Here is a 144179-nt window from a genome sequence, read left to right on the forward strand (position 1 = left end):
AGGCAGCAGCACTACCGGCGGGATGCTCAGTAATCCCTTCTGCTTCGTTCTTCAGGTTGGTGATAACCGGCCATCGCATTGTTTTCGTAGTGACAACCCTTATTTGTTGCTGCTGCCTTGCCCACACTTTGTACTAAATGTTGTTACTTATATTTTCACCCTAGCAAAAAGTTTATTACTCTGTGGCGACATTGAAACAAACCCCGGTCCCTCCCAAAGTGATACGTTGCGTGAGTTACTGGCCGGACAACAAAAAATAATGGAAACCATGGCATCTATGCAATCTTCTCATGAGAAGATAGAAAAGAAATTGTCTTCAGTAAGCGACAGAATGGAGGCAATGGAGAAACAGCTGTCTAGTCTTGCCACATTGGGCGATAAGATTAAAAACTTAGAAGACCAAATGTCCCACCTTGATAGAAACTTCGTGGCGCTTAGGGACAAAGTAGATGATTTAGAAAATATGAGTCGCCGAAATAATCTAATCATCTATGGTCTTTATGAACCCAAGAATGAGACACATGAAGAATTGGAAAAGAAATTTAATAAGGACATTGTAGAAGATAAACTGGGACTTAAAGCGGTCAGCATTGAGCGAATTCATAGGTTAGGCCGCAGTATGGAAAATAAAAATCGTCCAATTGTAATAAAGTGTCTGGATTATAAAGAAAAGCTGTCAATTTTAAAAGTTTCGCATAAACTTAAAGGCACTTCATTGTCTATTGCGGAAGATTTTTCGCATCGTGTCCGTGAGCAGCGAAGGATGCTTTGGAAAACTGCTCAAGACGAAAAGAAAAAAGGGGCTAAGGTAAAGCTTATCTATGATAAGCTAAGTGTAAACGGCGTTATGTACGGTTGGGACAGTGACAAGAAATGCCGCTTTCGGCTGAAAAGTGATAGGCGGGTTTGACAAAGGCAAAATGATGATCGATTCTTGAAACTTCTTAACATCAATTGTAGGAGCGTAGTCAATAAAAGCACAGAGCTTGAGGGGCTAATTATCGCTAACGATCCTGATATTGTTATACTGACTGAGACATGGCTCAGTGATGAAATATACGATAGTGAATTCGTTCCATCAGGATACCGAGTTTACAGGAAAGACCGTGGTAGTAGGGGTGGTGGAGTTTGTATAATCTACAAAAGTGCGCTTAATGTATTCTTGATGCCTGAAGTTGCCTACATTGAGTGTTTATTCTGCAAAGTCTATAGTGGCGGCCTTAGGTATATTGTTGGTGCCATGTACAGACCCCCTAACTCTGATGCTTCTACCATGGATGTGTTGAAGGAGTATTTATGTGACCATGTCAAACCTGATGATCGGATAATCCTATCTGGTGATTTCAATTTGCCTGGTGTTGACTGGCTAACAATGTCCCCCAAAAGTCGTAATGACAAGGTAGGAGAGGCAATGCTTGATATTGCTTTTGCCTTTGACCTTACTCAAGTTGTTGAAGGCTTCACAAGAATTCAGGATAGCAGTAAGACTCTACTAGATCTTTTCTTCGTAAGCGGTAGCATTTTCGAGAACGCCACATCTCAAATCATGCCAGGAATTTCCGATCATCAGGCCGTCTTCCTTAGCCTCAGCAATGTTAAAGTCGACAAAGCTAACGAAGTTTCATATTTTCGAAACTTTTCCAGAGCCGATGACGAAGCTATAATAGACGTGCTTTCGTTTCATCTAGATAATTTCTCTCGCACTGATGCAAATGTTCACAATCTTTGGGCTTCTTTTACAAAACTTATACATGAATGTATTGAACAATTTGTGCCATTGATACGCAAGAAAAACAAACGTGTGAATGCCTGGATAAGTCGTTCTACTATACATTTGCAGAGAAAATTAAAGAGGTTAAAGAAAAAACGTCGATCTGTAGGCGACTGCGTAAACCTGGAATCCAAAATTTCAGATTTGTCTCACAAAGTTAAAACACAAGTTGCAGCTGACAAAGACAAATATTTTTCAGTTTCTTTACCTAGTTTCATTACTAGTTCGCCGCAGAAGTTTTGGCAAGCAATTTCCCCATCTTACACTGATGTGGATGCTTTTACCATTAATGGTGTCCAAATTACTGATGCCACAAAAATTGCAAATGCATTCAATAGGCAGTTTCAGTCCTGCTTTACTAATGATGATGGCAAACTGCCTAATTTTGTGTCACCATTACCGCCGATGCCTGACATTACCGTAAGTGAAAAGGGAATTTTCAACATGCTTTTGAAACTTGATGTAAAAAAATCTAGTGGTGCTGACGAAATACCCAATGCCTTTCTCAAAAGGTACGCTGAATGGGTCGCCAAATATCTTTGCATTCTTTTTACAAAATCGTTGAAAGAAGGACAGCTGCCAATCGATTGGAGGACAGCCAAAGTGAAACCACTTCATAAAAAGGGTAAGAAAGATGAAATTAGTAATTATAGGCCAATATCACTATTGTCAACAGTTTGTAAGTTGCTCGAGCATATAGTTCATAATCATATTTCGGAATTTCTAACTGCTCATAATGCCCTATCCGAGTCTCAACATGGATTCAGAAGAGGCTACTCTACTTGTACCCAATTAGTTCAGACCGTTCACGATTTTGCATTGACAATTAATAATGGTGAGCAGACTGACGCAATTTTTATGGATTTTTCAAAGGCGTTTGATAAGGTTTCTCACAAAAAATTAATTTTCAAACTAGACAACATACTCAAAAACAAGCAGTTAACTAAATGGATTTTATCTTACCTTCATAGCCGGCAGCAATATGTTGTATTTAAAGATAAATGCTCTGAGAGGGTTTCTGTGGAATCTGGCGTCCCCCAGGGTTCGGTACTTGGTCCGCTTCTTTTTCTTTTATATATCAATGACATTGTGAATGACATACCCGTTAACATAAAACTCTATGCAGACGACTGCGTTATTTACTCCGAGGTAAAAAATTCTAATGACCAAATAAAGTTAAATGCCGCATTTCAAAAAGTTAAATCTTGGTGCGACAGTTGGCAGATGCCCATAAACTTTGAAAAAACCGTATTTATGCGCATATCACACAAAAAAGAGCCCCTCTTGTTCCAATATTGCTGTAACAATATATACCTTGCTGAGGTGCAGTATTACAAGTATCTAGGGGTTTACATCACAAACAACTTGAAGTGGAATAAGCATATCGATTATGTTGCAGCTTGTGCTAACACAAGACTTTCATTTCTTAGGAGAGTTCTCAAGCACTCCACTCCCACTGTGCGCTTGCTGGCGTACAAATCAACAGTTCTACCCATTCTAGATTATGCAGTCGTTATATGGGATCCTTTTACGTTGACTAATAAAAAGAAGATTGAAAAAATACAAAGAAAGGCAGCCCGTTTTATATACAACAGTTATGGTCGCACATCTGTTAGTGCACTGCTAGCGAGAGCTAATCTTCCACCAATAACTGAAAGAAACCGAATTTCTCGTCTCAAATTTTTATATCAACTAATTAAGAAGCACTATAAGATAGACACTAGCAAATTATTATCTTTCTCCTCTGGGTATCCGACAAGGCATCGCCATAACCTCTCCATTACGCCCTTTCAAACACGCAATAACTGCTTCACGTATTCATTTTTTCCGAGAACAGTCGGGGAATGGAACAACCTAACTAATGACGTTGTTTTACAGCCATCACTTGAAAAGTTTGCCTTGTGTTTAACTGCATAATATATATGTGTGCATATGTGTGTATGTATATGTATGTATATATGTGTATATATTTGAAATTGTGTAGAATTATCACCCGTGTTTTTTTTTTTCCCCAGTCCTTGCGTATGTGACTCTGTTTCTGGAATATTTATTATCCTGTACATTTTGAATTGTATTTTGTCGCCATGGTTGATCATGTATTCGTGAATTTTGTATATCAGTTTTTCCTTTTTTTTTGTAATTCCGAGAATGGTACTTTGCTTCCGTATTTTGTTCTTGTTCAACTAGGAACATTTTATGATTGTACTTCCCACCCTGCTATAATCCCTCATGTGGGATTGCAGTATCTACAAATAAATAAATAAATAAATATTGTGTGCAACAATACCTTGCAAGGCTGGACTGGTATACACTCCGAGAGAGTTCACAATGGGCTCTACAAAAAAAATTGCGCCATCTCCCGTTCAAGGGAACCATGTGTAGATGCGAAGCCGCGGGCGCTAACGCTTACACTGGCGGCAGCGTTGACACTGGCGCTCATCGCGGCGTTGCGCGGGAGAGAAACCTGGGGAAGCGAAAAGCATGCAGTGATGGACCGATGTTTCCTGCTGAAATATGCCAACTGGAAGATGGATGTTTCCTGCTAGAAGATGCTGATTGGACACAGAGGGCCGCCGCCCGCTTTTCGTTAAAGGGGTCGTGAAAAGGTCACTTTACAACGAAAATGCAGCACCATCAGCAGCCACATGCGCTAACTGTAGCACCAGCACGAGTGGACCTGCATTGACGCTTTGCCTATCGAGGAACGCGGAACTCTATGGCATATCGAGCTTACGCAAGAGGCGCTCATCCACGTCTGCCATACGCGATCCGCGTCCCACAAGGACGCTGCTTAATACGACGTCGCAGTTCAAGTTAGGGCCGATTGGGTATGACAAAGACGCTAATGAGTGTCCCAGTTGAACACACTCGCAAGTACCGAACAGTTCTGCGTTCCTCGATAGGCAAAGAATTACTTATCAGGACGTCACCTAGTTAGTGCGTGTGGATGCCGGTGGCTTCGCATTGTCACTTTAGAGCGAGTGTTTCACGACCCCTTTAATGCGCACGTAGCGAATTTTCGTTTTTCAACAACGCACAGGAGAAGTGTCTCACCGGCACTATCTTGGAGGTAAAAATACAGTGCCTATATATACGGTGTGGTCAGTGAACCTTTGTGCAGCGCGAGGAGTCGGGTTTTTCAATCAAGAAACTCGCTAGCAGACGCTAAGTGCGTCGGTGTTGCGAGGCGAGAGATGCGGGGAGTGTAGGAGAGGAGGGGAAGGGGCGCGCCTGAGCGATGGGGGTGTAAGCGCTGCGGGGAAGGATGCCTAGCGGAGAGAGAGGGGGCGTGAGCGTTGGCTATTAGTCGCTGTGTGAGTGGGCGTTGCAAGGCGAGGGAGGAGGGGACTGTATGAAAAGAGAAAGAGGGGGACAGAACGCGCATTCGCAGAAAGGGTTGTCATGCTGCAGACCAGATTGAGCTCGGCCCTAAGAAGTTTCTCATCTAAAATGCTGCTCTTCCAGTTTTTTGTTGAGACTGGGCTTGTATCCATAAAATTCGACCACCTAGGGTACTTTAGAGGGCCACTAAATTTAAATAACAATTTACGTGAGAGTGAGAGCTTAATATATGGCAACGTCTAAAACGACAATATTATCAACAGTAGTGCCCTACTTACCGAGAAATTAAGGTGAACTTACAAGAACACATGCGCTTCAGTAGGACATTCACAAAATGATCCCGACGACGTCAGAGTTACAGCCTACAATTAATCACTAGTAATCAAACTAGCTGCCCTAAATAAAGAACCTTTCATGCATCAAGAGACGTAATAAAATGCTGCTTGCTCGTTGAGGAACAAGCAGCATTCAGAAAAAAAGAACCGCTAGGTGTGTTGCTATGGTGAATGGCGCGAGTGGTTCAAAAGTTCAATTTTCGCCTGATTAAACTGGGCAGCTCATGCCATCTAGCAGGACTCAGTTCAAGGAAGCACGTCTGCCATCTCGGAGCCAAAGGCAGAAAATTGTTGAAAAGCCGTTGTTGCTGCTGTGGCTCCCGCTGTTTTCGTTCGGCTGCTATAAGTGTCGGCGGCCACGCAGTAAAACCGGGCAATGTTGTGCACGCCAGCAGTGACGTTGGACATTCTGCTTGAGGCGGGAAACTTCAAGTGCGCTAACTCAATGTGGACCACTAAACAGTGATTTGATTTCAAAATATGCACTTCCTTGGCACAAATGTAACACTACGAAGTTTCTCTACCGCTATTTCAACAATCAAAGTCGACTTAATGGTTGCATTTAGTGTCCGTTTAACGTGCACCTAAATCTAGGTACACCGGTCTGTAGCATGTCGTCTCAAGCGAAATACAGCTGCCGTTGGTGGTATTCAATCCAGTGTTCCTCGCCTTCAGCAGTCGAGGGCCATGACCATTAGACCACCGTGGCGGGTCAAGGTAAATAAATCTATGAAGCTATAAAACGCTGTGTGGTATAACTGTTACGAATATTTACTTAATTTTTCAGTCATTAAGCTGATGTGCGAAGCTGCCCTACAATTTCTCGGAGGAAGCCAGACCTCCTGACCAACAAGGAGATTTTTAAGCCTCTCCGAATAAACACCATAACTCTGGTGCAATTGGAGCATCACAACCTCGAGCAGACAGCTGCCGCTACATCCTCTTTAGCTCTAAGGAACTAACCTCAGTATTCAGAAACGCTCCTGCACTCGAATTACATCCTTCACTTGACTAAGTTGAGCACTGCGCCGCTGCTTGACTGAAATTTACGGCACGCTTCTCAAGAATCACTGCAGAATATTGCCAATATGCAGTGACTTGGGCTGCCAAGAGACGGCGCTCCCATCGACTTTTTCAAGTGAAGGATAGCCCTTGAGTGAAGGAGCATTTGTGAATGCGGGGGTCAGACCCCCTGAATTAAAGGTGGGCACATTAAAGCCCCTCCAACCATTGTACTTGGTGCAACCGAGCAGGGCAACCTCGAGCTAGTGCATAATTATGCAAAAAAACAATGAAAAATTAGGGAGGAAAACGGACCCACTGGTGATACAAGGTGGGATTTCGGAAGCCCTTTCAGACAACGTTCAATCAGTGCATAGGGAGGCGTGCGGATCAGGAATGAGAGATGGTGGCATAACAGCTCTAAAAGACCCCCAGGACCCGCCGGCGAGCGAATTGGAGGCTGTTCGAAAATCCTGATGGGTAGCGAGGTCGAACTGAAGAGGTGATTACTGAAACCTTTCCGGGACAGTAAGGTATTCAGGGCAAATTGCAAATGGGAGATTGGAAACGCGGACTCCTCTCATGATAAAATCACAGTTCAAAAAAAAAAAGAAAAAGAAAGAAAAGAGAAAAAGGGCGGAGAGACAATCAATCCATACTGAATTTATAATAATAAAATAGCGAAACCAAATGCTCCTTCTGACTCCTAGCACAATCTACAAGAAAAAAGAAATTATTATTATTATTATGAAATAGTTGTCTATGCTCAGGAACTGTCAAACTGAAACTGGTCAAATGAATGTAAACAAAATATGCAAAAAATGCATAAAAAGACAACAAAAAGAGAAAAAAAGACGGGGAAAGAAGTAGAAAAAACACAAAAAATAAAACAAAAACGTACAGAAGACGAAAAACAAGAATTGTGGTTTATGAAACGAAAAAAATGCACAAGAGCGAGAACATCCGTGTACGTCCACATCCGTGTCCGTGTACGTCCACATCCGGACGTACACGGACATTTGGTTTCGTTCTCAGTGTTGACAGTGGTTCTTCCCCTTGTTTACTTTCTTTTTTTTTCATTTTACTTTTTTTTCTATTTCTTTTTTCTTTTTTCTTTTCGTCTTTTTTCTCTTTCTTTTCTTTCTTTTTTAGTTCTCTCTTACTCTCGCAAACATGTTTCAAGGCGAGAGGGACGTGGCAGCAACGAAGTTTGGAAGTTCATGTTAGTATAACTGATTCCCTGATGAAGGGGAGGACCCCTCCAGAAACTGTTGGGAAATAAATATATTTATCCTGGTTGACAACGCTCCCGTTGTGCCATATCCCATACCTATATATATATATATATATATATATATATATATATATATATATATATATATATATATATATATATATATATATATATATATATATATATATATATATATATATATATATATATATATATATATATATATATAAATCCAAGAATAAGTTTTACTCCACGTACCTGCTCCGCATCTGCTGCTGGAAAGAATTAATGAAACCACTATGAAAAACAACTTGAAAATAACGGGGCGGAAGAGGGGGGAGGGGCAGTTATAAAAACTCTTTTAGTTTTTTTTAGTTTTAAAGAGCAATCATTTAGGAAGAACTATAAATCAAGAGGAAACTCTTACTCTATGAACCGACAGAAAAGCAAGATCTCCAAGACAGCCCCATTAAGGTGCGCATCACAAGATTAGTCACTGAAGATTAACTCGATTAAACATGTTTACAGCAAGATCAAGAATGTACACCACATAAGAGGTTGTTTTTTTTTTCTTGGGTTTGAGCTGGGGTTTGAGTCTGCTCCTCCTGCACATCCTTTCCCCTCACAATTTCACTCTGCTCAGCACTGCTCATTTTTCTTTTCTAATTGGCATTGCCTGCTATATGCTTATGGTGCGGGCCGGGGATTTGTTTTTCCTTACCTCACAATTAAAGAATGTCCTTACCTCACAATTAAAGAATGTCAGTTATACTCGTGCCACACGGGCATAGAAACTGACATTCGGTGGCGGAGACCTTCAGTTCCCGAATGACATTTTTTTCGGCGGCGCTGCTACACGTCCAAAGCGAGTGTCATTTGACTTGATGATGTCGATCGCATCACCTTCCAAGTAAGTATTGGGTGAATAGCAATAAAAAATAAACAAGCGTTTACAAGCTTCATACACATCAGATAATCATTAAATGTAGAAATAAGCATATTACACTGCCCTAACTTTTAGTTTGTTGCTTTGTTTTACGACGTTGCAGCCGACCGTAGCAACCTAAGCCAACACTAGTCAGATCCCCAGCGTAAATAGAAAATGGCGCATGTCGCATCGCACTTGTCGCATCTCTCAGAAGAAGATGTTCGCAGAGTTCATTTTTTCACGGCAGCGCTTGTGTGTTTCCGTGCAAAGCATCGTGCTCAAGAGCGAATAATTCTGGAGCAGAGACGAGTTATTATGCACCAGCTTCAGGACATTGAACTTCAATTAACTTCAAACCAATTCAACCTGATCTTCGTATAACGTTCAAAGCACTTTTTGAAGAGTTAAGTGCTACTAAAAGACGGGAAATTTTATTTTTAGCTGAATATGATTTGTTTTATTTACTTTAAGGTAAATCGCACTTCGCGAGCTGTGTCGTCGAGAGTAGGCATTTCTCAGTCAACTGAGTTCTGGCGAAGGCATTTGGTGGCGAATGGCATTCGTACGAATGCCATTTCGTTCGCCCGTGTGGCACTGCGCAAATGGCCATAAATCTGAACGCATTCGGGGGTAAATGCCATTTTCTCTGCCCGTGTGGCACGGGTATAAACCAGTCACCTATTCTAACCTGATCGCAAACTGAGGCTCATGAAACAACTTCCTGATTGTTCTCTTATACGTATGATCCATTTTGCGAAACGTTGCCGACATTTTCAGTATTGTTGCATGATGTTCATGGTTTGTAACAACTGTTCTATTTATTTATAAATTGACTCCTCAATCCCGTCTTCACAAAGCTTTACGTTGGTGAATGCTTTGCTTAGGCACGTTGCCAGGCTAGTTGGTTGTATAGTTCATCATTCATATGGCCAGAGCACACTACAACGACACAGAAAAGAGGCACACGCAGTGTTGTATGTATGTATGTATGTATGTATGTATGTATGTATGTATGTATGTATGTATGTATGTATGTATGTATGTATGTATGTATGTATGTATGTATGTATGGCACGCGCGCGCACGCGCGCGCGCGTGTGTGTGTGTGTGTGTGTGTGTGTGTCAGTCGTTCGTTCTTCTGAGTTTTTGTAGTGGTGCGCTATTATAAATGCTGCCAGCCTGCCATTGGCCAATCGAGTTCGCTAATCATATGTATATCCATCACCAGGATTAGCTGCAATCTCGAAGTGTCTTTTAAAGGGGCCCTGAAAAACTTTTTGAGCATGGTCACAAAACGCTGCCAATTGGTAGTAAAGGCTCCCGACAACATGCGAGCGACTTATTATAGCGCAGCATGCGGCCTTGAACTCACAATAAATTATCAAAGTCAGCTGAAAATTGCTTTCTCTTCTCTCGACAAATCATGGAATAAGCTCAAAAATAACTCGTAGTAAGCCCATCTACAAGCCATTGGCTGATCTTAACATGGTGCGCTCGCTCGTTATAGAGATCGCCACGGGAGGCCGCTACTTGTTCACGTGCGTGGGCGCGATCAGACTGAAAAAAGCCGCGCATTCGAATAAAAAAAAGAAAAAAAAGTGCTCAAGGTCATGAGGTGTGCGTAACGTTTTTCTGTGACCCAGCCATCCCTCCATGCTTAGCTTGCAGCGCTTTCGCGGGGACGACAGGAGAGAGGATGCAATTGCAGCATGCGACAACCCTTTGTAACTTCACTCGAACTGGATGAATTCTTAAAATTTTTGCGGTGTTGACTTCATGACGCAATAAACGCTTCCAGTGAATTCATTCCATGGTAACTTGAAAAAGTGTTTTAGGGCCTCCTTCAAGACGTTAGAGCTATTGCCAATACGACCCTTGTGCTGCGTGTGTAACATACAGGCACGGTACTATAAAAGCTTTGTCGAAGTCTAAGTAGTTCATGCTAGTCCGCTGCTTGTTTCTCATGAACACTTATATATATATTTGTATTATGTGATCCCAGAGTCATGTGCTTCTTTATTGATATGTAGTGAAAAGTATTTTTCTTCATTTTTTCATCCTAGAGTGTGTTAACGGCGCTGTGATTGGATCTTGGAGTGGCGTTCTGGCAGAACCCTTGCTGATACTATGTACAACAGGTAATGTGGGGCGGTTGTTCGTTATTCCCGTTGAGTCTCCAGATTCTCTGTAATACCATAGATGCACCGCCAGAGGACCCGGAAGCACTGCTCGTTGTTAAGGCAGGAGTTCCCACGTTTTCCACAAACAAAGACTAACCGCACGCCGCATTTTGTCAAAAGGCACTTGGAAAGCTTAGCTTATTTGCTGTTTTTAAAATCGGCCATTGTTAATTTTTGAACGCAACTACAACAGATTGCGAACTACATTTGGTGGATGTGTAATAATTCATTGGCTTTCACTGTCATATTTCCATACGAACCATGCTATGCATGCAAAGCCCAACACGCCGAGATAGTGTCACTATAAAAGATTTTATTTCAGAATGTGTTCACGTCACATCGCTGTGTCTTGAAGGCAGAGAACGGGTGGTCACGAACGGCAACAAAGAATAACTGCAAGAGGCATAGGCACAACTGCTGCTCACAAAATGTCAGAACACAGCATCGTAAGTAAAGGGAAGAAGTTCAACTTTGATAAATATCTGTCTTAAAAACAGGGAAATAAGAAAGACTAGGAAATTCAAATAATTTGTGCAGTGCGAAACGAGAGCTCTTTTTTTTTTCTTTGTTGTGCTCGGCCTTCAAAAAGAGCATAGTAAAATTTGAGGAATACATAAGACAACACAATTGCCATGATCCCGTTATTCCAGAGACGAACTCGTGCTCCCGCGAAAGGTGCTGCGATCGAAGGGAAGCTCCTTCGCGTCTCTTACGACACTCAGCGAAGTCTACACGTCACAGGGCTCGGGTCTGTACAGCCTGGAACAACGGGCTTATCAATCACGCAAAAGGGGCCGCTGCCAACGTAGAAGTGAGACGCATCATGTTACGACCACAGCGTGGTGGAACCACATCTTAGGAAACTTCCCGTCACCGCCCCCCCCAAAAAAAAAGGAGCACGAGGAAGACTAAAAATAGGAGGAAATGCTTGTGCGTGCGCACAAAATTAGGCTGTCCAAAACGTAGCTGTTGTCTGAGCTCGCGTAGCCAGTGATGCAGCTAGTGTAGGAAGCTAAGCGATATTGGCAACAAGGTAAAACGTATTCGTGAAAAGAGACAGTCTTAATAAGCGTAGCTAAACTGCGGTGCAGATGGTCGGCGGAGTTCATGCCATTTACAGTGCAAAAGGAATTCGGCGCAGAAAGGAAAAGCGCGGGACGGTAATAGACAGCTGCGTGGAGTGGGGCCAGGCAAAAAAAAAAAAAAAAAAAAGGACACGCGTTGCCGTTAGGTCGCGCCATTCACAGTACCCTAACAGAGCAAGTGGTGGGGATGCAATCGCCTGCAGAAAAATACATGCGCGTAATATATCTGTGGTGACATCGGGAAAACGAACGGCGTGAGGGCCCCATAGAAGGCGGTTGGTCAAGCCTGTCGCTATGCCGCAAAAAAGTGTCACGCCGCGAATTTATCTCTGGCTCATTTAAATTCTGGCATACACGCTCCGGTGTCGAAAGTCCGTCAACAACCTTATAAATACTTTCTACATAATAAAAAACAGAGAAAAAAATTAAAGAAGGCAGTTCTGCGTAAACAACCAAAGACATGGTCATAACATTTTAAAATGTCATCCTAACATAATATCTTAAGGAATAAAAAAACAGCTTGGGCAACAAGAATGACTGCTTTGTTTCACGGTGGGCACGCAAAAGTTTAACGCTCAGAGCCACTCACCTGGCACAGCTTCTAAGCTGAGAACCTGTACATCTCTACAAACGATTCGTGTTAACGTTTCCTGTGTAACATCATATCTGTACAAATCATTCGCGATAATAATTTTGCACTTTAAGGTGTTTTTAAATAGAACAGTGTCGTGTTCGAGGCAGATTCTCACAGCTTCGCATGCCACGTAAATTCTCTACGCATTAGTTTCTTTTTTGTAATTTGCGCTGTCCTTTTTTAGGTCAGCATTCAATACCAACAAGTATTGCATCTAAAGACGTAGGATTTGGAGTTAGAGCAAAAAAGTTTTCGTCGTGCATCCGCAAGTAGGTTTATCAGCAATGTTCAGTACACAATAAATCCCGTAAAATAATCGTAATTGATACTGCTACATCGGCGTTGCACGTAAACTATAACTGACAAATGGCTTTCCTAATAATCGTCAGATGTATTCGTGATAACAGGTTAACAGGTATTGTATGTACGCATGTGGGCCTAGCTATCTTACAACCAAATCCTGAAAGGCGATTGCAAATGTCCACGTATATTTCAACTTGAACTCCGATAAACACAGTGTTCCAAACACCTCGCAAAAGCTTTTTGCCACTGTTTTTGACGCCTCAAGAATCTAGTGTTACTTTATCGGTTTTCTCAGTCACTTTTCGTGTGCGCAAGCAGCGTAAATAATCTCCAACGACTATGGTGCGGCCGCAAGCGCCAAATGACTAGACGACAGGCACAAGTTCGTGTGCTCGTTTAACGGTGGGATCCCCGAAAAGTCGAAGCGCGACTAGACAACGTTCCCACTGTGCCTACTGGGAACCTACGCGGAAAGATGAAACCACGTTTTTCTTCACTACACAACAAATCTCTACGGCATACTTCCTACCTTTTCACAACACACAACTTCCGGCAGGTTGTAAAGTACACCACGAGTAAACGGCGGGAACGAAAAAAAAAACATAGTTTAACAAGAACAGTTCAATTTTGTCAACCCACATGAAAAAGATACAAAAAGTCGAAGTTTACAAACAAATCGTGACATGTGACCTATCAATTCACGGCAGTGGAAAACATTGATTCCCAAAGTAATTGGAAAGAGATGAACGTCATAAAGAGCCTCGATCATCGTTTCCAAACACCGAAAATGAAGTTTCTAAAATATCTATGAACAGTCGACTATAATCGCGCTTTTTTCACAAAGAAGACTGACAGGCGACTGAAATATGGGCGCAAAAATAGGTCAATCCGAAGTCGAACTAACGCTACAGTATCGCTACCACTAGAAATCGAGGCACTAATGGTGCTTCAGCACATGCTGTCGTGAAAGCTGCTTTGCACAGCGCCGCCACGTAGCACTGTAGCGTTGTCGAGGTTCCCGGATCGAAGACTGGCGGACATCGTGCTCTATCGGTGTGCGCATATGAAAGGCCGGCAACAGTGCAGGCCGGAGAAAAATAGGATTTTGAAAAAAAAAAAACGACAGCAACCAGAGGGCACCAAAAATACATCTTTTGAACAGATCTATTTTTGGCTGGGCGTGGCATGCGAACGATGGCTTGTGGCAGGCTCTGCAACCGTGTGAAGTGCCCCTCCCCTACTACGTCCCGTCTTCCTGATTGCTTTTCAACAAGTGACTCGAACGTGTCGGCCGTGCCAACGGATATGTGGCCACACGGCGCTGGCACATCCTTAACAGAAGAGTCCAGCGCCCTAGATTATCGCGTCCCATCACGGCGATAAAAACACACACATCAATATTGTATGCACTGCTCTTCAACCTTATATAACTGCCTTTCTTAACACCAATGTCCTGCTTACCGACATATGTAACAGATACTTCTAGTCCCTGGTGATCGTGAACATGCCGGAAAGGCTACTATAGAACTGCTGCTCCCCTTTCAAGCTCGCCAATCCCCGAGGCCCAATCTTAGCCGTGATCCAGCTGCCTTGAAACGTCAACGACGTGTTGTTAACGAACAACGCAATTGCTTGTCCAAAGTGAAACCTGGCAACACACAAGAATAAACGGCAGCTTTTTATTGTACAACGCCGCACCGCAAGAAAGTGACTCGTGAGCGTGCTTCTATAGAGAAAACGAGCACCTAATTGGAAGCGCGTAGACATGTAGGTGTGCTTCCGAACCAAAGTTGTTCGGTTGTGCGAAACACGGCCCACCATGCTGTGCATCCTAGCGATGCGCTACGGCTAACACTGAAGTAGGGCACTAGTGTGCCTGTCTGAAACCATCACAAACTTTGTGAATGCGCTTTATTGAGCTATAACATGCAAAAGTCTAACCTTAAAGAAACAGGGAAAAAACGGATGAAGAGGAGGCCCGTAGAAGGGGCACACAGCACAACTAAGAACGACCACAGATTGTTGTTTGATATATCTATATATATATGTATATTTATATTATATACATATATCAACGCTAGGTCTACGTTTTGCGTGCACTTGTGTTTGCACGTTTTAAAAATGCGTATCACCCGGGGCAAAACATCACCTCGTGTTCGTATGCTCGTGATTTTCAAGAGGTACGCTTCTCATTCACTCGCTTGACACGTGATCACCTGAAAGATGTACTCTAAGATAAATATAGTGCACAGCACGAACAGAATCCACTAGCCGGTTTCTTCGCGCAGACAAGGTGTGTGTATGTACGAAGAAAAAATGGATGATTCACGTCCAGTTGTGTAGTAGGACTCTGAGACATGACGATGAGACGTATGCCTCGCCGCTGGCGCGGTGCGGCCTAGTAGTATGAAACACCAAATGCATTATTCATCGACAATACGCTTAGTCGAAGGCTTGGCATTATTTGCAAGCGAATAACTGTTTTTTTAAGCATGACGTGGTATCTGCTTGCTATTAGATATTTCGTAAAAATATGAGACTGGTTCCTGCTGCAGGTTACAGATGATGGTGCGATTGTGCATGAAGTATTCGTACACCATGCAATAAAATGCTGAACAGCAAACTATGCACGTTATGGGGAGAAGAAAGGGTTCGGTGAGAGCTGGCAGAGAGTTTGCGCCGCTCTAGGCCTGAATTTCTATTTTGATTTCGCAGCTGCTGCACATTCCTTCGCCAATCACACCGTCTAAGTGAGAACTCGAAGAATGACAGTGCCAAGACAAAAAAAAAAAAAAAAAAAAAAACAGGACGCAGCAGACGCTTTTTACGTAGTGCGTAGTGGGAACTGTAAACTGCTCCGGCGTTATAGGGCATGTATCCAGGGCACGTTACCGTGTGCTGCAAATGGCGGCCAGCTGAGACAAAGCGAACGAGGGCGAGCACCATGCATGGAGCTACGAGGCGAATCTGGAAAGAACGTGGCAACAAGCTGCTTTATGCGCTTCTATACAACCTGACGGCTCGGCCGATGGATTAGGGAAACATTTCTCTCTCTCTCGCACCTCCTCGCCCTCAAGAAGCGCCTCGACGATCTGAATTCTGCGGCCTCGGGTTGAGCGGGCAGTTGGTGTGGCACAACCGGGGGCTGTGCCTCGCTCGAGGCTGCGCGTATACGAACCGGTGCTCTCGCTGCCGTGAACGCCGCTGGTGGAACGCGAGAGAATTGAGCAGAAAGCTGACAAGTGCATGACAGTGAGGTACGCTCCAGAGAGGGAAAGAGTATGTGTTGTCGTCAGTCGTCGTCAACCAGCCAGTAACACGAACAACCACCGCCGGCCACCGCAGGCCCGTGCCGTGGCTAACAAGGCGAAGTCCATGCACCCGGTGCAGATCACAGAGCAGGAGTCCGGGGCAGGGGGACTGACGGGCGCCGCCGACACACGGGCCACGCGACCGGCGCGCCGGAGACACACACGGGGTCCGAGTCCAGCTGCTCCCAAAGGGAACAGCTACGTCAGCAGCTTGAAAAACATGATGGCCAGGCTGATGTTTATAAACAGCACGAGCATCACCAGCTGCTGCCTCGAGAACCAATCCTGTAAAAGCAGTGGCAAACAGGGGAAACGCACAAGGTGGTTTTGGTGAGATGATGCAAGCAACACGTCACAGGCACTTCATCATAACCGAAGGCATGGTATATAGATTCCTCAAAGTAAGGAAGAGACCAGCCCCCCATACTCACTGAGCATTTATTAGCATTTCCTCACTGACAAGTGTTTAGGCTGCTCACGACTCTTCGTGGTTCAGCAATCTGCTTGATAACGATATGGTAGACCGCATGTGGAACTTGCACGTTCAGTGTATAGGGTCATTGCTTAGTACCATAAACACAATAGTTCGTTTTTCATCCCAGTATTGCGGACGTGTTAAGGAAAAAAAAGAAAAACGGGACAGCAGACGTTTACTTACAGTTTTCATTTCAAGTTATACACGAGAGGATGCAGTTCCATTAAATTTTTCAAAAATGTTGAAAGCGGTACTCAAGAGCCTATCATAGATAAGTTTTTTTCATAGCCCTAATAGACATTCTGGCCGCTTCATATTTCATTCTCGAAGAAACTTCCCCGTTCCTAAGATCCTCGGTATGTGAGGTTCAGGCCTCACAAACATGCAAGACCAATGTCTCTTTAACTATCTCTATAGCCTAAAGGCACCAAAGCATATAACTCAAGCTGAAAATGCGCATTTGTACTAGCACCAATAAACCATTAAACATGATTTTTCCGTCAATGCACTTACAGGCTTCTGCGACATAGCAAAGGGATGAACTACTGAATGGGAATGTAGCCAAGATGCAAAATAATGACAGTTAAACAGAGGGCAGTCAGACAATGAGGCGGTGTGTATGGTAACGTCACAAGGTTGACTGATCTAATTTGAGAGTTTTGTTCATACCATTTTTGTTGTCCACAATTCTCCGCAGGACTTGCAAACGAAGAAGCCACTCGTACAAAACTCGGAAGAGAATGAGTGTAACACCCTTCCCTTTTCAAGCAAAGTCACGATGCTCACCAATGTTATATTTCATAACCAGTTCATTTTTGTAACTTTACTTCGAGGCTGACTTCAACCTTTTTTTTAAGAATGTATATTGTGTTCTGCAGCGAACATTACACAGTGGGGCACCTACAACTTCTCCAGCAGCGATCGAGCGCACCCCTATTCGACTGCAGTATACGTGCACATAGGAAGCTGGAGCGCACCGTGACGACAGCGAGAGTAGGCGACGCGATAAATAACTCGTGCACGTCATACACCCCCGAGCATAACGAGCAGAAGGACATGGCCGCCTGTTTACAGGTGTCAGACGCTGTACGTGCACTCTCAGGTGGCGTACATTGCTGTTGCACAGACTGCCACGTCCACAGCGCATATAAACAACCCGAGATCGGGTCACGGATGCCGGATGCCGGTTCAATGGGATCAGTAGTGTGCAATCCTTTATTCTTTTTTTGTTATTAGAACAGCGAGGAAGGAGAAACCCTAGACGCGCTATGTATGGTTCGAAGCATCCTGATCGCGCAATTTAGATTGATTATAAGTGTCATCAGTACAGATTGGCATTGAGCGCATAAAAAACATGCGCAAGTCTTAAAATTGTCAAGTGAGAGCACAGCTGTTCGCGGCGCTGTTGGACCACGCACCTTAACGTCAGAATTGAAGAGGTAGAGCAGCGGGTTGGTGCGCAGCCTGTGCGCCTGCTCCTGCATCCTGCGCAGCTCATCCCTGCGCTGGGAGCTGAGGACGGACACCTCCTCGCGCGACATGAAGGGTGGTGCGGCAGCCGCGGCGTCGGCGATGTTGGGAAGACTCTTCTTGCGCGTTAGTGCCTCAGCGGGTGCCGGTGCGGCCAGCCGACGCCGAGGAGCCGCCACGTATAGGCTAGCAGCCCGGTGGTGACTGCCCTCGTCCGGTGGCATGTTGGGCAACGTCGAGCGCCGGCCACCTCCACCGCCTGGCACTCGCGTCGGTGACGAGTCGCCGTCCATGGACTCGGAGACGCCAGAGTCCGGCGTACAGTCGGCGCCGCCGTAGATGGCCGTCAGCGGTGGCAGCTGCTGGTCAGCTTTTTGGTGCGGCGGCGTGCGTGATGGTGGCCGCTCGCGCCGGTATTGTTCGAAGTGGTCGTTCATCGCCTGCTGGAAAGAGTAGCCGTCGCGTTGCGTCTGCCGGCCATGCAGCGAGCCGTGTGGCGTGCGCGGCGGTGGCTCCGGCGCGCCGGGCACCTGAGGCATGGTGTCTTCGACGCGCTGCGGCAACTGCTGCGGCAGCGACACGGGCTGCGCGTGCTGCACGGGCGCCTGTGGCGGCGGCTGCAGCGGCGGCGCCGGCTTGGCGTTGGCCACGGGCGGAGTGCCTTGGCGCGACCCGGCAGGTTTATTACTCTGCTGCTGGTGAGCTTTGGTAAGAGCGTTGAGGAGCTGTTGCTGAGCCGCGTCCAGCTGCGGCGCCGTCAGTTCTTGGGCGCGTGTCGGCTGGAACAACGAGCGCCTGCGCTGCGGCGTCGCGCCGCCAGCACCTACGCGAAGCTTGGCCAAATCTGGAACCTCTGCTAACTTCTTCAGCAGGTCCACTGCGCGAAAAATGGCAGTAGTCACTGAATTGTGCAGCAAGGATCGTAAAACAAATCATGCAAATATAAAAAAACAATAATGTTGAGCTTTGTGAACCTTAATGAAGATGCCTCTTTAGCATCGTTGTAGATTTTATATCCGCATGCACTGTCAGTCATGCATTAAGCAATTTTTAAAGGCTTCTCAGTTGTAATAATAACTGCGAATGTCGCCGACTGTAATCTTTTCTTTTGTGAAAGCTGCCTTGTCGATTGGCCGGCCATTTCTTGCTGGTAATGTCTTCTGACGTAACAGTATGACTGGCTCCTGTGCTCTTGCGAAGAGTTCTGTTGTAGTCCTATACGCTAGTAGGTAGTCGTGAAGTGGTCTAAATGAGCAACTATTCTTTAACGTATAGATAAAACTATTCATGATAACAAAAATGACACTGGTACAGACCAACACGCACACATAGTATTTAAAAAAAGAGTATGCGTTGAGAGGAAAAAGAACAACGATCGCATGTAAGCACACCTATAATTGTGCCGTTCGTTTCGAGCACAACTCTGTACTAAAAAGCAATAATTACAATTTTCTGGACTTTTACGAGCCAGTATCCCAAATAGAAGCATGCCGTAGTGTAGTGTTCCGGAAATCACCACAACCCGGAGTTTTCTAACGTATGCGCCTAAATGGGTCTATACGGCCTTTCGCCTCCATCGAAAGGCGAGCGCCGCATTCGGCCTCATCTTGCAGCCTCAGCAGCCAAGCACCGTAGCCACTGAACCACAGCTGCGGAATTGTACGAAGAGGTGTTTATATGTAACGACAGCAGTTCTTTCAAGTTCCATGAGGTCACAATCAATGAGCTGTCCAAAGTGACAACGAATTATTTACTTGCGTCATATTTTCGTAGAGCTCAGATGCGAGTGTACGAGGGCTAGTCTGGCAAATCACGCATTTCATGCGCCCATTCCCGACACACGCAAAGCGCAGATTCCACAATGAAACTTTTTTTTTTTCAGACAAAAGCTTAGTGCGTGCAACCCCCGTATAAATATGGCGAAACAGCGCATATTACTTCGCGTCATGGTAACTTTTTACATACAAGTACAGGAATGCGAGCTGTATAAAATAAAATTGAATTCGCAATCACTTCATCAAGTCATGCGGCAGGTGATCTTCTTCGCTAAGCTTTCGTATTATATTTTACTGTCGTGAAGAAAAGCAGGTTGATGCGTTCTACTCTATGATTATGTGTGCTTTTCGCCAAGTTAGAACAGCTGATTTGCGCTAAGAGCCCATGACTCTCGAAGATGCCTTCAAGTGGCAAACATATCTGCTTTTAAAATATATGTAAGAGAATGTATTAAACATTTACTTATGAGTATTTGGTGTCCCTGTCTCCAGTAATATGACCAGCAACCCAAACGAAAAAAAAAACATTTGCTATAGATATCTGCAAAGTATTTCTTCATATCGTAAATAGCTTTCTTAACTAAGCTTAAGAATAATTGTCACTCAATGGTCAAACAAATTTAATCTCGCAGACGTTTCCAACCAAAATGAACTATTATCGAAAAACCCGCTTCTCGTGTCGTGCAGTCATGAAGTTCGTGAGAGGAGTATCGAACTTATTTGAGCGAACCGTAAGCAAGAACGGCGAAAAAAATTGCCCGCAGCTTCCTTCGGGGGAACACTGAGGAGGATGCGGAGCATATAATTGGTTAACGGGGTGTTAAAGTGCGACTTACTTGGGTCGATGGCTAAATTGGTTAACGTGGTTGTGAAATGGGGTGTTAAATTGCGACTTACTTGGGTCGATGGCTAAATTGGTTAACGTGGTTGTAGGAGGGGGTGTTAAATGAGTGAACACGTACACACGTATGCGAAAGGGCGGCGCTGGTGTTTGTGGGGAAAGGGACGTCGATCATTGTGTTTGTGGATTCGTTGGAGTTCATTTCACCGCGACCTTGGACGTCGACGCGCCGTACAAACCAACCAACGAGCGGCAACTGAGCGAGCGAGCGCCGACCTTGAGTATATATACAGCTCGACGGCGCATGCACTGTCAGCTGTTGAATGTTCTCGAAGCGCGACGCCACATGCGCGTTCACTGGAGAATCAGGAGAATTGTAGATGTCGAACGCGGTGTGTAGAGGAGGAAGGGTGCACAGATGGTGGAGGAGTGAAGCACGCGCGGTGTGTAGAGGAGGAAGGGATGCACAGATGGTGGAAGAGTGGGCGACGGCGCGACGGCGCATGCGCGCGCGTCAGCTGTCGAATGTTCGAGAAGCGGTGCGGACGGCGCGGACGGCGCACTACAAGGCGCGAGTATAAGATGCTTCCGCATCTAAAAACGTCTGTTAGGTGCAGTAACGCAGAGAGTAAGTAGTACAAACGGTAAGTTGGCTTCCTTGCTTAGCTGGAATTCGTGTGCAGCCACGTAGCAAAACATTTTTAGTAAGAGCGTCCTTTGCGAAGCCAGACTGGTGCGTTTATTGGCAGGATGCCCACTTTTCTTTGATTACCAAGATTTAAGCAGTGACTAAAAGGCATCCGAATAAAAGTAGTTGCATTGTTGCAGATGTACTTACGACAGAATTCAGCTTGACATTTACGTTCCATTGAGTTCATTACTCATTGTGAACTCTTCCAGCCCCCCCCAAAAAAAAAACACGCCGTTTTATTCCCATACGCTAAGGTTTACTCCCCCCCCCCCCATACATTCTGTATCTAACCTCTTCTGCAAAAACTTGTTTTTTTTTTACTTAAATATATAAATAATGTTAACACTGTAGGTATTATAAGCAGTTACAGTTTAAAAATACTTTTTTATTTGTAGGTGGTACTGAGCACGAAACTACCAGCACAATTACATATATTTATGTAACATTAAGGAATGAGATCAACACGAAATCTCGGGTTGAACTTTTCAGCTATTAAGAATGTGGCATTCATTGTCATAAAACAATGAACAGCTGTAGCGAAGAAGCATCAGCTGTGCACTGCATACAACTGTCCGTCAAATTTTTGAAAAATGAAATACTGAAGTGCTGACAAATCTGCAAGTGACGTAATTCTAGTGTTTCATTCTACCTGTTTATTTCGGTATCTCTTACAGCTGCTATATGTATACCTTGATTTAGCGGCAGCACTTTTATCACACTAGACTGGAAAACGTATAGCATCTCAAGTAATTGTGAACGCGCTCTACAATTATATAGGACGACTCCAATACTCTCCCTAATTTTGATTGTTTTTTGACAGTTTGTAAGTGCTAGGAGAGCATGCAAAGGGGCAAAGCTGCTGGTGAGGATCAGGTAACATCAGATCTGCTGAAAGATGGAGGACAGATTGTGTTAGAAAAACTAGCCACCCTGTTTACGAGGTGTCTCCTGACGGGAAGAGTACCAGAGTCTTGGAAGAACGCTAACATCATCTTAATACATAAGAAAGGAGATGACAAGGACTTGAAGAATTACAGGCCGATCAGCTTGCTCTCTGTAGTATACAAGCTATTTACAAAGGTAATTGCTAACAGAGTAAAGAAAACATTAGAATTCAATCAACCAAAGGAACAAGCAGGATTTCGAACAGGCTACTCAACAATTGACCACATTCATACTATCAATCAGGTAATAGAGAAATTCTCAGAGTATAACCAACCCCTATACATAGCCTTCATAGATTACGAGAAGGCGTTTGATTCAGTAGAAATATCAGCCGTCATGCAAACACTGCGAAATCAGGGCGTAGATGAAGTATATATAAACATTCTGGAAGAAATCTACAGGGGATCAACTGCTACCATAGTGCTTCATAAAGAAAGCAACAGAATACCAATCAAGAAGGGTGTAAGGCAGGGGGACACAATTTCCCCAATGCTATTTACCGCGTGCTTACAGGAGGTTTTCAGAAGCCTAGAATGGGAACAGTTAGGGATAAGAGTCAATGGAGAATACCTTAGTAACCTGCGCTTCGCCGATGACATTGCATTGCTGAGTAACTCGGGGGACGAATTGCAACTCATGATTACGGAGTTAGACAAGGAGAGCAGAAAGGTGGGTCTTAAAATTAATCTGCAGAAAACGAAAGTAATGTACAACAACCTCGGCAAGGAGCAGCGCTTCGAGATAGGTAATAGTGCACTTGAAGTTGTAAAAGACTATGTCTACTTAGGGCAGGTAATAACCGCAGAGCCGAACCACGAGATTGAAGTAACTAGAAGAATAAGAATGGGGTGGAGCACATTTGGCAAGCACTCTCAAATTATGACAGGTAGTTTGCCACTATCTCTCAAGAGGAAGGTATATAACAGCTGTATCTTGCCGGTACTTAGCTACGGAGCAGAAACCTGGAGACTTACAAAGAGGGTTCAGCTTAAATTGAGGACGACGCAGCGAGCAATGGAAAGAAAAATGGTAGGTGTAACCTTAAGAGACAAGAAGAGAGCAGAGTGGATTAGGGAACAAACGGGGGTTAAGGATATCATAGCTGAAATCAAGAAGAAGAAATGGACATGGGCAGGGCATGTAGCGCGTAGACAGGATAACCGCTGGTCATTAAGGGTAACTGACTGGATTCCCAGAGAAGGGAAGCGGGTTAGAGGGAGACAGAAGGTTAGGTGGGCAGATGAGATTAAGAAGTTTGCGGGTATAAATTGGCAGCAGCAAGCACAGGACCGGGTTAACTGGCGGAACATGGGAGAGGCCTTTGTCCTGCAGTGGACGTAGTCAGGCTGATGATGATGATGATGATGATGATGAAGTGCTAGTAGCATACACGTTGTTTCAACTTATATCGTCACACTGCTAGAGGTATAAATACAGTCTGAGATGAACGATTTCTTTGTTCTATTATCATCACTCTATTGATTTGCAGCAGAAACTGCTACTATGACTTCAATTTCTCTCTCTATTCCAATTTTAACTTAGTTGTTATGGTAGACGCTTCAATATACACACTCGCTGAAATGCTCGTCAAAAGCTAAAAAAAACTTTCCATTTTTTATTTGCATATTGCCTTCCTCAACATTTTGTACCTTCCTTCCTTTTATCAATGTCTTCTGCTCAAACTGCTCTAGTTTAGAAATTTCCACGAAATGATAAGTAGTAGAAACTTTCACGTATATTGTACTAAATAAAGAATTTGCTGCGCAAGAGGGCTCCTTCCAGACAGCAGCTTGGCATAAATATACGCTGAAAATCCAACTTTGAAAGCTTTCAAAATAAATAGTGCGATCTGTGAGCGACTACCGATAAGTTAGTGACACACTTTACTTGCCGAAGATTTAATGATCACTTTCTGCAATAGATATAAGCGCCCATCGCACAAATACGAAAAAAATGATATTTATCTCGTGCTCCTTTATGCTTGAGGCATGTTACCTAAGAGTTTTGTGTTTCTTTGTTTTACTCTCTACGACGCAACAGTGTCATTCCATCTTAGTGCAGGTTTCTTTTTTTTCATATTGTCGAAAACGTTTGCAAAGTTTTGTGTAGATTACATGGCACCCCGATTTCTAAGAAGCACGCACTGAAAAGTCACGTGATCTCAAATCAAGATTTTTTCCCATTTGTTTATTTTTTTTCACTGTGAGATAAGAAAAAGAAGAAGGAAATATATAATGTTGGGATCTTTCCGAATGGGTATGGGCACTTGGCCAAAAAACCGTGTTCTTTGCCGCAAGCAGCTTCGCTGCCCTCCAGAGACTGCAGCAAATGACAATAATTACAGGACTGCTGGCGGGAAAACATTGTTTCTTCGTGACATCTGCCCGTTAACATTTCTCTGTCTATTGATAACGCTGGCTTTATGCAAGCAAACAAACAATATATAACACAAACGTTGATGACTATCAAGAGAACATAAAAAAATACAAAAGCCAAGAATTTAGAGGAAGCTGAGCGTTGAATACCGTCGCTATGAAGCTCTACTATCGTCGATATTGTTTTTCATGGTTCTATTGAGCAGCGGAGCTGAGCACCACAATGGTGTTGTGTGTTGCTTCGCTCGACAAAGTTGTGGTCCGAGATAAATATAGGAACAAGTCTGAATGGCCCAGCCGCGCTGGTATAGTGGCTAAGGTACTCGGCTGCTGACCCGCAGGTTGCGGGATCGAATCCTGGCTGCGCCGGCTGCATTTCCGATGAAGGCGGAAATGTTGTAGACCCGTGTGCTCATATTTGGGTGCACGTTAAAGAACCCCAGGTGGTCGAAATTTCCGGAGCCCTCCACTACGGCATCTCTCATAATCATATGGTGGTTTGGGGACATTAAACCCTATATATTAATCAACCGAACAAGTCTGAACGCACCACCGGGAAAGATTACGAGTAACCAATGCACTCTATGTGGAACAGAACACCTATTGCATCATGCTGTTTTAAGCACTGTATTTTCGCAATAAAGATAAGGTCCGCCACTCTAATACCAACTTGACGGCATGCGATGCAAGCGTAAAGGCTTGATATGAAGTTGTCACTACTCAGGCAGGCCACTTTCATATTAGCTTAATTCTTTGCTTCTTGAAATCGTTCCCTTGAACCCACATTTTAAGGCCAAAGCTGCCGGTATATAACCATAAATCCACTGTAAGCGTTTCATCTGTGTTATCGTGCGTAGATGTCTTGCATTTAAGCTTCGCAAACTATGACTTGCTTCTAACGACCTTGAACCACAGCATGAGCATGATGCGATAGTACTAATTTCACAATGTTCATGATGAAACCACTCCTGTTATGCAGGTTTCCGAAGCTGAAAATATTTCCCGCGCCGACGCCGACATCAGCTTTAAAAGAAGTGCTAAAACAACGCAGCTCCTCAACGAGAAACTACGCGCATGCGAACACAGTGACGGGCGGAACGTCTCTCTCAGAACTGGACAACCTCAAATCACTCCGCGGCTATCCGTGACGTCGTCGTGAAGACAGCTCGAAGCCGGTGCAGCCGGCGGCGAGCAGGCGCGAGACTGCGTGCTCACCGGAGGCAGCTGAGCGCTGTTGCGCGGCATTTGCAGAGCCTGTACACCGAGAAGCCGATCAGAGGTCGATAGTTGATCGTTTTGCCGCATAGCGGGGCCTATACGCTCGCGAGAGGCGCGATACCGCAAAATGCGGTCAAGTGCAGAGAAAACTCACCCAACGCCGGTGAAGAGTCACCTCAATTCCAAGTGTCGCGCACGCGGGGCCAACCGCTTTGGGCCACTCTCGATTTAGCTGTGGAGCAAGGTGGCGCGGGCGCGCGTCCCGAAGAAAGGGGAGCCATTCCGCCCCCCGACAGAACGCGTGCCAACATTCCCCGGCCGGCCACTTCAGGCGACGCGGCGGGTGCTTGTCGCGTGCAAAAACGCTCGCGTGCAGCAGCGGCGCAGGTCCCGCTGCGGCGCACTCGCTCCGCAGAAGTGTTCGTTCCACTAAGCATCAAGTGCGCACCATAGCGCGTGAGAGATGTGCTTTTTCCTGCAGCCAAGCCATTCGCGTCGTTAACAGGCGTCAGCTGCGCGATCCACTTTTTGAAACTGCCACGCTTCACTGCAGAGAGCTCGGGAAGTATTAGGGCTCAGCGGGGGTCAACTATATTCATGGCCGGATATATGCTCTTACATATAAGTCAGACTGCACTCTGGCGTGTGAGGTTTATATTGCCATAGTCTATTCGCAAAGAACTTAGTCTGATTTTACCCTCATTATTAGGAACTGTGTTACAGAGAGAACGAAGGGAAAGGGAACGAGCAAACGCTGTTCCCTTTGTCGGTTTCTAGACCGTCGCGCCGCTCGTAAAGCAACGAGTTCGTACGAACTCTCCCCGCTGTCAGTTCTTATCTTCGTATCTCTTTTAGCTTGACAGTGATAACAATCTAGAACGCGCACTTCTAATGGCACACTGAGAGCGCTACGCTTAAGTAATGTTCCCTGTAAGAAATTATTACCGCTTTGAGTAGTCAATGTGAGCCTAGGAAACACAAACAATTTCTGTACCAACAGTGCGTGGTTTTTTACAAGCAAGTATACATATTTCCAAGTTTCAGTCGGAAACCCTAATGGTAATGGAAACGAGGTGGCATGGTGAGCTTTTGAGATCTTTAAGGTATAGACAATAGCACTGCAACTAAGTCGATTGAGTTCACGAATGTCGCAACCGCAGCACAAGCTGACCAGTGCAGTGTGCGACACGAAGCAACGGACAGGCAAACTAACTAGATACACGCCGTAAAGCGTGCCGCAAGACGGACCCGTGCAATTCATGCCCAAACGGAGACGGACAAACATCGTTGCTTGTCTTTCCGAATGCCTCAATAGCCGAGACATTCGGCAGAGTGTATTTTCCGCGAGCAGAGGCCTCGGCAGCGTTGTAGACACCAAATGCACGACGTGGACTCTCGTTTGGATTTACGATCACGATAATAAAGATTCAAGCCGAAAGGAGCGTTTCGTGGAGCCACCCTGGCGCCGGCGCGACAAACATTCGATATTTCATCTCTACCTGACGGGACAAACTTGGCAGAAGAAGCGCGCGCCTCCACGCGTTCTCCCTCTGCCTACCGTGTGAGAAGGTAATCCCCTGAACATCGCTGTAGGGTCGGCCGCTGGCAACATCGACAGAACCAGGGGCGCCCGGCCGACGCGGAGCAAACACCTTGCGTCACAGAGAGAAGACGGAGCCCAAGTAGACTTTGGCATCGCGCGAAGAGACCACGGCCCAAGCAGTGGCTTCGCTTTTCGAGACAATATAGGGTAGGCAACGTCGCCGTGCTATAGAGCAGTGTACACTGGTAAAACAGGCGGAACGAGTGGTCGTGATTCTGAAATGATGTGGTATTGGCCGTTGTCACAAACCGGTTGAGTTTTTTTTTTGCTCGCTCTTCCCCTGTTTTTACCCAACACGTGTTCTTTCGCAACTATGGAACATTTGCATTTTATAACAACGGTAATACTCAATGTTCGGTTCATATAGTTGACCGGATTCACTAAGAGACCTTAAATTAAAGAGGTTGGCGAAAAAAACGAGTTGAAGTCATGCTTCAGCCATATGACCTTAATCAATTTCTAGTTGTAGAGTGTTCTCACTCTACCGGCCAATATCAATTTGATTTCTCGCGTGACCAAAATTAGAAACAGAGGGCATGAGCCAAAAACACGTCAACCAGCAGCGATCTTCCCATGGGCGTCCTTTTTTTTTCTTATATTCTCTCTCTTCTGACATCTTTCACTACCCCCCTCCACCTCCCCAGCTCAGGACCGGCAGCCGGTGCGAGAAAAAGTTAACTTCCCTCTCCTTTCGTTCCTCCCCTCCTCCTCCCACAGGCACGCTTTCTTCAGAACACCTTGCTTTTCGCGAAATACATGGATTATTGTTGACGCCGACAATAATAGTATCTGAATGACGGAGAGAAAGAGAAAGGCGAATTGCAGTTGTGAAACTTAAAAACAAAACAAAACATGAAAGCTGATAGACAGAAAAAAAAAGATCAGAATAAAATAATAAAAAGAGGCAGTCAGTGTGAACAGCTCCGAAAAATCTAAAGTGTCATTAATAGACATCTGTACAGTTCAGCAATCTTTGAGAGTAGTAGTGAGGTCTTTGTGGTCTTTCATATGAAAGAGGGTGGTCTGTCATTCAAGCGGTTGACATTTAGCTTACCGAGTAATCGGTGGTGATGGCGGCATTACAGCCAGTACCTGATCGCATCCTCTCCGTGTTACAGGCACATTGAAAGCGCCGGTGCTGCTTTCCCTGCTCATCGAGGTGGACCGCTGGTTTTCCCTGACCCTTCGGTGTCGCCTGTCGTCAAGCGGGACCGTCATCGCTGGAAGGTTCAACTGCCCGTTCATGCGCACATAGACTGTCGCTGTGCCACATCTACGTACCGCAGCAAACCACGCTGTTCACCTGACGCCACTACTGGGCACGTGTCTGCAGCTACGTTTATAAAACGACGCACTTCACTCAGGTGGCAATCGGTGGTGGTGGCGGCATTAAAGCCAGTACCTGATCGCATCCTCTCCGTGTTACAGGTTAGAACTTTACTGTCTTTACTTCTACGGTTGTTTTTGATGCTGTCCCGCTGCCACCACTGCCACCACTATTGTACCAGTGCATTATACTAGTGTACCGTGTACTGGAGCCGTGTACTGGAGTGTACCGCATTAGCGCTACTGCACTGTCACCATGACGAAAGAATACGTAAGACTTCTTCAGGTTTTCAAGGAAGACTTCAAAACAGAATTTCGATCGTTTAAAGAAGCTATGGAAAGAAACATGCGCACAGAGAAACGCAAAGTTCACGGGGAGCTGGAGGAAACGAAGAAAAGCATTGAATTTTTCAGTAAGAGCTTCGAGAAATCCAACAGTCTGGTTTCAACCACTGTAAATGAAAACAAAGCTTTAATAAAACAGAACGAGGAACTTCACCAGAGAGTAAACCTGCTTGAGAATCTTGGTGAACGCCAAGCAAACCTGGTAAAAGCCAAACAATATTCAAGACATAATCTCCGATTTGAGCGATCATCTGCCTATCATGCTAATACTTGAGCAGCAATCAACGCCTAAAAAACTAAATGAAATGAAAACATACCGAGACATATCAACACGTACTCTTGAGGATTTTAGGGAAAGACTTTTGCTCGTTAATTGGAGTGAGATAACGGCCCTTACAGATGTGAATAATGCGTACGATAAGTTTCTACACATATTTAAACAGTGTTATTACGCTTCTTTCCCAGTAAATGCATACCATGGGTGCAAGAGGGCTCGCAAACCGTGGGTCCCTCGAGACTTGCTAAAATTAATCAACGTGAAAAACAGGATGTTTGAGGCTTTCCTTAAGACACGCAACAGCGAAACGCTGCAAGAATTTAAATGTTTCAGAAACAAATTCAACAAAGCCATTTCGAAAGCGAAGGAAGAATATTTTAGAACAATTTTCGACAATGACTGTCTACGAAAGAGTGACGCAGCCTGGAAAAAAAAAATAAATATCTTGAATAGAAAGCCAGTATCAGGCGCCGTTGACTGTATGGTGGTTGATAATGTGTTACTAAGCGGGGAAACACTCGCGAACAGTTTCAATGACTTTTTTGTCCAGATAAGAAACATGTGTACTTCCCCGGTTACTTCTGTAGATGTTCCACGGTTATTACGGTCTTTCTTTTTTCAGCCTAATTCTGTTTCTGAGGTGATTACTCTTATTTCCGGCCTTCGGAACAGTCGTAGCCCAGATGCAGACGGAATAGTAATTAAACCCGTTAAGTACGTACTAGATTTGATCGCTCCTGTCATCGCACACATAATTAACAAAGCTATCTCATGTGGCGTTTTTCCAAGTAGCATGCGAGTTGCTAGAGTAACAGTAATTCATAAAGGAGGCGACAAAAATAGCTTCTCCCACTACCGTCCAGTCTCAATATTGCCAGTTTTTTCGAAAGGCCTTGAGAAAGTTCTTAATACCCGCATCGAGAGCTTTAGTAGAACATTTAATCTCCTAACTACCTATCAATTCGGATTTAGAAAAAAGCGTTCCTCAGAGGACGCACTCTTGCTTTAAAAAGAGCTCATATTAGAAAACATAGAAAACAAAACATTCACAGTAGGACTATACATCGATTTCAGCAAAGCCTTCGATCGTGTCAATCATGATATTCTCTTATAGAAAATGGAATGCTATGAATTTCGGGGAGTTGCATCACAACTTCTTCGCTCCTACCTAGACGAAAGACTTCAATTTACCGAGATAGGCACTCACAGATCACGTCTCAGGCGTATCTCTTGTGAAGTACCACAAGGCAGTACTTTAGAGCCAATGCTTTTGATTGATTTATGGGGTTTAACGTCCCAAAACCACCATATGATTATGAGAGACGCCGTAGTGGAGGGCTCCGGAAATTTAGACCACCTGGGATTCTTTAACGTGCACCCAAATCTGAGCACACGGGCCTACAACATTTCCGCCTCCATCGGAAATGCAGCCGCCGCCGCCGGGATTCGAACCCGCGACCTGCGGGTCAGCAGCCGAGTACCTTAGCCACTAGACCACCGCAGCGGGGCAGAGCCAATACTTTTCTTGTTTTACATTATTGATGTAATACAATTAAACACCACTTGTCAGTTCATCATTTACGCCGATGATTGCAGTGTCTTTTTTAAAGGCCAGGAATTATGTAGCATTCAAGCTGAAGCAAGTACGTTCTGTTCGAAGCTGAATGACTGGTGCAAGGCGAACAGCCTTGTTGAATGAAGCCAAAACTAAGTGTGTTATATATCGTGCTCGCGGCGCGCTAGCTGTAGTACCTGAGGAGCTTGCCCTAGGTCCGTTCGCTGTTCGCATTGAAAAATGCGTTAATATACTTGGCATCATCTTCATTGATTGATTTGTGGGGTTTAACGTCCCAAAACCACCATATGATTATGAGAGACGCCGTAGTGGAGGGCCCCGGAAATTTTGACCACCTGGGGTTCTTTAACGTGCACCCAAATCTGAGTACACAAGCCTACAACATTTCTGCCTCCATCGGAAATGCAGCCGCCACAGTCGGGATTTGATCCCGCGACCTGCGGGTCAGCAGCCGAGTACCTTAGCCACTAGACCACCGTGGCGGGGCTTGGCATCATCTTCAACGAGCACATGTCATGGAATGACCAGGTAAACGCGGTTATGCTGAAATTGGCTAAGTCCGTAGGACTAATTTGCCGTCATCAACACATACTACCAGCTTAAATAAAGAAATTACCTTACGATGCGCTTTTTAATTTTCACCTATGTTATTGCTTCCTGGTATGGGGTACAACTACAGCCCTTAATATGTCAAAGCTGAGCGTGTTACAAAAGAAAATGGTTCGACTTATTTCAAATGCTCCCTTTCTAGAACACATGCTCCGCCCCTCTTTTCAAACAGCATCAAATTGTGAAAATATCAGATCTATATACTTACAAATTGCTGTGCTGCTACAAAAAGGCAGCACTCGGGAAATCAGACACACTTCTTAAACTCGCGAACCTTACACAAAACGCCATTTCTTATCATGTCTGATATCAACCGCCTTGGCACGTTCCATTCTCACGCACACACTATGGAACACAACGCACCCGACACATCGTCCCCACAACATTAAGCTATTTCGAAACGCAAGGAACAGATGTTTTATTCCACACAAAAAAATAAATTAGAAGTATGTTCACATAACAAATATATATATATATATATAGATATATATATATATATATATATATATATATATATATATATATATATATATATATATATATATATATATATATATATATATATGAATCAAATGCGCATGCATATCAGTGCATAACTGCGCATTGTACATTTTATTGTACTTGAAGTGCCTAATATATTTCTTTCCGTTTTTTCGTTTTTTTCTTCTTCTCTGGCTTTGTTTTACGCAAAACAGTTATTAAACTATGCTTACTACTAGTTTAAAATAGATTAGATACCAGGCCACAGTGGACGAATTTTGATACGACACAACTGAAAAACAGATCGTGCACCCTGCTCAGGCTGGACATGTAAAAGAACTTTGATGGTAGTCAAGTTCATTCTGGAGCACTCCACTACTACAATATAATAATATCTGGGGTTTCACATCCCAAAACCACAATATGATTATAAGAGACGCCGTAGTAGAGGACTCTGTAAATTTCTACCCCTTTTTTTTACGTGCACCTGAATCTAAGTACACGGGCCTCAAGTAGTTTAGCCTCCATCAAAAACGCAGCCACCGCAGCCGAGATTTGAGCTCGTGACCTTCGGCTTAGCATTCGAAAGACATAACCCCTAAACCACAGTGGTGGGCTTCACTATTATGGAACATTTCCTAGCCCACTTAGCTCTTTTCAGCACACTAACCGTTAAAGACCATCATTTAATTATCATTTTACCCACAGCACTCTTCTTGTGTGATACACGAGGACAGAACACAGAAAACACATATAGTTGGCAATACTATTGAAACTTAGCTTTAGCTTCAAAGTTACTATCTAAATAAACGGGAACAGAGAAGTTATTCATTCCCAGGCAACCATTTATTGTACCGCTCTTGATAAGAATTGTTTTGTTATAAAATAGAAAGTTTAATGCAGTGGATACACAGAACATACTACCACTATAGAGGATTTCGTAATGATTCTAGAATGATTATCTTTTATGCTTTTGTTTTACACTTCTGTAATAGCCCTGGGTAGGGCCTGACAGTAACTGTAAATAAGTAAATTAATAAACATATGTTTTATTTTCTGCGCCTTGTGCAATCCCTGTGGATTAACCGCACCTATGTCCGCACGCACGCACGCACGCACGCACGCACGCACGCACGTACGTACGTACGTACGTACGTACGTACGTACGTACGTACGTACGTACGTACGTATGTATGTATGTATGTATGTATGTATGTATGTATGTATGTATGTATGTATGTATGTATGTATGTATGTATGTATGTATGTATGTATGTATGTATGTATGTATGTATGTATGTATGTATGTATGTATGTATGTATGTATGTATGTATGTATGTATGTATGTATGTATGTATGTATGTACGTACGTACGTACGTACGTACGTATGTATGTATGTATGTATGTATGTATGTATGTATGTATGTATGTATGTATAAATATCATCTTGAACAAAGCGCTTATCTATACTGATCCTAGTAAATTGTAAGGGCTTTAAAAACTGGTTGAAGTATATAAAAACAACAAGTATGACATGCAGTCAGCTGCGCGGCGAATCATTTTGGTACGCATGCAGATTGATTTGTGGGGTTTAACGTCCCAAAACCACCATATGATTATGAGAGACGCCGTAGGGGAGGGCTCCGGAAATTTCGAGCACCCGGAGTTTAACGTGCACCCAAATCTGCGTACACGAGCCTACAAAATTTCGGCCTCCATCGGAAACGCAGCCGCCACAGCCAGGATTTGATCGTACGCGTGCAGAGAACGTTGGTTCACATAAATGCCTTTGAAGCTGTGCTCTCTGTACAATTTTAATGGGTATCATAATCCGACCATTACAGATAGGCGTGCTACGACTATGGGTTCAACTCCGGGAAAAGCCGCAGTGTATGTGTCATCGCGTATTCCTGATACCTTGATTACTATGGCACCATGGTGCAGTGGCAATCAAGAAGCTGTCGCTGTTCTGAAACGACCATTGAGGACTCCTGTCATACTAGTATCCTTTTATGCCAGACCACAGCGTACACGTCTTAACTTGGGATAGATGGCACATCTTCGTTCTACGTATCCGGGAATTCCTATCCGCGTAAGTGGAGATTTCAATGCTCCACATAGAGATTGCGGATACAAGCACAACGAGGATGCCAGGTTAAAAACATCATGGCTGATGCCACATTTACTCTGTTGAACACCACGCCGTGTCTACCTGCTCTGTACGTACAACATCGGAAATGCACGCTCCAGATCTCACATGGTAGTTGGGTCCTGAGACGCCGCAACGGCGAGTGGAGCCGGATACCTGGGGTAGTGATCATTTGCCAATCATTATTGGTTTACAAAGAAGATGCATAAGGAAAATTCGACGACGCATAGCGATCACGCATTGAGATAAATTTTGGTAATCGTCATATAAATTTCGGGAATTTCGATCCCACAAAGCCCACAGGAATTCTTCCCGCTTTGCAAGAACTGCTCCACAGTAACACAGTCGTGACCACCGTTGACGAAGAACAACTTCAACTAGACCTCGCTCTTTTGAGACTCTGGGCGAAGTGACGTCAGGCGGAGCTGCATGCTTCGAGGAATCCAGATGCACCTGGTAGCCGTGCACATGCCAACCAAATAGCAGCAAAGGCGCGTCGGCACGGTAAGCAGCTTTCTCGACAGCGGTGCCATGAGTGGTGTGAAAAACTTGGATCTGGCATGGGAAACAGGGTCCTTTGGCGTACGTTCAGGTCCATAGAACACGGTTACAAGCAACCTGACCCTTCAGCGAGCGTTAGGTTATCGATGCAAAGTACGCCACAAGAATTCGCAGAGCAGGCTGCAAGAGCATTTTTCCCAAAGCATGATAGCGCATCTTCTATAACCTGCCCCGAAATCGATGAGCTTGAGCCAAGTGCCAAATCCGATATATCCAGTCCTTTCGGCATGGCCGAATAATAGCGGCTACTGAAACTTCTCACCAAGGAACAACACCAGGTCACGACGGTATTCCAAAATAAATTTCAAGAACATGGAAGGTGAAGCTCTCGTTGCACTACTTCAGGCTATTATTAAAGTGTGGGAAACTGGGGTTCTCCAATCTGATTGGAAACTCTCAGTTGTCGTCTCGATTCCAAAACCAGGAAAGTCTCCAAATAGTCAGCGATTCTTACGCCCAAATTCATTGACTGCTACTGTATGCAAGCTTGCTGAGAAGATGCTGGCCACACGCGTTTCCTGGTGGCTTGACCGACACAAGAAGTACAATCCGGCTCAAATAAGGTTCCATTCTCATTTGGGGACTGAAGACAGTGTTTCTATCTTGTTGGATGACATTTTACAAGTTTCTCCACACAGCCACGCAGTGCGCACTGTAATAGCAATGGACGTAAAGAAAGCTTATGACAACATAAACCATGACGTCATTTTATCCAACCTCATCAAGCTCGGATTTACACTGCGGTATAGTAAGATTTATTTACTCTTTTCTTTACAACCGCACATTTCTGATAAGAGTAGATGGAAAGCCTGGCAGTTGCTTCATCTCCAACAGAGGTGTACCGCAAGGATCCATTTTGGCTCCTCTCCTGTTCAACATTGCTCTAATACCTCTAGCACGGCAACTACACCGAATTCCAGACGTGAGATTTCTCATATACGATGATGATGTGACTTTATGGTCTGTGCATAAAGAGGTTTCAAGACAAGCACAGCAGCTTTAGAAAGCACTTGATGTTCTTCAGAGCTACACTCGGAACGCAGGATTAGACATGTCCACCCAAAAATCAAGCTATGTTCAGGTAGCTAACAAACGAGGACGCAAAAAAATCAAGCAGTGCCTCTTTACATTTACACTAGGTGCAGTGACCGTTCCTGAGGCTTCGGAGGTCCGCATACTAGGTCTTGATATTCACCAGTCCGGCAGTGGAGTGCACTGGCTTCGCAAAGTAAGAGTTCCACAAAAACACTTCATCTGATTCGCCGCATTGCATCGAAAGCAGCTGGAGCTCGTATACATGTAGCTCGACAGCTCGCCCACACAGTTTTGCAGTCAAGAATTTTATACCAGGCACTATTTCACGGTTAACTTTGACCCAGTTGACACAGTTGGAGACTTAACTGTGATGCTATGCGCACAATAACAGCGTTGCCACGCATCACTCCCATACCAACTTTACAGAAGCACGCTCAGCTTAACACAATTGCAGAGCTGATTTGGCAAAGAGAAAAAGCTCGTGAAATCAAAAGGCAACTTGTGCCACTTGTTGCTGCATTGCATGCTCACTTTCAACGTGGCTCTCGCATTGACAACCAGCCCGAGTCTATGCCTCCCTGGGAATTCACCACTATCACATCTTATAAAACAACAAAGTTACGGCGCTCCGATACATCATCTATAGTTGATGAACGCTCCATCATTGAGGTCCCATGTGCTAATACCTGCAAACTATATACAGATGCTGCTATCTTGCAAGACGGCAGAAGGACATCATTTCTGAGTACTACGCATAATTTCGTCAGTGGCCACCAGCGTTATTTATCTACAGAAGCCACTCCTCTTGTGATGGAACTTCAAGTCATCCACGATGCAATCCAGGATGCTACCTCTAAGCTGTCCACAATTAAGCAGATTGACGTAGACACTGATTCCTTATATAGGAGATATTAAGGAGCTCAAGAAAGTGCACAAGGCGATGGAGATCTGCGAGGCGATTCATAAGCCGAACCATAATACGGCTACTTGCGTAAAAGTACGTTGGATTCAAGGCCATGCTGCAAACCCACACAACCTTGCTCCTGACCACCAGGCACACTGCCCTCCAGACATAGACCTTCCAGCCATTCCCCTCCCACCTCAGCCCCTATACTTACTCCATACCCGTAAAAAATGTTCTCCGGCAGAATATACGTGCTCTCATTCTACCGTGTGTCTGCTCTGTCCCCCATGACCTTACTAGGGCGGAGGAAGTTGTGCTTAGGAGGCTTCGGGCAGTGGTGGCCCTTACACCGGCCGTTATATCATCATCAAACTGGTCACATTTACGAGTTGGTGATACTTGTCCATATTGTCCCACTCTAGCGTTGCAAACAGGTCCATACCATCTTTTATGGACATGTAAAAGGTTGTAGCCAGGTGGCTCCCGTCAACTCGCTCAAGCCGGCCTTCGCTACAGCGACACAGCCAGTTACAATTGCTGGATACATGAAAACAGATTCCACAAGACACTAGTTCACTTCATACACAACACCGGCCTAACAGCACACATTCAACAAAAATATTATGCCTTAAACGCAAACCTTAATCGCAAAAAAAAAAGACTTGAAAGGACGCTAAAGTTAAACCAATTTTTTCTCGTATAAGCAAATCAAAATTTCACAACGCCGGAAGCAACACTCTCACCGCGAAAATAGGCTTGGTTAGCGAGAAAACGTGCAAAAAATAGTTACTGGTGTTGACACTATCTTGAAGTTCCCACACCAATTCACAATGTCAGATTCTGACGGCGTCTGCTATAGGGCCTACGTAATCGCTTATCAGTGAAGATTGCTTACATTGTGTTCTAAAAGTCACAAAGCGTTAATGTAGGGGTCAAAGAAAATTTCATTAAATGTGGCTAGAATGTAGGGGAAATATGCAAGAAGATTTTAAACTTCATGAAGTCACACTGATGTTTAGCAGTTTCGGCACGAAATTAAAAATGAAACAATCACCTTCATTTTCTCTCGTCATGGTTACCCTATAATGGCGAAATACTGTCACTGGAGTTTTAAAAATAATCTTTATCTGCCGAAAGAGAGCCTTGTTACACTTCATTGTCCCTGAGGGATCTGTTGTAGGGTAAGCTAACTTCGTCTTGCACTATTCATACTTCTATTATTAGTTAGAAAGGCGTGGAGCTGCCCTAATTTTATTGTTATCCAAATAGTATAACCGCAACTGTGGAAGGCTCTGTGTACATTATTTTGTTCAAAGTTCTTTACTAGTAGCGTAAGTGCAGCTCCAGACTACCATGCTTAACCCAATAGAATCCATAGGGTTTTCTTTAAATACAAAAGTACAAGGTATTGAAAAGTTTCTGTAAACGCTGACCCAGACTGCAAGCTATAGTTAAACGTAAATAAATCCATGCTGAAAAGAAACACCAGCTGTGAATCATATCCACTCAAAAGCACAAAACATCATACACTGCTTTTGGCAGTAGTCTGTTCCCGACGACTCCATCAATATTTGGACGATATTGTTATTTCCTGCAGTTGTCTGAAACTGGTGTCGCTTGTAAGACACATCTCTGTGTTTATTTTGTAATTTGTGGGTAGACATGTGCTTTCTTCTACCATTCGGTGCTGTAGGTCTACTAAATGTATACGTTTTATTATTTTTTTTACTTCATGAGGCATATTGGAGCTTTTTACAGCGCTTTTCGCATCGCCGGACAACCGCAGTCTGAATATATGTGGCACAAGATTAAGATAACAAGGAAGTTACCATACCATCTTTTCGATTGGGTATACGCTTATGCAAGTAAAGAAGGCTGGTGGATACGGCTTCAGGGTACATATAACAATATTGTTTGTAAGCTGGAAAGCTACATTTCATTTCATTTCACTTCATTTTTTTTACCCTCAAGGTCATGTGGCATTATAGAGGGCAGTGGTTACAAGTTTACAAGTAACAAAATACAGCACGAAAATAATTTATTCAACAAACAAGAACTACTGATTATACAATATTAGCTGTGTAAGGACAACGACTTCAATACAACATGAACATAATACATAAAATACGTAACATATTGCTTTGTACAGTTTTGATTATACAAAATTAGGTAATTCTTGATGGAAAAGATGATTATTAGTAATAGCTACTATGTCTTCGCGTAGATGGTTCCAATCTAATGATGCACGAGGTATGAACGATTGATATAAACCCTGGGAGTTGGATAATGCAATGCCAACCTTATGACGATGGTCGACATGATGAGATATGTACCGAGTATTGAGGATTAGTTGGTCATGAAGGGCGACATAATAGAATATTTTGTGAAATGTGGCCAGGTGGGATATTTTACGATGTGATGCAAGTGAAGGGAGGCCTAGGTTAGATATCATCGATGTCATACTGGCAATGCGACTATACTAGGACAGTATGATACGGATGGAGTTATTCTGTACAAGTTCCCGTGAAGTGATCAAGTTATCGCGGTAAGGATCCCGCACAGAAGAGGCATATTCTAGTTTTTCTAGTTTGGGTATTACCAATGTTTTATATAAGAGCAATTTTAATGCTGATGCTGCTTTTGAAAAGTTACGACGTATGTAGCCTAACATGCGATTGGCATTATTAGTAATGTATTCGATGTGAGGTGCCCAAGATAGGTTTTTCCTGATGAAAACACCCAAGTAATTATACGAGTTGACCGGATCGAGCGGGACGTTAGTTATGTAGTATGTTAGCGGGTGTTGGGTGATCTTGTTACGCGCTTTACCTTGCATTTGCCAATATTTAAATCCATTCGCCATGTGCTGCACCAGGCTGCTACGGTGTGAAGATCAGATCGAAGGAATGAAATGTCATTATCACAGGTTACTTCGCGAAAAATGACGCAATCATATGCAAACAGATTAATGTTAAAATAAATAGAAGACGTGAGGTCATTACAATAAATAAGAAAGAGAAGCGGACCAAGGACCGACCCTTGGGGTACTCCTGAGTTGACCGCAGAAGATGACAAATTGTGATTGTTAGCAGTAACATACTGAATCCTGTTTGATAAAAAACACTCAATCCACTTCAGTAAATTATTTCCAAGGTTTAGTAGGCTCACTTCGAAAAGTAGTAGTTGGTGACAGACTTTGTCGAAAGCTTTACTGAAGTCTAAAGAAATACAGTGGGCGTACGATGATCGGTCCAAAATCTGATGCAGTTTGTGAGTGAATGATATAAGTTGTGTGTCGCATGAAACATGCTTGCGGAAGCCATGTTGTGCTGGTGTAAAAAAAAAGAGTGATTCAAGGAAGGTAATGAGGTTGGTGAAAATTATATGTTCTAATAGTTTACAGGAAGTGCTTGTTGGGGAAGTTGGGCGATAGTTATTCGGAGAGCGTTTATGAGCCGATTTAAAAATTCACACTACCTTCCCGATTTTCCATTGAGTAGCAATAGTTGATGTATCTAAGGATTGTTGAAAGATTTTTGTTAGTATCAATGAACTGTAAGTAATGGTGCTCTTTAGAAATTTAGAACACGCCTTCGCATGAACACGCCCATAGCCAGCCACTGTGGTAGCGAAGACTTTAATGAAGACGATCGATCAACCGTAAATAGTTTTTTGTGAAACAAAAGCAATAGCTTTCCGAGTCATGCCTTGTAGACTCTGGAATGACGATCGGCCTTGGTGTGCGCAAGTGCATGCTGGTCAGGGCGTGACCCTCGCGTATTCAGGTAAGGCTGCTTAAAACTCAGTAGCATTACAGCACATAATAGTGCATTGTGACATTTCGTCCTTAAGTCAAAGAGTATTTTGGTAATGCCCCTTGTATTTAAAGGTTGCTAAACTTGATATATGCGCCTATTAACAACCTCACGAATGCTAGACTCTGCCCTCCCCCCCCAAAAAAAAAACAGAAAAAAAAAGATGAGTACCATCGCAAGGAACTGCCGACGCCACTTACCTGGTGTGTAAAGCTCCGGAGCGAACTGCTTGGAAACGCTGCGTGCCATCTCTGCATCGTCCTTGGCATGCAGGGCTGCAACATCTGCCTGCTCAGCCTTGCCCCTTGCCGTTGCCGTCCTGCAGAAAAGTTGACAAGAGTGAATGCGTGCACGGGAGTGGGCAAATATGTTCAAAGAGTGTAGAGCAAGGAATCAGTTTATATACGTGTCAAGGCAATGTATCGCTGCGCTAATTACTGACATAGATCGTAATGGTACAAAAAACGAGGGGCTACTAGTGGCAATATCGTATCTCTCTTCATTGCGAGGGAACTTCTCCCATGTGTCACTCGCATATTCTCCATAAACCGTGCCAAAGGCAATCAGAGGATGTGTGGCGAAACTATTATTATTATTATTATTATTATTATTATTATTATTATTTACATTTTGTCATTGGTTGTACCTCCTCTTGAAAGCTCACAATAGCATTGCAAGTTCGTTGCTGCAGTGCGAAGTGGGAGTTTTGGCATTGCATAGAGGGCTCTTGAGAGAACCTGCCCGAGCATTTCTTGGTGTTACTGTTGCTGTCTACCAAGAAGGTGAGTACCTGGCTTAGCGTATCACAGGTGTGCTCCATAGAGAGAAACAGTAACGACGCCGTGCTTATTTCTTCCCTTTTCTTTCAAGGTCACTTCGTATACGCACGTAACAGTGTAAGCAGAAAGCATAAGGACACGAGCATTTTCATTAGGCCATGTACACAATAATCAGTGTGAAAAAGATATTTAACCTTAACACTTCTGTTTCCAGGCATAGATCTCTAAGTTTAAATCATTTTTTACATTCTTCCGTCTACAAGCATTGCCATCATTTACGGGACATAACTGTACATCTCAATTGTCAATGAATCAGCGCATACAGAGAAAGAAAGAGTGAGAAAGAGAGGGGGTTATTATGAGTTATGAGCTTAGACGTCAGTCTGAATCAATTTTATGACCTGCTAATAAGTTTTAGGTAAAGGAAAGAGGTGGTAATTTCAGAGAAGGTGTTTTATGACGAAGATCAAGGTGGCCATGAAGCGAAACGTTGAATGCCCAAAAGTTTACAGTCTTTTTTTTTTTAGTTCTGTCGCACCCTAAAACTTTTTCAGTGATTTGAAAATATTGCGCTGGGGACAACGTTTAGATCTCGAAAGAACTTCTTTCGATGCGTGGCATCCCATCACACTAAGGTTGACTGCTGCGGTGTCATTGGCCACATTAGATTACAGGTTGCATAGATGCTAATGAATAGTACGCATCCAGTTTTCTTATTGAACATTTGCGTAACTGTTTCACGAAAGCTTCGACTCACAGATGGTCAGAAACTCCCATTGTATTTCTGTTCCTGCTGTGCAAATTTGTGAGCAATAAGATAGTTGCACAAGAAAGTGCAAACAAATCTGGCATCATTTGTGAGATAGGTAGAGCATAACAAGGGTGAACAGCGCTATTCTACTTCCGTGTAGTTTAAGGCAATATGTGCAGCTGTTTCTCTGCTGCTAATTTCTCGCATATACTCTCTAGAAAAAAGATCGAGTAAAAAGGGTGTCTTTTTGTCCCACAACAATAATCATCATCCCGCTTGCCTGCACTTCCTTTCTCGAAAACTCGGGACTGGCTACTTTCTTATCAAGAAAGCTATGTCACGCTGATAACGCGCATGTCGTTCGTTACCTGCAAGTGCCAGGGGCGCGGCGATGGTGCAATGAAAGTAGCACGACATAGATGATTATTGTGGAGGGACAAAATACGCCCTTTTTACCAGATCTTTTCTTTGAATCTATAGGTAAACCTTGTAACGAGCCGGAACGCTGCTTCAGACCAAGCGCGAGTTTGCGCGAGTTTGAACGAGCGCTTGTTTTAGTTGCAAGACCCATAGGTAAGTGGGTAATAAACTGTCCTGAGGTCTTGAAGAAATCATCTTCCAGTGTTCGTTGGGGGGAAAAGACTCGTTAGATGAGATAAAGCCGGATTTTCGTTTATCACCTGTTCGCTTCTGTCACTCCGAAGTCCGTGTGTTCGAAACCTCTCACGCAGTCATGAGGCAGACATCTAAAGAGGTGATCTCAGATTGGCCGCTCCTTTTAGGTGTAATGATGCTGCCCCTTACTTTTCGTACAGAAAACTTGAGTAAATTGCGTAATGCATACAGCTCTCCGCTGCAGTCAAGAGGCGCTGCAGTTAACACCCTCATGTGGAATATTCAAGATCTGTAGGCCTGTCCTCCCCGTATACTTGTTTATCATGTGCTGTTTACCCAACATTTATTAGCTGATATTTGACGTACTCTCCTATTCACTGGAGTGTGCCAGTGTTTAAGCAGTGTGTATACCTCGACTGACTGCCATCTTTTCTGTTTGAGTGCACTCGCATGGCTACGGTTGTGTCATGTATTCTTCAAAGAGTGGCCCACGCTCAATTGAAATCAGACACAATGAGAAGTATATTCTCATTTGAGATATACATCAACTCTTCCTTTTTGTGTGTGTTTCAGGATCGCGGTCGAACGCAGCATTTAAAAGTCGATTCGACTTCAAAGGTGTCTTCACGAGGCCGCATATACGTTTTATGTATTTCGCGTGTGAACCTGACTGTGTCTGTCGGAAGATAACAGTACAGATTTGTTCTGTTATAACTGGCGTGCTACGCAGAGGCTGAGGCTTGGATCCCTTCAGCTATTTCACATTCTTATAAGCTTTGCAGTGTAAACAGGAAATTGTTACCCAGAAACTGTTTGTTTGTTTCCGCTTGCTATGGCTTGTTCAGTCTCGACATCTTCGGTTGATTATGTTGACAAGCTTAGTTTATTCTGTTTAGCATGACTGGAAGTGTTCCACTAAGGCAAGCACGCCGGAGCTGTTTGTGACAGGGACGAGGGAGAAAGTTGAAGATGACGCATACCTATTACTCCAGTTAGCAGCCGCTCACTGGTATATCTACTGTGGAATTCATCGCCTCAATGGCTGTTAACCTCTAATCCCGATCCCACACCCTCGACGCCACAAGCGCTTACTGTTAGCTTTGTGACGCACGCCGAGTTCGCATGCTCACCTCGAGATGGCGATATCGGCTTTCTGCAGCGCGATCTGCGAGGCCCGCAGGGCGGCTGCGACGGCGGCCTCGACTCGCTCGCGGAACTTGGCCGAGCGCAGCAGGAATAGGTGCTTCTTCTTGCCCGACGTGACTAGCAGGTTGTTCTTGTACTTTCCCTCTTCACGGGCGCCATCCTTGAAGGTGGTGACACCATAGCCATACTTCTTGTTGTTGTACCACTCGCCCTCGTACTTGAGGCCATCCGAGCGCTCGGCGATGCCGTAGCCCGAGCGCCGGTCGTTCTTCCACTCGCCCATGTACGTCTCCATGACGTTCTGGTCTGTCATGTCCTCCTGCGAAGCACACCCCGCCAAGAACCCTGACGACGCGCTGACAGCCACACGAGACTGCTGCAACGCTTCTCAATTTCACACTCTCCGCGCTGTCTTTTTCGACATGCAGGCTCAAAACGAATCAGTATCCTTGAGTTCGAGTAGCGGAAAAACAAAACTAGAGAACACAAATAACTGTAATAATTGGTCGAATTATACGTGCCAAAACCACCATATATACACGAGGCACGCGCAGGAATCTAGAAAATGTGGGAGACGACACCTGCTCAGCGCCCTGTGTCAGTGTGCCTGGTAATTTCTGGCGCTTTTTTTTGTGTGTGTGTACTATTGCGCTTGCCCAAAAACACTTTTTTTCACCTGTTCTCGAAATTAGCAAGGCTAGATTTATTTCGAAATGCATCTGCGACATTATCGTACAATTTGATGACGGTAAGCCTTTGCATAGGTGCCGTGTGGAGAAAAAAAAAGTTCACATGGTGCCACTTTTGATCAGGGAGGAAATATCTTGACATGAATGCGTGATTTAGATTAGTTGAAGAACGACACACCATATTTCACAACTATACTCATGGGCCTCTCTATCGTAAATAACACACAGTCCTTGTTTCTGGTCTATACAAAAAGTTCCTGTAAAACTATTTATCCACAAAAGATAATATCTATATTTCAACATTACTGAAAAATACATTTTAACTGTTTCACTAGAATGTATTTGACAGACATAGAATATAAGTATGCACAAAAAAAGTACACTAATAGATAATACCAACCTACAAAAAATTAATATGAGAACTGTAATTAAGGCACTTTTCTCGGCATTCTGTCCCATACGCTAAGCATGATTGTATTGTGTGATTTACATAAAGTATACCATATTGCAGAACAGTTGAACTTCAACTGCATTAGGGAAGAATTATTGCCTTATGCGTCGTGATGTGCTTAATAAGTTTCCCTTAAGATATACTTGTGTTTCATAGCTAAATAAATTGTGAAATGTATCATAAACAAATGCGAGAAACATGTACCGAATAATAAAAGATAAATAGAAAATAGGGGACGTATGCAATGCGTAGCTGAAAAGCGCTTGCTCAAAACTGCATGGCTGGAAGAAATGAAGCTAAGCAAGCAAACTACACCTCAGTAAAAACAATAATCTTGTTCGAATGTGTGATGGTTACACATTATGCGTAAATTACGCTGCTTTGTCTACCGAGCCTTGCTTTTGTTTTATATTATTGTCGTAATACTTTAATAAATACTTTATGTAGAATACTTCTTTCTTACAGAGACTGACATTCTATACGGCTCCACCAAAGATAAAATAAACTTGATTTTCGAGGCCACGTGCAGAAAACAGGCAGAAATTGTGAAAAATAGATGACAAAGTTCACGTTACCCTAAGTCATTTAGCGTTATCTTGTAATTACTCTCGTTGTTAACCCGAAGAGATGAATTTAGCACAAATTCTGAAGTTTGTAGTAGCTGCACTGCGAATCAACAAGAAGTCTAGCACAAAGATTTTTGCTACCTCGTCGCGTGATATTCGAATTCATTGTTATCGCGATCGACAGTGAAGAGATGTGCGTGCCTTAGGCAAAGGGCTATCATGCAACAAGCTCGAAATGACGAAACAATTAATTCATGGTGTAACGTGGACAGCCTTTAGCTCCTCACGATATTAATTTACGATCGACTATCTACGACTTTACCCATGACTTTTCATGGCTACGTGCATAGGCGTGCGTAAGAGGGGTGGGGGGGGGGCGTCTATCGTAGCCGCCTAAGAGGCGGGGGGGGGGGGGGCGAAACATCTGCCCCATACATTGCCTTAACAGGGGGGGGGGCTGTGATAAGCCTCCGCCCCCCCTTTCTGAAGGGCAGTCCTGCGCACGCACGCCTATGGCTAACGGAAATTAGATTCAAAGAAGGCATTAGCGGAAGTCATTTCCCGACAGTCCGCATTTTTCACGTGTCATCGAAAACTATAAAGAAGTAATATCACTGCCGAGTTATCAGTTATGGAGAAGTTTGCACTATTATTAAAAAAAGCGAGCAGGCCAGCTACAATACATTGATGTAACAAGGCGGGGAACATACTAGACACTAAAATGCCAATCAACAGTTATTGTTCGAACGTCATTACAAAGAGTAGTGAAATTATTCTTATTAACCAATGCTTACTCGAAGAAACACACGAGAAAAGAATGTTATTCAAACATGCCAGGGTGACATTAAGAAAAAAATAATGTAACTCTTGCCCTATGTGGACAGCAGTCAGACTTTACTGGTATTTCAAGAACATGCATTGACGTAATAAGTTATATTGACTGGCACGGCACCAACATAGCAATCAAGACCCGGTGTAACGAAACGGAAAACAGCATTTTGGTTATTCTGCCCAGAGGCAGTGCCAGTTATCGTTAAGTCCAATCATATATACACCACTAACGGCAAACGGAACGTATAGTGTAAGACATTAAACAATAAATGTCGGCCCGGCAAACAAAACAAACATGCTCAGAGCAAACAAACAGATAACCTACAGAGCATTCCACCAAAACAAACATACCAACAAATAAACAAACGTACATGCAGTGCTATGTGTTTTTGTAAAGGCTTGATATAAACAATGCTATTGAAAACTAATTGTATTATCATCATTCCAACTGATGCAAATGACGTGCATATTGATTTGCGCGACTCACGATGATTATGAAGAAACTCGGAAGCATCAAAGTTGCTTGCCAAATACAGGAACGACATTGAAATTATGCGTTCGCAGCATGTATATTCCCATAATTTCTAGGAACGATCAAGCCCAAGTAGCACAAGCGGTGTACCGGATGAAATTCTTGCTACAAAGAGAAACTTTCATGTACTAGTTTCGTTCATCATTCACTAGACCACCTTTCATTGCAAGAATTTTTCGAAGAGCCACGAAAACTGATGGCGTTTGTAAATTCTTACTGCTTACAACGTTCATTCGTTCATTTTTTTTTTTCGTTTTGCTATAGCAAATGCATCACACATTCCTCCGGCACACCCTGGCATGCAGCTCTCCGCAACGCCTTTCTGCCACGCAGCGAAACCAATTTGCAAGCAGCTTTTTCACGCTGTTTTGTCACGCGTTCGCTAGAGGGCGCCAGCATGCCGCAAGCGCTCGCTATTTTTCTGGCGCCTTCTGACGTTCGTTTTGGCCACGACCTCCTCTATGGTTTTGGCACACGAGGAGAACGCGGAACGAAAGAAGCCAGTCCTAATGTTGCCCGAGGGGAGAAATATATATTAAAAAAAGCAAATAAAAGGAAGCGCTTCAAGGAAGACAAGAAACTAAAACAGAAATTGAAAAGAAAATAATAAAAAAAAGAAGGGATGAAACATGCTCGTAGCTTTTGCAGGCTGTAGTACGCAAGCTTGTCTTGGTCAAGCAATAAGCAGCCACTCTGAAACCGAACCTTTCTATTATTTTTTGTCCAATTTTTTTCCCTTGCAGCCCAGCGGCAACATCGAGCCCCGCAAGCCGCGCTCGTTAGACCGGGTTTTGACTGTTGTGCTTGTAGCCGCGCACGCAAAAAAATAAATAAATAAAAGCATGCAGAGTAATGGGAAAACAATGAAAAGGCACAAACTTGTGACACGAAGGAGGCGTTTGAATCGGTGTGCGCTTCTGTGAGCCCAGACTGGGCCGACTCAGAGCTGGCCGAGCTCATATTCGAGCCCGACGAACGCAGCGACGAGCCCGAGCTCACACCCCGCTTATCGATGTCGCCTGTGCTGTGCTGCTTCTTGATTCGGAGGCCCTGGAAGCAAAGTGCTCAAACAGTGAGTTCCCCAGCGTCCCGAACAAGCGCCGGGTCCACGCCAAGCCGCGGCGTGTCCCAATAACGCGCCGCTGTGAAATGTCATGGGCCAAGCTGTGCAAATTTAATGCTCTGTCGGCGGACTCTCTCCTTCTCCACAGTTTCAGCTAGGCACAGTGTAAACATATGGAAATATTCATAGGCAGCTAACAGTAGTGAAATAAGGAAGTCGACAATTTATTAAAGCTCACAACTGAGAATAATCATACGTATATGGACATGCCAGGCGACTGCGTAATGTTGAGGACCTTCGTAAAGTAAATGCGATTCCTCTACACTTGACGTGCCCTGAGAAGCTTGAGGACAATAAACTAAAGAAGGGGGAAGATAACCATCGGTATAAGGCAAACGCTACAGTTTCGCCTACTACAATAAAACATCAGGTAAGCCTTCAATTAATGATGCTGAGGAAAAGAGAAAACATTCCGCCGAGAAGTCGCAATTTTTCTGCAGGGGTATATACGTATATCGAACTTGCTTAGGTGCAATTTCGTTCCTGTATTTGCGAAGAAACTTTATTGTACCGGCTGCATGACCCAAAGTAACGTTCTTCACGTTACAAGAATACAAACAGAATCACACGCACCCGAAGCTTTCTTGATCGCTGTTGCTAGTTGTACGAAGTCCTACCAAAATTTATTGGCGAGATTTACGACAAAGAGGGGCTACCAATAGCGCCGAGAAAGGAACAGACAAATACTGCCAGTGCGACATCACGTTTCGAATGGTCTGGCGTCTGGCTAGTACTGCGCAGATAGTATCGCGCTGTACGCAAGCTCCCCTGTGACGCTGAGAAATACGAACAGCTGAAACGGCTGTCGGGAACATTTTATGTGCGATACCAGCCACTTTATCGTGAAAAGTTGACACACATACCTCCATTTTCTCCTGAATCTCAGCGACTTCATATAGAAGTCTACATCGAGGGTTGCGACATAGTGTCGCAACCAGAAAGCAATAAACCCTTTTATGTACCACCTGTTTTCTTTTCTCCTATTCCTATTGGGTCATTTCATGACAAACATGCCAGCCATTTCGGCGACCATCTCAAATATATAAAAAATTGTGCTGATTTACTGCATTGAAAAACATTTACTGCGTTGATTTACTGAACTTTAGAGAGAAAATTTTTTGGGCTCACGTGGGTGCTTTATGAACTTCCCAAAATGTCGTTTGATTGTTGCTTAGGGAAAAACTAAAACGTACCTCTCTTTTTTTTATACAAGTCTGGCCTACAAATCAAGTAAAAGTGATTACGTTAGGTGCTTGAAGCTGAGTAATATTAGCACAAATTTTATATCACATACGCCTCCGAGAATTGAGGCGAAGCTCAACTATTCATACAAACTATCGTACTTATATAGAAAAAATTAAAACATAACACATTTCGGCTTTATTCTTTGAGACGTATGTGGCAGAAAAATGGTGCTAATGTTACTCAGCTTCAAGCACCTTAAACAAGCACATTTACTTAATATGTAGACCAAGTTTGGCATAGAAAAAAGAAGCTGCACTTTTAAAATATTTTTTTCACAGAGAACACCCACACGACATTCTGGGAAGTGCGGAAGGCATCCACGTGACCAAAATATTTGTCTCTATGAAATATCCTACCACTTCACTCTTTTCAATGCAGTAAGTCAGTGCATTTTTTTCGGATACATTTGAGCTGGTAGGCAAATTGGCTGGGTCGTTTGGCATGGAATGACCATTTTTTTCTCATTTTGTTGGTGTTTTATGGCAGGGTTTCCTTTTTTTTATTTGTACAAATAAGTGAAACTGACTATTCGCAACATTTGGTTTTTACCGTACTTTCATACCTTCAATAATAATTTTGTGTTCAACTGCAACACGGAAAGGACGTTTTACACATTGTAATAAATCTTAGCTCCTCTGCCGTCATTCTTAATTTTCATTCATTTATCAAAAACTGAACATTTGTAAGAAAAAAAACAAAAGAATATTTCCACTCGGAGCACATATAGTTGGACATATTCTTGCACGACTCATAAAACAACAGTTATTTCTGGATGAAAGTGCACAAGGAATTGTGGAAATGAGCCCTGCCATATGCTGGCGTCAGCCAACTTGTAATTTCACCCGTGTGAAACGGGAGATGTTTCACCTGACAACTAGTGTTTTTGAGGTGCAGCCTGCTTCTAGTTGTCAATGTGAAATGCCTGGAATAATGAGTAAATGGCCTTTTGGTATACACAGTATGTGTACTCACTTCACTTCCCAACAAAAAGGCAATGCTGCCATTATTCCACCCTTACCCTACTTTTTCATTTGTAATATTCAAAATCAATATTTAGGCGAAGCTTGGAGTTGGCTAACCTTAGTTCACTTGCTTCGGGTCATCACGTCGCATGGAGACTAAATGAACAGTTTTATTTTATCAGGGAACTGCTTTATGCCAACCATTAGCAAGTATTTAACGGCACAATTTCAGTCAAGGAAAGGGAAATGGCGTCAGTAGTACAGTATGCCAGCGTCCTGGCGAGATGTCTTTTAATGCACTTCCAGTTTCCACTTCCAACCACTGAATTCACTTCCCGTTTTCCCTTCACCTCCAGTTACAGCCTACTCAAGTAACACCTCTTAGGCAGCTTCAATGAGAAATTATCGTCTACATTATGTAAATCCCGTACCATTATAGAAAGTAGGTAGAACAAACACAGGAAGACACGTAGCGACGGCGAAAGAATAAGGAGTTCATCTGTGTGTAAATTGAAAGGGGCGCTTTGAATTGCCGCCATGATTTAAAGTACACAGCGTCCAAATTTATAGACTTCCATTTAGTAACGATGAAAAAAGCCGCAACCACTTATGTGCAGACACATTTCACTTCCTTGCTGTGACTAATTCCTATGACAGAAGGCTCAACGTTTCGTAGCAGAATGTCAGTCTAGCGGAACGTAGCATAACGTTAATCTGCTCGTGTTCACGAAAGCAGAACTTGAGACGCTGTCTTCACTTCCATAACAAGACAATACGCCGGCACCTAACTTCTAGAGCAGCATTCACAGTGGTCTACTTTGTGCATGTAATGTATGCCCAAGGCCACTATCTCTGCTTACAAGACCTTCACTGTCGCAGTATTCTGACGCTCACTATTAAAAGCAACGACCTAGCAATGTCTTGCTACAGAGTTCTGGTGCTGATTTATTTCTATTATTTATACTGTCTGCCCTTGTAGAGATTCATAAAAAAGGAGATAATACAATTACCTACAAAAATGTACAAAGCACATAAAGTTACGTAATACTTGGTACACCACAATAAAATAAGATATTTCCCCTAAATACTTTTCTTTCTCTCAAAAACTGTCATCTCTCTCGCACGTATTCCTTTCTTGCGTCAATGTTGGAGACAATGTCTTCCTTGTCATCTTCCACTTACGTTCTCAAACAGGGCATGGTGTCCTAGTCAGAAAATGTGGGCTGATCCCGAAGATAGTGCCATCTAAGATAGCGTCGCAATCAATCACATCCTTTTAACTACGGTAGTTACTTGCATTTTTCCGACAGTCTCTAGCAATGGCTCACGTTGGCCAGTGTTGTCTGAATTATGGTCAATGTGTTGGCTAAAAATGACTAAATGGACCCTCACGTTGGCTATCCACTGTTGTAATACCAACACTATTATTTCTGTTGTATTCCAGTGACTGAGTCATATAACAACATTCATTTCTGCTCGCTGTTTTTCAAACCTGTCATTCGTCTCCCGTCATGCTGACGGCTCTACCGTAAGCTGCTTGGAAGATAATCATGAACCAAATAAGTACAAGAATGAGCTTGTTTTGACCGTTTTATTTTGTTTTGCTTTACGTTGCATTTCTAACGGTGCCAACAACTGTGAAGTGTTTTACTGGTTAGCATAGCTAACGTAGCAGAGCTGCAAAATAAGAAAAAAAGCAAGAACGAAAACCCGAAGCAAAGTGAAAAATAGCGAAGCGAAGCGGAGTGAAAGAAGGACAAAATGAAGCGAAGTGAAAAATAGGACAAAACATGCGCATAGCCTGGCTCAGCTAGTACCTTTCTTGCACCCTTCATTGTCAGCTTTTTTTTTTTTTGTATTTCGACGGTTCAATAGTTCAGTCCTTGACACTACCACGATTCAGTGTATCTAATGCATTTGTTGACTGAGTTGCAACTCAAACAGAAAGTGACAGTACATCTTCAATTCAAATGGCTGAGGTCCCACTTTCAGGGTGCTGTCCTGCATGTCTGAAAGAGCTTTGCGTTGTCCAATGTCAGTTATTTGCACAAAAGTGATATGAAGAAAGCAAAACAGGTGTCCTGTAAGGAAATAGCCTGTATTTTTTTTTTCGTGATCCTTTCCAACTTGAAAGTTTGGAACTTGGTCGCTACGTGACGAGTAAGGCTCTGGTTTTCGCCAAGCTTAAATGCAGTGCAAAATATTCCGAATGAGAAGATGAGGGGTTGCTGTTGTTGCGGTTGCAAGGCTTTAGAGCGTGGGCATTGATTTCAAGTGCCATTTTAATTTTTATCTTATTGCCTCCCTCCTCCTTCCTTAAAAATGCCTCAATGTCTTCACCTCATCACGTCTCTGGGATGCGTGCATTTAATAATCTCGGTATTCCAGCCAAAAAAGGGAAAGGTGTACGCGCAACTTTCTTACATCACGTTGGGGAACGTAGTTCACAAATAGTTTTATCTGTAAACATTGTTTGCCATTATACATCCACCTTGGCTAATAACATGACCATTATCACCATTACCCGTGCGTCATTTTACGGAAAATGCAAGCCTGCGAAATGTTTTGGGATCACAGGCCCAGATAGAGCTTATAAGCACACGCACAGCTATTCAAATGCATACCGAGGGGTGCCAAATTGACTACTCTTAATCTTGAAAACAGCAAGCAATAATTAACGCCAAACTATAATTATAAACTTCGTTTTTTGCATCTTCAAGACATAGAGAGTTCATTTTATTTTTCATACTGAGTTTAGCAAGATATCTGAAAGAACAATGTAGTCAAGAACACGAGATATTTCCACCCTTGCTAAAAGGCTACTGAAGAGAAGAAGCAAACTAGAACAGATGTTCTGGCTTACAGCATCAAACAGTTGTCTGTAACTTTGCAACTCTATGCCTCCTATTCGCGTGTCTTCCTAGCGCCTTGAGAAATGAAACAAAAGCTTGTAATGGCCTCAATCAGTGAGACTGTCTCAAAGAAAATTGGTCGGCTGGCCAGCGTCGCGTTTTTGCCAGTCGTATAGCATCAGACGTCGAGCTCACAAAACGTTTCATTCGTGAGTAATCTAATCTTTTGGCTGACCACACAGGGTGACGAATACATCCAGCATCACGAAAAATTTTCTCTCACGAACACGCCCAGCGTACGACACATTCATGAATACGGGTCTCGAGCTTTTGTCGCAATTATAAAATCTTTTGTCCTACCTGCTTTCGATCACCATCGTTCCCCAATTCAGCCCACTGATGAGACGGTCAGTGTATTCCACACTGTCATCTTTGCAGCGATTGCGCTAAGTATGAATGAACGGCAATGAATGAAGTTTGAGATTCATTAGGCGCCACATTATTTTCGCAGCGCGAGAGAAATGGGGTCGAGGGACGCACCTGGAGGATGGACTTTTTGAAGTTGGACGACTTCTCGACCAGAGAGCGACGACGCTGCGGAGGCTCGTCGCTTCGCGCCTTGAGCACGAAGCCGCCGCGGCAGTCGTCGATCTTGCGGTCCCTCTCGGAGGCCGGGTCCACGGGGTGGCTGCTGCTGTCCAGCGACGTCTGCGAGGTGCGAACCTCGACTTTGCCACCGGAGCCAGGATTCCGGTTGTGCGCCGCCAGTCCGAAGGGGGCGCTCGACCGGACGCCGTAGCCATGCCGCGTGCCGCGCAGCCACTGGCCCTGGTAGGTGCCTGCGTGCACCGAATACCAAAGGAACACGTGTGAACCGAATGCCAACAAGCCAAGTCACCGGCTCAGCCACGCCGTCACGCCGTTCTGCACGTTGCCTCTGCGCTACATCTCAACATAGAACGTCACAATGAACGAACCATACGTACACCTCGTGAAGGAAACCGTTATTGGAGAAAAAAGGCCAAGCAGCACATACTCAATCAATGAATCAATCAATCATTTTATTTCCTTTAATTAGGAGGACTACAGGACTAAAAGCTCAAGGGCTTGACGAGGTACTGACCCCATCCATAAATCGGCAGAGCAGCAGGAATGGCCCACCCTCATGCACGAAGAATACCAAATAAACCTACACGTATAACATCGCATAAAATCATTCAAACTTTATGAAACAAACAAGTTCACACTAACCAATAGGCCTATTTTACGAATGTCTGTGCGAATAATAATAATAATAATAATAATAATAATAATAATATCTCGCAGGTTACGTCCCAAAATCACAATATGGAGACGCCATAGTGAAGTGAGTGACAACATTTATTTATCGAAGGGGTGAGGGATTAGGGAGGCTAAGCCAAGTAGGCTGCCGCCGTAGTGGAGGAGGGCTTTGAAACATGACAATCTGGTGTTCTTTAACGTGCACTGACATCGCACAATACACGGCGCTCTACCATTTCGCCTCCATTGAAATGAGACTGCTGAAGTCAAGATTGAACCCGAAACCTTCGGGTCAGCATTCCAGAACATTAGCCACTGTTTCATCGAGGCGGGCCTTGTACACAAAACATTTTTGCCCTTGGCCGAATGTTTTCCCCAGAGACACGTCCGCAGTCGATGGCCAATAGAAAAAAATTTCTTATCAAGTTATCTAGCATTAAATCTTTGACTGAACATGGCACCAAATTAGTACGCACATTTTCGACCGTACCTAAGGAATGATATTCATTAGGTAGGGTCGAAAAAAAAAGCAACACAAAAACTCACACAAACCACACCAATAGAAAATTCTGCAGCGTGTGAAGGTAATATACTCTTCTAGCCAGCAGGGCTACATTTAGCATCTTGTTACAGAGAAACACATGCGCAAAATACAAACGTCTTTCCAAAACTCTTCTCGGTTCTGCGCTTAATGTGTCGCCTTTTTGCGAAATAACACATAAATAACTTTAGCGCATGTGTGTGCAGTTAGGGGGTGATTTCAAGATTTTAGCAAGAAAAAATAGGCGTATGGCAGTACCACTTACAGTGGGCACTAGAGGGCGGTGATAAATTCTAAAATATTAGTTGCGTCTATTATCTCCTTGTAGGTGTGAGAAGACTGCGTCGTGAGTTGCTTGACTCCTTTCAGCCAACAGACATTTTGTGGTAAGATAAAGAATGTAAGGAATTGTTGCAGTTACCTGAAAATTGAACAAATTCACGAGAATATAGCTGGGTTTGCGGTAATTTTCGTTAAAAACATCTATTGAGAACGCATGGAAAGACTTTGTATGAGGTAAAAGTTTTTTTCTTCATTTCCTAGCACAGCTGAGTGGCCTGGTCAGCCAAAGTTAAACGTGACTTTCCCGATTTAATGCCCACACATGCAAGATAAATTCCGTTATTGTTATCGCTATAAGGCCCCACAATACCATAATTGTAATTGCTGATAGCATCATGAAAGTAAATTTTTTTGAAAGGTTGAATCTTATTCAATACGGACATCTATACGAGCAGAGTCAACCTTTCCTTTCTGTGAACTATATATATATATATATATATATATATATATACCCCAGTACGACAAAAAGCGTCATCATTGAAAGTGTTTTCGCAGTGAATGTCAGATCCGCTTTTTGGCCGTCGGTCTCGCTTTCGCCTGCTAAATTAGCCAGGTTTCATCATCCCGGACCCGCAGTGATTACTAGTGGCAGTCTCTCAGAAATTTCAAAACGGCTATGGACTGTTCGCAGGGAAGACTTGAATTCGCCAATTCGATCAAAGGTTAATTGTTTTAAATCATCCATCTAATTATTGCCGTAATAATGTTTGTCCGACTGCTTTCGGCCACATAAAAATGGCACCGCAGGTAGCACGCACATATCTCCTTTTTGTATTTTTATAATATGGGACATATTTCTTGAAATACACGCTGTGTGTGTGTGTGTATGTGTACGTATGTATGCGTGTATGTATGTATGTATGTATGTATGTATGTATGTATGTATGTATGTATGTATGTATGTATGTATGTATGTATGTATGTATGTATGTATGTATGTATGTATGTATGCATGTATGTATGTACGTATGTATGCATGTACGTATGTATGTATGTATGTATGTATGTATGTATGTATGTATGTATGTATGTATGTATGTACGTATGTATGCATGTATGTATGTATGCATGTATGCGTGTACGTACGTACGTATGTATGTATGTATGTATGTATGTATGTACGTATGTATGCATGTATGTATGTATGTATGTATGCATGTATGTATGTATGTATGTATGTATGTATGTATGTATGTGTGTGTGTGCGTGTGCGATCATTTCTTTAGAAATTGTATCTCTACAACACTGACATTTTTTCATTTTTTTATAGAGTAGCAGTAACAATTTTTATTTTTGCATTTAACGTACCGAACCTACACGGTGGGTTATTGGGCGAGCCGTATAGTGCACCAATATTGACCAAAAGTAGCACCTTGAATCTTTTTTGAAGCGCAAGTAAAGCACGGTACACGAGTGCCCTAGCACTTCGCCCCCATTGGAAATAAATAATTTCATCAAGCCAGCGACCTCCTACACAGCAGTGCAACGCCACACGGAGATCATTATAGGGTCAGTAAACAAACCCGAGGCCCAAAAGTTGTTATAAAGAGAAATATGCGCACTTTTGCTTTGTGATAATGCTGCCACATGAATTTTGTGAATACGTGCCATAAAAAGGAGTTTAGGGGGTTAGAACGTCGGTTTGAGCTGGTTTCAAATTTTCGCGCGGCCTCGCCACCCTTTTTCCTTACAGGGAGGGGAAGGCGTAGCCCATCGTCGTGACTGGTCTAGACTGCGCGTTGAAGGAGGATTGGTTAGGCGTAGTAAAGGAGCGCTGGAATCGTTTTTCGAAATGGAGGCTCTGCCTATATCTTTATATTGTTTTCAAAACGGTACGATATACCGCCCCCATAGTAACTACAAGAAAAATCGCCTGACACAGGGTAGACAGCCGACTTAAGAACTGGCTAACCTTCCGGTCCTTCCACTTATTCATTCCTTTCATCCGTCCTTCCTTTCTTCATTTTGCATTTATTGCACCAGAACTTCACGGTGGGTTATTAGGCAAGCCGTACAGTGCACCAATTTTGACCAAAAGTGTCATCTTGAATCTTTTTTAAGTGCAGCTAAAGCAGGGTACACGAGTGTCTGCCCATCCATCCATCCAGCCGTCCGTCCGTCCTTCCCTCTTTCAAGTGTGTGTCCGTCCGTCCGTGCTTCCAGTTTTCAAGTGTCTGTCCATCCATCCGTCCGTCCATCCTTCTTTCCTTCCTTTTTTCCTTCCTTCCTTCTTTCCTTCGTTCTTTCTTTCTTCCTTTCTTCCTTCCTCTCAACTATATACGGCAACGACTAACAAACGTACGAAAGAAATCGTGCCATAGAAGGCGAAGCTCGATTTTATCAGGAAGACAGAATTGTATCAGTCGTTCAAGAAGCCAACAGACGTCTTAGCCGCGTTCAGTGGGACACGTCACCTAGGACCCTGTGGGCAGAACACCAGAATAGAGACCCTGGCTGAGGCCCCAGCGTAAACTCTAGATACGCTGCGCCGGCCCTCGTTTTCCACCGCTTTATCAACATCGTCTGCGGGGTTGGTGGCCGGCCTGAGATCAGAAAGAAACGGGAAAAGGAGGAGCGCAGCGTCGAGGACGGGTTACCCACTCCGTAGAGCCGACGACGGCGTGGGACCCTCACACAGAAAGAGAAGCGCAGCGCCGTTATCATGTATAGAGCCATCCCCTTCGTTAGTTTTTTTTTCTTTTTTTTTTGTCCGGAACGTAGCAATACTTGCAACGTAACCCTAAGCCAACAGCTTTCGTCACGCCGTATTCCCTGTCCATTGATCAGCGGCCAAATTTACGATGTTTCGCACGTGTCTAGCTCAATTCGATTGCGCCGCACATTGTGGCGAGAAAGACGTAAAAATGTGGCGCTGGTGTGTCTTAGTGATCTACATGAGCGAAGAAGGGCGACACAAATGTGTCTAAAAGAGGGAGTTCTTTTTCGGGAATCTTCGCCCCACTTAAGGAGAGGCATCGACCGTAAAGTTCTTTATATCGTCGTTGAGGAGGCGATGACACGGTGGCAGCTCCCAGCACGCGACTTGGCCGAGAGTCCGTTTTTTCTTTGTCTACTTTCTATATAGCTGACGCGGATAAGTCACTTTACTCGTTCTCTGCCCTTTTTTTTTTCGGGCGATTTCTAAATGTTGCATTTTTTTGGAGGTCAAGTGAGCGCCGAGGAAGGACGGCAACCGCATAGCACAAGGCTCTGTCTTGACCGGGAGGTGGAGAGGAGTGGTGTGTGCGCGTTTGCGCGTGTGTGCGTGCGCGGGCGCAAAAGCTGGGAAAGTGGAGGGGGTTGTCGCCGATGCAGAGCAGTCGAGGCAAGGGCCAGTGGCTCCCGCGTGACGCTCAGCCAAGTGAGCTATCGATTCGCCCCCCACAGAGAGCGGCACACGCCGGCCGGCTGAATGGTGTGAGCGGAACCGCGCCGCCAGAAAGCGCTGCCCCATTTCCGCGTGTACGCGCCGGGTCGACACAGAACGACACGAGCAGAGGGACGACGTCCCGGTCGAGTCGTTTGCGCCGAGAGGTCGAAAAAAAAATGGCGCGAAACAGATTTTAAAGAGAGAACCACAGAGGCTCACGTTTTATGCGACCATTGTACTGTCTTGTCCTGGAGAAAATAAATTCAGATAATGCACAGAGTTAGCACAGCACGTTGCGTCTTTTTCCGACAAATCGTTTCTCGCTCTATGAATACCACTTGCCATTTCATAATAGCCACCGAGGCTAGGGACACGGCGCCGGGATTAAAATGCGGTTTTAAGTGCAAGAGCCACGGAAATCGATTTTATGATATTTTTTGTCGGAACTGGAAGGAAATGAAAGTGCAGCACTTAACGCAACGACCTCTTAGCGCTTGCCTAGATCGCGTAAATGATTGCCGCAGTGGTGGTGGTGCTGTCTGAGGAGGTCGCTGGGTCAAGACAACTTGTGCCAGAGCGAGTGTGCCTCGATTGGCGGGCAACCGTTAGCCTCACTGTAGGGAGTGGAGAGAAGACGGCTGATTCGATCAATGTCGTAGAGTCGAGAAGCCAGACAAGACACGCCGTCTTTGCTTTTAAGCGTGAAGACTACTGGGATTCATCTTTCAGAACTTGCAGTTGCTAGAAGAGGAAGGCGCGCACGCTTGAAGAGTGACGGCCAATGCCCGTTTGGTGATGCATGTAATAACGCACTTGCCTGATGAAAAATGGGTCGCACGAAACACAAAATAGATTGGTGGCTTGCTAATCGGACGATCACGTTTGTGTTTCGCCTTGCTTACTACGATAAACATGTTCTGCAATACCAGTAACTAACTCGGCCTGACTGTAGCGATAGTGATATACGTCCCGTATAACGAAACATTTCGTGCACGACACCTGCTTTCTGATCATAGCTGCATCCAGTCAGCCATAACAGAAAAGCCAGCCAAACAATGGCGAACAGACCTTATGCGAACAAAGTTTGGAAAAAGTAAATCATGGGACAAAATGCGAAACGTGATTCACAAAGCGCGATCCGAAGATTAGGAAAAAAAGACGAAGACGAGCGTTATTGTCTGCGTGTGTCTCCTTGTCCCATTCTTCAGTTCGCACACTAGCCCAACGCGCCACCCTTATAAGTGTGTGGTTTGTGTAACGGTCAGCAGGGTCTGCCAGGCCCGGCCAGCCTGTAGCATCATCATTATCACTGCCATCACCTCATTTCATCAATTTGTCATCTCCAGAGGCCAAGGTCGCATCAACCACATTGCTCCATACGTAGGCATGAAGACTAATAATGACCAATAATGAACGATTATTAGAATTTTTTTTACTAGTGTACAGTTTTGCTAAAATTGCGGCACCGAACCGACTACCAAGCCAGCTGACGCTCTGATCGAGCTTTCCGTCTTCCCTCATGACTGCTAATATATATAAGCAGAGGCAAAGCATGCAGACCTAAACTGTATCTGCTGCGACATATACGGTATATTAAGCAGACACACAAAAACTACGCGACACAGGCATCAAGCACTTGGCTAAAATACAAGGTCTTCAACGTTATACGAACTGTAACATTTATAAGAACGCAACGGTATAGCTTCACAATAGCTGCTGCCGAAAGGGGGGAGGGGGAGGTCTGCGCTTTGGCGGATAAAGCAGTGCGAAAGATTATTCATGAGACCGATTCGATGAAAACTACTCATATAATTTCTTACTATTGTGACATCGAAATTGCGGTGTACGCTTACCTTTAAAATTTTTTGGTCGGGGAGGGGGAGCGTGGCGGAAGGGCAACCACATTTGGAGATTCGGCTATTCACTTGGATAGCGCCTGTTCATTGTCAGTTTTGTCACTTGTACAGATAATTTCGCATTCGGGGTCTCCAATTTGGACGCAAGTTCAAGCTCCCCTTGACACCTGGCTATGTGCTTGTGGCATATTGTTTGCATACTCGGGGAAACTGATAACAACTGAACAGTTGTTATAAACGAGATATCTTGCGATGGCGGCTTGCGGGGTCGCAGTCGCGATACCTTTTGTCAAATAGTCTTTGTTCATCCCGCCTGCCTTCACTAATAAAACGTCTTACATCAATATTGACTGAATTTTTTCTTCCACGAAATATACTAGCTTTTATGTGAAGACCCCAGTTGTTCTTTTTTATGCCATTTTTGTAGACTGCGTTTTTGTGCAATTCAAGAACACCCTCCTCTTGCCCAAATATTTTTTTTTCATTATCACTGTCTTACACTTTTTTATGCAATGAAGCCCCTGCTCAAAACCACTACTAAACAGTGAACAAAGCGAAGTGAAATCTCACTACTTCGCATGTATACGGCAGCCGCAAGCACCACGGCGACTGCATTAGGCACGCCGCCACATCTATCGCGAGCAGAAGACAGCTATGGTGCGGCACGTTCGCGGCGTCGGGCAGGCATCAGCGTTCGCAGTGCAGCAGTGCCGGGGGACCCGAGCGACGACAAGACTCTTGGCGGTGGGTGCCGAATGCGTAGTGCGCACAGGACGAAGGCTGGCCCTTCCCCTGCCGTGATGGTGGGGCCTAAATTTAGCCGTCGGTTTATTCTTCTCATGAGAAAAGCGGGCGCCTCAGCTGCTTTGTTCGGGGAAAGGTTCAAGAGACCGCGAGCTAGGCAGGCTTCATCGCCCCAACGAAACCGTGCAAGTAGAAAGACATATCATAAATTAGCCGCTGCTACCTCGCCGTCTGGCGCGCGTGACAAACTCGCGCCGTTATCCTTGAAACGCGGCCGACAGTGCTTGTTCTCTTGCTTGGGTGTCACTTTGCGGACGCGTCGCTCGCTATTAGGTGCAGCTGATGAAGCAACTGAACGCTGAGCGGCCAGCAATTTGATTTATCTTTTTCTTTGTTTTTTTCATGTACGGAATGGCCTTCCCGTCAGCTCCAGATGGCGTTTCGCGGCAGCCCGTCAAGGCCACCTGCACAGCGAAGGGATACGCAGCATAAGGTAGCATGCTACTGCTATAAAAGAAACACTATCGGTCCTCTACAGCGGTGAACACGCTTTCTACGCACCAAGTAGGGCGTTATTGCTTTATATGTGCCACCATTAACTTTTTTTTCTCTTTCACGAGGGCTCTATAGGCATAGGAGATTCTATGGTCTGTTTGTACAGGGTCTTTTAATATGCGCAAAAAATGCTCGGCGACGATGATGGCTATGCTTGCTTCTTGAAGTGTCTATAACATTTGTTCGAAATACATCAAACCCGATGCAAGTCAAATATACGGTTTTTTTAATTAAATGTATGTAAGGAGAGGTTGGATTCTTGTTGAGTTAACAATCTTGCAAAATCCCAAAACTGCCGCACTCAACAATATTTCCCACTTATTTCCGTTCGTAGCCACCGGGCATTATGAGTGTCGTCATGCAAGAACTCAGATTTATTGCGTTAATGTGTTCCGAAATCGTATGCCTGTTGGTACGACTATATTAAGATAGGGCTAAATACCAACTATATTTATATGCCTGTGAACAAGCACCACTGCGTTAATTTATAAGAGGACGCAGATGCAAGTATACGAATAAGAAAAAAAAAAGACGAGACAGAAAGCTATATAGACTTTCCTGTCATTCTTTTATTCCTCTTCTATGAGCATATCTTATGCGAAGCTTTGTTTGCGCTGAGAGCATGGCTCTTGCGCTGTTGTGATTGTACTGTAATGGTGAGGAGTGTGTGAAAAAACTGGTGCGATTGAAACAAGACTGCAGATATAAGGACGTTAGAGAGAGAGGAAAAAACAGAGAGAAAAAAAAACGAAAGGAAAGGCATGGAGGTTAACCAGGTTGCAACTGGCTTGCAACCCTACACGAGGGAAGAGGGAAATGGGAGGGAAAAAATGGACAAGGGAAGAAGTAACGAGAGGGAAAGTAGGTGATACACCTGCATGCTTAGCAGTGTGTGCCGCGCATGTCCAGAGATGAGAGGTATGAGGAGGGCTTGTGTTTATCGGAGTGCTGATTGATGGCATGCGTCATTGATGACGTCATCCCCACGTTGTTGGATGGGCACAGCTGTGCGCCATCGTGGCAGAAGAATGCGTCTAAGTAGGGGGTGTTACTACGGCGTTCAGGGCTGCAGGCTCATTGTGCAAGTTCACATATTTGGCTTCAAACAGAGCGGCCCATCAGTCACTAAAACACGCACAGAAAAAAAAAAGACGCTGCTTATGAAGCTAGCAAATGAACGAGGAGAAAAACATGCAAAGATCTTCATCCGAAAATGGTCGTTGGACGGCAGTCACTCTTCGCTAATAGAATTTCCGACCTCAGGTTCGGTTGATGTTATCTTTACGAACATAGCGTTAGTATTCTTTTTTGTGTGTGTTTGTGAATGCCGGACTGTGTCGTAAAGAAGTCTGAAAAACGACAATTTTCGTTTTCTTGTCCCCATTATGAACAACTTTTGGAGGATAGCTCTTCGTTCATGTTTTCTTCTCTTTCTGGTTGCCTTGCGACAACGTCGTTTTCTGTACGCAATAACTGGGTCTGCAACTCGACGCAATTAGCCGATTCTTTGACTTGTGCCTTCACAGTGTCACGACCTCTTTTCACAGTAGGACGTCATTGCTTATGTCACGCAAATCTGTGCGCCAAATTGCCAGCTTGCCGGTATTTTCAGTGATTCCCACAGCCGGAACAAGTTAAGGGAAAGCTACACCACAGCAGATAACCAGTGAGCGCCCTAAGGAGGTCAACGAAACACAGTGCGCACAGATGGGAGTGCCACCATGCAAAAAGACTGAAAATAGAAAAGGGTGGAAGAAAAATGGATATAAAGGGAGAACGTTTGATATCGTCCTTCGTTCAGCGCCACCTATCACTAATGAGGCCTGGTATGTAATGAAACATGAGCACAGTTGGCTCTAAGTCGCATAAGGCTGGGTTACAGCAGAGCTTCTTCACCTCTTCTCCTGGCTCTCACCCAATTCAGGAGATTATCCGAGTACTAGGTGTTTTTTGTGTTTGTGTTTCTTCGCAATATAGGTGCTCGGAACCTCTCGCCGGTACTGGCTTGGCTTGGTTTCTTTTTTTTTTTTCGCCCCTGTTTTCTCTCCCATCAGAGTTATTGCCTCCCATGCCAAAGAAATGGCCACACGTGTTATGTGAGTATGGCGAGAATGAAGAAGACAGCACGTCCCTATTCAGTATGATAATTTTATACCAACAACACCCGGACAACGTAGATCATAACAGATCTGCTGTATAACGTTTGGTATCTTGCTGTGAGAGAATTCCTCCCGGACATTATCGCCAGTGCATATGTACACAAGTTGCAGTTTCGACAGCTCTCGTGATTAACGTCACCTCAAAGCCAAACAGGTGCAATTTGTTGGCGTCACCAACTGTACAGTACATATCCGCAGTCCAACGAACATTCCCAAGAGGTCGGCGGGAGCTGGCACAGAAAAAACAGCGCCAAGCACATCTGCATGCATCCGAAATACAGTGCTCGAAGACAGAGTTGCGACCGTTTCAAGAGAGGGAAGCCCCTACAGTCACATAATCCCTCAGAGCCTGAAACCCAAGAAATGTGCAACAAAGCTGATCCTTTGCTAACACATTCTCTCGTAGCAAAAAACAAAAAAAGGGGGGGGGGCATCGGATACAAATCGTGTGACTGCGACGAGTCATGTTCCGCATGCATCATCTGGGCGTTGTACAGTGTGTATTCTTTGTCAGTTCTTCTGTAGAAATGTGAACCACGGGGTTGAACTAAAATAGAATATTTTGGCTCTTTCTCGATGTTTTTCAACGATTGCAGGGTGTAAGCAATGCGGCCGAGGTTTTACGAATGGCATGTTGAAAAGTAAGGCATTCATTTTTTTTCACACTATGAGGAAGATTACATTGGGTCCCAAAGCATAATGCTGGTTTCAAAAAGGCACGCACACATCCGAACGCTCTTTCTTATCGCCTATTCTTCTCAGTGTTTTGCATCGTCTAATTTCCTTCTATACCGTGCCGAAAAAGCTTACTAGTGTGAAATTAGAGTTCTGAGCATGAGCAGCGTGTATAAAATATAAACGCCAAAAAAAAAATCAGTGGTCACTTCTTGCTTGCGGGCCAACTACTACAAGCAGTGGCTATGGTGCTTGGCTGCTGACCCGCAGGTCGAGGGTTCGATCCCGGCCGCGGTGGTCGCATTTCGATGGAAGTAAAGTTGAGACCCTTGTATTGTGTGATGTCAGTGCATTTTAACAACACCAGATGGCCAAACTTTCCGGAGTCCATCACTACGGCGTCTCTCGTAATCATATCACAGTTTTGGGGAGTAAGACAAAAAAATATTGTTATCACTATATTGGTTGCGCTAATAAACGGGGGCTAGGTCATATCATCCAAATAATTTCACCGACGTTAGCGTCTATGGAAAACAGGAAAGTTCACAGAGATCTAACTAACGCAAGTCCATAACAATGCAAAGACTACCGCTAAAAGTAATCTAGCTTGAAAGGTTTATAATGAGGCATCGTTCTCGCGTATTGAAGTAGAAACACAAAAAAGAGTGAAACTGGCACCAGAAAAGCTTGAATACCTAAAAAGAGTTAACGGTATTTTAGAATTTCACAAAATAAAGTACTCGTACAGGTTATATTGGTTAATTAGTATTTTTCAGGCCACCAACGAGAATGCTGTTCAATATTACACGATAGTTGATGCCACAATGTGACTCGGGCTGCAAAACACCGTAAGAAAGGAGGGGGGGGGGGGGCTTCATTGTGCACTGACATTACACAGCGCACGGGTGCCTAGGATTTCGCGTCCACCGAAATGAGAACGCCGCGGCTGAGATTGAACCCGCGTATTGCGGGTCAAGAGCCAAATAAACACCGCAACCACTGTGGCACGGAAGCGGCATTTACTTGCATCGACGTACCCCCCAAAAACTTTACCCCTTAAATGCGCACTGGCTTGCGGCATTCAGGTTTCACCTGAACCACCCTACCGACAACTACCATGATTTGATCATTGTGAAATTGTGTTTCGTGTAAGAGTATGATAGGTGATTATAGTTCTGAATTGCTGCAACAAACACACCAAGGGCTGTCTTCGGGTTCTCGTTCAAAAATGTTGAATCTTTAAATTATGAAAACAGATGTCGTTACTATTCTTGGGCCAAGAATAAAAATTGTCTTCAGTTACGGGGAATTTATGATTTCTAGTCCAATTCATCCCTATGCTAGAGATTGAGGAGGGGCACTTCGATTGAGTCGTTCAATTTGCTTCGATGTCCGTACCATATGAAATGAATGTGTTGTTATACTGTGTTTGGTTTTTTTCGTGGGACACAGGAGCGAAATACACGTTATAATTCAGGTGTATAGAGTTTACTGTGACGTTTGACGTCATCAAGAGGACATACAAAGACGTTATTTCGTGATGACTCTTTGCATCGCTCATCCCGACGCCGCAGGACGCGAGACGCCACCACCACGGGACGCCGACAGTCGATTTCTCGTTTGCTAAGGCATTTCAGACTTGCGCCCTAGTAATACTCCACGCTGCATGTACAGTGTCAATTTTTATGAAAGGGAACACGGGAGCGCGTGGCCTGCTCGCTCCGGCGGCTGCTGGCAGCGCGTTCAAGCGGGAGCGATACTCGCGGCGAGCAAAACAACCATTCATTGCTGATATGGAACCAGCAAGAAGATTCCACCCTTCAAGACGATTGCCGGCCCCTGCGTAATCGTCTTTATGGGGAAGGGGGTTGCAATCTTGCCAGCGGTTTCATATCAGAAATGGCGGCCCTTTCTACTCGCCGCGAGATGACGCGAAAAGAGACTGTGTTGCTTTTGCTCCCGCTTGAACGCGCTGCCAGCAGCCGCCAGAGCGCGCAGGCCACGTGCTCCCGTGTTCCCTTTCATAAAAATTGACACCGTACACAGCATCACTGCACGTGGTGCAGTGAAGACGCAGAACGAATCAGCGCTCGGGCATTTCGGGAATAAAGTAGATTGCTGCGAGTATTGACCAACGCCTTAACGTAAAGAAATTCGTATTGAAAGGTGGCAGCAAATCAACATAACAATAACACTACCAAAGTTGCCCGCCCATTTCAAAACGCTTTGCGACAAAAATTGTCGTAAATATAATTTTAGTCAGAAAGTTATTTCGTAAAATCATCCGAAAATATACCTGTTCCCGTGTATTTAAAATTGGAATATATATAAATTTCAAAGTATTTACAAGTTTGCATTTTCTTCACGCCTAATATTCTTGCTCATTTATCTGCCGTACTGATTCGTCACACTGTAAGCAGGAGTGGCAAGTAAACTGACAATTACATCACAACTGCTTCCCTCCGGCGCAAGAAATTTTGTACCACTTACAAGCTTGGCACTACACAAAGATGTCCGCAGCGCCATCGTGGTGATGCAGTGGTTATGGCACTCGACTGCTAACCCGACGGTCACGGGATCGGATCCCGGCTACGGTGGCTGAACTTTTAATGGAGGTGAAAAATTCGGCAGATCCAACGTACCTTGGAAATCGAAGTTATGCGGATAGAAGGTCAATGTGTTTTAATTTTTTTATTGAGCCAGACGTTATGAAGTGGCGCTAAATATATGTAGAAATCTGTGCACTTGCATAAATACGTTAAAAAGCCGCATATGTTTTATATTAGCAATTGTTTACAGTTTTGTAGCAATGCCTTGAGCAACACGAATATTAGCAGCACCAGAAGAGATCAGCAGATATGAAGCGCTGGTGCTCGCGATGATGGTGGCCCTGGACACTGTTACATAAATCAACTTCAGCGCACAGCACCTAACTACACTTGAAATTAACCCGATATGACGGCTGAATCTTAGGAATACACTGTCAATTTTCACGAAAGGGAATACGCGAGTGCGTGGACTTCGTTCGGATGCAGCTGCCTGCAGCACCATCAGCCGACAGAAAATGAAAGCGCGTCAGCCTTTGGCGGCATCACCTGTTGCGAGACCAGAGCAGCAGCACAATTTAACAGCCTTTGTCCAACGGTCGTGACTTATTTCGTTCGCTAACAGATGACGCGAATAGCGAACGCGCTTTTTTCATCTGTCGGTTGATGGTGCTGTTAGCAGCCGTGACAGAGCGCAGGCCGCTTGCGTGTTCCCTTTCGTAAACGTATGCACTGTGGATACGGTAATGTTTATAAAATTGTATAGTCATGCAGTACGGCAACAGCAATTGACGTTACACGAACATTATGGTCTATTTTAAATGTATATCTGAGGCCTGGCATGACTCTATGGTAGAATACTTCATTGCCACGTAAAATACAAGGGTTTGATTCGTGTTGGGACACTGAAATTTATTTTTTGCATTCGTCCGGTCAACGCTGTCTATGTCAACTTTTTTTCTAAACGCTCAAGCGTCAAAGTTACCCATGCGTGCTCTCGCCGTTCCTGGTTAGATATGAAATGTCGAATACCTGTGGCACATACCCGCATACCAGTGGCACATACCCAACCTACGGTATGTGCCACTGTTTCTCGGAAAGTGTTTGATGACGTAAGCGACGAGATTGTGACATTATTCATGTAATGACCAGCGCGTCGTATTCGTCAAACCATCCTACCCTCCGGTACTAATTTCGGTGTACCCCATAAGTTAAGGGAGTGACCATGAGAGCATCCAGATGTCGGTGGATAGATAGATAGATAGATAAATAGATAGATAGATAAATAGACAGATAAATAGATAAAAAATAAATAGATAGATAGATAGATAGATAGATAGGTAGATAGATAGATAGATAGATAGATAGATAGATAGATAGATAGATAGATAGATAGATAGATAGATAGATAGATAGATAGATAGATAGATAGATAGATAGATAGATAGATAGATAGATAGATAGATAGATAGATAGATAGATAGACAGACAGACAGACAGACAGACAGACAGACAGACAGACAGACAGACAGACAGACAGACAGACAGACAGACAGACAGACAGACAGACAGACAGACAGACAGATAGATAGATAGATAGATAGATAGATAGATAGATAGATAGATAGATAGATAGATAGATAGATAGATAGATAGATAGATAGATAGATAGATATGTGAGGTTTAACGTCCCAAAACCACCATATGATTATGAGAGACGCCGTAGTGGAGGGCTCCGGAAATTTGATCATTGCTGGTGTTGTTTAACGTGCATTGACATCAGACAGTACACGGGCCACAACCATTTCGCCACCATCGAAATGCAAACGCCGTGGCAGGTATCAAACCCATGGCCTTCGGATCAGCAGCCAAGCTCCGTAACCATAATGACTGAAATACAATTCATTTGCAAAAGTTCGCTAATAAAGGTATTTCATTTGCTGCCGCGAAATAATCCAACTGCGATATTGGAGTCGATCAGTTAGTTCTGCTCAAGGCTTGTGCGCTTAGGATAAATTATATTGACTGCAACGCAAGGATTGAGGCCTTCCAAGAGCTTCTGAGAAAATATTAAGCGGAGTGCCAATGCACACACATCACTCGTAGAACGCAAAATTCGCAGAAGCAGTTGCCGTCGGAAGGTGCAAGACTGCATATGCAGTAGTTTTCGGGCAGCATTTTCTGCACAGTCGTGTACCTTAGAGCGAAAGAAACTAAAAAAAAGTAACGCAAAAAGTAACGCAAAATACACAGATGCCTCGCATCTTCCTCTTCCGATGGGCAACTGAGAAACAAAGCTGCTTACTGTATTGTGGCACCCAGCCTTTCCAAGTAAAACATCCCGCTGGCCAATCTATAACCAAGCGGTGAAACGCTGTTTATAAAACGCATGTTTATCTTGGCTCGCCGCAAGCAGAACGGCAACGCATCGAGAGAACAAGCAAATATTAGCGAAACTGCGTGGGGGCCTTTTCGTGAGCCTCAATGAGCTCACACGGGCTGAGGAAATATGCCTTTCAGGGGCGCGAAATCCGTGAGTCAGGAATCTTATATTTGTAACGACTACAACAACGGAGAGTGAAAGCAGGTGGCATCACTTACGTTGACGTACCTCCTGATCAGCATTTCAGGGACGCGCGCACAATGTTTCACAGGCAACGTACAGTGTAAGGTCGCCCTTACGATAATGGCGTAGGGAGCCTGTAAATCTGCATTTTGTGATTTTTTTCTGTGGTGCCCTTTGCCGTTTTAATAGAGTTTGGGGGAAGGGGGGGGGGTGGCTGGAACCATTGGGATTGTGAGCACGAAAGCATCCGAAATGAAGGGGCGTTTCGCAACTTTTTCGCTAGGGTAAAGACGCATGCGCCGTGACATCACGTGAAAGAGGAGTAGTGTATTTCGTGGGTATACCTGCAAAGTCAGACCTTTGGGCACTACCGATCTGTAGATTCTCGAGTGTCTTAGGCCTGTACAGCGACATGACTTATCACTTTATCTCCATTGCATCGGTTATAGGCTTCTCTAGCACAACTTGTGATGTGGAGAATGGGGGATGAAAAAAAAGAAAATAGAGAGAGATGGGGGCGGGAGGTATATAAATAAAAGCAGCGTATGAGGATGTAGCAGCGAATGGCCAACACTTGCGCCATCCGATTCAAGTGTTGGACTGGAACCCAGGGTCCGACCACCACGTTCAACCATCGGCGTTCGCTCCGAAGCGCGCCATGCAGGCACCTGATGCCTCGGACAGCCGCGGGCCCATGTTATGCCACGGAGGCGCTTGATGTATCGCTCGGTTACCAAGTGAGCAGCCAAGAGAACCTTTGAAAATAAGCACGCAGAGTTCGAGCCTCTTTCGCGCCCGGACGCTCGAAGGACCCAGGAACAAGCGGATGAGAGGGGGGTCGCCGAAAAAGAGAGCGCCGTCCCCGCTATGTGGCCTGCTTTGGCTCCCGGCCGGCGCCCGAAATAGCGGCCGCGGGTTGGGGCCCCGCAAGCCGGCGGCTACGGCGCGTGGGCCGTCGAGGGCGGCCTGCTTAGGCGCGCTCACCTTCGGCCGCCAAAATGCGCCTCCTTCCCAGGAGCCAACAAAGAATCCGCGCAGCCCACTTGGCGGTAGCCCGCGATCCGCCGAGTGGAAAATTGGGAAGCGGGCCTCCGCCTGACGAGCGCGGATGACCCGCGAATGTCGCACCTCCTCCTTCCGGCCGACATCGGGCCCCACGTGGACGCAGATGCGGCAAGTCCGCTTTGAGGACATTCCCGCATGAGCGTGAATTGTGGCAATGACCACTAAGGGCCTTCCCACGCATTTCTACGAAACTTTATCTGACCCCCTCCATCATATGCAGACACTACTAAAACGTATACATATATATATATATATATATATATATATATATATACGGGACGCATTTTGCTACCGTATCTATAGCCGCGCCTCAGTACGACTTCATAGGAAGCTTCCAGTAATACACATGCAGTGGCGTTGTTTCGATGAAATAAGGACCGCAAGAAGCACAAGCAATCGGCTTCTGTAGCTGGAACACAACCACAAAACAAGTGAAATGCAAGCAAATTGTTCACGTCTTTTACGCAATCAAAGGGCATGGCTGAATATATAACACTGATAATGTAGAGAAAACGCACGCGTGGACTACCGCACAAGAATTTTCAGAGTTATCTGTAGTGACAGAAGAAATGGTTCGAAGCGTCATGCTACTTAAACCGGCTGAACGACGCGACTGTATGCAAACAAGAGGAACTCAGAGAAACAGCTTTAATGAACAAAAGCCCCGTGGTTACTGTGGGCGACACCCCGCGTCGCTGGCCACGAAAAGCACGCCATGAATGCAGGAACTCCAGTAAGGGTCTGTATTAGGTTGCACTTTTCGTTATAATTAGTGAAGTTATCAAATATAACGTTGCAGGATTCGCGCAGCAATATTTGATGCAGCTTTTGTATCATGATTAGCGTCACAGTCTGAAGTGTATGAAATGCTTTAACAAAGAAGAAAAAACGCCCTTCACTTATTTGGACCATGCGCAAACATGCTTTGGAGATGATGCACATGGTCAAAGTATGTATACATGAAAAAGCCTGCAAGAAAAACATGATTCATGACGTCGCCTTCGTGCATGTGACATAATCGAACTGCTGAACAAAATATTTGCAAGACATCAATCATCAGTCCTCAATTCTTAGAATGATGAACATACTAGGACGCAAAATGCAGTTCTCTGAAGCAGGTTCGCACTCCTGATTCCCTTAATCAAAAGTTCGAGAGAGCTGTAACGGCATTACGCCCTGTTTCATTGATCACTCGATTTGAGGGACCTTGCTCGAAGCCCTTCGACCGTATTAGAAGAGGCGGATTTCAATGAGAAGCAATGAATTTACGAGGTAAATGTTTTTACAAATGCAGCCAGTACTACAAGAAAGTATCGCGCTACGATTTTTCGTGACAAAATATTTCAGGCAGTCATGATGCTGCTCATATTATTATTGACACTGACTGAATAAGAGCAAGGATCACTTAGGAACAAAAACACTTGTGTGCCCGAACCCCAATCCCTTAATTAGTTAGCAAGCCCTCTTCCCCATTGCCTGTCATCTCCGCTTATAAGGTATACGAAGCTGGGTTGAGCTACGGTAGGCTATGTTCTCTTAGAACAGTTCTAGAATACAGGGTTTTGCTACCCCTTGTTCCCCTTCTAGCAGCTCCACTAACAAACCTTTCCTTCTATTGTTTGACCAATGGTCGATCATCTTCGTTAATAAATTCAACATTGTGCGTAACTGGCATTGGTTCTAGCTAATAGCTCTGACTAGTGAAAGACATAGACAATGTTGTCTGTAGTACGAATTTACGCATGAAAGGGTCGTAGAGTTTGAAGTATATGAGCAATCTAGAGTGGAATGCTTTCGTGACACTTGCATGCTCTTGCATTTTGATACATTTTGCTTCATCAGCCTTGGATATGGCACATCAAGATTCCATTACATCTAGGTCTCTCTGCAGAAACTTCTGGTCAGTGGTCATGCGGTGATAAATAACGCGGTCGCCTGCAAATTGGCGAATCGTGAATAAAATACCACTAGGAAGGTTGTTAATGAAGACTAAATATAAAAGTAGCCGATTGATTGATTGAATGATTGATTGATTGATTTATTTGTGGGGTTTAACGCCTGGAAACCACCATATGATTATGAGAGACGCCGTAGTGGAGGGCTCCAGAAATTTCGACCCCCTGGGGTTCTTTAACGTGCGCCCATATCTGAGCACACGGGCCTACAACATTTCCGCCTCCATCGGAAATACAGCCGCCACAGCCGTGATTTGATCCCGCGACCTGCGGGTCAGCAGCCGAGTACATTAGCCATTAGACCACCGTGGAGGGGCTAAAAGTAGCCGAGGTCTGAGCCTTGAAGTACGTCTGAAAAAACTTCAGATAAATTGGAGCAGTGGTTGTTGATAACAGCAAACTGGTGCGGTATGAAAGGAAAGAAGAAACCCAGGACCGTATTAAAAGATTTAAGAATAAGGAAGGAAGTTCAGGCATCACACGTTGATGTGGGACCCGGCCAAAGGCGTTAGAAAAAAATTCAAGTATATAATGTCAGTCCAGAATAATGATTCTAAGCTGAAGTTCAGTGGTGAATTGGTAAAGCTGGGCACCGCAAGAAAATCCAGAGCGAAAACCATGTTGCTTCGAAAAAAAGAATTTTTGTCCAGGTGAAAAGCGACTTGAGAATAAATATTATTTTCTAGCCTTTTACATTTAATACACCTTAATTAGATTGGTCTGTAGTTCGAAGAATAGGTACGATCGCCGGCTTTAAGACTGGCACGACCTTGCTTAATTTCCAGTCATCTGGAATTGAACGCGGAAGTGCATACTGAATCACTAAAATTCTCTCTCTCTCCCTCTCTGTGTGCGTGTGTGCGTGTGCGCGTGTGTGCGTGTGTGTGTGCGCGTGTGCGCGTGTGCGCGTGTGCGTGCGTGCGTGCGTGTGTGCGTGCGTGTGTGCGTGCGTGTGTGCGTGCGTGTGTGCGTGCGTGCGTGCGTGTGTGCGTGCGTGCGCGTGCGTGCGTGCGTGCGTGTGCGTGTGCGTGTGCGTGCGCGTGTGCGTGCGCGTGTTTGAAGTACGGATGATCAAGAGCACGAACAAAAAGTTATATAAGTTCTCCTCCGCGGGTGTGTCTCTGCCTTTGCCATAGGCATATCATTTACTTCACAAGTTTGTCGATCATGCTTTAGATGAGCCATCACGTTGCATTCAATGTTTTAAAGATATGTTGAAGAGTTACAAAAAGAAAATCAATGCTGATGCAGGCTGCTCACATTCCGTGGCACGTCACAACGAAGAATCACGTTGAATGTGGCGGCCTTGAATGTTCCTGTCAGTGAATAATGTTCACGGCCATGTTGGAAGTGTGAAAACAAGCTGACAACCACACGCTCCCGAAGGTTCCTCGTTTTCAGAACGCGCGGCGTGTTTTCCAACTGGCCAGCATTCTCTACGCCGAATTAGGACAGGAGCTGTCACATGCAGTGTTTACGCAAGGCTGCAAAGTGCAGATACGCGGCAGCGACATCAGCGGCAGTGTGTAAACAAGCTGGCAAAGCGTAAGCCTTGCGTATCCGTTTCGGCGACCGTGAATCCGAAATGCGAGAAGCCGCGTCGCGACACTTCCTTTCTCCTGCAGGTGGCGTGTGCGGAACGCATATATATGGGACGGGACGCGTTCTTGTCGAAACCGCTCGCAGGTCTCGTTTATTATATAGAACGAGAGGGCGCCTCCAAATCCCGTCTTTTCAAATATTCACGTGTGCGTTCGTGAGACTCGCTGCCCAAACCCCTCCATGCTATGCGGTACGCCTCCTTGTCAATATACACGCGCGCAAGCCGACCAACCACAGACGCTGCTTCAAGGTCAACGAGCTGCGCTCGGCGCAGGCACGGTATCCTGGTAGACAAATGAAGGGGGGGGGGGGAGGGATTATTTTTTTGAGGTGATGTGTATAAAGTGTGGTGATGCATCAACTTGCCGTGCTGTATAACAGCTTTCGCTTCTAGTTGTCATTACGAACAGGTTAGTAATGGAGCTGTGTTTGTGCACACGAGCTCGTTCGATGCGCAAAACGGTTTACTCGACACGGTAGGAGAAACGCTGTGTATAGTGAGAAATACGCAACTACGAGTGGGCTACTCAGCAGCTCGGCGTTTCGACATTCAGCAAAGCCTGCGATATTTTCGTACAAGCACCAAATTCGATCTGAACAATCGATGTCACACGAAATGTTATGCCCAACAATTTCACACGTATACACCGCAAAAGATGTTCTAGTACAGAACCCAATACATTATACAAAATGGCGAAACCTGATTCATTTAACTGCATGTTTCGTAACCCTGATGTAAAAGGACACTCATTAGATATTTACTTTCTTGGTTGGATAGAAACATGTACCACTGAATACTTCGTATTCATATCGCTTCGACCTAGTGGTTGAAGCAGTTGCATACCACGTAATACAGCAATATCTAGGCTAATAATCAGAAAGCCCAGTTTTCCTGCTACAAGCAGCCCCCTATTATACAGTGCCACGACCAAGTATGACCGCTGGAAGTGCAAGATTCCACAAACCACTGCTGCCCCACAAAACACTGCTTCCAAGAATTTAGATCATATATACATTAAATACACAAACACAAAACGTGAAATATGCTTGTTTTGTTGTCTTAATTGTGGCATAGTAATAATGCATCTTTGATATAACTCGGTCCACACTCGTGGTAATAACTTCCTAAACAATTGCAAATCATCAACTGCTCAGCGTCATCAAAAATTTGTGCCTTCGTCCCCACGTTTTTAGACAGACAGACAGACAGACAGACAGACAGACAGACAGACAGACAGACAGACAGACAGACAGACAGACAGACAGACAGACAGACAGACAGACAGACAGACAGACAGACAGACAGACAGACAGACAGACAGACAGACAGACAGACAGACAGACAGACAGACAGACAGACAGACAGACAGACAGACAGACAGACAGATAGATAGATAGATAGATAGATAGATAGATAGATAGATAGATAGATAGATAGATAGATAGATAGATAGATAGATAGATAGATAGATAGATAGATAGATAGATAGATAGATAGATAGATAGATAGATAGATAGATAGATAGATAGACAGACAGACAGACAGACAGACAGACAGACAGACAGACAGACAGACAGACAGACAGACAGACAGACAGACAGACAGACAGACAGACAGACAGACAGACAGACAGACAGACAGACAGACAGACAGACAGACAGACAGATAGATAGATAGATAGATAGATAGATAGATAGATAGATAGATAGATAGATAGATAGATAGATAGATAGATAGACAGATAGACAGATAGACAGATAGATAGATAGATAGATAGATAGATAGATAGATAGATAGATAGATAGATAGATAGATAGATAGATAGATAGATAGATAGATAGATAGATAGATAGATAGATAGATAGATAGATACATAGATAGATAGATAGATAGATAGATAGATAGATAGATAGATAGATAGACAGATAGACAGACAGACAGACAGACAGACAGACAGACAGACAGACAGACAGACAGACAGACAGACAGACAGACAGACAGACAGACAGACAGACAGACAGATAGATAGATAGATAGATAGATAGATAGATAGATAGATAGATAGATAGATAGATAGATAGATAGATAGATAGATAGATAGATAGATAGATAGATAGATAGATTTCATTTTCACCATCATCAGACACAACATCGAAAAATTGAGCCTGCAGTCATTACTAAAACAAAATCACAATACAAAAACCGAGTTAGATAATTTCATGAAATACCCAAGTTACCAACCCTATCCAGTTTACTAGTATTTTCATGCATGAGGACCGTATTGTGTGCCTCTCAACAGCTTTCACTTCCCAAACACTAATTATATTTCGAGTGGTTTAATGAGAATATAGAACGAAAATCGTATACAGCTACGAAAGAACCTCAGAGCTGCGAGGAACAGAAAAGGAAAAAAAAAGGGTGGGATTCCACGTCGCTGCTCTTTTATATATAGCAAAATAAGTCTTAGTTAATCCTTCTGTTTACGCACATCAGCACGAGTTTTCAGGAAGCTGACGCGAGGAAAATCTACTTACATCTAAGGAGTAGTTTGCGGAGATTAACGAACCACTCGGGCTATCACACGTGCCCAGTGCCTTTTCATTCCGTTACAGCTGAAGCGAGGTAGATAAATTGATGTAGACGTCCCTAGCTCCAAACATGCGCATATCGGAATAAAAATACTAATGTAATCGGAGTTTTGAGGGTCGTCGCGTATGCCTTTTTACTTTTAAACGTTCGTGCGAGAACCACAACGCGCCAGACCCTCGCCGCGTATAACCAGTGTGAATAACGAAATTGCTTATCGAATATATATATATATATATATATATATATATATATATCTTGGTGCATGTGTACAGGGGATGAGAATGCGGCGGACACGAGTGATGATTGAGCGGTCATGCAGAGTGTCCGCATGGCCAGCAGTGGTATAGGCAAGCCGCGAAAAGTTGTTCACCGGGGCCAATGAATGAGCAGTATAGCGGATGCAGGCAAAACAGCCTTGAGCGTCCGGCGCGTCAGGGAATGCGGCATTCGCCACCGGAGCTCGGACCCCGCGGAGCCCCCCGACCGAGCGCCGCTAACCGAGAAGCGGAGCATCGGGCTAGGCACGGGGAGAAGGAAAGTGCGCGCTCTGCAGAGGAGCGATGCGCCACGCACATGCAGTTGGTACCGGAAGTAATATGGGGCAGCTCTCGGGCCGAGCCTCGCTACAATCATGGCTACAATGTATGATGCCAGAGTAGGACGCCGGCCGCCCCCATTTATCCTTCATTCATCGCCATATTTTTTTTTTTGCATTGCCTCTTTCTTTTCCCTCGGTCCTAATCACGATGCGCCAGGCCAGAGACGAAACTTGCGGTTGCTTTAGGCCGAGGAGCTGCCATCATTCGTGCAAAGAAGACACCACCACGCGAGTCTGGACACCGCGGGCACCAATTTTGTGCGTGGCAGATTCTGGCGTCGGCCGAACCTCCGAAATATTCTTCCCCCACCACGCTTTCCCGGAAGTTTCGTGGACGAGGCCGAAGAACGAGGAAAACGAGGAGAGCCGCGGCGCGAACCCACCCGGATTGTTTTGCAGAATAGAGAATGCGAGCACATACATAGCTGTAAGAACAACGGCGCATTATACGGCACCGAGCTGCAGCGGCGCGTGGCTGCGCTTCGTGCTATAAGAGCGTGTGTTTTATGCTTGGAAGCGGGCGCGCGCGCAATTTCTTGCGAGGTCGTGTGGCGTTTCCTTTTTTTTTTTCACTTTCCCGAGATTAAATTTGTTCGCTCTCGCATACTGCGCGGCACAGACGACGAAACAAAAACAGAGAAGCAGATGATAGGGAAAAGGGGACGTTCGCAGCTTTCGCTATTTGGCTCGCGCCGTACGCACCAACGCAGTGACTGAGCGAAAAGTTCCAGATTTGAGAGAGACGTCCAAGATTCGGAGCACGACTCAGAAAAAAAAAAGTGCGTTAATGTAAGAAAAAACACTACAAAAGTAGGCTCAGAGTGATAAGCTTTAGTGAAATTCACTACGCGCGAAGCAGGGCTTATCCGCGTGAGATTGTTAATCTGGAAGTTTGGGGTCACAGTAACAAAACGCGTACTAATAGTGGCAAATCTGATGTTTCAATCACTTAGAGTGAGAGTAGGGATTTCCGCTAAACAAAGCAGTTTTCATTGTTGGTCTGAGCGCACTGTGGCAGGTGCGTTTCTTTCTGCGCTTTGAATCAACATGAGTAAGTGGTGTTACTGTGTGGCTGTTCTTTTTGTTGATTATGTGATTTCTAAGCTTTTCATTCCGACGGATAATTGAATAACTTCGCAAAATGGGTATTTACGGTCAACTTATGTTCATCTCAAGTGTCTACACAGTCTCGACCACGAAGTATCCGCAGTGAAACCACTTTTTGGCAAGCAACCGACAGCTCTTCCTTTCTGTGGGCTGGCTAACCTTAAAGCGCAACCTTCGGATATTACCAGTATGCGACGTATCTGCAGTTCCGTAGCAAGAAAAAAAAACACATTCTTAGTTCACCCAATCAAGCAGGTACTCAAGCATTGCTCTTTGAGTCATCATCATCAGTCTGACTACGTCCACTACAGGGCAAAGGCCTCTCCCATAATCCGCCAATCAATCCAGTCTTGTGCTTTCTGCTGCCACGTTATATCTGCGAACTTTTTAATCTTATTGGCCTAGCTAACTTTCTGTCTCCCTTAGTGAGTTTGCTTTCTCTGGGAATCCAGTGAGTTATCCTTGACGACCAGCGGTTATCCTGCCTACGTGCTACGTGTCATCTCCATTTCTTCTTCTCGATTTCAACTATGGTATCATTAAGCCCAGTTTGTTCCCTGAACCACTCTGCTCTCTCCTTGTCTCTTAAGATCACACCAGTCATGTTTTTTTCCATCGCCCGCTGCATGATCCTCAATTTAAGCAGAACCCTTTTTGTAAGCCTCCAGGTACCACCCTCTTGAAGGTATACCTTCCTCTTGAGGGTTAGTGGCAGATAACCATGCATTCATGATTTGAGAATTCTTGCTGAATGTGATCCACCCCATTCTTAATCTAGTTATTTCGCTCTCATGGTTCGGCTCCGCAGTTACCTGTTCTAAGTAGACATATTATTTTACAACTTCCATCGTCTCTCCACTTATAGCAAATTGCTCTTTTCTGCCGAGACTGTTGCACATTACATTAGTTTTGGGCATAATATTTTTCAGACCTACTTTTCTGCTTTCCGTGTCCGGTTCAGTAATCATGAGTTGTAATTTATCCCCTGAGTTACTCATCAAAGCCATGCTATCAGCGAATCGCAGGTTACTAAGGTACTCTCCATTAACTCTTATCCCTAACTCTTCCCCGTCTATGGTCCTGAATACTTCCTGTAAACACGCGGTGAATAGCATTGGAGAGATCGTGTTTCCCTGCCGTACACCCTTCATTATTGGGATTTTGTCGCTTCCTTTATGGAGAACTATGGTGACTGCGGGTCCACTGTAGATTTCTTCCAGTATGTTTAAATAGGGTTCTTCGATTCCCTGATTTCGTAGTTTCTGCATTACTGCTGATATCTCGAATGAGTCAAACGCCTTCTCGTAATCTATGAAGGCTATATATATAGGGGTGGGCTGTATTCCACGCGTTTTTCTATTACATGATTGATAGTATGAAGATCGTCTATTGTGGGGAAGTTGCCTGTACGAAATCTTGCTTTGTCTTTTGGTTGATTGCACTCTAATGACGCCTTAATTTTATTAGCTATTATTTGGTTAAATAGTTTGCAGAGAACGCACAGCAAGCTTAAAATGATGTTAGCGTTCTTCCAAGATTCTGCTACCCTTCCTGTCAAGAGACGCTTCGTATATATATAAGGTGGCTAGATTCCCCAACAATTCCTCTGCCATCTTTCAGGACGTCTGTTGTTACCTTATACTCACCAGCGGGTTTGCCTCTTCAAATTTCTTCCAGGGCTTTCCTTGCTTCCCCTGCCGATACCGGTAGGATGTTGAATTACACTGGACTGTTATTGTTTCTCACGACATCATGCTGGTTGTTTTGGCTTCTGTGCAGCTCTCTGTAGAACTTCTTTATTGTCTTACTTCCTTTGCACAAGTTTTTCTTCGCTGCTTTTAGGCTTCTACCACTTCTTGCAGCTTGTTCAATTCTCTCCACGTTATAATTTCTGATGTCGGCTACCTTATACGCCTATTGATTAACTTCAAAAGCTCTACAAGCTCAATTTTGTCGGTTGCATTTGAGGGTTTTATAGTTTGTCATCTCTTAAGATTTTTCACCTCCTGAAACAGGTTGCCAGTGTCCTGTCTTTAGTGACTGTACCTCCGACTTCCACTGCACACTCTTTAATGATACTAGTAAGATTATCGTTCATTGCGTCAACGCCAGCGTCGGTTACCTTATTTAGTGCCTCGAATCTATTCGAAAGTGAAATTCTGAATTCCTGTACTTTTATTATCATCACTAGTAAATTAATTGGCTTCTTGCGTATAAGTTTTTATCTTTGCTTTTTTAATGTAGGTGAATACGAGCTCTTACCATTCTATGGTCACAGAATTGGATCTTCCCAAATACTTCTATATCCTGTAATATGCCTCGGTGTGCACAAAGAATGAAGTCTATTTCTTCTTTAGTTTTTGCCATTAGCAGTTCGCCAAGTCGACATACGTTTAGCACGTTTTCTGAAGAAAATATTCAAGGTTCGCGAATTTTCGCTTTCTGTGAACTCTAATAATAACTCCCCTCTGGAATTCGTAGAGTCAATGCCATATTCCATTCTATCACTGCATGGTCTCCAGCCTGTCTCTTGCCTACTTTGGCATTAAAGTCGCCCTTCAGAATAGTATACAGTGTCTTTACTTTATTATTGGCTGACTTTACGACTTCATAGAAACGTTCAACCGAATGATCATCATGGCGCTATGTAGGCGCGTAGGCCTGTACCCCCTTCACATTGTACAGTTTGTTAAACTTTATTATGATATTCGCCACCCTCTCAATGATGCTTTAGTATTCCTCTATATTGCCAGCGACATTCTTGTGTATTAGAAACTCCACCCCTAGTTCTTTTCCGTCAACTATTCCACGGTAGCATAGGCCATTCTTGAACAGTGTATAAGCCACATGTGCCCTCCTAACTTCGCTGAGCCCTAATACATCCCATTTAAAACCCTCTAATTCCTCAAATAGCACAGATAGACTAGCCTCACTAGATAGCTTTCTAGTGTTGAAGGTAGCCAAGTTCAGATTCTAATAGCAGCTTGTCCGGTCCCAGAGATTCTTAGCACCCTCAGCTGCGTGGAAGTTGGGACTACCGCCTTGAATGCAGCAATTAACTCTAATTTGAGTACAATTTTACAAACAGAAGGTATCATTTCGTTGCATCAGCCTGCTCAACATAAAGATCCGCATTTTGAACAATGTCGCAACGCCTGGCTTTTCGCTGCCACAACTTTAGGCTATGCACTAATGATGTCAAAACATAGTTTCAACAGTATCAGCACTCGTTTGTATGACTATAGCATAGGTGATGTTTGTCAGAAGAACCTGTGAACAGGTTTGTTGGTATTCGCCACGAACGATCGAAGGACCCAGCCCAAACAAGATAAAAATATGAATGCTGATGGTGCCTATCAAAACACAATTGCTTATCTGCTGCACACCGCCAGAATGTCTGCATATGTCGCTTAACTTTATGGACACGAAAATACTTATGTCTGTGATACAATCTGCAGAGATAGTGCAGGTGCTTAAATAGCAACCTTAATTGTGCACAAAACCCAATGGCCGGATTCACTTTTGTCCAGTCGCCTATACGCTACTGTACAACGTTCGGCTTCCCAGATGGTTTACGTGTATTCTTACGAACACACTGTAGTTTCTTCTTAATCCTTTATAGGGCTGCAGAAAGCCAGAAGTTCATCAAGTTCACTGCATTGGTACAGGGGTTACGGTATTCAGCTGCTGACCTGAAACATCCGGATTCGACACCGACCACAGTGGTCCCATTTCGATGTAGACGAAGTTCTGGAGTCCCGTGTGTCCGTGGCTGTTAAAGAACATCAGATGGCGAAAATTTATCCGAAGACTCCCTTTACGGCACACCTCAAAATGACATATCGTTGTTCGGACTCGTAAAACCCCAGATGTCGTTATCATTCTCAGCGCATCGGAACATTTACAGATGAGCTAATACAGGAGCGCGATCTCACCGTCTACAACGAACAGAATGGCAGTGAACTCTATAATTAGCAAAGTTTGTTTTTATGGGTTTGAGAAAGACATGCTAATGATTCTCCAAAAAGAAAGTGAGTAAAATTTTAATCTTGCCTGCTGCAATGCCCCCGTATATCTAAATTTCGTACCACTTTTGAGAAAAACACCGTCTCTGTTGCGTAGGGCGCATTCTTTGGATGATGGCAAGCATTTCGTAACGCTTCAATTTTCGCAACCGCTGCGTTGCCACGGAGAAACCAGCGAGGCGTAATAATAGCGCCGCTGTGGAAGCATTCGCGCATTTCTCAGAAGTCGGTGCCCCGAGGCGTGTGGCTCGTGAGGTATGAATGCGGGTGCCCGATCGACTGGTTGGGCACGGAGAATGCCATAGAATGCACCGCAAAGGAAAACAGCCGCGGACTCCTGCGGAGTATGTGTCACAATTGAACATAGCGTCAACTGAAAGCAGTTACGACACGCACGCTGCAGTTTATTCCCAGCACCGGCAGCGCTCGACAGACGAAGCCCTGTGTGGATATACTGGCCGTCAGGCACAACTATTATCAAGGTTGCCAACACGCCACGTCTGACTTCAGTCACCGAGAAACTTGATCACAGACGAAGTCAAGGCCATAATTCAAAAATATTCACCCGTATAACCTGTAAAAAAGAAAGAAGGAAAAGAAACAAGGAAAATAAAGACAGGGCCTTATGAAAAGTGATACGTTCCCGCATCAACCCAACTTACTATAGTGCATCCTTCCAAACTGTCACATCGACCACAATCGAATTCACCAAGCTTTCATTTCGTAATTATGTTTTTTTGACAAGCTGCCGGCCGCCTTTGCTCGTAGGTCTAGCATAATTATTGCTTTTCAACGCACTTGAGTGGTTTTCATCAGCGCAGCGATCTAAAAGACACTACGTGCTTAAGTCTGGCGCTATAATCTGCTCAAGCTGGATCAGCTTCCCACTGCGTCAGGACATCTAAGGCGGCAAGCAGAACAAGGCTTCAGATTAAAAGACATTGGACTAGAATATTGTAATAAATATTCATGTATTGGCACGACAAGCAGACACCACAGATTTTGTCATATATGTCTCCACATTTCCCATCTGAACTGTATGTAGCCGTCTGGGCGTGTCTTTACATACACCGCAGCCATGGTTAAGTGCACGTAGAACATCCACCTCCAATGCGCTAGGCACTGGGTCAGACTCCCAATGCTGCCGGAGACCCGCTGTTTATTCTAGTGTGGATATGAATACCCTTGGCTTGGCGCTGGGTGTTGTGGACGCTCATATCTTCAGCAGGTGACAGCAGGTAAGGCGCATCTCCTCTTCGCTCTCTTGTTTCACCTGCCCTCCCTCGATGATGCCGCGCCATGCTTTTGATATTCTCGAACCACTATTGTATATGTCCTTGGTTGATGATGCTTTTAGGATAGAGAAGCCGCCTATATTGGGGGCATGGGACAATGTGAAGGAGGGAGAGGGATAAAGCGTAAGCGATGAATGAGAGCGGAGACACCATCGAAATGAGTACCCACACTACGTAGGGCCAGGTCTGAGTACTTCTCTCCCAAGTCCAAGAATTTTGCCATCTCCTCTTTTTCTCTCTCCCTCACTTTTTTCAGTGCAGCTGTGCAGGGTAGAATATTTTTTTTCTGGTTTTCTGCTTTTCTCTCTCCTGCCCACCAAGCAATAAAAATACCATGGCAATTGGAATACTGTACACAAATATATAAAACACAATATCGAGTGTTTAGCGTATATAAATTGCGAGTCCGCGTTTTCTATCTGGATGCGAAATGCGTTCTTCTGTGCTATCGTTTATCTATGCTGAAATTTAAATACAGCCGGCATGAAGCCGGAATGAAACGAAAAAAGTCGATCCGTATATAGTGGTTATGTGTTTCACGTTCTCTGAAGTCCAATCGCTGTGCAGTATTGACTTGAAATAACAGGAAACACGGCTGACGTTCTCACGAGTGACCTAAGGGCAAGAAAGAGCGAGACAAACATCTTAGTCATGAGGACGCGTGTTTTGGCCGGACAGATTGGCCACAATTGAGCGGTGCGATATTCAGTATTTTTCTAGACCTTGAAACGTGCCTTTCGAAGACGTCTGCTCGCCGAATGGAAACCATGCGGTTTTTTCATTCACCGTTAACGCCAAGAAGCCGAAGCACAAACAAATGGTGTTTTATCTCTTCCGTCAGCCGCGGTGCAGATGTGGAAAAAAGAAGCGGTTCTGGCCGACAAATGGGAATAACAGGTGGCTCCCTAGCGAGAAGGCCAAAAAAGACGTAACGAGAAGGCCACAGTTCACTGGGCGTATATCGCCCGAAGGTGCCACGTCCCAGTGCGCCGTCGTAACGGTGCATGGAGATACGAGCGCATGCGTAGCCGCACGGCCATGCCTGGAGTATATGGCCGGCGTGGCCATAATCGCGGAGCCTTCCAGCGAGCGTGCATCAATATTTATACGTTGCGGCGCGCCTCGTCACGAGCGGCGAGCACGCACGGCCGCCTCGTGAGGCCCGGGCTCCGCTCGTGCGTGCAGCGCACGCCCGCCCAGCCGAACATCCTGCGCACCGCTGTGCGGACAACTCGGCTGTTCCCGCACGGACACTCGGCTGCGGCCGCTCGCCGTTCGGGTGTTTTACGAGGCACCGCTAAGTGCGGTAATCGAAAGTAGCCGTGCCCCCGTCGGATCCGGTGAGAAGCGCATTCGCTACGTGCCAGATTTTACCACTTCTGAGGCGCAGCTTGCTTCCGAATCCAGCCTTACAGGAGCGTGAGCCGATATGTTTAGCGTTACTATTGCTTGTTTTATTTAGTTGTGTCCAATAGCACGATCGAGTGCTGCACTGGCTCCCCCTACTCGTAAGCCTCTAAAAATGTTCCACAGTTGCATGCGTCAAAGTGCGCTAGATGTGACTGACTTTCAAGGGCACCATCCCAACGTACTTAGCGGTACCTGAAGGGTCATTAAGGGTTTTCTAGCGGAAGGTCGCCTCTTCCTTTGCCTGGTCACGTCGACAGCGTAAGATAAAGGGTTACTTTCAGTGCCCATTAGGCAACCATAGGTAGTAGAAAGTCATCATAATAACGTTTGGCGTTTTACGTGCCAAAACCACGACAGGACTAAGACACGCCGAGGGCTCCAGAAATTTCGATCACCTGCGGTTCTTTAGCATGGACTGGCATCGCAAAATACGTAGGAGCTTTAGCATTTCACCTCCATATAAATGCGACGACAGCAGCCGAGATCAAACCCGAGTATTTCGGATCAGCAGCCGGGCACAGTAACTCTTGTACCGCCGCGTCCATGGTCGAACATTGAAGGTGTCGTGCTACTCCAATGGCAAATCACAGCTGTTCAGGCGTTGTTGAGGTGAAAAGTTGTGGCGAAACTACACTAGTCGTCCGTACGGTGTACGTACTGTCTACACGCAGCATCGTGCAGAAGACCGCTAGTATTTATTTATCCAGAGCTTTGTATATGTACTACATTATTGAAGTTTTGTAAGGCATACGTTGAGTACAAGCTATTGCAGTTTTTACATATGCGCATGGTGTGGTTCTCAAGAGTACAGACTCTCGCCCATCATTTGTTCTTGTTCTTTTTTTTAAATCAACATCTTTATCTTACCCGACAATACACAGTGTTTGGTGAAAACGCAGCAGAAAATGGGGATGTAAAAGCAACAAATACCGAAGAAAATTAAGCCTCTAAAATTTTACAAATGAACCTCAGCAACGCCTCTTTCTCTATCTCTCGCTCTCCCTCACTTTTTCACACACATCCCGCGTCAGTCTTGCGCGAAGAGTTTAACCATCCCCCTCAAAAATGTTTTCTGTTTTCTATTTGAGTTGTGCCATTTGCTGCGATAATCTTGCTTATAATACTCGCCATATATTTTCTCGTACATCTCCTTAGTACCCCGAAGCTAGCTAATTCTCAGCAATCCTGCTGCACTTCCTTGATTGTGACCTTTCACGGAAGCCTGTTGTGCAGCAAAGTACTGATACAGAGCCGAAGAAAAGCAAGCTCATCTCTTTCATAATGAACGTGCCGGTCATCATCTCCCACAGTCGTCTGTGTCTGCCTGAACATGCGACATGCCTTCGTTACGAAACGGCTACTTCAAGGTAATCCCGTGGCGCAGGGTTTCAGCTAACAAATGCTTTATGTAAGAGGACTCTTGGGTTGCTTTGTTTTCGCACTTATTTTTTCTTTTCTTGTTCAAACCCCGACTTCTTTACATAACTGACCTTTTACAAATATGAAATTTTATGCATTAATGTGCTTGAAAATAACGCACCTGTTGTTCTAAAGCTCCACCGCCGTGATGGCTTAGTTTTTATATCACAACAGCGGTATCTGCGCCACGAAAGCGGAAAACATGTTTGGCTCGAAAATCACAATTACTATCAGGAACGAAAAAGAAACAAAAAGGTCATCACGATTGAGTAAAGAAAAGTTGAAGAAAGGCCTTTTGCGTAAGGGTCATGCTAGTGAATATGCACCCTCCTTTGGTAACCAGGAAGCCCGTCTTTAATTCCATCACCATAACCTTTCAAATCAAGCACATTTCTTGAGGGAGATTTCAACAATTGCCGACGTTATCATGCAGCCTATCGAAGACTTTTTGTGGTGTGATATTGTACAACAAAACGCATTTAGAAAGGGGGGGGGGTGTCCCAAAAAGTTCTGAAGCATAGCGCTTTTGACGTTGACTACTGTCCACCTAGTCAACGTCAAACACTTGTAGATATTACTTTGCAGTGCATAGCTTATTTATAAAAGGACCTTTGAGTTTCCCACCTGCCCTCTATATATGCGTTCATTTGCATCGACCTACTCTACTACCTGAAACCAAGTCGCAACTAAACATACTTTTACTCTCTTTTACTATCAGTGACATAAAAGATGAGGTGGTTATTATCTCTCACGTGGCTGCGTCTGCCCGTCCTCGGTACACACTGCGGGTTAACAATCCTCCGCGACGGTAATAAATGCCCCCTCAAGCAGCTTGACTCTGCCCAGTTCTTTCACAACAGCTGTTCTTCGTAGCCCCTCCCACTCCTCTGCGTCTCTCGGGTTTCATTGTCCATAAATGAGCTCTTTTACGAATCCGATCTCCGTCTAGCAGCGGAACCGCGCAAAATATCGCCGGTCCGGCGCTTGCGCCGCTATCGCGATTGCGAGGCACGCAGCGACGCTCAAAACGAGTCGCCCAGCCGCCCTGTCGCTATGCCCGACCCGAACCTATGGGTGCGCAGGCACCGCAGCAGCCAGTCCCTCTCTCACCTCAACCCTTCTCTACTCTGCAATCCAACTGGTCCCACATTGCAGGGCGTCATTAACGAAATGAGCGCACAGGGAGCTCACTTCGTTCTTCATCGCATCCTTTTTTTTTTCTATCGCTCTCGCTACTGCGTTATCACCGCTGCAGCAAAGCCTGATCCCGGCGGGCTACCGATCGAAGAGACGCGAGGCCGAGAGCGAGCCTTCCGAACACCGACGGATAAGCGCACTCGAACCTCAAGTCGATCTGACCTGCAGCTGAGTGGTTCGGTCAACTCTGACGTCATCTCACCCGTGCGCTGTGGGCTCTAGGCCGGGAAAATTGGCAACACCTCACTGAACTCTACGTCACCCTACAGCACACGAAAGCGACTAAATGAAGCTGTTGTGGGACAGGCGTGGGGATGCGCAGTTGAAGAAGAGTGTTTTTTTTCTCCCTCTCTAGCTGCTAATTTTGAGAGACATTTTTGGAGAAACAGGAACGATCGCATGGGACTCTCAGGCTGCACAGACTTGGATGTCTTACATTCATCTGAGTATATAGATACTGCCTTATTACGATTTTCATTGCTCTGCATCCGCCTACTGAGCTACTGCTCAGCCCTCGAACCATTCAATTTCTACATAATATGGAGGCGAATGGGGGAATAAGTGGCTACTCGAAGTTCACGTTACACTACTACTCCGTTCAAGGCGTAAGAGTGCTTCAGATGAATTGCTGATGAGAGGTATTTACAAAAGTCGGTCACCTTGTCATATAACAGACGCATTCCTGAGAAATGAAGGGCGGTAAAATAATTTTGTGGACTTCGTGCTTCGTTTGTTCGTGCAATGCGTATATGTATTTAAGCAGCCTAAACATTTTTCCCGTCTGTTGAGACAGTCGGTACCAAGGTAGATTACCTATTCATGTGTGTGAAGCTATTAAATAACAAAGGATATTGGTTTACAAGGCGTACTTTTTTTGTCTTGCTCGAAATGTCTGTCTGTGCTGATGTTAGCCACGGCCAGCCATTGAAGGAGGAAAAAGAGAATGCGCAAGAATAGGACGATGAGACAAGCTGCAGAAGCGGACTTCTTTGGCATTCTGCCATGTAAGGTGCAACTCAAGCATCTCCTTTTTTTTCACAAATAATGCACTTTTCGTGCTTTATCAAGTTACAGGTACACAAAAACAACCATACGCTACTGTCACACGAAACCCGTATTATACATACTTGACGGAAGAAACGCTCACCGCGACTGCAGCAATCACGTAACAGGTGCACTGGTGTAGTTACAACGTTACGCTCCTAGCTCTCACGTACAGTCGTCAGCACGCTTAGCGCAAACGTGGGAGCATGTGTCGCGCGGTGCTTTCAGCGACGCCTACCCAAACTAACACGAAAATCGGCACTTGCACCATTGGTTTGTGACATGGCTATACTTCACAATCGGGTGAATCGCGTACATCGATGAACGCTTTCGACGAAGGTTCAGTGTTGTACAAAACGCATCGTTCCAAAGAACAACGTTCCAGGAACTTGTTCCTTTTGGGAGGAGCGGAGGAACGCCCCCGTTTCATTCGGAGTCGGTGAAACTGTGACGGTAACGCGTTACGTCCACGACGGAACGACAGGGGGAACGGCGTCACTCTTCCGAACGTCCCGCGGCATTCAACAACCGCGCACACGCACGCAGCGCATCATGAAGAACAGGGCGGACTACGGACTAGGACAGGCGCGTGACTATATACATGCTGCATCCTGGGTTTCCCTTCAAAGCGCCCGCCGGAGGCACAGGAACGCCTACACCGACCCTGTGTAGAAGGGACAGTTCATTTTGTACAGCAGAGCTGCTATGCCAGATGTTTGACGTCTGTCCTTGAAAAAAAAAATATAATTATGATCCACCTCACATTCCCCTCACCCTCTTCTTCCTCTCCTTCGCTCACAGACAAATGCGATGATTTATCCCGTGCGATAAACAACTTCAGTAGACGAGAGTAAAGACAGAGCAAGAAAAAGGGATATAGGAAAAAGAAAAAAAAGAATTCTTGGCAAAAAGAAATTCTCGTTGAGGTGAGATCCGACAACGCCTATCCCTTATTAGAAAGCCAGCTTCGTAACCACTTCCTATGAAGCTTTTTTTTCATGGTATTTACTTATGAAAGCCGTTACACATTAAAGGAATCCGCTACTGGCAAAGAAATGATATGTTCACTCTGCTCGTATCGCAGCCCAACGACGAACACAACAGCATCACCTCTATAGAGCGAATAGATCCAAGAACAACGCTTTTTAATCATACACTACGACGGCGGTAAGGATGTATAAGCACCTTAACAACGCAAACGCCATTCGGGCTGACTTTCTGTTCACTCGTATATATGTCTTAGCTGAGTGAACAGCCTAATTGAGATGTTGAGGAAAAAAATATTATGCTGTGCGTTTCTCTGGAACATGCACACACGCAAGCAGAGCGTAGCAGAGCTTAGTATGGCCATGAGTTGGGAAAGGGTAGGGAGGTTGAGGAGAAGGGGAATACAGGGGAACGAATTTGTTAGAAGAGACACGGAGCAAGCGAGAAAGAAAAGAAGAAAAAGAGAGGAAAAAGGCAGGAGGCGAGAGAGCGACTGGGGGGGGGAGAGAGAAATAAAGTTGTGTAAAGAGAAAGGAAGCTTAAACAAAGAGAGAGAAAGAAAGAGAAGAAGGCAGAACAACAGAGATAAATGCGCAGAAATGTGTTGACCGACTGTAAACAAGAGACCTCATTAAGTTACAGATGCGTTATCTGGACATTATTTTCTACTGACACTTGAATCGACGCTCATTAAACGTCAAAGAATTGTCTATTTCGATGTGATTTCCTTTGGGAATAATTATACAAGTGCATGGGCAGACATTTCTATTTGAACATCTGACGGACAGTGTCTTTACTGCACCTTTGCAGACCGGTATGAAAAGTACGCCATGTGTGGGACTTGCAATTGACGAGCACACAAGCTGCAGCTGTCGGTTCCCGACAACGCTGCCTTCGACGTAAAAATCATTTGCCGGCTCGTTAACAAGCCTTCCTACAGAAATGGTCTCGCCAAGAAACATCCCGTGCACCACCGAGCAAGCAGCTTTAACATCACTCACTTTGTGGATATGGCGGTAACTTTCTCTCTAAAAGATCTCAAATGAAGGGCACAGACAGTGTCATTCTCATCTTGCTTACGCCGCTGCAACTGTAAAAAAAATGCTGAGGTATATTTCAGTTAGAACGATAAGGTTGGTCTCAGTAATTTTAGCGTTTTATTATGTGGCATCTCTCTAGCGCATACGATGTTCATATGCACATATGATGACGCCGTATACTGTCACCTATGTACAACGAACTACCACTAATCTGATGACTGTTGTAGGTGCGTGCTTGTGATTCTATTAACCTCGAGCCGTTTAACGTCTTACAAGAAGAAAAATGTTAAACCGTGGAAGGCTGAGGCGGCTTGGAACCTAAGTGACTCGACTAGGACTCAAAAATAGTGCTTGTTTCGATTGTTCTCGGGCATTTTAGCGCTAGCGACCTTTAGGTTTCTTGTTTACGAACATAAAGATTGAGGTACCTGTATTTTTTTATAATTCCCGTGCATTATGACGACGCCAAAAATTCGTCAAGACTACATATGCAATCAATATCGAGATAAAGAGAGAAAAAATAGTGTGAAAATTGAATAAACTCGAAGGCTGAGGCTGAATGTCGGCAAGGAACGGTCACTACGTGTTGCGCACTAGGACAGCATGGACGAAATTGTCCATGTCTAACCAATTTTTATGGTACCTGTTTTCTCTAAGGCAACCGGAAGTGGTCAAAGTGTCTAATCACGGCATGGTAAGGCGGAAAACACCATGAAATATTAATAATAAAACTTTTTCCAACTGCGGTGGCTGTAAAGTCGTCCACAGAACACATTCTACCATCGGTGGTAGGTGAGCGTGACAATGGTTCGTGTTTGAGTGCTGCGGCTTGAAACGCGTCCGAGCACTCCAGGCGCACGCGTTGCGACTCGGCATATTACTCGTACACAATAGTTGACAGCACCACTTACCAGCGTCAGCTCTATTTACCTGGCAAGCAGCACACAACAGAGCGGGAATAGATAATGAACATGCATGCTCTAATCATGAGCGGTAATTATGGTGCGTATAAAAGCAATATACTATGTACAGCAAGCGGAATGACACGACAGCACCAAGCTTCTTCTGCTAGGTGGTGCGGCATACCTGGTTTAACGGTAAATTGTAACCGCAACTGAAAAAGATAATCGAACTCAAATCGCGAAAAGAATCATAATCACACGCTCTGACCAGTGTTGCGAGCCCTTTTAAGCGTTGCACAAAGCTGCATGGTTCCACGTTCAACGTTGTAGTTAGCAGTGCGGTTACTCTGGTAACCTCTGTTAACGCTGATTGTACAAAGAACGATCACAGCGATCATCGGTGTTTGCTATCGCAAATTGTTGCTTAACAGGGTAGTGGTTTGAACTAGTTAGTTTTCAATGTGCGGCATACACGTGCACAATGCTGACGCATTTATTCACTGCCAGCTCGGTTAATGAGGAGGCCCTAATAAAGGTACCACGCTGTTTGGGGCAAAACTAATTATACGGTCTTACGAGTTTCGGGAGAAACATGCATTGTGGTTCAGTAAAAAAGTGAATGCCACGAAGTTCGGAACATCGCTGTGCATTAGTTGTGCTCCGAGTTGAATAATAGCGATGCGCATGAATATTGTAGCAGCAATCAACGAGGTGTCTTAATTAATGGAACACTAAAGCAAAACAAGCAATTACATTAAACTGATAAATTGTGCTGAGAAAACTAGTGTCGTTAATTTCACCACCATACTTTAATAATGAAAAAATCAATGTCAAAATATTATTCTGCCTTTTAAATTACAAACATATATTCCCTAGATTGTTCTCACTCCCAAAGCCCTACCGTAGCAGTATTGCTGTTATTGCATAAATTACAGTCATCAATAACCTATAAGAAAATAAACAAGCAAAATTTGGACCACACCTGTAACTGTCAAACATGAATGGCTCACGAAACGGCATAGAAGGGTACTATTTACATATGAATACCATAACGTCTAAGTTTGCCAGAACAAACATCCTGATCACAGCGCTATATGATTGCGCTGTCGGTTGCCAATTTGCTCGGTGGTGCCTATAGTCACTAGCAGGTGTAGAGGTTAAAATAAGGGCGGCGAAGCTTCGTACATTCATGAGTCAGGCGTGAAAAGGTTCTACGCTGATTGCGAAATGCCAGCCGCGTGGCATTACTCATCGCATGACCACTGCTCTCCCTCGGCGGGAGGGGAGCGAGAGTGCTGACGAGCCGGGTTCGGACCCCGATTTCCCCGACCCGCGGAAACGTGGTCCAGACGCCATAAAGTAGTCGGCACACCGAGTGCAGCCCCCCGCGAGGGATCTTCACTTTTCACCGCCGCACTTTTGACTCTGTCCAAGGTGACGCAGCCAGGCCGGGCGCTGTGTTCGTCGCCGGTGCCCCCACCGTCGTGCACGCGGCGAAACTGCTGCTCCCGGCGGCGGCCCGTGCAACACACAGGCCCGTTCGGCGAGGCTAGCTCCCACGAGCTTGCGCGCTGTCTCGACCGGTAAAAATAACGCGACCGGCCGACGCCTGCAAGTGCACTCGCATTCACGTGCAGCGTTGTCAGGGCGAGCGGCTCGGGCGCAACTTTATCGCCGGCAAGAGCGCTGACTGAACCAAGGCAGACACGGTGAGAAAGCTTTGCTCGCTCCGCCGGGGAGGAGGAAAAAAAGTTTATTTAATCAGCGGTCTCTCGTTTGAGACAGTCTCCATTCATATGGGTAGCTTCCTCATTCCAGCAAACCATGATCTGAATGCTATATAGCGCATGTATAAAAGACGACATGCTTCACCACCGCGATCAAATTGTCGAGTACTGTGGTCACCGCTATCACTGTACTGCGACTATTGATTGATTGATATGTGGGGTTTAACGTCCCAAAACCACTATATGATTATGAGAGACGCCGTAGTGGAGGGCTCCGGAAATTTCGACCACCTGGGGTTCTTTAACGTGCACCCAAATCTGAGTACACGGGCCTACAACATTTCCGCCTCCATCGGAAATGGTACTGCGACTATTACGACCTCGCAATGCTCCTACTGCCGGGCACAAGTTTGCTCAAAAGATACCTTTTACCGGCTTCCCTGTTTGGTTCTTCACCATCCAAATCGCGTGACTACATTCAATATTATGAAAGCTAAATGGCTATAAAACATGCGATTGGTTTCGCGGCGCCCAGTTGATGCACAAAGTATAGGGCGACAGTCAAGTCTGTTTTACAGGAACGCTTCTCATTTTATTGCCCATGCTGCTGTACCTTGCACTTCGTATATTTCTTTCCACGGCACATCTCTCAACTCTAGGTCTTGCACCCAAAATGATGCAACTGCATTCTGTATTTAGCCGAAGGGGATTTGATTTAGTCAGCGGTGATGCAGTAGCTATTTTGAACGGTGTTGCGTAATGAACCCCATTTTGCGAAAAGAATTGCCCTCTCTGCGACCAAGCTTCATTCCTGGTATTTATGAAACAATAATACCATAAATTTATGCAAAATATTGATTAATTTATTGAATGACTGAATAATTGATTGATTCATTGATTGACCGGTCGATGGATTGAAAGCATCGCTTTCACGCACTTCGAAATTTAACTAGGTATTCGCTGACAGACATAACGAAACGATTTCGTTTGCTTACTGTATGTAAATCACAAGCTCGAATATCGGTGGAAGCCAAACGCACCATCTATGCATGAAGCCTGTTTTACACATTCAGGTACAATTATAGTTGTTCCATACTGCTCATATTTCCCTTCTCTACTTTATACTCCTTTTCTGTAAATTTATTAGATGAAATCGTGGGAAGTTTCCTGTCTTTTCTGCTTTATTCTATAAGGCTTGTGTAGAACGTTTACCTGAATTCCTTTCTTTATGAAGTCAAACCGAAGAATTCTACTAAAATTAAACGAAATAAACAGACATTTATGGGGGAGCATGCTTGAAGGTGTCAGACACCCAATTTTCTACCATAGTTCGTGTTATGTAGGTTGATCCTCGCACGTTCACAAACACGCTGGCAAACGTTTACCGCATTTAGTCGTGTTGTTAATTTACAATCGAATCGAACGATTGAGTGGCCTGAGAGTCGGGCCGCTCACTGGTGCGCTCGGAAGCCGTGACGTAACGAGCTGCTCGCTGGGCGAGCGGCTATACGGTCTGCATACCGGAGGATGATCGTGTTCCGTGGTCAGCAGCGCTTGCAATGGAGCTTTTAAATGCGAATGCATATCTTAGTCGGGCTATTTCAGGCATCCGGCGTTGTCTGCGGTGTCCGCGCACTGGCAGGTATTATCTCTTCCCTCTCACTCCCTCTCCCATATCAACAGCTGCGGGCGCGCACGCTTATCTTCGCCTTTAGCAACCGGAGCATGTGGTGCGAGAGTGTAGGAGAGGGTAGGTGCAGTGCATCGCCGCTCCTTCTCTCACCGTTCGCTCTCACGCCTCCCTATGCACCACTCTCTCGTCCGCTCGCGCCTCACTTTCGACCATTCGCTGGCTGGAGGCCTCTCAAAAACATCTGGAAATGTGTGCTCGAGACGCCGCTGTGCAACGCCAACGCCGAGCCGAAAACACTGGCGCCATACTCTACCGCCCGCTCGCTCCTCACTCATGACCGTTCGCTGCCTGGGCGCCTCTCAAGGCGATGGCAGAAGTCGGTGAAGGCGAATGTCTGACGGCAACGCCACCCTCTCTTGGCGCAAGAAATGAATTCGCCTTCCCTCACGATTCCCTTTGGAGACGTGGGGCATTTTTTTCTGTGTTGTTCAACTTTGGACTGGAACTAAATGACTTGTAGCAAATGCAAAACAATGCCACCATGTCACCCATGCAGCGCTGGTACTTGCAGCAAATAATTTTTGTCAATCTGTCTCAGGTCCAAAAGTGTCCTCTCAATGCGCAACGCATATGTCATTCGCCACAATGAATAAATATTTATTGAAACTCCTCGCAAGCCGTGCCATGGTCATGCGTTACACTTGATAGCATTTGGTTACGGTAAAAGACCGCGACGGAGTTCGAGCAAACATTCGACCAAAATTTATATCATGAGTAACCCTAGCGTCGCAGTGACATGCCTTTCAATGCGGTAATGTTTACATATATCGCATGCAATAACCGATGGAAAAGCAACAGTCCCTATGCGTAGAATCGTTACGACCACTTATTTTACCAATTACACTGAGCAAAGTAACACTGTCTTGAGAGTGCAGCGTCGAAAGACCCCGTATCTCAAGCTCACTTGTCAACCTAGCACGCTTGCAATAAAGCTGCTTATCATTGCGGAAGGCTGTCTGCAACGTCTGCCACACACCGAGGTCATTGGAATTTGGGTTCGCCCTGTCTTCGACGCTTTCGTCGTCGCTTGAACTGGTGGTTATTGGGCCGGAAGTCGAAATGCGCAGCGTACATGACGTCGTCGCCACTTCCGCTGCACGATGACTCACATGCTGCCCCAATCGTGAAGTGATGATGGGGCCGACGACATGGCGATGTTACCGTTAACACGCCACAACACACCGACACACGCGGCAAGCAACATTCGCAACACAGTAAACACACTGACCGTTTGTGGTGGGTGTTAGGTAACAGACGACAACACCCCTCCTTCCGGCGTGTGACGTCACGCCCGCCATGGCAAAATGGCGGTCAGCGGTGGTTGATTGATTTATATGCGGGGTTTAACGTCCCAAAACCATCATATGATTATGAGGGACGCCGTAGTGGAGGGCTCCCGAAATTTCGACGACCTGGGGTTCTTTAACGTGCACCCAAATCTGAGCACACGGGCATACGATATTTCCGCCTCCATCGGAAATGCAGCCGCCGCAGTCGGGATTCGATCCCGTGACCTGCGGGTCAGCAGCCGAGTACCTTAGCCACTAGACCACCACGGCGGGGCGCGGTCAGCGGTGGTGGGCGGAGTTTACAGCCGATGACTTCTACGGCTTATTGTGGACAGGAGTAATATTTTACAGTCCAGTTTTCACACGTGTACAAGTATATTTTACACTCTACTTTCGTTTTTCGCCAAAACCGTCAATTATTGGGTGGCCGTGTCATGATCCCTTTTAAACCACTATGCGCGTGGACCCAGCTTGGGAGAGAAAGAGTGGAAGATCATTGAAAGTCTCTTAAGCCTCGCCACTGAGTAAAGTGACAGTAAATACTGCCCTTAGTCAAGCACTTTAAATTACAAATATTTTTACGCAATTTAAAGATACGTGCGCCATGTTGAAATCTCATCTTGAACGCATATTAGCTTGACCTAAACGAGGGTGAGAACTGGCGGTACAAACGAGATCATACCCATCACGGGGCTGACTCAGCAGTGACGACTCGGACATAAATTCACAATGCCCAGAATGCACAGAAGTGTACTGCTTCCTTGCAAACATGCTCTGGCAATGTCCCGCGTTACCTCAGGGACCTCTCACAAAGTGTCCGACTGGGAAGAGGCACTCAGCACCACCTAAAGGCAGTCCAGAGGGCCCAAGAACTGGCTGAACACCACCACGTTCCCGCCCCTAGCAGCTGGTAGGATGTCCGTTGTGGACACCCTGGTCGCTTAAACTCCTCAGAACCTTTTAATAATGTTCTTGGCTGACTGATACGTCAATGGTGTTAAGTGCGCCACTCTGAAGACTTAGTGGTTGACGAAACGAACGTGCGAAATTTTAGTAGGGACAGCCTCTTCGTACACTACATTTGTCGGTGGTACGGTTGATTCCGTGTGTGGATGCTACAAGTCTGAAAGATAAGGAAGAAAGAAGAAAAGTCACAAATAGCAAATAGACAAAAACAAAGAAGCGAGAGGGGCTTGCGCGCCTTCGGCGTGTTCCACGGGTTTTGCGCAACGCGTGCTCGCTGTGGTCTGGGCCAAGTGAGATTGCGAGATAAGGAGCGGGAATAACATCTGGTCACAGCGCCACCCCACCCCGTTTTCACACTCTTGGGGATGTCATGCGGCGGAGAGTTGAGTGGAGGAAACAATTAGTCTCGTTGCAGATATGATATTGCGCCACCGATGCAATATCAGTAATCGCGTGGCATGCAGCCACGTGCACAGAACAACTGATGTCAACCCTTATAGTTAGCGCATCATGCAAGAGAGTCGCCCACACGGTCTTTCCGTTGCAGTGACGATAATTTAAGTAGGAGCAGTAGAATAAATGGGACGCGATAAAGACGTCATGTCGTCACCCTAGGAGTATATACCACGTACGCAACGGACTACGTAGTGCTATATAACCCCGCTTTGACGTTCACTATTTCACGCGCCTGTCTGCGAGGCGCGATTAACTGCTAAGGCGTTGGTGCTGCAATTTCATATGTGCAGCCACACTTCTTTGTTATTGTATTTCTGCTCGAAACACAGACCCAAAAGCATGACTAATGCGTCGAGGGGCTATTGGCTAAAGTTGCCAACTGCAACTTGAAATCACGCTACAGTTAAATTGTGAATCACTATAAACTGGTAAATTATACTCTAAAAATTCTATAATGTCACTCATTTCGCAATCATATTTTCATTACAGGACTAAAAAAATCAAGGCCAAAGGTTCCGTTTTGAACTTAGCGCAGAAATCACCACGCGTGACGTCCCGGATTTCAGCGTACATTTTTGCGCATTTTCGTGACATGAACGGAAATAAACTTCCTAGAACTTAGTATCATATTTATATCATCATCGCAGGAACAATCTACTTCATTTTCACCGATTAAGAACTGCCTATATATCCTACTAGATCGTCGTAAAAATTTATGATGTGACGACGATTGGTTCCGCGACTCCAATGTGACCCACCAGCATTTTTCTTTTTCGGAATTACGTCGCTTACAAGGCACTTGCCAGCGGCAAGCATGGTGATATTTGTATTGTGAAAGTAAAGAGTAATAATACTGGAAATATTATTTTCTTCTTTAGTGTTACCTTAACTGGGCGACAGGGAGCTTCACGCCATGTTTATTTTCAATCATAAGTCTGTTACAGATATGATCATTATACACCCTGCTGTAGTTTTCCCGAATAATTGCACCGATGCTCACCGTCCCACGTGGCGGTTGTTATGAAAGGTAGTCAAGGTGTCCGGAAAATGGCTGCATATGCAGCAGCTTCAAACGGTGGAAATGTACACTCTAGAAATTGCACTTACACATCAGCGCACATTCGAATCATGAACATATTTGGCCCTCATTCTCGCAAGTCTGTGTGAACGCCTTCGACTATCTATAGTGCCACTGGTATGCGTCAGGGTATCGACTGATTGTTTTATTCTTTCCTTCATTTTTTCAGTCTCTCTTACTTTTATACTCCTCTTTCCCATTCTCTCAGCGTAGAGTAGCCACGCGTAGTCTGGTTAACTTGTCCTGACTTCTCTCTTGTTTTCTTTCTTTCTTCCTTACTTTCCGTAAATCATGATAAGATCTGCTTTAGTATTATCGCCTTAGCTTATCTCTTCATCTGTAAAATTCTCATGAATAAGAGTAAAAGTTTAGAGGAGGCAGTCGAAAAACCCACAGCGCCTGATATGTCACAACATGGCTCCTGGCTCGTAAGTCTAGCTTTTTCTGTAAACTTTATTAAAGCCAACAAAGGTTCTGAAAAATCTATCCCAACTAACCAAATCATCGATACCCTAACGTCTTAAAGATAAAAGAGAATTCTTTATGATAAAAGTGGACAAGCGAAAACCGGAAGTCCCCAAACGTCTTTAACGTTCCCTAGTTGTGAGTGTATACTATAAAAACAAGACGTGTATCAGCTTTCCACGAACGTGAGCTACCCTCAAACCTCAATGCTAACACAGAGCAATAATCGTTGGCGCTTGGAAAGCAAACGCGGAAATCATAACGACCCTATGTTCTCGGTCGGTCCTAACTGCAACAGCCCAGAATTTTCCCGGGACAGAAATGCTGCAAGGCCTCAAAAAAGAAACACAAGTAAAAAACGTACAATCTGTCGATTTAGCTTTGTGCTTGTACTTTTTTGGATTGATAATATGTGCTCTCGTATACGTCAAGAATCAAAACTGTAATCTCCTGTGCTGCAGCTATTGAAACGACACTGCGGGTCAACCAGGGTCAGCCAAGGTACGAAGCTTTTGTAGTGACGTTACGCTTTCGCTTTACTTCTTGTGATTTGTTCTACACTATCAGTTTTTTTTCCCTATACAAACGAGGTCAACGGTGGTATACAAAACTTATAAAAACGATTTTTAAATGAAAGACGGTGATCTCTCAAATCGAAAAGTACAAAGAAAATAAATGAAAAACTTCCTGTGGAACACCTGTGCTGAAAAGGCCCAAATTTAGAACTTGTAGTTAGGCCGCAATCAAACAACACGAACTAAAAAGAAGTTCAGTGACAATAATAAAACTCAGAAACATAGAGAGGTTTCAGTTTTTAAGTTATTGCTACACATCAGCCGCAATCACATTGAATCACAAAGAGTGATACGTTCAATTTTCTCGCGCTAATAGGGGTGTTAGACAAGAAAAAAACTTACTAAAGACATGAATGGAAGTTTTGATGTAAAAAATTCAAAAGTGATATTTATATGACAGAAAAGAGAAAAAAACATATAATAGACATCAAATAACCAGCCTGACACACCCATAAAATATGCCAGTGAGCAAGGTGAAAAAATCCGCCAGGCCTACGCGGAACGCGCAGCACAGTCACAGCGAAAGTTCGAAGAGCGGCCTTTCAGACCTTTTCTGAACAATCTTTCGGTAAATACTACAAGAACGCTTGCTCGGTACCCACTAAGTCATAAATAATCATAATTTCTGGGTAGTAGACCAGCATTGGCTATGCTATCCTTCGTCATTCTTCAGAGAAGCATGGTATGCGCTACACAATGGTAAGAAACTGTGTGTCAACTTTTCATGCAGCAGCTGACGACGATGAAGGATCAGGCCTGAACTGGGTATGCGCCACACTTAATAGTTGACCAAGAACAAGCTTTTGTAATCGGTTGGAGCATTCGACGACCCACTTGTTACGTAATTCACAATGTATGACCCCAGGTTGTTCCTTCGATGTTCTAAAACAGTTTATTACTCATATTACCACAATTCCTTTCCCGACACCAAGCCTGCCTAAGGCAACTTAGCTAGTGAGTTCTAAGCACCGGCGCGGCTCAATTGTAGAATACTGGCACGCAGGAGACACACGTTCAAATTGCACTGTGTCCTTGGTGTTTTATTTACTTATTATTTTACTCTTATATCACACGATAGTTGTTATGGAAACTGGTATGCCGTGGCCTTGGCAGCGGCAGTGGCGGCGCACAGCTATGACACCGTACGTGACCCCTGCTGTGATCTCATAACAACTTTCGGTTTTTAAAAAATCAACTGGGCCAAACCAATTCTTCCTCAGCGGTGTAAAGAGTGCATCAGGGAGTATCTTTTTTTTTCTCTTTGCGCGCCGCTTCATGCTTATTTGGGCTTCACTGAGAAAGATGAATGAGCGGAACTAGCCAGTGGTAGTTTAAATTGCCAAGTCCTTATTTTTACTCGTGAATAGTGTTTAGAGAGAGGTTAATATATCGAGGCGAGTCTGCTTTGTTAGTATTTTCATATAATGTCGGAGACCACCAAACATACTTGTTACGTCAGAACATACAAATGGGGGGTTACGCTTTCGGGCGATCAACTTTTTCGCCGTCTCTGTTTGTTGAATTCATTTGATTTTTACAAAGAAACAAATGTTAAAACGCGGTACGTCAAAACGAAACAAATGAGTTAAAATGAAAAATGCGCGGGTGGGGGGAGACTCAAAGGGATTAATTGATTGATTTGTGGAGTTTAACGTCCCAAAACTACGCTGTGATTATGAAAGACGCCATAGTGGAGGGCTCCGGAAATTTCGACCACCTGGGGTTCATTAACGTGCACCCAAATCTGAGCCCACGGGCCTACGACATTTCCGCCTCCATCGGAAATGCGGCCACCGCAGCCGGGATTCTATTCCGTGGCCTGCGGGTCAGCAGCCGAGTATACCTTAGCCACTAGACCACCGCGGCAGGCCTCAAAAGAATTAAAAGAATGAGACTGCTTTCATTCACTCTGAATTGAATGACTGTGTTGTACTGATGTTCTTTTTTTACATATTTAGCGAGTGCTTCCTTCGCTTTACTATGCCCTCATATGAAGGCGGGTATTGTAGAGGTCAGGGAGTTGTAATCAAAATAAATCTCCTTTGGGTTTAACGTTCGAAATTCACGACACCTGGGGTTTGGGTTTAACGTTGGAAATTTCGACCACCTTGTCGTATTTAGATATGTTACTTCGAGCATGCACCTTTTACTTTCCACTTTCTAATAACTTAAATGGCATTGGCTCCAAGATAATTCATACAGCCCAACATGAATCTTTATTTCAAGTAACAGTAGAAACTATATTTGCTGAATGATGCTAAAGTACGTCAAAGAACTAACATACGTTAAAGTGAATGGCTAATGCTTAATGTGTTGTCGCATAACAACACGATTGCGCCGTCTTCAGCGCTACCGGGAACCAACAAACATGAACTCTCAAATCTGCTGGCCACAAATAAAAAAACATCTAGGTAAGATCAAAAGATAGAAGGTTTGATGTCAATAAATAATGTGCAACTTAAATAAAAGTTCACCAGAAGAAAAGACGGAGCTAAAGTTCAAGACGCGAAATTAATTATTTCGTTTAGATAAACACCAACGCATTCGTGGTTGAAATATTTGACAGTGATCTTTTTTAACAATAAATGAACAGTCACGTATTAGCACATATTCGTATAACACACGAGGACTGTGTCTAGAGCACGAAATAGTATTGGTTTAAAGAGAGAGAGAGGAGGGATGGCAAAACTGTAAAAAGGGCGACCCTTCGAAGCGTGCTTTTTCGCACTAAAGGTAAGATTAAGAAGAAGCCCAACGCACCAGTCCTCAGGACAGCATTGTCGTTCGGCGATATAGCCACCGAGTCTGAAGAGCTTCAGAAGAAGCTCGCAGTTGAAGTATGCAGAAGGCAGGTTCGAATGTCGGCCATGTCAGCCTAAATTTCACGGGGGCAAATACAAATGACAAGAACACCCACGTAATTAGATCTAAGTGTTCGTTAAGAAAGCCCGGTTGGTTAATGTTAATGCGGAGTTCTCTCTTCGCAATCACAGCGTAGATATTGGCGCGTAAAACTACAGAATTTCATGTTTCATATTTATTAGCCACCCCCAACTTGGTATACCATCGATACTTGCGCATGCAGGGGAGTTCTAACCTTGAAAATGTCCTTAATGGCTTTTAGGAGGTAGAGTACAAAAAAGCGTGTGTTACTCAAAGTCCGACACACCCTGCAGCAAACCTCCAGACATCACCGATTTTGTCTTTTACGGCACACTAACGTAATGCGTGACAGTGCCACAGAAGGTAAAAATCAAGGCGTATAAGCGCCGATCCCTGCCGTCATCTCCATCCGCTTCGTGACCGATCGGTTCTTCATTTCCGTTGCGTGCCTCTGTCGCGCGCGCCTCACCTAACTTTCTCCGCTTTCCTTGCCAAGGTCAAGAACACGAGTTCTGACCGTGGTACTCGAGAGGCAGCCCGTTGACAAATCACCGCCGGCTCTCTCGAAGCGACGGCAATGACGCCGCATTAGCGTCGAAGAGAGAACGACGCTACGCGAAATGGGGTCATTTTTCGTGCTCTACTTTTGAGCCGGAATCTTCTTGTCTCTCGGTGGCAGAACACGCCTAAATAAGGCTGGCGACAGGCCTCTCGGCTTCTGACACAGGTCCTCGTGGACCTATGCAATCATCGAGCAATCGTTCACGTACCTTGCCGTACGATGCGTTCTGGGATAGCGATTCCTCTTCCCTTTCCTTTTTTTCGAAGCAGAACGGGAGAGGGAGCTCTAGCTCGTTTGTCATTGTCAGAGGCAGCATCCCACGGAGAGTACATGCCAAAACTGCCTCGCACGTTCTCACGGCCGCCTCCTCCGAATCGGTGCGCTGGCCATGATTTCCTGTTTCAGTCAATGCCCCAATTTCCTGACTCAGGCCGCAAAAGAGGAAAAGAAAACAGCTGGGCGAAAGGCTTGGGTGAAAAAAAAAAACTCAGGTGGAAGTATCGAGCGAATGAGCATTTTCCGACAAAAATAAACTATCGAGCGCACTAACACGGCACCGACAAAGGGCTGCCCGCTACTCTTGTGCTTCCCTCTGGTCGTTTTACTCGCTCCGGTGTCAGGAAGATACTACTAAAAGCTTTATTTCTCTCTCTCTCTCTCTCTCTCTCTCTCTGTGTGTGTGTGTGTGTGTGTGTGTGTGTGAGAGAGATAGAGAGAGAGATAGAGAGATGGATAGAGAGATAGATAGAGAGATAGATAGAGAGATAGAGAGTGAGTGAGTGAGTGAGTGTGAGTGTGAGTGTGTGTGTGTGTGTGTGTGTGTGTGTGTGTGTGTGTGTGTGTGTGTGTGTGTGTGTGTGTGTGTGTGTGTGTGTGTGTGTGTGTGTGTGCGCGCGCGTGTTTTTGCTGGGAGATTTCAAGATGTGTCTTTCTCTTTCTCACTTGCTTGTACAGCTGCATCCGATATCATTCTCTTTTATTACGTCTCGAACTTTACCTCATTCATCGATGTGCTAAAGCCATGGTGGTTGATCGGTTAAAGTGCTGCGCTGCTCGGCACGATGTCGTTGGCTTAACTCTCGTTGGCTGCATTTTGGCAGAGGGGAAACCATATACCACTCGTTTGCTTGATGCCCGCTAAAAACCTTCAGGTGGCTAAAATTAACCTGCATTCCTCGCTATGGGATGCCTAAGCTTGATATCGTGGTTTCAACGCGAAATTTTTACTCGCTGTGCTCAGCTTTTTTTTTTCAGACTTTAGGTGTGTTTTTCAGTATATTTATTGCCCGATCCACAATTTGATCATACAGCAAAAATTGTCAGAATCATGTGCGTGCGAATATATACCCCTACTGTTTAGATAAAAAAAATTATTACTTCTTCATAACATAATAAACATAAAGCTAAAAGGTGATATTTCTTTTGAACTATTGGTTTTGGGACGTTAAACCCTACAAATTAATCAAATCAATATTTTAAACTATGTGTAAACAATTTAGTTAAAGGAAGTAACGTTACTCAATTCTGTCTCAACAAAAGATGAAGTCATCGGGAAAATATTTTCAACAATATGAAGCTTTTTCGGGGTGGTTTTGCAAACCGGTGAATCATCACGCTATAAAAATACTGACTAAGACATATTTTCTAACATCTATTCTACGATTTCTCATATTCTTTGGAGCAGTACATTTCACATACGTGTTATGCGTCAAAAGAAATCAGTCCTGATATCTATTTGTGTATCTTGCTTCAGTATATTGTCACAGATTTGGACGTCTTCGCGCCTCTAATCAATAGGTAGAGAGATGACAGGCCAGAATTCAATCAGATAAGGTGCAAACTGCTGTGCTTGAAATAAAGACGCAAGTATGGCATCGCAGACGTTCTTCATTGGCAGGATGAATCAAAGGGCGTCGAAGTGAATCTGAATGGCTCGCAATGTTTATCTTACAGTACATAATTTCACTGGCAGACACCGCATTCATTTTGCGACAAACAGCGTGTGCTCAGCAAAGCGTGAGGTAGACTGCATTGGTTTTTGGGTGAAGGTGCTGAAGCATGCAACTTCAAGAACCTGTCTGATCAATTGATGCAGCGTTGAACCCAGCAGCAACAACAGCTATCTCAGGGCGCATGCGTAGTAATCCCAATTCTGCACCGCCATCGGTGTGGCTTTTTCCGGCCTACACTTCTTCCGAACAAACTTGGTGTGAATCTTAGCCACCGGTGAGAGCCACCGGTGAGAGAGAGGCATGGCTTGCAGGTGAGAATATAAATTAAGTGTGCACTCAAACACTTTTTTTATATTTCTGGTGCCTCTACTGGTCTCTGACGTTCTTTTGGCAACGCGTAAGTACAGCTATTGTCCAAGCGCAATGCCAGTGGTTGCGAAGACGGTGGGTTTGCAGCACGCGGCGTCACAACCTTCCGTTTTAAGGTCAAAGCTCCTTAAAGCGGCACCCATTTGTCCCTCGTGGTAGTCGTAGTCGTAGCGTGTAACCTGTCTTACGTTTTGACCTGCAAAGTGGTGCCGGTGGGAGATTTCTTCCGTGCGTTGTTGAACAATAAAAAATTGACAGCGTGCGCGTTAACTAAAAGCCGAATTCTCCTGTCTCTCATTCCCCATTAGCAGCCATTGGAGTGTACATTGAGCACTATCTGACAAGAAAGGGTTGCTACGTTATACTCGCTGGGCGCAACCTCCTTGGTTTTAGAAAGGTTTAGCGAGCGTTGGGCCGCAGTGCCATGAATACAGTGAACTAGTATATACCATGAACTCGAGGTGGTCAAAGGTTGGAGGAAGACACGAAGTGCAAGCCGTAAGAAAGTGTGCGTGTGCCACCTCTCATTTAGTCCTTAGAATATCCGCTGGATTGCGGTGTTTCTATATGGGGAATATATCATGAAGTGATGCGAGATGGTGGTACCTGGAGTGTTGACTAGATGGACTAACGGACACACATTGATTGATTTGTGGGGCTTAACGTCCCAAAACCGCCATATGATTATTAGAGACGCCGTAGTGGAGGGCTCCGGAAATTTTGACCACCTGGGGTTCTTTAACCTGCACCCAAATCTGAGCACACGGGCCTACGACATTTCCGCCTCCATCGGAAATGCAGCCACCGCAGCCGGGGTATGAACCCACGACCTTCGGGTCAGCAGCCGAGTACCTTAGCCTGTGTGTCTGTTTCGTGCCCCGCCGCGATGGCCGTTCGTGCCCCGCCGCGGTGAACCACTGCGGCGGGGCACGAACGGACACACAGACAGATGCATGGACAGATAAACGAATGGACGGACGCAGGTGTGGAGGCATGTACGAACGCACAGATGGACTTGCGGACGCACGGACGGGCGGATGGACGCATGGACTGTCACACAGATGGACGCATGGGCGGACGGAAGATAGAACGAATGGACGGATGGATGCATCGCCCCACTCTTCATCATTCACTCCGTGGATATGCTGCCATTTTTTTTAATGCTCACCTCCCCCTTTTTTCTCTCGTTTGCTGACTTACACATATCTGCAGAGGTCGCTTAGAGCGCAAGAGTCGAAAACATATTGACGCTCTAAGAAACCTCAATAACTATAACGTTCCAAATACTATAATAGCATGGACATGCGCAATCTATTCCACACAGTGGATGCTCACACTGATGCGTAGCCTTCTTCTGCAGGTAACTGATAATCCACTGCACTCGCTCAAAAGCTGGAGTGCTTTATTTTAGGTAACTTTCTGGGACAATGACTGCCACATAAAGCGAATAGTGATCAAATGATCCAGAGACGATCAGTTTCTTAATATCGTGCTCATTTAACTCTGAACTTCTCTTCTTACTTGCGATTCAAAGACGGCAGCTTGGGCTTCTTGGTGTTTAAATGGGTATTCGAAATCCCAAATTTGTAGTAAATCTTGGTTTTCCGAGATTTATCACCTGAGATAGAATCAATCTAGCGAGCTAAGATTCATATGCAATGTGATTTGATCCGAGTTACCCCTTTTTTGCAGCCTCAATTTGAAGAACGACTATTTCGGGATCCCTGAAAAGACCGAACGTGCGATATGAAAAGAGTCGTTTTCACTTCTGAATGAAGCGAACTCTGCGGCAGTTTGCTTGCGATTAACAAAACGTAGAACATTGGCCTCGTTTATTTTAAGCCAAGCTGATACTTTGCTCTCACTCGTGGTCTTTGGCCTCGCAAGTCTATCGTACGGCTTCTGCGCGCATGTTCACTTTCATGACACAGTGAATAGATAACGAGAAAAAAAAACACTGCTATTTCTGCGTCCTTTCAGTGTACAGCTCAATGCCTACGCTTTGATACCAGCCTGGTTGAGCCATTTTGTTTTGCTGCTTTTTTAACGCACTTTCAACGCAGTTATCTTGTTCTGCTTTTTTTTTTTTTTGCGACGTGTAGGCATACAAGTGAACGTTTATTGCGGTTATTTTGAGCGTTCCAATACAAACTTGTACCATAAGTCTGGAGTGAGTAAATATGGAAAGTTTATTAAAGAACTGTCTTGTTTGTTATTTTTTGTTTGTTTTTGCAGGCGATGACCATCTCTGTTTAAATTAACTCGGTAGTGAGATTGTTTTGAAGACTGAAAAAAAGAGCTAAAATCTGAAGCAAAAAAAAAAAGCACATGGTCTCCAACACCACTCCTTGTGTCGGCTGCGTATATTGAGCATCTTGCGGGAATCGGGCGTCTTAAAATCAGTTGCAAACATTACGATAGCAATTATCTTGAGTTCGCCTGAAGAAGCTACGAGTACGTTAGGTACATTAGATACGCACGCACCCTTTTATATTTATGCACAGTGGCGGCACGAGTGACGAGCCATTGTTGTGCCGTCAAAAGCAGGGGAGGCCTTGTTTGTCGTCGTTCGTCTGTCGACAGCTCTTTCTGCGCACGTCGATAGCGAATATCGGCGCTGTAACGCAGCTCCCGAGGCTGCGTCTCGGGAGAGAAAGTTGAATGGCCATCTGAAGAGTTTAGCATTCGCTACAGACCTGACATTCTATCTACTCTAGGTGAGATGGTTAACGGTGAAAGATATTCAGTGCAATAACAAAGCAAATGAGACGTTGATACCCCCTCTTCTCAGCGGTAAGCAAAAGCTGAAACGCAGCGCTTTTCAAGGCTAGGAATTGTGGCACAGTTTAAGAAACTCTCCCTAGCGCTCTTTTTGTTGCCAAGCAGAATGACGGAGATTGAAGTAGATAAGCCTAGGTGCAGATGACCTAATCTCAATGCAAAATGAACGCCTTACATGTCTGGCATCAGTAATATACAGACGCAATACGCTGCATGATAAACCTATGCGTTCATTCACGCAAGGTTCAAGCAATGAGTTTTAACACGCATTTTGTTCAACTTGAAAACCTAACTGCTAAACTGTTAACGTTGTCGTATGTAATTACTTCAGTAGTAAACCGAGGAGTCTATTCAGAGCAGGAAGCGTTTCGAAAACGTCGAAAGGAACAGCGGGAATCTTGCTGTACGTAACGTATTTTGTCAAGTACTTACGAATAACGAACGACAAGCCAAAAGGACAGAGGTCGAAGCTAGTGCCCTCTTCTTTGTGGCTCGTTATTCGCCGTTTCGCTATACCTATGCTGTCTTCACAATAAGATGAATACCACGCGATGTTTGCTGGTGCAAATAAACCTCGAGAAGACTGCGCAACACTGTCATCAAGATAAACGTTGCCGCTGGTCCGGAAAATCTGCACACATCCACAAGACAACGATCCCACAGAATGCTGGCCCGCTGAGCTGCGTCAATATGCAATCACTATGCGCCAGTAGGGCGTACATGAGAAAAAAAAAAAGGAAATTTGACGTGAACTCCACATAACAAGCCACCCCACGTCGCATGCGCGGTACACGTCACGCGGAACGAAGCTTTCTTTTGGCTGCTTCGAACGCGCCGACTTTCTTTGTGCCGACGTTGCGGCACTGTAAATAGCGTAGCTCGGTATACACGCGACGGTAAAGGAAGCGGAGTGAAGCTTTTTACTTGATTGTTCGAGCCGAGCCGGGGCGCGCTCGGTGAACGTTGCTTCGTGTCTGGGGGCGCGGTTCGACCCGTTTTCTCCGGCCAACACACTCGGATTTTTCCAAGTGCAGGTCAAACGATCTTCCCTGCAATCTACACCATCGAGAAAAAAAAATTCGCCTTGTTGCCTTGCAGCTTCACGAGACGTGACAGCCGTTATAAAGAAAGCAAGTTTAATTCAATCTTTGCCTCCCACTTTATGGTGTTACGCCGTTTGCCGCAGTTCTCCTTGTGTCACCGTATATTGCACGCTCACTTTTTCTCATACCGGCGCATTCGAGTTGACTGGGCATTCGGAACACGTCACTCGTAACGAGCGTGACTATGGAACTGCAACTGTGGGCTTATTACATTTCTCGTTCAGTCACGCAATGTTATAATTAGGCCTTCTCGTCTCATCGTTCTTCCTCTGAGCAGTAAGCAGCGAGGGTCGGGCGAATTGCCACTGGCGCGGACCACAGTGGCAACCGCAACGTCGCACGGTCTACCTTAATGTCGTGTACGCCACTAATTTCGTGTTGTCACGCTACGCATGGTCATTCTTCTTTTGAAGCGCGCTGATGCATTTCAAGGGATGAAAATAAGAAGCCTGCGTGTCCGTACGACACCAATAAAAGGAAATCGTTCAAGATTATGAAAGTTACACGTGTTTATGAGCATAGAACGCCGTAAGTCACAAGATATTGAATAATATTCACTACCACCACGTGCAGACACCTTCGCGGTTATCACGTATTAATCAGCTCTCTAATGAGTTTATATGCAATTCCGATGCAAAAATACAGCGAACACATCCTGCTTTTGAGTGACCATTCCAGCTTTCATTTTTCAAGCACGAAAAAAACAAACATGCCTAGCGCTATTTTTACGGTAAGCAAAACGCTTCACAAATCCATTCTGGCTGGTCTGTTTCCAAGTGATGTCGAGTTAATCTGAGTGAAACCAGACCATTACATTTAGATTTCATGCAATTCGAAACACACTAACTTTGCGTTTCCGTTCACGACACTCGAAATAACCGTCAAATCTTTCAGAGCGCTGTAGCATGCTGTCGTCAACCGTTTGTTTCATCATGCTGAGGAATACGCATGCACGGAAACACACCCAAACACAAGCACACAGCACAGCATTGGTCAAATTGAGGTATATCTGGTGGCACTAATTCACTGAAATTGGCCACTCATGTTCTGTGTCGTGTTACTATTCAGGCAACGTCGAGAAAACACTAAGGTAAATTCTGGGCCTCACTCGTGGTCACGGCAGCATAGAAACTTATCTCGATTGGGTATGGGTGGAAGAAACACTCTGCCAAAGAGCACGGCCTCTATTGGGCGTGTATGTGTGCATTATAAATAGCCAGAGGCCGACTCGCGGGCTCTGCCCTCAGTGCACGTTGTGTACTGTATGGCCCTAAAGCCAGGGAGACCGAGAGGCCAGGGATGTGGCCAGCAGGGCGTCTCGGTCACCATGGTTACAGGCCGCGACGCCAGGTAAGGCCACCGGAGTTAGCGCGAGAATAGTTGACGGTGGCGCCCAAGGTCGGGGCGGACTGACCTCCGTCGGCGTACGTCTCGGACCCGTAGCCGTCCTGGAGGCCGTTGGCCCAGGTGCCCTCGTACTTGGCGCCGGAGATGAGCGACTGGCGCACGCCGTAGCGGCCCTTGAAGCCCTGCGTCCACTCGCCGCGGTAGCGCCAGCGGCCGCGCGTTTCGACGCCCAAGCCGTGGCGCTTGCCGTTTTGCCACTGACCCTCGTAGCCACTGCCTGAGGGCCACGTGTAGACGCCGGACACCTCGAAGCCGTAGTGCCATGAGCCGCAGTACTCGCCCTGGCCCTTGGGGCCCGTGCAGACGCCGTGACCGTGCGCCTTGCCGTCCTCCCAGCCGCCGCAGTAGGTGCCGCCATCGTCGAAGTCGAAGCGGCCGCCGCTCATCCTCCTCGCTCTAGCAGGGCACGGCCGTCGCCACCGGCGACATCTCCCCGGTCGCCGTCGTGCTCCCACTGGTTCGGGGTCGTTCGAAGGACAGATCGGGCGGCTTCGCAGTCTTCGCGGCCGCCCCCCCGTGCGAGACGCGCGCCGATCCCCGCTCCGCCGCGCGAGGCGCCAGCGCCTCTCTCGGAACACGCCCTCGCGCGGTTGCCCACGACGCCGAGGCCCCAGCGCCGCCGCTCGGCGCGCGCCGCCAACGCCGCTTCCCCCGACGCGGTGAGCGAGTGAGGTTTACGCTGCGCGGCAACCATGTGCAGCAGTGAAGACCCACGCAGTCTACGAATGGAAGGGGTTTCGAAATTAAACTTTGACATTGAAAAAAAAAAAAAGCCTGCACTGCTTCGGTGTACCTAGCATGAATCAACTAACGAAGTGTAATAAAGCGGCTGCGGGCTAGTGTCTGGGACTACTACGTAAAGGTTTTCCAGCGTCAGTTTTAGAGTTTTGCTACCATTGCCCGTTATAACTTCTTTTTACCAGTAATTTTTGGCAGAACTTGGGCGTATAAAATCTGTGTTTCTTTCACATTCTGCATCACTTAAAAAGTTCATATAGAAGCATGCAATAAAAGAACTAGGCTTTTGCCTGGACGAATTCTCTGTTTAAGGTGGCATACCTGTTTTTACAAGCCGGTTGACACACTTACCTTTCCCGTCCTTCCTGTTTTCTTTATTCATCAGAGAACACACAATTGCAAAGAAGGAAAAAAATACGTGCAGTTATGTTGCTCATGCTGCGAACCAGTTCAGCCAGCTGTGCAACACGCATCTTGATTGTACCCTGTTTCCTTGCCCGTACTCCTATCAGAAATATCGGCTACGTGTCCCCTTGGCCAAACCCTTTCGCCCCTTCCCTCTATATGCGACAGCGGTGCTATCAATAAACGTTGTTTCACCACCAGCTAGCACGTCGTTTGTGCTGCTGCCTGTCCCAGCGGGATACTAAAAGTTAGATATAAAAAGCTCCATCGAATTGAATCCTAATCAGGGCTTCTTATTAATTTAGATTACACTATTAAACTGCACAGAAAATCCCAGTGTCAAAATAGCTATAGCTGCTTCAGAAATCTGTGCAGTGATACGTAGAAGAAAACTTTACTTTCATAAGAACAAACTCACAGAAAGTAGGCCCTTCACCTGGAAGAAATCTAATTGAAGCAGTGCATGGCATTATGGTCTTGTAAAAGCAAGAATTGTGCCTTGAAAATACAATAAACTATTGCAACGATAAAAAATGGTGTGTGACGTCACATGTCTGGGTCTCGCTCTTGATCACGGCAGCATAGAAACTTATTTTAATCGCATAACTACAGCCGTCATTGGTTGAAAGCTAGTCAGCAAGATGGAAACGACTGGCTGCAACCACGCGCATTTGCCAAATCTCGTTACGGGCGTACACGCTGCCGAGTTTCGACGCTGCAAAGATTCTCTGAAGTGCGCTTGGCCGGCTGTCATTAATCACAAAGAGTGCGCAGTCGAGCGCAATTCCTGCGTTGTGTTTCTTTTTTCGACGACAATTACGTGTCTTCCGGAATTCAGGCCGAATGAGCACGAACCTGTGTGAATTCACGATGTTCTCAGTCGTACAGATGTTTCACAAAAGTTCACTTTAAAAACGTGCATGACCGAACACAGTAAAGAATTAGTCGATAGCGAAAGGTGCCGGGCACTGAAAACAGCTTTTGTGGAGGGAAAGCCTTTTACCCATTCATTGCAGGATTCTTAAAACAACCCCGTAACAATGGCAGCCATTGGCCCACCGTGGTGGCGCCATGGTTCATAGTGTCATGTTGCTATGAACAAATTCGCCCTTTCAATTGTTGCGGCCGCATTCTGAGTGAGAAGCAATGAAAAAAATTCAGTGCACCACGCTGCTGAAAGCAGTGGAAGCAGAGTAAGTTTAAAATGATAATAGTATATCCAGTGGATAAATACCAATAATACTTTAAAGTTGAAAAATTGCCAGATCCCACATACTGTGGGAATCGATGATATGTGAAGCACGAATGAGGAAGCTTGATATGTCACTTTAAAATCAGCACAACATTACGAGGCGGACGTAAATTGTGCCGTACGTGACTTCCATGTCGTGATTATCATGTTTGAACGTGTCATTTACATTCGTCGTCTATTCACGTCCCGTGATACGAAGCTTGGTATATCTTAAGCTAGCAAAACAGCCGTGAGCAGGCTATGTGCGTAGCATGTAGTCACGTTTTACATGACACGCATGTCATGATTATCATGTTTGGACTTGTTGTTTACCTTCACCATCCATTCACGTCACGTAATACCAAATTAGGTATATGTTGAGCTAGCGAAACGGCTGCGAGCACGCTATGAGCGTAGCCTGTAGTCATGTTTTACATGATACAAGTTTCATTCGAGGTCCGCGAAAGACAGGCGCGTATTAAAACCTTGTACATTGTGTGTATGTAAAATAAACTACCAATGGTATAGGCGCGCGATTGGCGTTTCGTTCTACAAGGTGTGTAGCAGTGGTTTACAAGGCAGCTGGATTTCTCGCACTTAGAAAGGAGAAGAAAAAGTTACCAGCAAGAGAGTAATGCATAACATGCTTCTCACGTGCAGCACCAAGCTTACACACTCTGACACACACAGGCTGGTTCTTTATAGCAAATAATATTATAAAGATGCACCTAAATATTGTCTTTTGTCGTTGCCGTTACCAACCGTCATGAATGCGCTGGCGCGGACTCCAGTTAAGTTTACTGAAAACGACTTCAGACAACTGACAGTGCTTCCCCGCCGGTTACTGTGAATGTTTAACGACACGACAGTGCACAACCACCCACTTCAATACTGATCGCCTGTATTATGGTCTTTATTGTTATACACATCTTTGTCATTGTCCCACCTGCCTTGTATAGGGTTCACTGGCCTCGTCAAACTGTCCATAAACAGCTTTTAGCCAGTGAACCTCTCCAGAACCTGTTTCTTTCTGGGAAAATAAAATGATTTGATTTGATCTGATTATCTACTTTCTATCATGACAGAACAAAGAAAGGTAAATTCAGCCTTCACTCATTCTCATCTCACGTTTAGAATAACGAATACTGCCGTATTTTGTTCTGCTGTCGCGATATCACCTCACCGATACGGATGGCACCACAATGAAAAATGTCGTTTTCCACACAAAAATTTACGCCACAACACTACAAAGCGTCGATCATGTGGATGAATGAATGGGCCAGTGGGGGGAAGGGTGGGGGTGATTTTGCTATGAAGTGAAAATGGTCAGTCTGTATCAAGTGTTACCTTGCGTAGGTCTCATTCCAACAGAAAACAACTTATACGCACGGCTTTGGTTAGTGAGTAATCCCAAACTTCCGTTTATTATGTTGCGTATTACCAGCACCACACGGGAGGTCAGTTAATAATTTGTGTGGCTCAAATGGTACAAGCCTACAACACGTTGCTGAGCAATCGCCAGCGAGTGTAATGAATCAGGAGATGCTGCTGCTTTTTCGTCATGCCTTGCGTCAGCCTCGGTGAGCACACAGACCTCTGGTGTTTCAGAGTCTTGTGAAAACTTATGCATGCAAGCTTCAATGCCTTTCATACATCAATAATCAAATTCGATACATTATTTTTAAAAAGTGATTTTTCGTTTCCAAGTGCATTAAGAAGAACGCGCAAGCACTCAGTGGTCCCTTAAAAAATCCCTGCTAGTGAAAAATGATCTGAGTCTGCTACCATGGTGCGCCACAAAATCATGTAGTTTTGCTGTGTCAAAACCCCTAGAATATTACATAGTAATAAACAGCCTTTCTTTCTAGCACCTTACGAAACACGTGGCAAAAAAAAAAGGCTTTTCTTTCTCGTTAATATTCCGCAAGTGATATTACCCAGACTTCGTATCGTTGAGCTGCATGTCGACGTAGTAACAAGCCGACATCAGATGGGCGAAAGAACAACAATTTTTATTTGAGGCTCCATTATGCAGGGTGTCCCACATAACTTGATTGATACGTGGGGTTTAACGTCCCAAAACCACCATTTGATTATGAGAGACGCCGTAGTGGAGGGCTCCGGAAATTTCGACCACCTGGGGTTCTTTAACGTGCACCCAAATCTGAGTACACGGGCCTACAACATTTCCGCCTCCATCGGAAATGCAGCCGCCGCAGCCGGGAATTGAACCCGCTACCTGCGGGTCAGCAGCCGAGTACCTTAGCCACTAGACCACCGCGGCGGGGCTGTCCCACATAACTTGAGTACAGAATTTAAAAACGAAACACACTTCAGTGGCGAATTGAACCGAACGCGTACTACTCGCACTAGCCTGTAGGTAATCAGGCAATTTTTTTTTATTTCTCTACTTCCTAATAATAATTATTCCAATCACCTTTTTCTAAGTTATGGGCTGGAAACCCAAAATATGAACACTGAAGTGTAAATCACTTTCAGAAACCACCGACAAAACTGTTCTCTGTACGATACGTCCAGCGCTGTTATTTTTTCCGCGTTGTAAAGAAAGCCTATAGGAACACTATAGCAGTGCGCACGCGGTCTGTCACACGGCTTCCTTTCACTTTTTGCGGGCTTTCTTTACAACGTAGAAAAAATACCAGCACGCGACGTATCGTATAGGAAAATATTTAGTCGGCGATTTCTGAAAATGCTCTACACTTCAGTGTTCATATTTTGGGTTTCCAGCCCATAACTAAAAATCAAAAAATTAAGAATTGTAATTTACTAATATGGAGAAAAATAAAGAATAGCCTGAGTACCTAGAGGCTAGTGCGAGTTACAGGGGTTCGGTTCAATTCGCCTCCAAAGTGCCTTTCACTTTCAAATTATTGGCTCTAGTTATGTGGAACACCCTGTATAGGCAGGCCAACACATGTGGCCGAAAAGAGAAAGGCATATCTTGCACTGAGTAACTAAAATACATGACGCTTCGGCGCTTGTTTTCTCACATGCCGATACAACCTTCTTCTGAACAAAAAAAACGGAAAAAAGTATCATAATACGAACAATGTTCATGGCACTTGGTGGAAGTTACTGTCGTATCGTAGCCGCATGGGAGTTCGGCGTTGTTTAGCCGATCTTCAAGGAAGAAGAGCGAACGCTTGCGTTGTCTCCTGCGCTGGGTTGTCATCCGCGCTTTGTTGCGCTGTCACTTGCATTTTATGCTTGCGGTTCACGCCAGGAGTCACTGGTGTAGCCTGCGTTGAGTGACACAAATAATCGTCGCTGAGGTAATCAAGACCATCGAGGTTGAAAGCTTCCTTCGTTGGTAACAAATGCTGCCTGTTCCGCCTAATGACCCTGTTTACCTAGACTATTAAAACGTTGTATGATCGTGAGTGCGTATGGCCTATAACGTGGGCTTTTTGCGACCAACCTTTTTTTTTTTTCGATTCTCACGACTTGCAATTCTTTAAGAGGTGAAAGCGGCCCTTTTGAACGATCGAACTGGATATTCTTTTGCACTTTCACCTTTTCTTGGACGTTAAAATCTGGCAAATGTTGACCTCAGCTGTCTTCCTTGCAGTAATTCTCCCGGTGACCGTCCCCCTTCCGGAGGCGTCGACCGGTAACTCAGGAGACCCAGCCAGAGATCTTCGCCTGCTTCGTTCGTTTTCTTCAGAATCCTCTTTACCACTTGAACTCCCTTCTCCGCCAAGCCGTCGGAACGAGGGAACTCCGGACTCGACGTCACATGTAGGAAGTCGTACTTGTCCGCGAATAGGCGAAATTCGTGACTTGCAAACTGGGGTCCATTGTCTCTCCACATATTTACCGGGATTCCATATCTTGCAAATATGGCTCCAAGTTTGTCGATGAACGTTGCCGATGACGTGTCCTCCAGCTCTGCAATTTCCGGAAAGTTCGACAGAGCGTCATACACTGATAGATATTGTTATGTACAATCCAAATGGTGTACGAATAACTGTTTATTGGGGCGAACTTGTGCCCGAAAAGCAAAGAAAAATGTAGCGGCGTCTCTAACAGGCGATCAGCAAAAAGGGATCAATCTCCGAGAAAACCCTCGAGCGGTGCACCACTTCTTTTTCATCAAAATCCCGTGCTGAGGAGGCGCGCGCCGTCACGGCCTTTTCTTGTTTGATCATCAAGCCGCTGATCTCTTGGGGGGCGCACGAACTAGCGCGCGTAGTTTGAATACTGCGTTTGCCTTGCGTCATTATCCCTCCTCTAAAAACGCATCGTCCCGATGCGTAAAAGCAGTGTTGCTGAGATGGTCTGAATGCGTGATTTCCATTGGAGAAATAGGTATTCCTCATAATCGGGTGTGTATAGTTTGATGTTCATTGCCTGTCATAGTATGGCTTCATTCTGACTACATGCAAGATTTCCGTGCTCCTTCGGCGTCTTGATGAGCTCACTTGTCCTTCCGGTGACACCTCGTAGTTCAAGGAGCTGACGCGACGAAGGACTCGGTAAGGGCCGAAATAGCGGCGCATGAGCTTTTCGGAAAGGCCAGGCGTCCGCACAGGAGTCCAAATCCAAACTAGGTCGCCTGGTGCGTAGTCGACTCCTCTCCGACGAAGATTGTAACGGTTTGCATCCACGCGTTGTTGTTGTTTTATGTGATGTCGCACCAGCTGCCGTGCTTCTTCGGCTCACTGAATGAATTCGCTGATGTCAGGCTTGTGCTCTGTGTTGTCGCCTACAGGCAGCATTGCATCTAATGGTGTGGTAACTACTCGACCATAGACTAGCTGGAATGGCGTCACTTTAGTAGTCTCCTGCACAGCAGTATTGTAAGCGAATGTGGCGTACGGCAGTATCTTGTCCCACGCACGGTGCTCCAAGTCAACGTAAATGGACAACATATCGGTTAGAGTTCTGTTGAGTCGCTCGGTTAGCCCATTCGTTTCGGGGTGGTAAGCTGTTGTTTTCCTATGACTTGTGTGGGTAAGTTTCATAATGGACTGCGTCAGATTGGCCGTGAATGCAGTTCCTCGATCCGTGATAACCACCTTTGGGGCACCATGCCGTAGTACAATGTTAGTGACGAAAAATTCAGCTACTTCTATAGCCGTGCCTCTGGTGAGAGAGGCTGTCTCGGCATACCGGGTTAAGTAGTCTGTCGCCACTACTATCCATTGGTTGCCCATTGATGACGTAGGAAATGGACCAAGTAGATCCATTCCTACTTGTTCGAACGGAGACTCAGGTGGTTCGATTGGTTGGAGAAATCCTGCAGGTTTCAATGGAGGCGTTTTGCGTCTCTGGCAATCTCTACATGTCCTTACATAATGCTGTACAGCATCCAGTAACTTTGGCCAGTAGTACTTTGTGCGGATGCGAGCGAATGTTCTACTCACTCCGAGGTGTCCTGCTGCTGGGTCATCGTGGCAGGCTTCCAAAATTTCGGGTCGCAAGGCCGAAGGAACGACGAGTAGGAATTTCTCCTTGCTGTGCTCGAAGTTTCTCTTCTATAAAACGTTGTTTCTCATGAGGTACGAGGACAATCCCCGGACGAAAACTCGAGGAACACGCACGGGTTGCCCTTCCAGATGCTTGATCAGTTTAAGCAACTCCGCGTCAGATCGCTCATATTCAGTCATGTCTGCGGTGCTGATGGCCCCAAGAAACGGAAAGTCGTCTCCATCTTCCCCAGTTGCAGATTCCATTGGTGCGCGTGACAGGCAATCAGCATCGCTGTGCTTGCAACCCGACTTGTATACGACTGTTATGTCGTATTCTTGCAACCTGAGGCTCCATCTAGCAAGTCGCCCAGAAGGGTCCTTTACGCCTGCGAGCCAGCACAACGAGTGATGGTCGCTCACTGCTCGAAATGGTCTACCATATAAGTACGGTCGGAATTTCTGTATGGCCCATATTACCGCCAGACATTCTTTTTCCGTCGCCGAATAATTTATTTCAGCTCTCGAAAGAGTGCGACTAGCATATGCGACCACTCTTTCCTCTCCGTTTTGCAGCTGCACAAGGACGGCGCCTAGTCCCAAATTGCTTGCGTCCATGTGAATCTCTGTTTCGGCTTCTTCGTGGAAATGTGCCAGGACGGGGTGGTGTAGGAGTCGCTGTCGCAGCTCATTGAACGCCTCTTCTTGCTCGCTTGTCCAGGTGAAAGGCATGTCTTCTTTCGTCAGTCGGGTTAGTGGCTCCGCCATCTTCGAAAAATTTTTAACGAACCTTCTGTAATAGGCACTAAGTCCTAAGAATCGTCTCACAGCCCTTTTATCTGTCGGTCTAGGAAACTTTTCTACAGCTGCTGTCTTTTCGGGGTCAGGTCGAATGCCTTCTGAGCTAACCACATGACCGAGGAAAAGCAGTTCATGAAAACCAAAATGGCACTTTTGGGGTTTTATCGTCAGCCCTGCTGAACTGATCGCTTCGAGCACAGTCCGTAGTCGTTCCACATGCTGATCGAAGGTGGCCGAAAAAATCACGACGTCATCGAGGTAAACAAGGCAGGACTGCCATTTTAACCCGGACAGCACAATATCCATCATTCGCTGAAATGTGGCGGGTGCGGAACACAGGCCAAATGGGAGTACCTTCAACTCGTATAACCCATCTGGGGTCACGAAAGCAGTTTTCTCGCGATCTCGTTCGTCCACCTCTATCTGCCAGTATCCGCTCTTGAGGTCTAGAGAGGAGAAGAATTTCGCGTCTCGTAGTCTGTCAAGGGTGTCATTGATCCTTGGAAGGGGATAGACATCCCGCTTTGTGACGACGTTCAATTTTCGGTAGTCAATGCAGAAGCGCAAGGTCTGGTCCTTTTTCTTTACCAGTACTACAGGTGAGGCCCATGGGCTGGCCAACGGTTGAATTACGTCGTCCCTGAGCATTTCTTCAACTTGGCCTCTGATGACTTCTCTCTCTTTTGGTGACACTCGGTACGGGTGCTGACAAATAGGTCTAACAGATTGATCGATTATGATGCGGTGTTTGATGATAGATGTTCTTTGCACTTTCGATGACGTGGAAAAACATGAGGCGTACTCCCGTATAAGGCTCTCGATTTTTTGTTTCTGGTTCGGTGATAGGGCTGCTTCGATGTGGATAGATGCGAGTATGGAATCAATACCGTCAGGGTGCAGTGGTGCAGTCTCGGAAGAATTCAAATTCGTAATCGGAACGTAATCGTGCAAGTGACCAACAACAGTTCCCTTCGCAAGGTGCTGCACCTCATTTCGGAAATTTGTCAGGAAGACACTCGTACACCTATGACGCAGTCGTACAATACCTCTTGCTGCACAGATCCCTTTCTCGAGTAATAGCCCAGTATTGCTTTCTGCCATTCCTTCATAGTCGTTGTACACATTGCTTTTTACGGTGACAACGATGATGGATATTGCAGGTACTGTTACATCATCACCTGCAATCTGGAGCGCATCGAATCGTTTTTCACTCTCGAATGTCGCGATGGCGTGTTTCGTCAAGAACGAGACGCACGTTTCCTGCAAGTTTATCACTGCGCCATTGGCCTGCAAAAAGTCCATTCCGATAATTACATCTCTTGAACACTCCGACAGGACAATGAAGCTGGCGACGTAGGTGAAGCCGAGTATCCCGACTCTAGAGGTACACATGCCTGCCGGATCGATAAGGTGTCCCCCGGCGGTTCGCACTTGTGGTCCTATCCAAGGGGTCAGCACTTTTTTCAGCGTTCTGGCAAGTCCTCAGCTCATGACGAAATAGTCTGCGCCTGTGTCTACTAAAGCATTCGTTTCGTAGCCGTCTATAATTACCGACAAATCAGAAGCGACGTTACCATTTCCGCACGTAGTCTCGTGTCCATCATCACATTTTGAAATCGGCACTGGAGGTTGTTTTCTTGCGTCGGCAGCGGCCTTACCTCTCCAGGTCGCCGATTCTAGTTTTCCCGAAGCGGGCTTTGTGGAAGTCGCCTCGGAGAGTTTGAAGATGGGCGCGGACTTGGTGACCGATACCTCAGTGGCGCTGTCGACCGAGACTGATGCTGCTGCGAGGAGTGAGCACCTGGACGTGTTGACAAGTACTCCTCGATTTCAAAAGGTCGCTCCCCATTCCGTGGACAGGCAGCGTTTACGGGAAAACCCTGAAGTCCAGCTCGGCGATATTCACACATCCGGTAAAGATGGCCAGCTTCGCCGCAGTGATAACAAAGCGGAATTCGATCAGGAGTGCGCCATATATCAGCTTTTCGGATCCTAGTCTCGGCTGGGGACGGCGTAAATCGAGGTTTCGGCAGATGCGTGCTTGCTGCGGCGAAATAAGGTCCGGGGGCGGCGAAAGGAGGTCCAGGGGTGGCGAAAAGAGGTCCAGGGGCGACGAAATGAGGTACAGGGGTGCTTCTCAGTACCTCGAGGTACGAGACTGCGGGCTGCATCGGAACCGACGCTTGAACAGGCTGGGCTTGTGGCTGCTGCTCACGGACTGCCTGTCTCACCTCTTCCCGAACAACTTCCGCTAATGACGAGACCGTTGAGGGGTGGCCGTTTAGCTTCTGGAGCTCTTTTCGAACCACCGACCGAATCAGCTCTCGTAATACGTCGATGCCATTCCCGAAGACTGCTGACACCGCGTCTATGGATGCGACGTTAACATCTCGATTGTAGTGCCTCGCTCGCTGTTGCAGAGTCTTTTCAACCGCTGTCGCCTCGGTGCGAAATTCAGTGACGTTCCGCGGGGGACATCGGAGCAAACCAGCGAAAATCTCCTGCTTCACCCCACGCATCAGGTGCCGAAGTTTCTTGTCCTCGCTCATATTTTGATCAGACCGGCGGAATAACCGGCACATGTCTTCCACATACATTGCGACGCTTTCATTGTGGCGCTGGTTTCTTGCTTTTAAGGCAGCTTCAGCTCTTTCCTTGCGGTCTGTACTCGGGTATGTGGCCAGTAGCTCCCGTCGGAAATCATCCCACGATCGAATGGTACCTTCATGGTTTTCAAACTACGTTCGTGCGCTGTCCTGCAATGCGAAATAAACTCGGCGGAGCTTCCGTTCTTCGGTCCATCCGTTGCAGTTGGCGACGCGCTCAAAACCCTCCAGCCAATCCTCGGCGTCTTCATGAGGATCGCCATGAAAAGGGTCCGGCGTCCATGGCTCATCGACAACGACGTGCGTGGCAGCGACTGGAGACGAAACGGCGTGTGCGGCAGCGGTTGGAGACGACATTTCGGGGCTCTCACCGGAGACAGCTGGAGACACTCTGGGCTCTGGTGGCAGGGGAAATTCTGGCGGCTCACCACGTAGCCGACGGCTGGAGCGCTGACGAACTGGCGTGAGCTCAGTTGGTTCGACTGCTCGTGGTTCCGGGCTGCTTCCTCGAAGTCCAACTGGGTTTGGGATCATTACCCGGCTCCTCCACCAGAATTGTCACGTACAATCCAAACGGTGTACGAATAACTGTTGATTGGGACGAACTTGTGCCCGAAAAGCAAAGAAAAATGTAGCGGCGTCTCTAACAGGCGATCAGCAAAAAGGGATCAATCTCCGAGAAAACCCTCGAGCGGTGCACCACTTCTTTTTCATCAAAATCCCGTGCTGAGGAGGCGCGCGCCATCACGGCCTTTTCTTGTTTGATCATCAAGCCGCTGATCTCTTGGGGGGCGCACGAACTAGCGCGCGTAGTTTGAATACTGCGTTTGCCTTGCGTCAATATGATTTCGCTCCATACTGGAATATATCGATACCAACGTGATACCACGGGTGTGCAGGTGGCGGTCTCATTATTAGTGGTTCTGCCGGTTCGCTGTATGCGTGGCGTCTAAATACCTCGTACTTTTCAGTCATAGCAGCAATTTTGCTATTACAGGCCAAAACACGCATCTTCTTGCTCCTACTTTGCATTTATTCTGACCCATGTGGCGTTGATGAATGCGCTCTGGCGTTTACTTTGGCATGCTCGCGGAGAATATTACTTTGCTGCATTTTAGATGAACTCCTTATGAGAGAAACAACTGAGAAAAGGTTTCAACTCGCCCTGTATGCTTGCACAATCACATATTCTCGTCTCTATTTCACACAGGTATGGGTCCTTAGCCGTTGCGTTTGCAAGCCGCTTTAGCGTTACATCGGAAACAAAATCGGCTAGTATACTCACGGCGTGCATTTCAATGCCTTCCTCACGTGTGGCGTCACCTTTCGGGTAAGGGGTTGTAGCTCTTCAAAGCATGTCCACCAGGACGAGCTGATTTCCTGGAATGCATTGCATACTCAAGTCATATTTTATTAACCGCAGGAAAAATCTTTGAGGTATGGCCGACATTTCTCCAATTGCTTTTTTAGCGATAGCTATCAGTGGGTGGTAGTCGGTCTCCAACGTTATCTTGCAGCCGTAGTTGAAGTAGTGAAATTTCTCACATCCTAACGTCACCGCCAAAGCTACTTTTTTGATCTGAGAATAGCGCTGCTCTATCGAAGAGTATCCTGGATGCGTATGCCACCGGATGCCAGCTGTCGCCATGACACTGTAAAAGGGTCGAGCCCAAACCAGCCAGTGACGCATCTGACGCCACTTTTGTTTGTTTTAGATGGTAAAAAGTTGCAAGAACTTGTCCTCTGCTTAAGCATTCGCATATTTCTGCCCATTTTTTTTTTGGAATGTCAAAGATTGCATCACGTTTTATTGGACTGCGCAAACAAGGCGTCTTTTCTGCTAAACAAGGAATATATCTGGAAAAATAATTGGCTACGCTGAGCAATCACTGCACTCCGTGTTTGTCGGTTGGCACCGGTATGTCCGTTATGTAGCTAACAAATTGGCGATTAGGCGTTATTCCGTTTGCAGAATTCACATCACCTTACAATTGAATTTCTTCGACGCCTACTTTGCGCTTATTTGCATTCAGTGCTAATCCCGCTAGTTTCGCGGCTTCAAGTGCACTCTTGAAACGCCTGTCATGCTGCTCTCTTGGCCTTCCCCACGCCAACATGTGGTCCACGTATACCTGAATGCCAGGAAAAAATTCAAAGATTTCGTTCAATGTTTTATTGCGACAGCAATGAAATGGACACTCTCGGCTGGATGTCGTCACTGGCGTCGACGTGGGCGTCGGCATAGATGTCACGGATCGTATATGTATCCATATATATGAAAGCGCAAGAAAGAAAAAATCCCAAAAAGAAAAACTCTATCACGCGGAGTCAAACTTGTCACCTTTGCGGCATGAATGTGAGGCGTTAACCACTGAGACATGTGCACGTTCAAACGGCAAGCTATTCATATCTACCACTTACCGCTCTTGGCGGGTGAGCCACGTTAAAACGGCAAGCTATTCATATCTACCACTTACTGCTGTTGACGGGCCTCTCGGGGGAGGGGGGGGGGCATCGTGATTTCCGCATTAGGGGAGGGCTCTGGATATGTTGCCCAACTGGTGTCCATTAACTTGCACAGGAGTTGCACAGCACGCGGGCCTTTAGCATTTCGCCTTCACTGTACTAAGACCGCCACGGCCAGAATCGAACCCGTGGCCTTCGAATCAACAGCTGATCACCATTGCCACCATATCATCAAGGTGGGCGAGTAATAATCGTCTTGCTGGGGAGATTTAACTCGGAACCAGTGCATTCCCGCGAGGGTAGTTGGATTACCATCCGAGTTATGCTGGCCGATCACGGCACGAAGCCGTATTAAAGGGCACTTTTCGAAACAGCAAAACACAGATATGTCGTAAGTCCATAAATGGAAGTAAGTTTTACGAAAGGAAAGAAATGCACAGGCACATTGCAAGCGAAATGCATGAGATAATTAGTAATATTCCATGAGTGGCACTCAGCAGGGTCTGACAGGTGGCTATATTGTACAACTTTAGCCTGGTGGTTTTGAAAAAGAGCATTCCTTATATAACGATGGCTTCTCATCAGCCGGTCGCTCATGAAAGCAGCGAGGACAATAACGGCTCCATCGCTGCTTGGATCTGGTCAGTCACTGGCCGCATCCTACGCAAAAAAAAAAAAAACAATTAGATGAATACGAACCCCGGGCTTTACTGCACTTTCAAATAACGTGAATCTACGCGTAATCAAAGAATATTTTAGTGGCACCAGAAATTAGAAAAAAAACACGGCAGATGGTTTCTTTTTATTTTTAGTCGACAGAAGTGAGTTAGTTCCATGACATCACTAACAAACTAATTTGGTATTCTCACATTGAAAAGATTTGTTCATCTGCACGTAGGAAATCAGGCATACTAAGGCATAGACTCAGTAGTTCTCCCCCAGTACTAAACTTCTATAGGTTATAATACAATAATCAGGTCTGGTTTGGAATATGCATGTGAAGTGTGGGATCCGCATACTAAAACAGATATTAGCAATCTAGAGAAAAATCCAAAGGTTAGCTGTCCGCTTTATTTTCAAACAATTTCGCCGATCTGATTCTCCAACTGAACTAATGCATGACAACAAAATTGAAACTCTAGAATGTCGCAGGAAAATTGCCAGACTGAAACTTCTTTTCTATCTATCCAGCAAAAAAAGTGTACTTGAGCTATCAAATATTCTTTCTCCGTTATCTTCGCGTCCAACTAGACGAAATCATTCACAAAAATTCACTCCTATCTTTGCTCGAACTAACAATTTCAAATACTCTTTCTTTCCTCGCACATTAACAGAATGGAACGAACTACCACATCATATTTTTGAATCTGGAAACGTGTTAAAGTATATTGAAAATTTTTTTGAAGTAACTTAGATCTTGTACCACAATGTGTTGTATATTTACCTGTTAGTTTGTGCCTCCTGTATTGTTGCTTTTTTTGGTCATATCCTCATATCGCACCACCCCCACTCTTTCCTAGGCTATTCTTAGCCTGAAGTATTTTCTAAATAAATAAATAAATACATTACAAAATAAATATTGCGGTTGTAATAAGACTCCACGACATACAAAAAAAGACGCTACTGCATGTTTTCAGTGCATTCTGAATTTGTTGGGGACTCCTTGTTCGAATGTTAAGGGTATCTAAATAGATGTGATGTGGCAACGATTCACCTGTCCTTCTATGGTACACTACAGCTGTGCCGTAATGCGCCATCCACACGGTCCGGACGCGCCGCATCGAGTAGCCACTGGGCATATACGCACGTGAATTAGGTCACCGGGCCTAAATCTCTAGGCAAACAGCCCCGTCCGATTGCCTTGTGCTGATATAACCCCATTTCACGCCGTTGGCATATCGCCGCGTTGCGTTGCCACTCTCGTCAAACGTGAATTATCAGCCGCTTACCGCGCCCTTCCCGCAATATTCGCCTCCGGCCAACTGCAAGCTCTTTTTTCTGTTAAGCTCTGTTGGCTTGTTGTTGAGCTCACAGAATATTCAAAGGCGATGAAAGAGGGCTGGGAGGTGGGGGTGACGGGGTTCGAGGAAACTCGTCTTGCCTTTTAGGGCAATGAATACACCATGACTTGTGTCTTCAGCGAGCTAATTATGAGCAAAAACGTCAATCAGGATACCACATATATCCATTTTTCGCTTTAACTCTTCGTAATACATTTGTGGAATATTTCCTAGAAGACGATGAGCGACACTATCATTATTAGGATGATATCAGATCAAAGCCCAATCCACGGCATTGGGCAGGAGCTATGAGAAGAGGAGAAGACGAACAAAAGATCGCAGCATATCCCCGCACGGACTGAATGATGATGAGTGGGGCGAAGCGTCCATCCGTCCGTTCGTGCATCCGTGCATCCATCGAACCATGGGTCGATCTGTCCGTCTGTCTATATGTATGTCCGTCCGTCTAGTGAACACTCCAAGTACCATCATCATGCATCTTTTCATCATATATTGATTATATAAAAGTACCGCTATCTAGCGGACATTCCAAGAACTAAACTCCCCTGTGGCACATACCTGAGAGAGGTGGTTACTACAGCGGACGATCAGGTGACACCTTAAGGAGCTTCGCCCCTAAAAGGAATAAAGAAGAGGTCAACGGTGGGCTTCGTGATGGTGACGACGGCTCGTCCTTCTCTCCACATCATTTTGGTGCCACGAAACCCGGGAGAAAGGCCCTGCGAAGGTGAAACAGTGCGGGTTTCATGAGTTCTCAACTGCATGTGTACGAGGCCGAACCATCACCGAGTCCCAGATCGTAAAGAATGACAACGCGACAGCTGACGGATCATCGTTATAGTAACCTAATGAGATAGCTGTCGTTTTGGCTCAACTTCGCCGCGTGACACGACCGGCCAGTGATTTTTCCCGTTGCCGACACTGAAACAGTTCATGAAGTCTCTCTTAGAAAGCCGGAGTCAACTGCGCAAAGTCATCACACAAGCCGTCGAAAACATCGAACGAACACAAATAGGTGAGTTGGCGAATTTTCACGAAATTAAAACAAACGAGTATATGATTCTCCGAGAAATTGACAAGAAGGTAGAAGATGCAGTTCGTATTAATTGTTTAGACGCGGAAATGGAGGAAGCGGACAATTATGTTCACCAGATTGAAAGTGAGAGAAAAGTACAAGCTCGAAGACGCATTAAAAGCTCGGAAGCTGATCTGGAATCATAAGAAGAGCGGATTAGAACAGAAGCGAAAGGAAAACAAAAAGTGGCAGATACAACGTAAAGTGGGAATCAGTGATATGCGAAGCACGAATGAGGAAGGTTAATATCAGCAGAACGTTACGTGGTGAACGTAAACTATGCTGTACATGACTTCCATGTACTGATTATCATGTTTGCGCCTTGCATTTGCCTTCGTCGTTCATTCACGTCTTGTAAAACCAAATTTGGCATATGTTAAGCTAGCAACAAAGCCGAGAGCGCACTATGAGCGTAGCATGCAGTCATGTCTTACGTGACACGCATGTCATCACTGTAAACAAAAATAAGCCCACAAGGGTCTTTTAGGCAAGTTATGTGCGCTTTTTCCACCCATCCCAAAATAAAAACTCTCTTGAAAAGGAATAAAATGGCCTTAAATCATTGTTTTACCATGATCAACAAAAATGGGAAGGTATAGGAGTTAAACCAGTCTGAAATGGGAGTGACTGGAAAATAAAACGAAAACAAATATTGGCGTTGGTCAGAAGGGTTTATCTAAATACGCCTATTTGGACGAGAAAAAAAAACGTAGCGAGAAGGATAGTTACAAGCCTCAGTATCAACGTCGCAAAAGTTATTTCAGTAGGCAAGTTTGAAATAGCCCGCGCCGCGCCGACGCTCTTCAAAAAGTTCATAAACCGCGCCTTACGATCCAACGTATGAACAACGACACGCACGCCCGGCGGAGAAAGTGGTCCGGACTATGCCATCTTGTGTACTTCGGAGCGCGGAAAAGTGCGTCGCTTCTGAACTACCTTCTGTTCGTCGAGGCAGCCAGCGGCGGCCGGGAGGAAGTCGTCGGTGTTGTCTAATATTCAAGCCGAGGACGCACGGTAAGTAAATCCGAATGAACTTTGTGCGTTATTTGTTCGTATGTGTGTGCGCTACAGCAGCCTAGTCAGTTGTTAGAAGGCTCGCACTGGGTTCAAATGCGACATTTGTTCTCTCCGGAGCGAAAGCAACAAAACTCACCGGGAATTGCTTTACCGCCTAAGCCGCCGGAAACCTACACCGCGAAGCCGGAACGAAGAAGTTAGTCCGATTTTCTCGTCACGCGGAAGCGGACCCTCTTTCCGATCCACGGCCGACTAGCAAAAAACCATGCGATCTGAATAGCCGGCCGCAGATGCAACATGACGGTGAAAGAATCGGTGGTGGCTCACAACGGCTATAATTGCAAACTACTCGTGCAGCTCGACGAAGCTTGACGGCCTCAACGAGGACGCGTTCATCGAGATCCTGGTTTACATTACGATCGCCGAGAACACTGGAAGTAGACGGTGCAGCCATGGTGCAGCTGCAGTGAGTCGGCATGCCCGAACGTGTCTGGTTTTTGTGCATAGCCGCCTGAATCCGGCGCCCCCGCTGCCGGTGCATTCGCTCGTGCCGTTTTAGCTGGCGCATGTCTCCCCAAGCAACGTTTCAAAAAGTGCGAGCTGTGTCTTTACAGTACATTGCGTGAAAACTGGAATTCAGTACGAAAAAAGCAGGCAAACTCAAATTATTTCGCGAAAGCAGCGGTGGCCGCTTTCTTCCTCGGGCCAATAACAAATGTGAACATTTCCGACGCGTGCGAACATGGTTTTCCGGCCGCTCTGGTGTTTTCGTTTCACTTCTCAACAGGTGAGTAGCCAGGGGGTGGCACACACCGTGCCCCCCCTCCCCCGCTCACAAATTGTCGTTTGTTGGCATATAGATCAGAAAATAGCCATTTTAAAAAGGGTGCCCCTCCCCCCCCCCCCCCCCCAAGAGAAAAAATTCTGGCTAGGCATCTATTTCTTATGTTTGAATGCGGCATGTGTGTTACAAACCCGTACTCTTAATACCGTCAATTGAGGGGAAGGAAAATTAGGAATGGCCATACATGCAAAGAGTGTGTGACGCAAATGTGTAGTTCTGTTGCCAAGGCCACCGTGGGGTAATCGTAAGGCCACTTGAGATCATCAAAAACCTCGCATTGCTTTGGTGTGCTATTATATGGTGCTGTTGACGCTCGGTGTTTCGAGCCACGACGTGTAGCGTTCGGCCAGAAAGTTCTTCCATGCAGAGCGAACTTACTTGAGTTGCTGCAGCGTGCAATCACTCACAATGCATGCGTTTAGTAATATTCATCTAATTTAAATGAACCATAAGCAATAAGTTTTTCGCAAGTTCAAGCTTAGTTTCGTTTGTTTGTTTTTCTGAAAGGCATGTAGTAAGAAAGGCTGATTCTTAGCTGCGATTTGAAACATGCGTTGTAGGAGCATAGCGGCCGAAAGGTTGAGACGTCGCTTCATCTGTTTTGCCTCAACACAGGTTTCAGATTTTTTTATTGATACGATTACAAGAATGTGACAAGTGTTTAGTATACAAAAGGAGGTTGCAAAGTCAAAGACTGTATCGGGACCTCCATGTGAACCATTTGTGTCAACAGTCAATACATGCGAGACCTAAATAAGCTTATGTAGTATCCAGTCAGTAATGAGTAGTCAGCCTCTTCCTGCAGGGCTTTTCTTCTCTGGCTCATGGGGAACTCGACTTGGATTATTCGACCGCGATTAGGTTTGCCTTATTGGGACTAATTATGCTCAGTTAAATAAAGTGGCACCATTATCAGTTATGCCTAATTAGCTTTGGAAATACTTTACTTGACTCACCTCAGCTCATATAAGCGTTACATGGATTAACATGAAAACAACAAACAACATTGCCTAATTAAAAATGGCTTAATTGAATCTGCTTATGCTTGGCTTTTACAAGTTATAATATGCTACGCTATGCTTGATTAGTTTGTGCTTGATTAGCTGGGCTGAAGAAATTTAATTTTTATACGTGGCTTCATTTGGTTATATGGTGCTAACTATGCTTAGTTAGGCTAACTGGTGAAAAAAAAAAAGCTACGCGCCCAACACTTCAATTGGTGGTACCGAAGCTGCTGCGTGAAAGAGCGGCATAGATTTGATGGAGCAAAGGAAAGCTACACTCGGTTGTCGTTTCGGCTATGAGCGCCGTAATTGCGTCAAACAAAGTGCTGTGCAAGGCCACCTGATTACAACTGGACAGGAATGCACACTGCAACAGGCAGTGTGTATAGATGGCACGTCGATGCGTCCTGCCACGCAACCCCGTGGTCTGCACACTTTTTCTTACGCCTGTACGTTTGAGGCACGTTGCAAGCTGTACTAGGCTGGTGCTGCATTCAATAACGTCTTTATAAACTTGTGAGCTCATCATAGCAGCTTAAGCAGTGCAATAAGTACTTGCCGCTGAATGCTGCATGCTCTGTATTCGTTACAGTTATAATTCATAATTTTTGTCGTGTTTTTGAGAGTCACATTCATTTATTGCTAGCCGGCTTGCAACTTAATGCCTGCAACAAAATATAATTGACACTGTACTCTGGGACCTTCAAGAAAGAAGATGCAGACCCATAGCCAGATATTACTTGACCTATAGCTGTTCCCTTTTGTGGTAAAGTAAGCATTAGTTGTCATGTCGCTACTGATATTTCTTTTCATTTCTATCAAGCTGTGGACATCATGTGTCGTTGGGACTGCTTTTTCATGCGTGCAGCAGTCATAAGAAAACTGTGAGAACTCGGCAGGATTTGCGTGTAAGTTAGTCCATCTTACTGTGTGACAATAAAGTACGCAAATAAAATGTTGAGCACAGATCATGCATATATGGGTGAGCACTAGCATTCAAAAACTCGGTGTAAATCTTGCCAAGCTATTCTGCACAACGTTTTCTCCGTCACTGTTTTATTGTGTATGTACGCCAGGCTCAAAATAGTATTGCATGATTAAAACGCATTCAGCCGTGAAGTCAGCATTGCAAGGGCTTTCATTAGCTTCCCCATGGCTCTTCTTTTTCAAATAAATATTGTAGGCACAGTATAGAGCTCACAGGCAATTTGAATTCACTGTACCAGGTGGGGAAGTAGCAGGAGAGTTGGTAAATTATTCTCTGCCTTAATACCTGCTGTGCTGCTACCTCTGGCTGGACGTTCTCAACTTTGTTTGATTATGTTATGATTTGATCATTACACATCTTTTCTGTGTTGTTTCAGTACCTGTCAACGTTCATAGGATTCAATTTATTGCCTCAACTGCTATTCGACATTCTTCTTTCAAGGACTTCGGCACTTAGCAACAAGTGTTCAGGTAAGAGGAAGACCTAGCTTGGGTTCACTTTGAATAGGGCTCAATAGCATTAAGACATTTAAGAGATTAAGACGTTTTTAAAAAATTTAGTGCAAAAAGCACTCGTATAATAAAGTCTTTTGCACTTAATTTGTATATCAAGTGTAGGTTTTTGCCACAATGCAATCCATAGCAATTAATGTAATAAAACTATTTGACATTTCGAAAAAATTTAAGTCTCACATTTTTATCAGTGGCATTCCGAAATTGTCTGCTCCCTCAAGACATAGCTTGAATAAAATTCTTACAGAATATCTGTATGGTGAAAAAAATATTTAAACCAGATTTTTCTAACAGAGGATGGAAAAATAATTGTTGACATTTAATGGGCCTGTTTTATGGATACTGTATGTCCGCCTCCCAAAAGCCATTGAAGACTTCACGCAGCCTTGCAACTATGAATCAGATTTTCTGTACCCAAGTCTCACATATATTTGTGTCAATGTGTGTATAAAATAAACCTATTAAAAACCACTGAATGAGCTAACCTATTCACTTAATAAAGCATAACTGAATCAAATTTAGCAAGAATAAGCAAAAGAGGAATAGCAAATAATTATAAGCAAAGTGAAAGGGATGTTAGCGTCGTGGTGCAAGCTTTTGCATGACGTTTTATTGCCAAGCAGTGTAGGGATGTTGATAGCTGCACATGGTACTATGTGTGTCACAATAATGCCCATAAAAAAGAAACATTTCTGGTCAATAAATTTTTGCTTTTTCACTGCAGAGCCGTTGCTGCTGGTGTGCAACAATTAATCTGGCAATCAGGGTGGAACTCCCTGGGAATTAAGTGTGCTGTTCGAGCGAATGTTTGAATAAGACAATTTGTCGAAGTTGTGGCAGCAACCTTGATGAAGAGTTCTGCCCCGGTAAAGAAACGTTTTGTTGTCGAATAAGAAGCTCTAACATTCGTTCAATGATTTTTTTCATCAGGTATACACCTCAACGCATTCATTACAAAACTTCAACTTTAACAAATGCTTCTATTGTAATGATACTGGGTGCAAAACTTAAGCTGCAGAGGACAAGGCATTTAGCAGAGGTCTGGCTGCTCAACACTTTTATAACATTATGTCCATGATGCTAAAAATGAACGATTCGACAAGAGGACATCGATTTACCAGAGCAGCAAACCGTATCAAGGTTACTGCCACGACTTAGACAAATGAATTTTGTTGAAACATTCAAAACCTAATTTTGAGAAATCTTGATGGGCTCCAAAAAAAAACTTTCTTTAATGATTCGACCCTCATTCAAGCCCCCTCCCCCCCATCAGCATCTTAACTTCTGCTATAATAGGACAACTGTCATGTAGTGTTTGATAGAATTTTAAGATATGGACAGTAAGCCTTTCTTCTGAATTTAATGCTCACCCTTTACGTTTATGCTTTAATGTCTGTCTTATCAGCCAAAGAACCCAGGGTAAAAATGTGTGAAGGCGTCTTCAATTTTTAGAGTCAGAAGTATTTTGAACTCTTGGCAAATGCCCTTAAAACAAACAATGTAATTTTATTCTACAAGAAACAATCACTCTTGTAAAAAGTATACAAAAACACTGCATTTTGCCGTGTTTGATTTGAAGGTTACGTGGGGTCTAACCTCCCAAAACCACCATATGATCATGAAAGACGCCGTAGTGGAGGGCTCCGAAAATTTCGATCACCTACAACATTTCCGCCTCCATAGGAAATGCAGCCGCTGAAGCCGGGACTCAATCCCGCAACCTGTGGGTCATGGGCGAGTACCATTTTGCCATGTTTCCTCACGACCAACATTAGCATAAATTGAAACAAAAATTATTTCAATATCATAGCCATGAAATTTTGCTGACAAAGAAACAAAGACTGTGGTAAAAGCATGAAGCAACAATCATGTGCCAGTTATTTTTCTCCCATAACTCAATTTCTGAGCGCATTGTTTCAAAGACCTCTGTTGTATTATAAAGTTTTTTCCTTCAAAATAGTGCTGGAACAACTTCGCACATTGAGGCATCAAAGCACCAGTTTTGTAAAATATTGCAAATGGTCCAGAAACCACTTCACAGATTAACATGACACGACCATGAACTCGCAAATACAGGTTAATGTTCAGTCACAGTTTCTGAGGCAGCCCGATGGCTTCTGTGTGCTCATCTGTACTGTCTTCCGTCCGCCTTTGGGCCAGATTTTGTAGAATGTCTGCCGAGAAAACACAAATCATTAGAAACAATTCACTTTTTCTAGCATGCTCTATGTAGCACAACTTGACTTTCTCGGCCTCATGAGGTAGCAGTCTAAAAAGCATGCTAACAGCTGGTACTTTATGTATGTATATCTCATACCCCATTAGCCGGCTCCAAAATAATGCCCAGTCATTGTTAAGCAAGAAGTCTAACAGAATAAAACAGAACAACATTTTACACTAGACATAAATTTAACTTTCTAATATTCACTTAATAACCTATTTTTATTACGCATTATATGTATACATATTGAAAAGACTGGGCTTGCAAACACGGCCGCAGGTGAGTCAGGACACTTCAAATGCCAACTAACAATGAGAAGGCAGACGAACGAAACATAAGACAGTTAACTAGATGCCCATCATTAAACCTATCTTTATATCATGACGTAAATACATGCCGAAATTTGAATCATGCAGTTTCGTACAAGCACAGAAATGAAGAAATGCATCTAATGATTGAGGCTTGGCATAGCGACATGTGGTAGTGCATGTGTGAGCCAACCATTGAATAACTCAACAAAGAAATCAAATGCTGAGCAGTTATCTCTCACATAGACCAACAGGCATGCCATCTTGATCGATATCTTCACTTGCCTTGTTTCGTTTGTAGCTTAATGTCAGCTTTTCCAGTTGATTTTTGCCGTGTCTTGACTACTCTCTCAAGTCTATGTTTTCATGCCCTGCCTTTTTAATATGAATACCAACCTACTAAGCAGCTCACCTCTCCTACTTGAAATATGTATACAATCTAGAATTACTACTTTGTTCATTTGATGTAACAATAATAATGGGGTTCTGAATGTAAATGTCAATTCAAAATCACTAAGGCCTCCAGCATTTTTGCCTCCTTCAAAAGTGCAACTGCTGACCTAATGATTCAATCCACTCAGTGTGGGGGTTGTTCACATGGGAGCATAGCTGTAAGCAACGTAAGATAAATTTTAGGACTATGAAAAGAGCTCAAATAAAAGCAAGACACACAACTAGCAAGAAGCCACACATTATCCGACCTAGAATCTATTTCTGGTAACCTAGAATGCTGTGGTGCAGGCCACGCACCTCGGCAACTGTTCAGCTTTTCTTTCTGAACCAAAGCTGAGCAGAGTAAACATTGATATCTTCTGATTTCTCTGAAAAAAGAACTTGTGGCTCACATTTTTGTAGCACTGCTTTTGGGAGGTGCTTCCTGTGATAAAAAAAGTAGCACAACACAATTATGCTCTGTAAGCACTCACATGAAATCCACATTCGTGCCTTCAAAAAAAATTTTCAGCTATAGACTGAACCACAGCAATACTTGTTTATGTTTTAATGGAGCAACTTATTGCTTTCCCCGGCCTGGTTTCTGGTTTTCACCCATGAGACAATCCAGCAGAAGTTAAGCTTTAGTTGAGGAGAAAGCAGCTGAAAAGCATAAATTGAATATGAAATATGAAAAATTGAATAATTTTGCATGATATATAAAATTATATTTCTTGTAATATCCCACCACCAAGAAATGAGTGAGCAAGCTGTGACGTTAAGGTGTCACAAAATAATGGAGTTTCTGGAAAATGCAATATACAGCTAAGTAACTCTGCTATTGAAATGTGCTGTTACTACTGACTATGTAGCTGCAAGTGCCGGCTGAATCTACTCGAGTGCATTTAGCGAGCCTGTGTAATCATATCGACAGACAGAGAAAACCCAATTCTCACTTAGCTGCCCCCATCACAGCATCATGTTGCTTCACATAAGGGTTTCTGGTATGCAGGATGCATGAACTTTGTGGCTATGTCGTACCACAGTAAACATGATCGACATCTGCTCGAACTACGTGAGCAGATGAAAAATGCTCTAGCCCCGCCGCGGTGGTCTAGTGGCTAAGGTACTCGGCTGCTGACCCGCAGGTCACGGGCTCAAATCCCAGCTGCGGCGGCTGGATTTCCGATGGAGGCGGAAATGTTGTAGGCCCGTGTGCTCAGATTTGGGTGCACGTTAAAAAACCCCAGGGGGTCGAAATTTCCGGAGCCCTCCACTACGGCGTCTCTCATAATCATATGGTGGTTTTCGGACGTTAAACCCCACATATCAAATCATTATTATGAAAAATGCTCTATTGTGCAATTAGCTGTAACAATGCAGTATTGCTAGCTACCAGTCGCTTAACTGTACACCCACAACAAATTTTGGCACCAGCAAGGTTTCGCAGTGTATACAAGCGTCTGAACACAGTACTAAATGCTACCAGCTGCATTCTCTATTTTTATATCTAGACGAATAGAACGTGCACACAGTAGCCAATAATTGTGCCAAGTAGAAGAGTCCATTTTAGGTATTCTGTAAAGTTCATAGGCAAGAATCAGGCACCTCATTCAAGCTTGTTGTCTAGCATCATAAGTGAAAGTGAGCTGGCAAACATGCACAGAAAAATTAGCAATTGACCATGAAAAATAGTAAAAACTAGGTTTATGATTGGCAGAAACAAATCGCATACAGTAAAGACATTTCAAGACACTACAATGATACGGTTGCAATTTCAAAGTGGGTCACTATTCTTCACACTATGCATGCATTTAAAGAAAGATATCAATGCTTGCTGCAAGAAACAATAAACTTTTACAGTTTTTGGGAGATTCCACTTGCCAGTACCCCATTCTAAAGAAAGGCAACACCAAGTCACGTTTCCAGATGAAACCAAGTCACGTTTCCAGACGAAATGCACTCGCCATGGTGACAAATAGGCGGAGTACTCTTCTACAGCATGATTTATTAGAACTAGAAACTATGATAACAATAACTTCTTATTATAGCTTGCAAGAGCCTTTCTACTGTTGTTTATGTGAAGCAATTTTATGTCAGTGGGAGGTAACAAGAATAAGGGCCACATATTAATGAGCGGAAAAAGCACAGTGACCGGTTGTGCAGCAATTTCCAACTATGCTAATTCATGGAAACCATTGTACTTCTCTCTCAAATAAAGGCTGCACATAATTAACACTTTGGCATGAATAACCAAGTGGGTAGGTAGCATACCAAGTTGGCAGGTAGCATACATCCTGATGTTACTCTGTATGCCCTTACTTATTTTGCAATACTTTCACTTCGACATAACTAGCTCAAAACAACACTCTTCCTTATTAAATGAAACTTTGTACATTACCTTTGAGTTAGCCACAGATGCTGAATAAGCACCTATTATGGGATGCTTGGCTCACCGTGTGGTCAGCACTGCACAGTTCATCAGGGCACTTCTGTTTGTTGTCTACAGTACGCAGCAAAAAACTTCGGCATTCAAACAAAAACAAAGCAAGTATGGCAGCAGCATTTCGGCCTTTGGAGATAAAGAGGGGGGAAGGGTAGTGCACCATTGTTCTTCATAAGCTACACACACATGCATTAGCTGTTTTATTTTGGCGCTTAAACAGTATAAATGAGTGAAAATGGTTAGAGGAGGCATGAGTTAAAGTGGATCAGTCTTGTATAGCATAGTAATCAAAGGGTGCAAAGTGATAAGACAGGGAAGAGGAAGTAAAGGAGCACAGCATTGGGTAAAGTAGAGTACAGTCTTGTATAATGTCATGGGGTCGTGACGCGGACGAAGGGATCAGACTGGGTGTTAAACTTTTTAGTAGGCCGCACTTGTGGTCACGTACGTTGAGACAAGAGCGACTCTTCCTGTCACAACTTAATGAACCTCATCGTATAATTTCCTGTAATTGTACATCCTATGAGCGGAATGGTTACAGAAAAAAAAGTTTCTTTTTTATAGCACTTCGGTCTTTCGTTTTATATAAAAACTTGAGCGCCTTGGCAAGTTTCATCGGGGGTTCTATCACCGCTGTTAACCCAAATATAATTTTTACGCAGCAGCAACGAACCTTTAACTCATATAATGCAGATATACCAGTCAACAGTTATGAGAAATACCCTATTTTCACGGTGCGTGCCCGTTTATGGTGGTCGACGATGCACAGAAACAAGCCGAGACTCTGCCGATGACATGATATGCCGATAATACAGATTCTTGGGCTAATTGGTAATTGGGAATCAACAATCAGCAGCGCTCTTTCTCTCCTTGTATCTTCTTCTGTAGTTACGTCGTAACTACTCGTAGTCTTGCGCTGTGCAAATATGATGATATGCCGATAAGCCCAGACGAGACCCTAACGTGCATATGCCCTAAAAGTACGGAATACACATACGTCGCGTCCTTGTCGTAGATTTTCGCAGCAATCTCGCAGACATGTATAGAGTCAATCAAAGGCCTCTGGTAGGCTTAATCAGCAAATATTCGCAACATGGATACCTCGAAAAAGGAAAGAAAGAAAAGCCTTCTCGGTAAATCATGAGTATATTTAAAATAAAAAGGATGCATTATTGTACGAGCTCCAATAGCTCACGCTCGGCATTTTAGCGGTTAATTCCTGAATAATTCGCAGGTTAAAAAAAAACTGATTTCCGATTCGGGGCACTTTCATCGAGTCCCCTTGTCTCGACAACTCATTAGAACCTTTTCGTTTATCGATATCTTTGCAGTCATTGTTCTAGCCACATGAGCCATTGTGTCAGTGACCAACAGCTTTTGCTTTCAGGTGGTACACATACGACCGAAAACAAAATCATTTTTCCGCTATCTACGTCCAGTAGCGTTGTTCGCGATGACGCAGTCCCTAGTACCAGCCATGCAGGCCTGGAGGCAGCTGCACCTATGGGAGACAACATAAGGTAAGAACAAAGTGTGACGTGTTATTTTCGTTGATGTTGCTAAATTGGAAGGGGGTGCCTGTCATTTCTTCAATTAAACTATGTGTCCACTGAAGAAGTAGAGTAAACTAAATAATGATGCCGCGGCTGCCAACAAACAGCTAAATAGAACAGAGTAGGACGCGGAGAAGCCTAGGAGCTCGCTTGTGCAAAGTATACTTGGTCAATCCCATATTGTGGGTATGAGCCTCCTTTTATGGGGTGTGCTCTACTACTACAGCAGTTTGATCACGAGCCGGGCCATGGCTTCTTATTAGTAAAGGTGTCCGCACTGATTGACACCCCTGTTCTTGCTAAGCGGTCTGGTAGACCACCAGCTCTGAGCATAGAGAAAAGAAAGACTTACGGCAGAAACATTCATTAAGTGGCCTAATCCTGCATAATGTACTTTTGTGCGCGAAAAACACAAGCATTAGCTACTAAGATTAAGTATCATTCAGAGGAATTTGGGACTTCTGCACATGCGCATCTCTCGGCAGCAGGAATGGAAACATGCAGCAGCTGTATGGAAAATAGATGAGAATAATCATCTCTCGAAAAAAGCTAGTCATCAAAAACACCCCCCGTACAAACACACGCAATTTCATTGTTAATTGTTCAATGTTTTGGGACACCATGTCATTTGTAAAACAGCACACTGACTTCGCCAGACTGTTCAAGTAAATCTCTGCTGTATACAACCAGGATTATTTTCTCATTACTAGCTTCATTTGTCAGATACGATTTTTAGCCTATTTTTCATTCAATTACGGCAGGCTGCAGCTGTGGCCCACGAGAAATGGTGCTACGTGCATTATCATCACCAGCCTGATTACACTGCAGGGCCCACTACAGGGCAAAGGCTTCTCCCACGATCCGCTATTCGACCCGGTCTTCCGCTTTCTGCTGCTCTGTTATACCTGATAACCTTTCGATCTCATTGCCCCACCTAACTTTCTGTCTCCCCTTCGTGCGTTTACCTTCTCTGGAAATCTAGTCAGTTACCCTTAATGTCTAGCGGTTATCCTGCTTACGCGCTACGTGTCCAGTCCATGTCCATTTCTACTTCTTGATTTCAACTATGATATCTTGAAGGTTTGTTCCCTAACCCATTATGCTCTCTTCATCTCTCTTAAGGTTACACATATCATTTTTCATTCCATCGCTCGCTGTGTCATCCTCGATTTAAGCTCAACCCTCTTTGTAGGCCTCCAGGTTTCTGCTAGATGCAGCTGGGGCCTACCTTCCTCTTGAGATTTAGGTTTGATTACCATTCATGATTTCAGGATGCTTGCCGAACGCGATGGACCCCATTCTTATTCTTAGTTATTTCACTCTCGTGGCTCTGCAGTTACTATCTGTCTCAAGTAGACATATTTCTTTACAACTTCCAGCGTCTCTCCGCCAATCGCGAAGTGCTGTTTTCTGCCGAGAATGTTGCACATTACTTTAGTGTTATGCATATTAACTTTCAGACCTACTCATCTGCTTTCCGTGTTCAGTTCAGTAATCATGAGCTGTGATTGGTCACCTGAGTTATTTATCAAGGCAATCTCATCAGCAAATCACAGGTTAATAAGATACTCTCTATTAACTCTTACCCCCAACTCTTCCCAATATAGAGCCCATAAAACCTCCTGTAAACACGTGGTGAATAGCATGGGAGATATCGTATCTCCCTGCCTTACACCCTTGTTTATTGGGTCGCTTTTTTATGGAGAACTATGGTGGCTGTGGATCCGCTGTAGATTTCTTCCAGTATGTTTAGGTAGAGTTCGTGGATGCCCTCATTGCATAGTGCCTGCATCAGTGCTGATGTCTCGACTCAGTCAAACGCCTTCTCGTAATTTATGAAAGCTATGCATTGAGTCTGGTTGTATTCCGCGCGTTCTTTCATTACCTAGTTGATAATTTGAGTATTGTCTATTGTGGAGGAGGACGTACGAAATTCCGCTGGTCCTTTGGTTGATTGAACTCTAATATCACCTTAATTGTATTAGCTATTTTTTGTTCCTAGTTCGTAAAGAACGGACAGTAAGTTGATCGGCCTGTAATTTTTCAATTCATTGACGTCTTCTTTCTTATAAATTGTGATTATTCTGGTGTTTTTTCAAGAGTATGGTACCCTTCCAGTCAAGAGACACTTCATATATAAGGTGGCCAGTTTTTCTAACGCAATTTATCCGTCATCTTTCATCAGGTCCGTTGTTACCTTATCCTCACCAGCGGCTTGCCTTCTTTGCATTCCTTCTAGTGCTTTCCTTATTTCGCTTGTCGTTACTGGTAGGATGTCGAATTTTTCTGGGATATTATTCCTCAATTGGTTCTCAAATCAGAAAGAGTACGGTTGAATTTCTCTGAGCTTTTATGTTCTAAACCTTAGTCCTCAAATTCTCGTCGTTATACACAGCAAATACTTCAAAATGATGCTGTGATTACCTAAACTTCTCTGTATAAAGGAGGTGTAGGGGACAAAAGGGATGGAGAATTTCACTAATGTGTTTGTAGGGCCACTGTGTAGTGTCATATTCACAGCCTTCATTTGCAACAGTACCAATTATCTCATTATTTTCACCTTTTCAGCGTGAGCGGACACAGAAGTGGAATCTATTTTGTTGCTTCTTCTTCGTAATACAATACAAAACAGAATCCTGATTTTACCACTTTCTCGGGACTGCCCTAAATCGTCGTAAAATGCGGACATCGTAAAATCCATACATGAAAATTTGCGCTGACAAAAAAAAAAAAGGTTTAGCCCGCGGATTAGCGAGAAACTCAAACTACCAACTAACTCTACTGGGCTCTAAAACAAAACGAAAAGAACACTGCCACGTCGGTACTAGTTATGATTCATTGAAACGAACCTTGAGTGCGCCGCAATCCGCTCGCGTAATTCCCAACAGCCGTGGCGAAACATGGCACACACTTTAAAAAATCCTTAAGCTTCTTTTGCACTTTCTTTGAGCCCATCCACAAAAGCTTGGTCTCAAGCTTGGAAATGTCCAAAAGCACGTCCTCTGTGGCGTCGTGTGTACATACGTAGCTCCTGATGTCATCTATGTGCCATAACATATCGGCAAAAGACGTAGGGATGGCAGAATTCGTGGTAGTAGCGTCGTCCTCGTCCGACGTCACAGTAGCGTCGCCATCGAGAAGTTCTTCCGCGACTGCTTCGTCCAGCGACAGTTCACCGCAGGTGGCAACGTTGTCGTCAGCCTCCACGATTTCAGCGAACGTTGTAGCCGGGTTAGGGTGTGCACTGTACACTGTACTAGTACACTGTAGCCGGGTTTGAACGCTCGAAGTCGCCGTCGTCGATGGCACTTGAATCCTCGTCTATCGAGGATGTGGAGTCGCCAGCAGTGGAGGCAGGCTCTCACACGAAGCCACAATGCTTAAATGAGTTAGCACTTGCGGTTTGCGACACTGCGCTCCACGAACTGGCGATCATGTGCATAGCGTCAAGCTAGGAAAAGCGAACCGACGCTTCACAAGCCACTTTCTGTAGCCCTGCTTCACGCACTTGATGATTCCGGCGTCCAGCGGCTGCAGACGGCTTGTGCAGTTTGGCGGGAGAAACGCAACCTTGATGTTCCGCAGGCAAGTCGTGCCGGGTGGGTGGTATGGCGCGTTATGCACAAAGCAAATTTTTCTCGCCTTTGCACCCATTTTGTTGTCCAACTGATGTAGAAACTTGGTGAATATAGCGGACGTCATCCACGCCTTTTTGTTAAAGTCGTACCAGCAAGGCAGCGTCCACGAATTCCTGAAGTGCCGTGGCTTGCCAAATTTCCCTATTACGAGTACCGGCAGCTTTTGAGAACCGTCCTCGTTGACACAGAACAAGGCCGTCAAGCGCTCTTTACTGCTCTTCCCTCTGTGACAACTGTCACCCTTTAAAGTAAGAGTCTGCTCGGGCTGCATGTGGTAAAATATGCAACTTTCATCCGCGTTAAAAATGTCGCAAGGCTTGTATTTTGCTATCAAGTCCGGCGGAGACCCTTTTCACACCTGCAGTGTGGAAACCTCTACGGAGGAGCTTTCTCCACAGGAGCGGCTGAAGACGATATCATTGCGCTTTTTAAAGCGATCCAGCCACCCGTTTGATGCCTTGAAATCGTTGATGCCAGGCGCAACGCCACAAAGTCGGCCTTCTCTCCGAGGATGGCGCCGTCAATATCGATGGCAGAGCACCACGCTTGAAGCCGCCACTTTACCAGCACTTTCTCGAAATTTTTGTGTTCGCCTTCTTTCACATTCTTCCGCTTCAGTCAGAACTTGATTGCATTCCGGAAAATCGAAGCCTTGTTAGTCAAAATAGTCTTCAATGAAGACTCGGCTATCTTTAGCTCCCGGGCAATTTTGGCTTTGCGACTCCGTGCCGCGTCTCGGCTTCTTCGATGCTTTTCAGCTTTCCGCCAAGCGATAAAGCTGTGCGCTTTCGCGGCATCCCGCGCAGCCGTGCGATACGATCGTGGACAACACGTGCACTCCAAGAAAAAAAAAAGAGTGAAAAGAGGGCCACAGCGCCGTAGCTGACTTTCCTGAGGTATTGAACCAGGGGCCGAATACAAAGCTTTCTCTTTGGCTACGCATTTTCTTAGCCAAAAATTCTCTTATCTGGAGGGATTACAACAGCGCGAGTATGAATTTAACTTATTCGGCACTTAAGAGGGCAAGAAGGACACACGATAGCCGATGAAACGACAAGGAAAGAAAGAAGTGTGTCCCGATAATATCAAGGTAGCACGCAAAGCGTCTAGCATCGAGAGTATACGATG

At 44.9% G+C, this 144179-nt stretch overlaps 1 protein-coding gene across 1 annotated transcript; it reads right to left on the reverse strand.

Annotated features, from left to right (window-relative positions):
• Positions 1 to 15940: 15940 nt before the first annotated feature.
• Positions 15941 to 111835, reverse strand: jp (junctophilin). Its single transcript, XM_037427467.2, has 7 exons — positions 111324 to 111835; positions 53680 to 53978; positions 47837 to 48007; positions 43873 to 44207; positions 40798 to 40916; positions 18019 to 18947; positions 15941 to 16410 (listed from the first exon to the last, which is right to left on the reverse strand). Exons 1-7 carry the CDS (start codon positions 111700 to 111702, stop codon positions 16324 to 16326), a joined length of 2319 nt encoding a protein of 772 aa, XP_037283364.1. The 5' UTR covers positions 111703 to 111835; the 3' UTR covers positions 15941 to 16323.
• Positions 111836 to 144179: the final 32344 nt, after the last annotated feature.

Source organism: Rhipicephalus microplus, chromosome X (genome assembly GCF_043290135.1).
Source record: "Rhipicephalus microplus isolate Deutch F79 chromosome X, USDA_Rmic, whole genome shotgun sequence".
Taxonomy (NCBI): Eukaryota; Metazoa; Arthropoda; class Arachnida; order Ixodida; family Ixodidae; genus Rhipicephalus; species Rhipicephalus microplus.

Bases quoted from the DNA above. Each gene is read 5' to 3' on its own strand.
- jp (XM_037427467.2), bottom strand. From the start codon at position 111,702: ATGAGCGGCGGCCGCTTCGACTTCGACGATGGCGGCACCTACTGCGGC. The intron at 53,979-111,323 runs GTCAGTCCGCCC...CGGTGCACGCAG, and splicing joins CGAGACGTACGCCGACGGAG to GCACCTACCAGGGCCAGTGG. The intron at 18,948-40,797 runs GTAAGTGGCGTC...TTTTTCGCGCAG, and splicing joins TCCGGAGCTTTACACACCAG to TGGACCTGCTGAAGAAGTTA.